This window comes from Hylobates moloch, unplaced genomic scaffold (assembly GCF_009828535.3).
Source record: "Hylobates moloch isolate HMO894 unplaced genomic scaffold, HMol_V3 SCAFFOLD_2, whole genome shotgun sequence".
In the NCBI taxonomy this organism is placed as follows: Eukaryota; Metazoa; Chordata; class Mammalia; order Primates; family Hylobatidae; genus Hylobates; species Hylobates moloch.
In genome coordinates, this window is record NW_026652277.1 from 107,010,613 (window position 1) to 107,154,791 (window position 144,179).

At 42.0% G+C, this 144,179-nt stretch overlaps 2 protein-coding genes and 1 pseudogene across 4 annotated transcripts; all 3 read right to left on the minus strand.

Moving 5' to 3' along the window:
- Positions 1-10,552: 10,552 nt before the first annotated feature.
- Positions 10,553-36,483, minus strand: UBE2J1 (ubiquitin conjugating enzyme E2 J1). 3 transcript variants are annotated; one of them, XM_058435396.1, is made up of 9 exons: positions 36,305-36,483; positions 32,877-32,984; positions 27,459-27,532; positions 26,109-26,240; positions 22,717-22,801; positions 22,461-22,566; positions 19,582-19,711; positions 17,339-17,458; positions 10,553-14,191 (listed from the first exon to the last, which is right to left on the minus strand). In XM_058435396.1, the coding sequence occupies exons 1-9, from the start codon at positions 36,333-36,335 to the stop codon at positions 13,913-13,915; spliced, it is 1,065 nt and encodes a 354-aa protein (XP_058291379.1). In that variant the 5' UTR covers positions 36,336-36,483; the 3' UTR covers positions 10,553-13,912. The 3 variants fall into 3 exon arrangements, with proteins under 3 accessions (XP_058291379.1, XP_032011145.1, XP_058291380.1); XM_058435397.1 differs by having other exon boundaries at positions 14,082-14,221; XM_032155254.2 differs by lacking the exon at positions 32,877-32,984.
- A 15,466-nt stretch (positions 36,484-51,949) lies between these two features.
- Positions 51,950-102,565, minus strand: RRAGD (Ras related GTP binding D). Its single transcript, XM_032155268.2, has 7 exons — positions 102,131-102,565; positions 71,326-71,621; positions 64,209-64,408; positions 63,283-63,397; positions 61,727-61,869; positions 56,537-56,685; positions 51,950-52,291 (listed from the first exon to the last, which is right to left on the minus strand). Exons 1-7 carry the CDS (start codon positions 102,276-102,278, stop codon positions 52,140-52,142), a joined length of 1,203 nt encoding a protein of 400 aa, XP_032011159.1. The 5' UTR covers positions 102,279-102,565; the 3' UTR covers positions 51,950-52,139.
- Positions 102,566-102,593: 28 nt separating this feature from the next.
- Positions 102,594-114,485, minus strand: LOC116476771 (nascent polypeptide-associated complex subunit alpha-like; annotated as a pseudogene).
- Positions 114,486-144,179: the final 29,694 nt, after the last annotated feature.

The window sequence follows — 144,179 nt, forward strand, 5'->3', positions numbered from 1 at the left end:
TTTTGAAATAATTCCTAATTGGGATCAGTCGAATCAGGGAACTTATGATGACAAAAGAGAATAAGGTCCTGCTCTGAGCGAAGGGAAGAAGGGAGAAGAGAAAGGAAGACAGAAGAGTGAGATACTCAAGTTAGTTCTGAGGTAGCATACATTTGGTGCCTGTGCAGATAGAGTAGAAGGTGAGAGAGAAAAAAGTCAGCAATAATATCAAGAATTCTACAGTGGCTCACACTTGTAATCCCAGCACTTCGGTCGAGGCCGGTGGATTACCTGAGGTCAGGAGTTCAAGACCAGCCTGGCCAACGTGGTGAAACCCCATTTCTACTAAAAATACAAAAATTAGCCAGGTGTGGTGGTACGTGCCTGTTAATCCCAGCTATGCAGGAGGCTGAGACAGGAGAATCACTTGAACCTGGGAGGCAGAGGCTGCAGTGAGCCAAGATCATACCACTGCACTCCAGCCTGGGCGACAGAGCATGACTCCGTCTCCAAAAAAAAAAAAAAAAAAAAAAAAAAAAGCTAGAGCATGAGCCTGGAGTTCAGGAGAAAGTCTAGTTCTATTTCTAGACTATAGAAATAGATCTGGAGCTATAGAGACCAAGTGAAAGTTTTCCCTTTGCCCCATGGAGGATCACCGAAAAATCAACTGACAAAAGGAAGATTAATAGGAGAAAAGGCATACAGATTTATTAACATGCATGGAGGAAAATCACATCATGATTACCCAATTACCCAGCATGGTACAGACGTTTATATACCCTTTTTCATAAGGAAGAGATGGGGGATGTAGACAATTCTTTTGAAGGACAGTAAATCATTAGGGAGGATGAATGGACCCAGGAGGAAAGTGAAGGGTGGAGCTGCACAGGAACTAACGTTGTCTTATACAGGTAAAGTCCAACAGGTAATCTCTTAAAGCTGCCCTCAGAAGACTAGATGAAAAGTCTATCTGGGTGCAGTGAGGACTCCCAGTCTCTTCTCTTCTCAGATGGTTGGTCTTTCCTGGTTATTTTGTGAGATCCCTAGGTAGGGGGTCTTAAGTGCATTTAAACTTTCTTAGATAGGGAAATTCCAGAGAGTCCCTCCCAATTCTTTGTGAAAGAAGAGCAGAGAGCCTGACCAATCAGTAGGTTAACAAAGAAATTCAGATAGAAATTTAAAAATTTTTTGAAATGAAAAAAGTACAGCATACCAAAGCCTGTGGGATATAACAAAAGCAGTGCTAAGAGAGAAATTTACAGTATTCAATGCCCATATCAAAAAAGTAGAAAGATCACAAATTAACAACCTCCTATGGCACCTCAAGGAACGAGAAAAATAAGAAGAAACCAAACCCTGAGTTAGCAGAATAAAAGGAATAACAAAGATCAGAGCAGAACTAAATGAAATAGAGACCAATAAAAAGGAACCAAAGGATCAAAAAAAAAAAAAAAGTTGTTTTTTTGAAAAGATAAAGAAGATTGACAAACCACTAGCTAGACTAACCAAGAAAAGAAGAGAGAAGCTCCAAATAAACACAATTAGAAATGAAAAGGGAGACATTACAAGTGATACCACAGAAATACAAAAGATCATCAGAGTCTGTTATGAACAGCTTTATGCTCACAAACTAGAAAACCTAGAGGAAATGAATACATTTCTGGAAACACATAATCTCCTGAGATTGAACCAGGAAGAAATAGACCTCCTGAATAGACCAATAACAAGTAGCAAGATTGAATCAGTAATAAAAAAAAATCTCCCAAAAACAAAAATAGTCCAGGACCAGATGGATTTACAGACAAATTCTACCAAACATACAAAGAACTAAAACCAGTCCTCCTGAAACTATTCCAAAAAATCAAGGAGGAGGGAATTCTCCCTAACTCATTCTATGGGACCAGTATCACCCTGATACCAAAACCAGACAAGGACACAACAACAACAAAAAAACCTACAGACCAATATTCCCAATGAATATAGATGCAAAAAATCCTCAACAAAATACCAGCAAATTGAAAACAACAGCACGTCAAAAAGTTTATATACCATGATGAGGTAGGATTTATCCCAAGGATACCAGGATGGTTCAACATACACAAATCAATAAACATGATACATCACATAAACAGAATTAAGGAAAAAACTATGTGGTCATCTCAATAGATGCAGAGAAACTGTTCGATAAAATTCAGCATCCCTTCATCATAAAAATTCTCAACAAACTAGGCATAGACGGAAGATACCTCAACATAATAAAGCTCATATAGGACAGACCCACAGCCAACATCATACTTAATGGGGGAAAGTTGAAGACATTCTAAGAAGTGGAAGAAGACAAGGATGCCCACTTTCACCACTCTTATTTAATATAGTACTGAAAGTCCTCACCAGACCAATCAGGCAAGAGAAAGAAATAAAAAACTTCTAAATTGGAAAAGAGAAAGTCAAATTATCCGTGTTTGCTGATGATATGATCTTGTCTCTAGAAAACCCTAAAAATTCCACAAAATCCAACCATGGAGGATGATGAAAAATTAAAAAACACTCCATAAAAGCCCTCTTAGATTTGATAAATGAATTTTGTAAAGTTTCAGAATACAAAATTAATGTACGGAAATCAGTAGTGTTCTTACACACCAGTGAAGATCTAGCCAAGGACCAAATTAAGAAGGCAATCTCTTTTACAATAGCTACAAAAATAAAATAAAATACCTAGGAATATATTTAACCAAGGAGGTGAAAGATCTCTTTAAGAACTACAAAACACTTATGAAAGAAATCCTAGATGACACAAACAAAAATGAAAAAACATCCCATTCTCATGGATTGGCAGGATCAATATCGTTGAAATGGCCATACTGCCCAAAGCAATCTACAGATTCAGTGCATTCCATATCAAATTACCAAAATCATTTTTCACAGAATTAGAAAAAAAAAATTCTAAAATTCACATGGAACCAAAAAGAGCCTGAATAGACAAACTAATCCTAAGCAAAAAGAACAAAGCTGGAGGCTTTACCTGACTTCAAATTATACTACAAGGCTGTAGTAACCAAAGCAGCATAATACTGATATAAAAATCAACACATAGATCAATGGAACAGAATATACAATCCAGAAATAAAGCCACATACCTACAACCAACTGATCTTTGAGAAAGCCAACAAAAATACACACTGGGGAAATGACACTGCTTTCAATAAATGGTGCTGGGAAAACTGGATAGCCATATGCAGAAGAATAAAACGAGACTCATACCTCTCAAAAATTAGCTCAAGATGGATTAAATACCTAAACATAAACCTGAAACTATAAAAATCTAGAAGAAAACCTAGGAAAAACTCTTCTGGACATTGGCCTGGGCAAATAATTTATGACCAAGTCCTCCAAAGCCAATGCAACAAAACCAAAAATAGACAAACGGAGCCTAACTAAACTAAAAAGCTTCCTGCACAGCAAAAGAAACAATCAACAGAGTAAACAGACAACCCATAGAGTAAGAAAAAATATTTGCAAACTATGCATCAAAGGGCTAATATCCAGAATCTACAAAGAACTCAACAACAACAACAAAAACAAGTAACTCCATTAAAAAGTGGGCAAAGGACAAGAACATTTTTCAAATGAAGACACACAAGCAGCAACAAACATATAAAATAAAATGCTCAACATCACCAATCATCAGAGAAATGCAAATTAAAACCACAATGAGGTACCATTTTGCACTAGTCAGAATGGCTATTATTATAAAGTCTAAAAACAAAAGATATTCACGAGAATGCAGAGAAAAGGGAATACTTATACACTGTTGGTGGGAATGTGAATTAGTACAACCTCTATGGAAAACAGAATGGATAGTTCTCAAAGAACTAAAAATAGAACAACTATTCAATTCAGCGATCCCACTACTAGGTATATACCCAAAAGATATCAAAAAGATGCCTGCACTCATATGTAACAGAGCAGAAGCTGCACCATTTTGGACAAACACCACCATTTTAAATTTCTCTTGATTAAAAAACAAAACAAAACTGCCTAAATCCAGCCCCAAAACATCAGCCTAATGGCTAATGTCAGAATAACCAGAAACATTCCAACCCCTAAGATAAACCTGCTCCAACCAGAAACATGCCAACCTGGAGATAGTTTCCTCTCTAACCAGAGACATTTCAACCCCACAGTAACCTTTTCCTCACATAGAAACACTCTGAACCTACGATAAGCTCCCCTCTTCCTAAACCCTTAAATAGCCTTAGTCTGTAAGAGAGAACATTCCTGACCAAAAATCGACCCAGAAGCCCCTCTCAGGTTTATTCTCCAAAACAAACCTGTCTTTGACTGTGGAGCCACTTTTCATGTTTCTTTCCTTTTTTAACTCTTACAGTATGTTTATCACTGCACTATTTACGATAGCAAAGACATGAGACTGATGTGCTGCCTCCTGCACTAAGGAGGCAACTTCCATACCAAAGATGCAGAATCAACCTAACTGTCCATCAACAAAGGATTGGATAAAAAAAAATAAGGTATCTATTTATGCCATGGGATGCTACTTAGACATGAAAAAGAATGAAATAACATCTTTTGCAGCAACATGGATAGAACTGGAGGCCATGACCCTAAGTGAAATAACTTAGAAACAGAAAGTTAACTACTGCATGTTATATAAGTGGGAGCTAAATAATGGGTATACATGGACATACCGAGCAGAATAATAGACACTGGAGACTTCAAAAGGTGAAAGGGTGGAAGTGGGGTGAGGGTTGAAAAATTACCTATTGGAGGCCAGGCATGGTGGCTCACGCCTGTAATCCGAGCACTTTGGGAGGCCAAGGTGGGTGAATCACCTGAGGTCAGGAGTTCGAGACCAGCCTGGCCAACATGGTGAAATGCTATCTCTATAATAAATATAAATATAAATACAAAAAATTAGCTAGGTATGGTGGCATGTGCCTGTAGTCCCAGCTACTCGGGAAGCTGAGGCAGGAGAATCCCTTGAGCCCAGGAGGCGGAGGTTGCAGTGAGCTGATATTGTGCCATTGCGCTCCAGCCTGGGTGACAAGAGAAAGACTCAAACAAAAAACAGAAAAATTATCTATCAGGTACAATGTTCACTATTTGGGTGATGGGTACACTGAAGGCCCAGATGTCACCACTTAGCAATATACATGCATGTAAGAAATCTGCACTTGTACCCTCTAAATATATATAAAGATAAAAGTGTTTTTAAAAAGAGGAGCAGACAGGGATATGGGAGAAAGGTCAGAGAGAGACCTTGCTTTTGAGACTTATTTCTGAGGCCTTTCAATTTTCAAAGCACACAACATGCTGAATCATTTTCTGCCCCCAACAGAGGCATTAGGGTATGGCGTGTCAACTTAAAATCATGAGACCCATACATTTGGAAAGGAGAAATTTATTTCTTATAAAGAGTTGTAACCTGCAGGGTGGGAAACAAAGCCTCAGGCTGAGACAGAAAGCAGGCACTTCTAGGGAGGGAGCATGTTATGGGAGTTTTATACTTGAGGATTGGCTAGGCATGCATATTTGTCAGGATATGAGGGCTATGAATATTTATGAGAGGAGACCACAGGTGATAAGCAAACACATATGTCACATATGTCCCATTTTCATGTTGGGGTGGAGACTTAATGTTAAAGTGCAGCAAAATTAGTCTCTATACCCCAAAAGGCGAAACGGAAGACACAGAAGTACCTTGTGTGCAGTCTTCGTGGACGGAATTGCAGAAGCAGTCTGCGGTCAGTGGTCATTTATCAGGAAGGAATGCCTTGTCAGTTGTCGTGTGGAAACTGCAGGAGGGGAGGGAAGTTCCCCTGCAGCGTTAAGCAGTTGGCTAAAGTCAGCAAAGGAGTGTCTTGTGTTCTTTGTCTTTCTAAGGCTGGTTTCTGTTTAACTCTTAGGAAAGTCTGGCGAGCGTTAGTGAGGAAGGGGGTTCAGTGAGGCATGACTGACCTTCCCATGGTTGGGAGACATAGTTTTTAAAGTTTTTCTGGGGTCACCTTGGCCAAGAGGGGTTCATTCAGTCAGGCACTTAGGATTTTTCTTTTATTTTTATTTCAATAGCTTTGGGGGTACAAGTGGTTTTTTGTTACGTGGATGAATTATATAGTGGTAGATTCTGAGATTTTGGTGCACCTGTCACCTGAGTAGTTTTTTATTCCTAGCCCCCTTCCCAACCTTCCCTTTCTAAGTCTCTTCTAAGTCCATTATATCACTCTGTATGCCTTTAGGTACTCACAGTTTAGCTCCCACTTATAAATGAAAACATAGTTTTATACACCAACAACAAGCAAGCTGAAAATCAAATCAAGAACTCAATCCCTTTTATAACAGCTGCAAAAATAAAATAAAATAAAATAAAATAAAATAAAATACCTAGGAATATACTTAACCAAGGTGGTGAAAGATCTCCACAAGGAGAACTACAAAACACTGCTGAAAGGAATCATAGATGACACAAATGGAACACAACCCATGCTCATGGATTGGAAGAATCAATATTGTGAAAATGACCAGACTGCCCAAAGCAATCTACAGATTCAATCCAATTCTCATCAAAATACCAACATCATTTTTCACAGAATTAGAAAAAGCTATCCTCAAATTCATATGGAACCAAAAAAGAGCCCAAATAGCCAAAGCAATCCTAAGCAAAAGAAACAAATCTGGAGGCATCACGTTGCCGGACTTCAAGTTATACTACAATGCTATAGTTACCAAAAAGCATGGTACTGGCATAAAATTAGGCGTGTAGACTAATGGAACAAAATAGAGAACATAGAAATAAAGCCACATACATACAGCCAACTGGTCTTTGACAAAGCAAACAAAAACATAAATTGGGGAATGGACACCCTATTTAATAGATGGTGCTGGGAAAACTGGCAAGTCACATGTAGAAGAATGAAACTGGATCCTCATCTCTCACCTTATACAAAAACCAACTCAAGATGGATCAAAGACTTAAATCTAAGACCTGAAACCATAAAAATTCTAGAAGATAACGTTAGAAAAACTCTTATAGACATTGGCCTAGACAAAGAATTCATGACTAAGACCTGAAAATGATTTTATTTTTATTTCACAGGTGGTAGTTTAGCTACAGGAAAGGATGAAATCTTCAGGGACATAGAAGAGGTCAAAGTTCAAGCACAGAATCTTGGAGAATCTTCACTCTTAAAGGATGGATGGAGCAGCCAGAATAAAAGCACAGAAATGTCAACCTAAAATAATGAAAAGGCTCAGGATCCAGTTAGAGTTCATTCAAGTGCAAAGTGTGAGGGTGGCCATCAGGGAAGCAGAGCTACACCCAAGAATGGTGATCAGTTGCACCAAGTGTGGGGAAAAATGAGGATTGTTTATACAAATCAAAACAAAACAAAACAAAATGGTGGTGTTGAACAGAATTACGTTTCCTCTACAAAGGCTCACATGTAAGATTTGATTGGCTGCTATTGATTACACTCTAAGAGGGTTGCTTAACATTCTATTGCAAAGAGGTAACAATCACAAGAGTCTCCATTTCCAACATCATTTAGCCTAGGTTTGAATGAAGAGTGAGGTGTCTGGTTAGCGTATAACATTTCAGCACGAAGGTCAGGAAGCAATGGTCATGTACCAGAGAGGAAAAACAGCCATGTGCTGTGAGTCAGTTTCCAGGGCTTAACTTTTCCCCGTGGCTTAATAAATCTAGGAGGTTCCAAAATTTTATTTTCTTCTTACAGAAGAACTAGAAAAGAAGTTGACTATGAAAACCAAAGAAGGAGCTTCAAGGAGGAGGGTAGTCAACATGCAGTGTTGTGAAGAGGTCAAGCAAGGCAAAGGCAGAAAATAGGTTACTGGATCTGGCAACAGCACATCATTCCTGACTTCTGTAACTGCAGTTTCACTTGTGAAATGCAGCAGGAAGCCAAATGACAATGGGTTAAATAGGTACTCGAGGCTGGGAGTAATTCATTACAGGGACAATTTCAGTGGTTCCCAAATCTGACCACGCCTCAGAATTATCAAGGGAATTTGTTTAAAAGTCCTACTCCTCCTGAAGACTTAGTAGTGGGAGGCATGAGGCCTATTAAAGTTATTTTCCATAGATTTTGTTCAAAGGATCTTTCTTTACCTTACTTCCATTTGGAATAAGCTTATAAAGGACTGGCTGGAACCCTAGGATTGTGCCTGGATGTGTAATCACCCAACAAGTTCCCCTTGCGCACTGTCCAGGCAGAGCCAATTCAGCAAGACAGGGGAATTGGAATAAAGAGTTTAATTCATGCAGAGCTGGCTGTATGGAAGACTGGAGTTTTATTATTACTCAAATCAGTCTCCTGGAAAACTCAGGGATTGTGGCTTTTCAAGATAATTTGGTGGATAGAGGCTTGTTTTGGAAAAGGGCCGTTACTGTCTTTGTTTCAAAGTTAAACTATAGACTAAGTTCCTCCCAAAGTTAGTTTAGCCTACACCCAGGAATGAACAAGGGCAGCTGGGAGGTCAGATGCAAGATAAGAGTCAGGTCAGATCTCTTTTACTGTCGTAATTTTCTCAGTTATAATTTTTGCAAAGGCAGCTTAAGGTGTTGGTTTTCAATAAATATTTGTTTTGTTGCATGTAGACAACCTTAGGTCCTACCAATTTTTTACTTTAAAGCTCTTTTATCAATAGTTCAATTATTGTGATTACAGTCAGGAGAAAACCATTGTTGGATAGTATAATTTTTTTAATCACAACTTTATTGAAATATCATTCACATACCATAAACTCGCCCCTTTAATGTGTGGCTTTTGGAATATTGGAATATTCAGTTATGCAGCTCCCCTAAAAGAAGACTCATACCCATTAGAAGTCATTCCCCTTTCCCATTCCCTTCAGCCTCTGGCAACCAACACTAGTTTCTGTCTCTATGGATTTGTCAATTCTGGACATTTTATGTAAATAGAATGATCTAATATGCAGCCTTTTGTATCTGATTTCATTCACTCAGCATAATGTTTCCAGGGTTCATCAATGAAGCATATATCATCACTTCATTCTTTTTTATGGCCATAATATTCCATTCTATAGATATAACATATTGCTTCTCCATCAGCTGGGCATTTGAGTTTCTGTTTTTGGGCTATTAAAAATAATGCTGCTATGAATATTTGTGTACAAGTTTGTGTGTAAATGTTTTCATTCCTTTTGGATATTATATGTAGCAGTGAAATTGCTGGGTCATATGGTAACTTTATATTTAACTTTTTGAGGAACTGCCAAATTGTTTTTCGAAGCGGCTGCACCATTTTACCTTCCCACCAGCAATATATGTGAGTTCCAGTATCTCCACATCCTCACGAACACTTGCTATCTGGCTTTTTTGTTCTGACCATCCTTGTGAGTGTAAACTGGAATCACTGTGGTTTTGATGTGCATTTCCCTAATGACTAAGGATGTTGAGCTTCTTTTCAGGTGCTTATTGGGCATTTGGATATCTTCTTTGTAGAAATCTCTATTCAAATTATTTGCCATTTTAAAATCAGGTTATTTCCTTTTTATTACTGAACTGTAATTATTTAGATATTTCAGATACAAGTCCCTTATTAGATATGTGATCTGCAAATATTTCCTCCCATTCTGTGTTGTCTTTTCACTTTCTTAATGGTGTTGTTTGACACACAAGAGTTTTTTATTTAAAGAAATATAATTTTTTTTTTTTGGTTGCTTGTGTGTGTGTGTTTTTTTTTTTTTTTAGAGCTACGATCTTGCTTTGTGGCCCAGGCTGGAGTGCAGTGGTGCTATCACAGCTCGCTATAACCTCGAACTCCTGGGTTCAAGCAATTCTCCCACCTCCACCTCCTGCATAGCTAGGGCTACAGGCTAATTTTTTTTTAAATTTTTTGTAGACACAGGGTCTTGCTGTGTTGCCCAGGCTGGTTTCAAACTCCCAGCCTCAAGTGATCCTCCACCTCCCAAAATGCTGAGATTCCAGGCCTGAGCCACCATGCCAGAACTGCTTGTGCTTTTGATATCATATTTAAGAAACCACTGCATATCCCACTGTCATGTTTACTAAGTTTCCAGGAATTTTATAGTTTTAACTCTTACATTTAGGCCTTTGATCCATTTTGAGTTAATTTTCTTATATGGTGTGAGGTAGTGGATGGTATAACTTTATTTGCTCATTTTCCTCAGGGCAGGGTATAGCCCCCAGTGGATGGAGGTCAGAGCTGTGGGAAGGCCCCAGAGGCATTTGCTGAGGTCTGATTATGCCAGAAACCTAGGTGGGACTCTAGTCACACACAGCCTTGTGCTTTATGTTAAGGGTTTCACCCTATCTAAGAGCAACAGGAGAGAAAGGATTAGGTCTGTATATTGAAAACTCTGGCTGCAGTGTAAGGAATGGGGTGAGACTAGAGACCTGTTAGGAGGTTACTGCAGCAATTTGGAGGAGTTAATAGCTAAATAGGATAGGGCCTAGTTAGGGAAGTGGAAAGATGTGAGAGAAATATTCCAGGAGGTAGAATGGATGAGAGACAAGACTGGATGATGTAAAGAATACAACCTTTGGTCAAAAACAAGGTATGAGTAAAGTCACTGGTTTTATTGAGCAGCTCAAACTAGTTCTGAAGGCAACTGTTCAGAAGGCGTTCCCAACAGCTTTCGAGCAATGCACAGCCTCCCATAAAAGCTTAAAAAGTACATCTGTCAATGTGCACATTAGTCTTTGTTAGTCAGGTTCACTAAATGCATTAACCTTACATATACTTCCAATTAAAAAAAAAACACATAGCCTTTTCAGTATTTTGGCCTAGATTTTTGTTCAAATGAGTCCAAATGCGTGAGTGAGGTTTACTTGTTTTCTGATTCTGATCTATAAAAATCGGTGGTCTCAAGAGACCAGAAAGTTTATTCATAGCCAAAAATGACAAAAAGAGTTCTTATTCTCCCGAAATAGGAAATTTTTTATTCCTAGTCAAAACAATAAACAATTTTTGAAATTAAAAAAAGTTGAGAATCTTGAAATTCATTTATTTCAGTAGAATAAAACAATAAGCAGCATGAAAACGTAAAGTGCTACATAAAAGCCCCACATTACATAAATTTTGAAAAGTTTATTGGCTTAAACAGTTACAGGTGAAACAGATTACGTATTGTTTCAAGCATGCTATTTTAATTACCTTGATATCTCATCATGTGCTATGTTGGTCAAATAAAATGTCATGAGTTATCTAGATCTGAGGATTAAAGAGGAGTCCTCAGCCTTTACTTACCAGAATATACATCCGGTTTTAGCCATGTGCTGGAATTAAGGAGTTAAAGTAGGGCTTTAAAGATAATAGTTTTCTGAAGAGGCCTTTCAGTGGGGCTTGGACAAAAAGGGCCCCAAAGACCAATTTTACTCATTATCCTCACACTGGGGGTCAGACTGACAACTTAAGGATTTTTAGGGAGCGTATGTGAGATGAAAGGGAAGAAGAAAATGGTGCCCCTTTCAGATGGTGCTTCAGGTGCTAAAAAATATCCCAACACAAACAAGCAGGTGGCTAGTTGACAGCTGGGGGAAGAGATGCAAGTCAGATAGCAAAGGATCTGTACAATGCAAAATCTTCATGGCTTTTTATTTAACTTAGCAGTGAATGCAGCAGTACTGGCTTAAAGTATAGGTACACCCCATGGAAACGTGCAACAAGATCACATCGATCCAGAGGCTGGCTCAAGTTTGACTGAGGGGACATGGAGGGAAGACTGTTGCTAGCACACAATCTCAGCAGAGGTTGAGGTGGTAGGGATTTCTTTGTTCTCATATGACGCTGCTGTCGGTGACTTCTTGCTAGGAGACCACTGAGCACTGAATCAAGGTTTCTAATTATGTTTCAAATCAAGACTTTAGAATGTATTTTCTTATGGCAATAGAGTTATAAAATGGTAACCTGATTTTCCTCATATAATGAGATCTTCATAAAGTCCTTGAGCTTTTTAGACTTTAACAAATTCAGCTACAGATATAAAAAATAATCTGTAAACACCTTTAAAATGCGAATTTATTAAAGTTTAAGACAATTCTGTATTATATAATAGTGTACAATATGTTCTTATTTTAAATGTAGAAATAAAGGAAAACTGGCTCTCAGATGAAAACAGAAATTGCGTTTGACAGTTAATAGAATGAACGTCCCATAAACAGGAGTAAAAATTAAATTTGCCTTTAAAATGATTTTACAATTATTTCTCTTGTCCATAATTTCACTTAGTTAAAACCACATAAGGACTTTATGAATACCCTCCCCTATACTATTCAAGATATACATATGGGCTAACTTTCGTGGACCGATCTAGAACCTAAATACCATTTCCAACATTGTTTGACTTGTAAAAAAATTAACTTACAAATAACACTTTTGGAGCATAACGTATTTGAAAGCTTGGAACCACCTGTATTTAAAAATTAAATCTTCATTAACAACACCCTCAAGAGTGCCCTCAGTGGTGCAAACTGAACATGCTGAAGGCAGTGTTTTTCTGTGATTATATGGTCTCACCAGCCATTATGATAATATTATCTACTAGAGTCTGTGGAGCTAGCTAGCACTAAGTTATATATTGATTTTTCCACTGAAAATTCTTTCTTGGGCTCTGACTAGGTGGACAATTCTAAGTAAAGGTTTTTCTAACTTCTATCGCTGTTACTTGGGCCCTGAGGTTTTCTATTAAAATAGTACATGAAATATTTCAATATTATGCATATTCCTGGAATAATTAAAATTTATACTGATTATAAAGCTAGGCATATAATACATACCAAAAGACATACATTTCAGGCTGGGCGCGGTGGCTCACGCCTGTAATCCCAGCACTTTGGGAGGCCGAGGGGGGTGGATCACAAGGTCAGGAGATCAAGACCATCCTGGCTAACACAGTGAAACCCCGTCTCTACCAAAAATACAAAAAATTAGCCAGGCGAGGTGGCGGGCGCCTGTAGTCCCAGCTACTCGGGAGGCTGAGGCAGGAGAATGGCGTGAACCCCGGGGGGTGGAGTCTGCAGTGAGCCGAGATCGTGCCACTGCACTCCAGCCTGGGCGACAGCGAGACTCTGTCTCAAAAAAATAAGACATACATTTCAAAGCAAACCAAACATTCAAATCTTCAGATCCCCCCTTTTAACTTCTGGAAGAAAACCAAGCGATCTCCTGGCTTGGGCTCTTTCTTCCTTAAAACAAAAATCTATGGAAGACTGTTTTATTTCTTTTTAAATTTGTGTGAGTATGGCATCAGGGGACAGGGGGTGGTGATAACTGCATATCAAAGTGGTTACAAAGTACTCCCTCTTCAAGTAGCATCCAGTGACAAAGATGTGATCTCATTTCCTAATAAATGTTTGACTGAAATAAAATTATTTTCACTGAAGAATGTTTAGGACACAAATAAAGTCACAGAATGAGCAACCCCAGTACATCTCCTATGAATGACATTTTAAGGAAGCTACTTGAGGAGTTTTGCTTTCCCTTTTCAACTCTTCTATCCCTATACATTCCACATACATAGAAACAGAGTACTCAATAAGTAGTATTGAGTAACTAGTAATACTCATCGGAACTTAATACATCATCTTTTATCCAAAAATTTCAAAGGGCAATATAGGAAAGTATTATAAATTTACATAAAAAGAAGGTGAAGCATGAGAAAAAAAAACAAGTTATTTCCCTGCAAAGCAGATCAAATAGTGAGACGAGGAACTTTGACTTCCAGTCCCTTTAAGCAGGACATAACTGCTAGACATAGTCTGAATGTCTAGATATATTTATACTAAACTTATAAGGATCAAAAAAAGGAATGAAGGGTAAATACAAAATAATCTTTTTGTAAACAATTCTTAGATTATACCCAATGCAGAATGTTTAATGAAGCAGTTGAGTCACAGCTCATAAGTCACAAAACAATATTATAACTCAAAGTCAAATATGTATTCATTGGCCAGATATATCCGTCGGAATATAAGAGCTGCCAATGCCAAAGTCAGGATGACAATCAGTACAGCTGATCCACCATGATCAGTGTGGTTGTCTCTTGGCTGGTGGCCCTGGATTACATCTGGTGAAGTAGACAACCTTCTCTGACTCTGCTGCTGGGCCCGGCGCTGTCGAGGGCTCATGGAGGTATTCTTAGCTACAGGTTGGGTAGGTTGATGAAAGGATGCTGCTGAGGAATTCTGGACTCCGTACTAGGAAATTTTAAGAAACTTTGTTTGAAACTGGCAAAGAAGATTTGTAAATATACTTGTTATCTATTCAAGAATACACAATCTCAGAGGACAACATATGACTAAGGGCAACACTACCAAGAATGATTGTTACTAATAATATATCCCTTGAGGGGCATCTAAATTTAGGTTCAAAAAAAGTCATAACTTAGGACAGCTTTTTGGCCTTTTAATAGTTTTATTAATATATTTAGAAAAACAATCCCTTAAAACATTGACTCTAGATGATATTTTAACACATACACTTAATGAAAATATGTATATACATATAATGTTTTAATTAGGTTCCTATGTTTCAGATGCCTTTTGTCTCTATTTTTTTAATCATTATTTTTTTAGAGATGGGATCTTGTTACATTGCCCAGGCTGGTCTTGAACTCCTGGCATCAAGCGATCCTCCTGCCTTGGCCTCCCAAAGTGCTGGGATTATAGGCGTGAACCAACATGCCCAGCCTCAGATGCCTTTTGGATGGTATATCACTGACTAAAAATCAAGTGCCTTGATATTATAAAATTCTAAATTTTTTCCTATTTAAAACAATCATACAGCACTTTGGGAGGTTGAGGCAGGAGAACTGCTTGAGCCCAGGCATCTGAGACCAGTCTGGCCAACATAGTGAGACACTATCTCTACAGAAAAATTTTAAAACTTAGCCAGGTGTGGTCATGCCCACCTGTGGTCCTAGCTACTTGGGAGGTTGGCGCAAGAGGATCACTTGAGCTCAGGAGGTTGAGGCTTCAGTGAGCTACGATCACATGCCTGCACTCCAACCTGAGCAACAGAGTGAGACTCTCTCTAAAAAAAAAAAAAAAAAAAAAAATCACATTCTTAGTTAAGTCCCTAGTGATATATATATAAATTTTTCTATAATAACCTAGAATAACCAGCATGTGTGAGGGAGTTTTGCTTTTTAATATAAAATGAAATGGCTTATTCAGAACCTCAATCCCTACCCTGGGAAAAGAAGAAAATCTGACAGACTGCAAGAACAAAACTGCCTTCAGTGTTTTTCCCATTTCTACATTTCCCATTGCTTTTTGATGCTAAAATATCTGCATTAAAAAGCAACGGATGGCCTGATGTTATCTGCTGTATTTAGAGTTTTGGCAATCTCTTGCCTCTCCTCAAGGCTAACAACAACAAAAAAATCATAGCTTATCTGGGATTTGATGTATAACATCTCAATTAATTTATATTACACTTAATGTAAAATAACCACCCTTAGCCAAACCAGGTTTCAGTTACTTTCATAGTGGTCAAATTATATAATCATACTCTGAGATAGTTGATATGTAAATATAATTAAAAACTTAACTTACAATTGTAGACAATTTATTGCTTGTTGGTATTTTAACCAAAAATAGTCTCAATTAATGACCTGTATCTATGAATAAGAATTCTAAGTTTTATGTACTAAATCAAAACAAGAAATACTACTATAATAACATCATTATTTGTACACTCTAATTTACTTAAACTTCTTGATTTAATTGTATTCCTAGCATTTTTTAAAGTACCAATCCTAAGATTCATTCATTCAATCAACAAATAAACATTGACAATCTACTATACAGAAGGCACTAAGCCAGGCACTGGGGATACAGTGGAGAAGCTGAAAGAGACCCCTGACCCTCACAGAACTTACATTCTGGGAAGAGAGATAGAAAATAAATAATTACAAAGTAAATTACAACTGGAATAAGTATAACTGGAATATGTAACAAGGGGACTTAATATAGATTGAAAATACACAAAAGATTTAAATACATCACAAACATTAGGAGGTGTCCTAAAAGGTGATAAAAGATTACCACCTTCCTTTTCATAATAGAATGCTTCTATTAAGAAAAAACTATGAAATAAAAAGTAATTAGAAAGCTTTTTTAATATCTTGAACTAAAACATATTGACTTTAAAATTAATTCATTATTTTCCCTTGCAATTCATAAAATTACACTGGGATCACATAAAAATGATTTAAACTCATCCCCACACACTTTTTTCTTGGACCTCCATCTTCAGTCCCCCTAGACTACCACCCTGTTCTTCTTCAACCAACTTTTCTCTGCCCAGCTCACTCTCTGAATAGGAGAGACTCACTCAAGACTATTCAGTCCCACTTTAAGTTATTGCTGGGTAAAGGGCAAATCTATATTTGCCCAACTTCCATTTCAATTTTCCCTCACCCTTTAAAGTCTTCAATAAACTGGAGAACCAACAACAAAACAGATGTGACTACTTAACCAAACAATCTGTTACCAAAAAGACTTCAAAAGACAGTTCATCTTTTATATATAGGAAGGAAAATCATTTTTTCCCCATAATCCTAATTTTTTGGCACCAATCCAGTCATATTTTTTAAATCACTCTCTCTGATCACCTAGGCCAACCAATTTCTTAGACAACAGGTCAGGGCACCACTAACAACACTCATAGCATTCATTCTTTTATTCAACAGTTATTTACTGGACACTTACTATATACGAGGTAGCACTGTCCAACAGAATTTTGTGATGATAGTAATGTTTATGTCTACACTGTCCAATATGGTACCCATTAGCCACATGTAGCTAGGGAGCACTTGAAATGTGGTTAGTGTGACTGAAGAACTGAATTTTAAATTTTACTTGATTTTGATTAATTTAAATTTAAATGTAGACAGCTGCATGTAGCTGGTGACTACTGTGTTGGACAGAGCAAGTCTAAAGCAAATTTTTGGCTCTAGGACTTTATTAAGTCAGTACCTTAATGCAGCTGAACAATCCTGCCAAAAATAGGGTCTATTTAGAAAGTGGCTAACATATGGATATTTTGTTTTATTCAGTCTAACACTATATTAAAATTAACTTTTCAGAGAATCATAGAATTCTGGAGGGACAAGATAAAAATGATTTAATCCAGCCCCATTTAACAAAAAAGAAAACTGAGGCCAGAAAGCATGAGCAACTTGCTCAACATAATATAATTCATTAGCGGGACTGATGAGTTAGAATCCAGTTGTTAAGAGAACGAAATTTTTCCGATATTTGATCTAGGATCTTCTCCTCCTATTGCAAACAGTGATAATGATAGAGACATACATATATATTAAAAGATAAGAGCCATACCGATGTACTGGCCGTAGCACCCTGGAATGTTGTAGGTATATCATCTTGTAAATCAGTTAGTGAAAAAGAGTGGTTTAAGTCTGACTCAGAGATAGTCTTTCCAGATGAATTGACTTCTGCCTATAAACAAGATAGACCCAAGAGCGGTGTTACAACAGGAAACATACACAGTCTACAACCTGCTAAATCCCCTCTGTTGGATTTATTTTAATTGCTAGTTTAATATATATTATCAGGCAGTTAAGCACTGAGCACTCTTGTGTCCAACACTGTACTAGGTATCATAGGAAGAAGCATAAACAACACCTGTACTCAAGAAGCTGTTACTTGATGAGGGACAAAACTAATACCCATGGTTCACAATCTACAATGCTAAAAAGCTCTCAAATCTCAAGGTTTTTTTTGGTAATTTTTAGGCAAAGCCTGATATCAGCTGATGTGAAGCTATGAATAGTCTTTATCCCACATTAGTGTAAACATTAATCCCACATTAATGTAATATTCCCAGATTTGCTGAAGAAATCCTAATGGATTTGATTATGAGGTGCTGCCCCAGATCGCACGGCATAAACTTAATATATGGTATATGTAAGATCTTTTCTTAAGTCTGAAAAATTCCCATGTACAAAACACATTTGGTCCTGAGATTTTTCAGAAGCAATTTTAAGTGTAATAGGAATCCTCAGAAGGAAGAAAGTAAACAACAGGCTCTGAGCAACTCCTCCAGGCACTACAATAAAAGAGAAGGGAACTGCACCTGGAAAGACAGACCGTCCATAGAGAAGAGGAGAGGGAGGAGGAGAGAGCACGCTGCTTAATGCAGGTTGACATTTCTCTTTGTGAAGCTAATTAAATTCCAGAAGGATTAAATACTTAATACTTTACGTCTGTATGTATGTATGTATGTATGTATGTATGTATGTATGTATGTATGTATTTATTTATTTATTTATTTATTTATTTTTGAGATGGAGTCTCGCTCTGTCACCCAGGCTGAGTGCAGAGGCACGATCTTGGCTCACTGCAACCTCCACCTTCTAGGTTCAAGCGATTCTCCTGCCTCAGCTTCCCAAGTAGCTGGGATTACAGGCATGCACCCCCATGCCCAGCTAATTTTTTATATTTTTAGTAGAGACGGGGTTTCACCGTGTTAGCCTGGATGGTCTCAATCTCCTGACCTCGTGATCTGCCTGCCTTGGCCTCCCAAAGTGCTGGGATTACAGGCGTGAGCCACTGCGCCCAGCCAATACCTTCAATAATTAAACATTTAATACTCAAAGTATTAAAATACTATATAATCCTGTGTTTGGGTAAAACATATACAGAAAGAAGGGATATATGGGAGGGATGCCAAAATATTAACAGTAGCTATTTCTTGAGGGTGAGATTATGAATGTCATTTTTTCTTTTTTTTTCCTTTTTTTTTTTTTTGAGATGGAGTTTTGCTCTTGTTGCCCAGGCTGGGGTGCAATGGCGTGATCTCGGCTCACCACAACCTCCGCCTCCCAGGTTCAAGCAATTCTCCTGCCTCAGCCTCCCGAGTAGCTGGGATTACAGGCATGCACCACCATGCCTGGTTAATTTTGTATTTTTAGTAGGGACGGGGTTTCTCCATGTTGAGGCTTGTCTTGAACTCCTGACTTCAGGTGATCCGCCCGCCTCAGCCTCCCAAAGTGCTGAGATTACAGGCCTGAGCCACCGCGCCCGGCCATCATTTTCTTCTTATTACTTATCTATATATTCTGTAATAATAGCTAGAATTTATTAAGCACCAGGGACAGTTCTGAATACAACCCATGGATTACATATATTAATTCAATCCTCACAACAATCCTATGATATAGGTACCATTATTATTTATAGAAAAGAAAAAGGCACAAAGTGGTTAATTAATGTGTCTGACATCATACTACTAATAAGCAACAGAGCTGGGATTTGAACCCTGGCATTGTATACCAGAGTTCAAGTTTTACTCACTCACTATTCTATAAAGCTTTCATGAATGTAGTTAGGAATTTTGTAACAGGAAAAACATTCCATGCCAGTATTAAAACATTTCATGTACCCTATACATATATACACCTACTATGTAACCACAGAAATTTAAAATAAAAAATATGAAAAAAGAAAAACATATGCAAATGTTATATTGTAATAGAACTGCATTGCTTTCCTTTCTATGCAGAATCCAGCAGTAAACAAAAGGGCTACAAGATTAGAATTTATTTAAGAATTTATAGTACCTTAAAGCTGATTTGCCTAGCCAGTTCTTTGGCTTCTTGGTCAGCTTGGCTTGAATCGCTTCCAGATTTTAAAGGCAACAGGACATCCTTCATGGCACAGCCACATCCTTCACAACAGAAATCTTGTGATCTGGTAGAAAACGATTTTTAAATGAAAATAAATCAAATAGTTAAATGTTTAATTCCCTCTTATTGAGACACTCAAATGCTGAATCATTAAACTTAAAAGAAAGGAACACTGGAAAATTCCACATCACATTTATCCACATGCTATGAATTAGACAATTAATGTAATGATTATAGTCCTGAGACAAGTAAATGTTAGGCTGGCTTTAAAAAAATCCAGGGTTCAGATCCTATTTTTTCCAATAAACTATCTAAAGAAAAATAAGTTTTACATCTATACAATGAGAAAATTGTCTATTATACTGTCCTTGAGATCACATATAACAAACCTATTTTAAGGCTGTGAAAAAAAGTCCTTTAACAAGATCAAATTATCTGTTAGCAGACATATATATATAAAGCAGTAAAGAAACTAATTAAACACAGAATTTTCTAGATATTTCTAGGGAAAAAACCCTCACAAATAGCAGTACCACTTGAAAGACTTAGGAGAACTTGCAGAAAATCCAAGACTTAATTTATTACTGATTATATATTAAGTAGAGACTCAGGGTATGTCTGTTAACTAGACTATTTTCTGAAATATATTTGTTTTTCCATTTTTCCCTTTGTATTCCAGATATAGTCAAAACTTCCTTGAAGTTTACAAGAGTCCTCTGAGGATATGAATGACTGAAAGTAAACATGCATCATATATAAAATATATATTGTTACATTGTTAAACTTCTTTCTAAAAAATTGTTTTTCATAGTACTTTTAGTTCTATTAAAAAACCTTAGGTCTTGAAGAACATGCTATTTAAAATTATGAAATATCATATAAACAAAATATATGTAAAAGTAGCAATAATTTAGTTTTTCTGTTTGTTTGTTTGTTTGTTTGAGACAGGGTCTCCTCGTTCTATCACCCAGGCTGAAGTGCAGTGGTGCAATCATAGCTTGTTGCAGCCTCAACCTCCCAGACCCCAATGATCTTCCCACTTCAGCCTCCCAAGCAGCTAGTACCACAGGTGTATGCCACCACACCCAGCTAATTTTTTTTTTTTTTTTTTTTGTAGAGACAGTGTCTCCCTATGTTATCTAGATTGGTCTGGAACTCCTAGGCTCAAGCAATCCTCCTGCCTCAGCTTCCCAAAGTGCTGGGATTACAAGCATGAGCCACTGTGCCCAGCCTAATTTAGTATTTATTGATGAGTATTTCTTGTTTTACCAGAAGTGGCACTGTTGTCCACACACCTTTGAGAATTGGTTATATACAAATTATTTGCTTCAAAATGTATTCACTTTTAACTGAGTCAGATGAACCTTAAGGAGAATGTTTATTTTGAATGTATTAGTTTATCCACAATGGTAGCACGCTACCACGGTTGAATGCAAAAATCTCTTTGTTTTTTTTTTTTTTGAGACAAGGTCTCAACTCTGTCCCACAGGCTTGAGTGCAGTGGCACAATCATGGCTCACTGCAGTCTCAACCTCCCCAGGTCAAGCAATCCTTCCACCTCAGTCTCTAAGTAGCTGAGACTACAGGCACGTGCCACCACGCCCAGCTGATTTTTGTATTTTTTTGTAGAGATGGGGTTTTGCCATTTTACCCAGGCTGGTCTCGAACTCCTGAACTCAAGCAATCCACCTGTCTTGGCCTGCCAAAGTGCTGGGATTACAAGTGTGAGCCATCATGCCCGGCCCAAAATCATTTTTTAAAAAGTTTCTATTACAGACTGAGAATCTAGAATATACAGTGAGAAGCCTAGAAGAACAAGAACTCCAGTTCTTTTTTTTTTTTTTTTTACCTTGCACATGAAATCAACTGGATAAAAGCATCAAGATAAAAAAAAACCAATATAGTAAATCGAATGAAAACAAATACTATGTATTCAAAGTACATAGTGTAACCTATGAAGAGTTGTATAAATAAAGTACATCCCCAGAGTTTGGAAATAAAGTTTAAAAAGAAAAGTTGCTTATAAGACCAAGAAGTCTACCAAATCTTCCAGATGCTAAAATCTAACTGATTTAGCAAATATCTGTGGAGGGCCTACTCTGGGGTGTGCTAGGGTAAAGTATGCTATAATTTAATTAACATAATATGTCTGAAGGGTGGTAGGCAGCAGACTCCAGAGCAGAAAAATTATCAACATCAAAAATTAGATATCAGCACTACTCAAAGAGGGGCTACTCTGAACGGAAGGAGTGATCTTGGTCATATAGACAAAAGTGCACCTGCACTTGAGAAAAACAGAGAAGGCATCACTTCTCTGTTTGTGATTGCCACTGGGCAATCACAACTTGATAAAATCTCTTTTGCTTTATTCCAAATCATTTATTAAGCACTTGCTATGAGCTAGATGCAAAGATGGATAAAGTGGATTCCCTCCTGGCCCTCAAGAGGTTTGTAATCTTGGGAAAGCTACAAATAATTGCTCTGGTTCTTTTCCATCTATGATGCCATATGAGTGGAAACAAATGACTGGCATTGTTTTCCAGGAGAATATATCTCCCACTGAATTTTTCAAAAATAGTGAAATAGTATCCACTACTTTTTAGGACTAGATAGCATTAAATAAATTACTTAGATTCTGGTCACTCCAAGGAAATTATTACAACTGAATTTCTAAAAGAGCAAAACTGAGATAAGATCCTGTAGCTACAGTCACTCAGAAAATAAGTCACATAGTAAGAGGCAGGCCCTACCTCCTAATAGCCATTACCCTGAATACTATTCAGACCTCAACAAGAATGAAATGCAAAACTTACTTTTTGGCAAGTGCTCTTCTTTCCTCAGGAGTGTAATCTAGAGAACCTATGGCTCCCTCTCCTTTTGTTGGCATAAACCCAATGATGGCTAATAATGCTGTCCTTACTGAAATAAAAAAGTAAATATCAATCTAAATTGCTTTGTAAAAGCAACTGGGTTTATTCTGGAAAAAGAAAAAAAGAGAGTATTATACTTCATAACTATGAATTGACTGAAGTTATAAGAGATTTATATTCACTATAAATTAACACTTACTGCTCCACGAAGGCTGCCAAGTTTCAGGATGATGTCCTGAGATGCTCAAACAGATTTTCTTGCCCACTTCAAATCGTCCATTAGCCTGAGGAATAAACAATGCATTTAGAAAATTAAATACATGCGTTTAATGTTTATACTTTTTGTAAAAATATACTATTTATATATAATAATTTTAGAGATTATCTTAAAAAGATTTTCTTTTTTTGAGATGCAGTCTTGCTCTGTCACCCAGGCTGGAGTGCAGTGGCACGATATCAGCTCACTGCAAGATCCGCCTCCTGGGTTCATGCCATTCTCCTGCCTCAGCTTCCCAAGTAGCTGGGACTACAGGCACTCGCCACCACACCCGGCTAATTTTTTGTATTTTTAGTAGAGACGGGGTTTCACCGTGTTAGCCAGGATGGTCTCGATCTCCTGACCTTGTGATCCGCCCACCTTGGCCTCCCAAAGTGCTGGGATTATAGGCATGAGCCACCACGCCCGACCAAAAAGATTTTTTAAAAAAATGTAACCTCTCATGGGACACAGATTTTTTGTCCTTATAGACTCCAAAAATACTTGTTGGATGCTGAATAATAAAAGCTGTTTTTAGAAGGTGTTTTACAGCACCTTTTGAAACTGAGTTGCACAATTGAAATCTAAATAATTAACACATAAAGATTTACTGGCCAGCAAAGTGGCTCACGCCTGTAATCCTAGCACTCTGGGAGGCTGAGGCAGGAGGATCACTTGAGGCCAGGAGTTCAAGATCAGCTTGAGCAACCTAGTGAGACGCTGTCACCAAAAAAAGAAAAAAAAAGAAAGAAAATTAGCCAGGAGTGGTGGCGTGTGCCTCTAGTCCTACCTACTTGGGAAGCTAAGACAGGAAGATTACTTGAGCCCAGGAGTTCAAGGCCACAGTGAACTATGACTGCATTGCTGCATGCCATGCCAAGAAAAGAAAAGAAAAAAAAAGAGGAGAGGAGGGGAGGAGAGGGGAGTGGGGGAGGGAAGGAGAGGGGTGGGGAGGGAAGGAGAGGGGAGGGGGAAGGGGAGGGAAGGAGAAAGGAGGGGGAAGGGGAGGGGGGAGGGGAGGGGAGAGGATTTACTAATGTCCTATCCTGTGCCTAGTATGGAGCTAGGCTCAGTTAAGAATCTAAAAGAGGCCAGGCATGGTGACTCATGCCTGTAATCCCAGCACTTGGGAGGCTGAGGCAGGAAGGTCACTTGAGGCCAGCAGTTTGAGACCAGCCTGGGCAACAAAGCAAAACCCTGTCTCTACAAAAATTAAAAATAAAAAAATTTAGCCAAGCGTGGTATGCATGACTATAGTCTCAGCTACTCAGGAGGCTGACATGGGAGGATCATTTGAGTGTGGGACATCAAGCTGCAGTTAGCTGTGATCATGCTATTGCACTCCAGCCTGGGTGACAGAGTGAGACCCTATCTCAAGTTAAAAAAAAAAGAACCTAAAAGAGAAGACATGCAAGAGGCTAGGACGAAACCTAAGGACTCAGTATCACCTAACTAGATGTTAGTGAGGAAAGACATAGGAAGAAAGGCTTTGAGAGAGGTGTGATTTTCAGAGGAGTGATGAATGAAAGGATAAATAAATACTTATTGAATGAAAGTTGGAGAAGACTTTTCAAAAGAGAAGTGAACCAGAAAGAGTGTAATGTTGAAAATCAGGGCTGATTCTCAGCCAGTGTAGTTAGTATGACCATAACATTGGCTAACTATTGAAATATACCAGTATTTGTTGGTAAAGAGCTGCTGCTAACTACTGCCCTCCACCACCACTAGTCTCCCCATGCACCAGCCCCTCCCTCCCCGAAGACCACTTAGCTCTCTCCATGATCTAGCAACTAAATAAAGTGACTCCTGACACAGTAGAGTGTCTCCAGAACCCTGCTCCAACTCTACTGCCAGCCTTAGCAGTTCTCTATATCAGCTAATACTTGTTAAGCAGCTACTATATGTCAGGTACTTTATGGTGTGATTACAATTACCAGACACAACATTCATTTTGACTGATGAGAAAACAATTTTAAAGACATTGTGTAACCCACCCATAGTGTAATAGAAAGAGCACCAGTCAGAATCTAGGCCTATTGGCTCTTAAACAAATGCTCTCTCCGTTATACAAAATAGAGGTAAAAGCAGCATTAATTTCGTATTTATTGATGAATAACTCTTGTTTCACAATTTGCTACTCCATGTGGGTAAGATGTTTAACTGAGATAGAACAGGATGAAGACTGAGGAGAAGCAGTGAGATTTCTCAAACTGGTCTCTGAGATTGGTGTAGTTTCATGTTTCAACAGGGTACTATGTGTGGAAGGTGGACTGCAGCAGGCTAAACTAGGGAAAGGATGACTTGGAGGTTACCAAAGAGAAAAACAGGCACAGCTTAAAGTGATAACAGATACAGGGAAAGGTTTTTGTGTTTGTTTTTGCTTTTTTCAAGGTTAGGGGATAATTAAACATAGTTAAAGGAAATGAAAGAAGAAAAGCTTAACAATTAAAGAGGAATTAGATCAATAGTTTTTCTTGGCCAGGTATGATGGTGACTCCTGTCATCCTAGCATTTTGGGAGGCTGAGATGGGAGGACTGCCTGAGGCCAGTAGTTCAAGACCAATGAGACCATGTCTCTACCAAAAAACTTTTTAATTAGCTGGGTGCAGTGGCATGTGCCTGTAGTCCCAGCTACTCAGGAGGCTGAGGTGGGAGGATAGCTTGAGCCCAGGAGTTTGAGGCTACAGTGAGCTATGATCGTGCCACTGCGCTCCAGCCTGGGCAACAGAGCAACACCGTGTCTCAAAAAAAAAGTTTTCCTTCACATGAAGAAAAGATATGTAAATTTGGAGAGAAAGAAAGAAAATCTGGGATATAAATAGTAATAATAATGCTAACACTTATTGAGTACTGTGTCAGGCTCTATTCTAAGAGCTATACAATAAGATATTGATACTTTTCATCCCACATAAACTCAGTGAGGTAGGTATCATTATTCTCATTGTAAAGATGAGAAAACTGAGGCAGAAAGTGTAAGAAAGGTGGGAAGTGGAAGGAGACAAAATGATTACAAGGTACAATAACATTAGCTACCCTTTAGTTAGTACTTATGAAGTGCCAGATGTGTATGCCCAGCACTTGACATATATTAATTCATTGAATCCTAACAACCATGATATGACATTTATGCATTCAGTTGTATCATTTTTACTTCTCAGATGCATCAGCTTCCTAGGAATTATTTTGGAGGAAAAAAATTGTAGTCCCAGGGCCTGGACCCCAAAAGCAAAATTATACTGTTCTATTATTTCTTAATGAAAATGATTTGCTTACTATACTTTGCAGCTACCAGGAAGAGTTAAGCCACAAGCATTCTAAAAATCCAAAATTCTTACCGTTAGGAGAATAATGCTTGGTGGTTTCATGGGATACTCTGGTGGCAGTACTATCCGCCCGTGATAAACTCCTCCATCAAAATCGGAGTCTGGGGGCCCTCTAACCGTGAAGTGCCATTCAAAAAGGTTATCCTGAACAAAAACAATAATCCACAAGGAATTAATAATATTGAAAAGTTTGATCATTTTATCTGAATATTAGAAATATTACCAAGCAAGAAAAATTAAATGCTTTATATTATTGCTAGTATAGTTTCTAATGCATGAGATGTCTTGAGACTATAAGTGATAAATTTATAAGTAAAAGCTATTTAATCTAGCTTTCATGTCCCATTGAGCTAAAATCTTTTATAATAAACCCATTAAAAATTTCTGAGTGTTGTTATATATTCATAAGTAACTTACAAGTTTAAATTGGAAATTAATCCTTGAAAGAATAGCAAATTAGGATAATTATATAATCAAAAAATTACTATGTTTGGGTTATTTTGACAAATCTTTAAAAATTATCCCTTATAGATGCCTAAGAGCTTATTTATATAATGGTAATATTAATATATTTAATGTCATCTTACAGTTACCATGTACTTTTCAGTTTACAAAATACTTGCACTTAAGTTATGATATTTTTATTCCCACTGTTACCATGAAAACCTGCCTGAGTATATTTAAATACCCTCCTTTACAAATGAGAAGACTGAGAGAGGCAGAAATGTTTATACAAAAAGCCTTGAGTAGCTACGGAGACCCATCAAGAGGCTTCCAAACTGTAAAGTATTTGGGGTTCTTTCCACCTCCCCTCCCTCAGACTCAAGATCTAACCTCAGCTAGGTGCAGTGGCTCATGCCTGTAATCCCAGCACTTTGGGAGGCCAAGGCGGGTGGATCACGAGGTCAAGAGTTCGAGACCAGCCTGACCAACATGGTGAAACCCCATCTCTACTAAAAATACAAAAATTAGCCAGGCGTGGTGGTATGGGCCTATAATCCCAGCTATTCAGGAGACTGAGGCAGGAGAATTGCCTGAACCTGGGAGGCGGAGGTTGCAGTGAGCCGAGATCACATCACTGCACTCCAGCCTGGGCAACAGAGTGAGACTCCGCCTCAAAAAAAAAAAAAAAAAAAAGATCTAACCTCAACTTAGCATATGAGACCCATTTTATAAAGACCACAAAATCCGTTTCTTCTAAAGTGATTTGGAATGGCTAATGAAATATTCATGAAATATGATGAATAAAATGTCAAACTACATCACACACATCTGTAATGACTCAAAGCAATGAAAAGCAATTTTAAAGAATTTGTTTTAAATATTAAAATCCATATGAAGAACATGGAGATAGAAACCAACCTCTAAAGGCTGCGCATGGTAATGATCTGTTGGATCTTTCAATTCTGCCGCTTCTTTCATTAAACGTTTAACAGCTAAAATAAAATTCATAAAATAGAGATATTTAAAATATACTTTTCTGAATGATTAGCACAGACTTACAAGCCCAATGAAAAACATGTAGAGAACTAGTGCAAATGAGCATATGGCAAAGGTTTAATTATAAGATTATGGGAATAAATAGAGGGGGAGAGGAAGGAAACAGTTGCTAGGCATTAACACTTTAAAAGAGTTATATATTAAATATATAGTGAAGACACTATTTTTATTTAATAAGTACTTATATATACTTCCTATATAGTGGTATTTATTGAAGTATTTTTATAGACATTAATAACTCATTTAACCCTTAATACAACATTACTAGATAGGTATTATGTTTATCCCCATTTTCCAGATGAAGAAGCCGAGACACAGAGAGATTATATAGTCACACAGCTAGTAAATGACAGAGACGGGATTCCAACACAGGCAGTTTGGCTCTACCTGTTAAAATGTCTTTATTAACAAAAAATGTATCCTCTGGATCTCATGCTCAGTGAACAGGAAACACCTCTATATCCTCCAACTCTTGGGACTTTCCATCCACTGTCTTGCATTAAATTAATGGACTGTCCCCTGAATTCACTGACTCTCCAAAGCCCTGATGAAGTTCCTTCTTGAAATGATCCTTCAGCTTCACTAAAACCTCCAGTCCACTGACCCTACAACTTTCTTCACCCCTTCTATACTTATATTCATTTTCCTCTTTATCCACACCCTTGGCTCTTAGGAGTCCCTCTTGTACACTCCCTTAATAAAATCCAACTGTGCCTGACCCAACCCAACCATCTTAATTGCTGTCTATACCCAAACAGCTGAGCATCACTGAAAGGAGGAAAAGAAGTCAGAGAGGATGGTGCAGTAATGCCATACAAGTCATTACCGACAAACTCTACTGGGATACAATGCCACCTAATGTCCCCACATTTCTCTAGTAAGCCTTCCAGCCTACTCTTTCCACCTAGCACTCCAAGATTATTTCCCACCTAGTCTAATTTCTCCTCTCTTTCAGTTAATGGCACCCAGCTTTTTATCTCCCTGATGAATGACTGCTAGCAGGAGCTGCTCAGATGCCTATCACAATCTACAATCCTATCTGTATCTGCACCCTCTGTCCTCTATTGGCTCTCAAAATTCAATCCTTTGATATGCGCTCTGGATCTCAACCCCTCTCATTTCAAGCTTTTGGTGCTAAAACATGTGAGGATACTGCAGTGGGATGGCTGAGCCAGGGAAAAGGCTTCTCAAAACTGTGTTTGCAACCACTGATGTAGTTCAAAAGAGAGGTATGCACCAGATGCTGGGAGGACAGGCTGGGCATCTAACTTTAGAGCAGATGGAAGAGAAAAGGAGTCAGGTACTGACATGTGAAAGAAATAACAGTAGAAACTCCCCAGGTAGCTATGAATAGGAAGAGGTAATAATAAAAGTAAAATGTGTAGAGGCACCGGTTGGAATGTTATGGGGAGAGAGATTAACTGAGAAGCAATCCCTACATGTATATAACCACAATGGTTTGGTATGTATCAATTTGCATAAAATTGCATTTGAGGCCGGGCGTGGTGGCTCACGCCTGTAATCCTAGCACTTTGGGAGGCCGAGGCGAGTGGATCACCTGAGGTCAAGAATTCGAGACTAGCCTGGCCAACATGGTGAAACCCTGTCTCTACTAAAAACACAAAAATTAGCCAGGCATGGTGGCGGACGCCTGTAATCCCAGCTACTCGGGAGGCTGAGGCAGGAGAATCACTTGAACCCAGGAGGTGGAGGTTGCAGTGAGCTGAGATTGTGCCATTGCACTCCAGCCTGGGCTTCAGAGAGAGACTATCTAAAAAAAAAAAAAAAAAAAAAAAAGCCAGGCACAGTGGCTCATGCCTCTAATCCCAGCACTTTGGGAGGCCGAGGCAGGTGGATCACCTGAGGTCAGGAGTTTGAAACCAGCCTGTCCAGCATGGTGAAACCCCATCTCTACTAAAAATACAAAATTAGCCTGGTGTGATGGCACATGCCTGTAATCCCAGCTACTAGGGAGGCTGAGGCAGGAGAATCGCTTAAACCCGGGAGGTGGAGGTTGCAGTGAGCCAAGATCGTGCTGTTGCACTCCAGCCTGGGCAACAAGAGCGAAACCATGACTAAAAAAAAAAAAAAAAAAATGCCCTCCAGGCCAGAGGGCAGTGGTACAAACACAGCTCACTCACTGAAGCCTCAACCTCCCAAGCTCATGCAGTCCTCCCACCTTGGCCTCCCCAGTAGCTGAGACCACAGGCATGCACCACCATGCCTAGCTAAGTTTTAAATTTTTTGTAGAGCTGGGGTCCCACTGTCTTGCCCAGGCTGGTCTCAAGCAATCCTCCTACCTCAGCCTTCCAAAGTGCTGAGATTACAGGCGTGAATCAGCATGCCTGGCCAAAAAAAGTTAAGTTACTATCCTACTTCATAATTATTAATATTCTTTTCCATTTCTTACTCTTACTCTAAGTCCCTATATGCAGACTTTGTTCACTGGATCATCAACTATTTACTGAGTTCCTACTAGGTACTAGATGCTACAGCTTCATGCGTAAACAAAATACGGCTTTGGTCACTAAAGACTTACGGCTGGGAGGTGCAGTCAATACAAAACAGCATGATAAATGCTATATTAGAAATATGTACATACTGAGACACCCTCTCCCTCCAAGTCTAGAGACTGGGCTTTGGTCAATTCCTTGAACACACTTTACCTCCCCCCCGACTCTCGACCTTTCTATACAGCTTTTCTCAGGGCCCAGGCTGCTCCGGCCCCATCCTCCACCTTACCGTCTAGTCTGGCTACCCTAGACCTTTAAGTAACTTCTCAGGAATGTCTCTATGACATCTTCCCTTGTTGCTCCCTGCCCCCTACCCCCTACAGTGCTTGGAGATTCCAATCTGGGCAGATCAAAATCTCTGAGGTGTCCTAGGGAGGGGTAGAGACTAGGAATGCTCTCTGAATTACTCTGGTTAGGTTTAGAAACCACTGCCCTAGAGACCAGGTTGAGTCTCCTTGCTCTATGCCATCATAACACTGTATTTTTCCTCTTAGGAAGTTCATCTCACTTGTAATTACTTGTTTAATATCCGTTTTTCCTGCTAAGCAATAGTAATGACAGTGTAGCTGTAGCGGTACAGTCTCCTCAGGGCTTAGCACATGGTAAGTACTCAAATATTAGTTGAATTAAATTTTACTATCTTCTCTCAACATAGCTCTAAGAATCCGATTAAAGGCAATGGTTTTTAAACTTACTTAATAAAACAATTAAACTTTTTAAATAAAACGAAATTCTTCATTCAAAGAAAGCTTAATGAGAACCCCAACAGGTGAAACAGAAACCACAGGGCCACTTTGGTTGCAGAGGCCAGTGGAAGGGCCTGCGGACTATCTACTCCCTGTCCTTCCATTTCACTCCTGAAGGGACCCATAGAACAAAGACGGAAAACCCTGCTTTAAAGCCATATAAACATATCATTCCTTTAAGTTAATATTATTAGATAGAAATGCAATTATGGAAGCTGTTATGAAGTTAATTAGTTTGGAGATGCCAAAAAGATTGTTTTTCCTTCATTCCTCGTCAACTGGCTGAACTCAATAATGATGAAGCTGAAGTCAGATTTTATGTCATTCTATACCCTTATCGCATTTTCTCTGCCTCTGCCCTACTCAGTTCAGTTCAACAGGAGAGAAGAAAATAAACACTCAAAACTTGTACCTGGATATTATGAGAGATGTAGAAAGGGTCAGAATTGTTATAAGAATGTATCTGTACCAACCCTGTAAAGGAACAATCATTGGTTCAACAGCTAAATAGCTGATTAGTTCATAAGTCACTCAGGCACATAATGTAAGAGCTAAGGTCGTGTAGCCAAAAGGCGAGATTAGTCTCTTGTTTTCATAAGCTATTTTTTCCAAAAATAACATAGATTATGAATGCTTCAGTGAAAAGAAACAGGGACTCCATTTAGAGCTGCATTAAAATTCTGACTCTGACATTTTGTAGCTCTAAGTCCTTGAACAAGTCACTTGATCTGGTGTTTACATCTGTCAAATAAGAGTCAATAATTTCTCCACAAAATTCTCCTTTCCTTTTCACCCCTCCTTCCTGCCCAGGCCCTGAGTCATTAAGGTTGAAAGTGGACTGGTATATAAAGCCTTCTCAATGGTTCTTCCTAACTCAAAACCATGCCTCAGCAGATGTCTCTGGCCTTATGGTTTGGCTCCCTGGCTCCTGAGGAGAAACACCACTGTTAGGAAACACTGGTGGTTCAGAGTGCTGCCTGGCAACCGGGCTACAGCATAGTCTGCCCCTCCTGATACTCCATCTCTTGCTTCTACATGGCTAGAGAGGAAACTTTTATTCCAGCTCCTCTCCTATCTCTTGGAAAGGTTGTTCCATGGAATCCTTTCACTGTGGTGAGATAAGATGTGCCAGGAAAGGAGGTGGCACCTGGATGCCTGCTTTTGTTCTTCCTTCTTATAGAAGCCACATGGGCACTCTGGAGCCATGCTCTAGGTGCTGTGGGCCTAGGCGTTAGCATTCTTCACACACCGAGGCTAGCTCACTAGGCTCACGTCGGGGTTTGTATACAGATAAAAATAAAGGGATCTTCTACAGGCCACTGCCTCCCATATATGGATTCCTCTTGAAAAGCAATTATCTTGATATTATCAATTCCCAAAGCATGAGTGAAATCCAGGAGACAGGTATATGAAGGAAGGCATGCTCCCTAACTGCCTCTTCCTGCTCCCATAATGAAGGTACTTAAGCAAATGCCTACAGGGTGATGTTTCTGCCCAGGAGGACCCTGCAAAGGTATCAGTTCAACAAACATTTAAAGAATGTCCGAGTGTTGGAGATAAAAGAATGACCAAGACCTGCTTCTTGTCTTCCATAACAGTCAGTAGAGAAAGACATGAAAACAATTACAACCAAGTGGTAATATTGACCAAGTATATATGTACAAGTATATATAGGAACTACTTTAGTCTGCCTAGGGGAGCCAGACAAGGCTGAACCTTAAAGCTTGAAGAACTACAGGAATTTCAGACGGATTTAAAGGAAGGCATTCGAAGCAGAGGTTCCAACAGGAACCAAAGCACATAAGTGAGAAAAGCTACTCCAGCTAGACAGTCGTTCAGGCAAAATGGATAGGCGAAAATGCAGGCCTGGTGCAGTGGCTCTCACCTGTAATCTCACCACTTTGGGGAGCCAAGATGGAGGGAACACTTGAGCTCAGGCGTTTGAGACCAGCCTGGGCAACATGGTGAAACCCTCGTCTCTACAAAAAATACACAAATTAGCTGGGCGTGGTGGCACACACCTGTGGTCCCTGCTACTCGGGAGGCAGAGGTGGGAGAATCGCTTGAGCCCAGGAGGTTGAGGCTGTAGTGAGCTGTGATGGCACCACTGCACTCCAGGCTGGAAGACTCTGTCTCAAAAAAAAGAAAATGCAGAAGAGCATAAGAGTGGTGGACAGTGAGGCTGGTGAGGAAGGCCAGGGTCAATCATGAGAAGCCCTGTAGGCCAAGCTAAGCAGTTTACTTTGAACTTTATTGACAGCTATCAGAAAGCTACTGAAAATTTTTCAATTTGAGGGGTAATCAGTTTTTGTTTTAATTGATCTGATGACAACAGTGACTGATTAGATATATGTGTTTCTGTGTGTGTATTGAGTTGTGTGTTTCAGGGCAGGGATAGAGCAAGGAAGCGACCAAGAAATAAAAAATGACTCCCATAGGTGCCTGAGTGCTGTCTATCCCTGAGATATGAAATATTAGGGTAAACTGCAAGTTTAGGGGAGGAGAAGAAAACTGATGAGTTTTGTCTTTATACTTGCAGAGATTTTTTCGCTCTATGGGAAATAAAGATGAAGATGTTGAGTCACCATAAGTTCTGTGTATCTATAGCTTACAAGAAGGGCCTGAGTTGGACATGAAACCTTGAGTGGATTAGTGGGAAGGTGCAGTTGACACCAATGGCATGGATAGGTAACTCTTAGACTTCTGGTGGAGGCAGTGGGTACTTTTGCACCAGTCTCTTATACTCCCACCACCTGCTGCACATGTCAATGGCCCCCTGATGAAGAAGCTGCCAAAGGAGGTGCTTTATACACGTCTCCTCACTTTGTACTGTAAGACCCTACTTCCTTGGCCAGAGCAGACCCAAACACAGGTCAAGTAGCTTGATCCATAGACAACTACTGACAGATCCACAGACAACTACTGCTACTACAGTAGCAGATCCATAGACAACTACTGACAACTACCACAGAAAACTACTGTGAGGTGATCCTACACAACAGCTCTATCCATAATCACAAGTCCATTCCAAAAAAACCCATAAAGCAAAAAGTTTCCCCACCTATGAAATGAAAAAATTTACTATATCCACATGCTAGTACACTGGCCCTTCACCAGCTATCTGTATTGTCTTCACTTAATCTTTCCACTCATACATCAAAGACAATCCCACATCAGATAAAAAGATTATATCCCTCACTTTGTGTGGTTGTTTTTTGCTTGTCTGGTAGGTTGGTGTTTTATGTGTGTGTGTGTGCACCCTGCCATACCCAGGAAATTGGAGTTTTCAGTTGCTCCCCTTCACACAGGCATTACTCTAAAAATACCACAGGACTGAGAATAAAGCAAAGGAAGGAAGTATTTTCAAGATGCCTCCCAGCATTTTCAGTAAGTCCCATATCTCACCTAATTCAACTTCTCCATGAACTCCAAATAATTCACACACTAACAAAAATAGATTTTTAAGAAGCATTGTGTTTTTTTTTAGAGCAGCAACACTATCTTTGAGGAAATGAAACCAGAAAAAGGAAGCAATTTATGACACAGCTAGAAGCATGTCAACCAAAGCTCAACCAGCTGACAATAGTTCATATACTTTGGAAATATACAAAATTCTGGAGAATTTTAAAAGCTTATCATCATAGTATTATGTCTAACCTATCGAAATTGAGCGATGTTTTCTGACAACAATCTCTTGGGTTCCACCAGTTCTCCATTCTAAACTGCACTACTACTCACATGTGCATTATCCTCTGGACCTTTCACTAAGCACCTCTGCTGTCCTAAGGAACCGTGTGACCAGGGAACCACCATACATTTTTACCCAAACAGTTCCAGTTAAATATACCACAATGTAAATAATTCAATCATTTTACCTTCTAGCTTAAAAATTAAGCTTTTCTTTCCCTCTTTCTCTTTGGTCTTTTCTTCCTCCCTCTCCACCCCGGGATTCTTTTTATTTATTTATTTTTTTTTTTGAGATGGAGTCTCACTCTGTCGCCCACACTGGAGTGCAGTGGCACAGTCTCGGCTCACTGCAACCTCCGCCTCCCCGGGTCAAGCCATCCTCCTGCCTCAGCCTCCCGAGTGGCTGGAACTACAGGAGTGCGCCACCACCATGCCCGGCTGATTTTTGTGTTTTTAGTAGAGACGGGGTTTCGCCATGTTGGCCAGGCTGCTCTCCACCTCCTGGGCTCAAGCCTCCCAAAGTGCTGGGATTACAGGCGCGTGCCACTGTGCCAGATCTTCATCAGATTTTTTTTAAGGAGTCAGTGGCTCCTAAAATATTATGACCAATTCTACACACTTGGTCACCTAAGGACATTTCTTAGCCTGACAGCACTCAGGCTAACAAAGCTCCCTCCAATCAATATCCTCAGGCTTTTCTGGGGTTTTTGCATATTCTGAAACCTTACAAAAAACCCAAAGATTCACAGTGTCAGCTCTTTCCATAAGGATGCTAGTCTTGCTAATTCCTACTGAGAAACAGCTTTTTTTGGAAGGAAATTTTAAGCAACAGCAAAAGTTGGTGAAATCATCACTAATATCCTAGAGTTTATCATGCAGAGTTAACTGTGGAGTTTCTTCCCCCTGACAAAACGTATCAAGGTACAGATAGAAAAAATACCATTTAGAGGATCCAATGATTCATTTCAAGCCTGTTTTATTAAGCTGAGAAAGCTAGTTGCTTATCTTTATAATGCACCAGAAAGTAATTAGAGGCTAGGATTGCTGGGACTGCTTGTGTAAATATAAAGCAGGATCATTAAATGCAGGAAAGGAATCGCTACGACTGAATACAGATACATTTCATATTAGCCAGTCTGGCAAAAATCAAGGTTAGCTCTCAAGAACAGGGCTCAACTAGGTGTTTTTTTTGTTGTTGTTTTGTTTTTGTTTTGCTTTAGCTCTATAGTTAACTGGTTTAGTTACAGAACATTCCCTTTATGTCTGTAATTGTATTCGCCCAAGTGCTGCAAATAGGATATTTAAACGACCAACTCCTCAAATGTGAGTAAATCAGCCGGCAGTAAATAGAAGTAAATAGAAGTCCGCTGGCAGCGACAGGGAGGGAATAGCGACGGTGTTCAGGATGCAGGTACAGCGAGGGGGTTGTTGACCATTGCCCACCGACATCACCTTTACACCTGTTCTCAGGGATGAGTTTCTGACCCAGCTCTACGGGACCGGGCGAAGATGAGAAAAGGGAGAGGCTGGGTGCTGCGGGGCGCGCCGGCCGGCCGGGGGATTGGCAGCGGGCGTCCACCCGGCCACCCCGCCCTGCGGCCTGCACTTCCCGGGCAGGCGGCGGTCTCGCGTAGAGCGCGAAACCAGGAGCTGAGCGGCGAGTGGCGCTAGACGCGAGGAGACCGCGGCGGCGACCACCCCGGTCCACCCCCGGTCCAGGGTCACTCCGCCCTCCTCGCCCAGGGGCCCCAGCCCTGCTCACCCGGACTCTTCAGGTTGTAGCGGGTCTCCATGGTGGGTCGCTGGCTTGGCTCCGACCGCCCGGGCCGCTGCCACCTCCTCTCCACGCGGCCGCTGCCCGGGTCTCAGCGCGGCTCGGGCGGACGGGGCCTGGCCGAGGAGCCTCGGCAAATGCCGCCCAGTCCAGCCCGGACTGCGGGCGGGATGGCAAGGCTGAGTGCGGGCGAGGCGCTCGCTTCGCGATGGCGCCGCCTCCTCCGCTGCGCCCCCGCCTCTCTGAGTGCCTGGCAGGCACCGGCGCCGGCGCCGGCGCCGGCCGGGGCGTTGCTGAACCGGGCGCCCGGACTGGAGGTCAGCCTCCTCGGGTAGCCGCAGGCCCAGCCCTGCCGCGGCCGCCCGGCTTGCGTCACCTGCCCTTGTCCGGGATTTGTGAAGTTGCCCTGACGTGGCAGTAGCTTCGTGGCGGTCGGTGACTACCCAGCTGCCGCCCGCCCGGCGAAGCCGCTTGGGGAGCTGCAGGAGCGAGCGGAGTCCTCGTCCTCTTGTCCCGGCCCCCGGAAACCGATCTTCCGCCGGGCCCTCCTGGGTCCCCAGGCGCTGGCGGGTTTCACTGGGGAACGGCGCGGCGGGAAGTGGCCCTGGCTCTACCCGCTGTAGGCGAGGTCCGGGACCCCCGGGCCCTCGAGAGCTCGGAGGGGGCGCCGGGCTCTGGCTGCAAAGCTGTCCGCAGCCGGCTGCCCGCGCGCGGTCCCGCGGGGTCTGGGAAAGGCTTTGTTTTTAGATCCAGTCGCTGTTGCTGGGGGCGGGTGTTAAGTGAGGAGGGGGAAAGCCAGTGACAAGGAAATGGAATAGGATTTTGTGTGTGTGTGTGTGTGTGTGTGTGTGTGTGTGTGTGTGTGTGTGTGTGTGTGTGTGACGGTGTCACCGCTCTGTCGCCCAGGCTGGGGTGCAGTGGCACGATCTTGGCTCACTGCAGCCTCTACCTCCCGGGCCCAAGCGATCCTCCCACCTCAGCCTCCAGCGTGGCTGGGACCACAGGTGTGTGCCACCACGCCCGGTTAATTTTTTGTATTTTTGATAGGGGTTCACCGTGTTGGCCAGGCTGGTCTCGAACTCCTGGACTCAAGCGATCCGCCTGCCTCGGCCTCCCAAAGTGCTGGGGTTACAGGCGTGAGCCACGGTTCTGGCCAGAGTTGGATATTCATAACAATTTTTTTCTCGGGTAGTGTGTTAGGTGCAAGACATGTTTTAGGCATTGCAGGAGTTTTGGTTTTTTTGGTTTGTTTAGATGTAAAAGCCATCAAAAAAAAGGAATTACATTTAATGTGAGGGAAAGCATACAAATATGAAAGGTTAAACTTCAAAGGACACACTTCCTGCTTCATTGTCCAATGTGTGGGATCAAGAGAGGACTGAGTTCAAAAGACTTAAGGAGTAGGGACCTTACTAAAGGAAAGGAGGGAGGGATTGGGAAGGTGGGGAGGATAGAAAGGGTTAATCAGGTTGGGCAAGTTTTATTCTGTTATATAAAGATATAAAACTCTTAAATTTGATTTGTTTTCTATTGTTAAAGTTAATCTAAATCTGTGAGTTTCTTGGTGAAATTGGGAGTAAAAAAGTGAAGGATATCTAAAATTAGATGGTAAATTTTAAATCATTCTCTGATGTTGTTTTCTGTATAGTTAACTGATAATCTGATTGGCTGAGATATGCAAACAAAACCAAACTCCAATGCTGGTTCATTCATTCATTGTGTTGAATCTTCAGATTAACTAACACTTGACACCCTCTCCTGCCACAGCTCTACAAAAGCCCCTAATTTGTGCAGTAGGCCCTACCACGCCAAGGCCTGCAAAGCAGGTGCTGTATATAATGAGTTCCTATTTGATAGCTGAGTACTAGAAGCCTTTTGCTATTCAGCCTCCAAGGTCCATCAATCTCTGGGTGCAGTTTTCCTCTGGGGCTCTCCTTTAGCCACCACCACCTCCACTGCTCCCTGTGGCTCTTCTCCCACAGGACTGGTTCAGTAGGAATAACAATCTCTCCTTCCTTGGTTAACAACAATAACAACAATTTATTGTGGACATGTGCCCATAACAATTTAATTATGGGCGCATATCAAAGCTTAATTACAATCATGCTCCAAGATCAAAGCCAATTCCAAAATTTCTCTCAGCAGAGACATTTACAGAGAAAAGAGAAGTGGCCGGCAGGCGCAGTGGCTCATGCCTGTAATCCCAGCACTTTGGGAGGCCAAGGCGGGTAGGTCACCTGAGGTCAGGAGTTGGAGACCAGCCTGGCAAACATGGCAAAAACCTGTCTCTACTAAAAATACAAAAATTAGCTGGGTGTGGTGGTGCGTGCCTGTAATCCTGGCTACTTGGGAGGCTGAGGTAGGAGAATCGCTTGAACCCAGGAGGCGGAGGTTGCAGTGAGCCGAGATGAGTCTGGGAGACAGAATGAGAGTCCATCTCAAAAAAAAAAAAAAAAAAGAAAAGAAAAAAGGCCGAGGTGGGCAGATCACTTGAGCTCAGGAATTCGAGATCAGCCTGAGCAACATGGTGAGACCCATCTCTGCTAAAAATATAGACACACTCAAAAATACCTGTGGTCCCAGCTACTCTGGAGGCTGAGGAGGGAGGATCAGTTGAGCTCTAGGGGATGGGAGAGGAGGAGCAGGCTGCAGTTAGCCACGATCGTGCCACTGCACTCCAGCCTGGGTGATAGAGCGAGACCCTGTCTCAAAAAGACAGATACAAAGAGAAGAGTAATTTTATTTAAAGGTTACTAAATTCTTTTTTTTTGAGACGGAGTCTCGCTCTGTCGCCCACGCTGGAGTGCAGTGGCGCGATCTCAGCTCACTGCAAGCTCCGCCTCCCGGGTTCACGCCATTCTCCTGCCTCAGCCTCTCTGAGTAGCTGGGACTACAGGCGCCCGCCACCACGCCCGGCTAATTTTTTTGTATTTTTAGTAGAGACGGGGTTTCACCGTGGTCTCGATCTCCTGAACTCGTGATCCGCCCGCTCGGCCTCCCAAAGTGCTGGGATTACAAGCGTGAGCCACCGCGCCCGGCCAAAGGTTACTAAATTCTTGACTGACAGCTGGGTGGGAAGGGAGCTAATTTCCTCAGAAAATTTCTTATCCAAAATTGCTTATTTTTTTTAAACTAGAACACTTATTTCTTCCAAGAAAAATTTACAAATTATATCAGGTAAAGGTTCAATCCAAGATCAAATTTGGGGTAATTTTTTCTTTACTTTTGATGATCCTAAGGAAAACTCCTTTTTTTTTTCATTTTAAGATTTTTTTTTTAATCCTTAAAGCCGACTTTGTAACTAACAAAAATGACAAAAGAGGAGGTTTAAAATGTTTCAGAATCTTAGAAAACGTCTTAGAACCACAATCCTTGACCTGTGTAATTCATCTTTTCCTTAGTTAGGAACCAGAAGTCCTTTGAAGTGCAGGCCCTTTCTCCAACGCCATTTGCATCCTTGTGCAAGGTCTGGACTATAGTTTTTTAGCATCTACTGTGTAGCAGGCACTTGACATAACATCAACTCATTTATTCTTCGTAACAGCCTTGGGAGTGGCACTGATTATTTATACCCATTTTACAGATGAAGAAAATTTAGGTCTCAGAGAAATCAAGTGTCTACTTCTCAGTTTTTTCAACTACAGATTATTATCTTTCTGGCATATGATTTTTTATGCTAATGAGAGGAAATTTTTCTAGATTTTCATCTATTTCTTGATTTGGTTTGAATACTTTGAAATATATTTTGTAAAGGTTCTTAAAGCTTCAGTGACTTATTAAAAAAAAACTTCAGTTACTTAACTAGAAAATGAAAGAACCCTGATTCAAGTCCAGGTCTTCTGACTCTGAAACTTGGGTTTTTTTGCTACACTAAAAAGGAATCAGGCTGTTTTGTGTCATTTGATTTTTCCACTATTTGAAAAAAGTATATGCTTCTTACAACCTCCGAGCTATTCTTGGTTCACACATTTTACTTATTCCGTAGCACTAGAAACTTTTTTTTAAATGATTTTCTTCTTGATCATAAAAGTAATACAGTGGTTCAGTATGTGGAATATGAACAAAATCCAAATCTCCCATAATCCTCCTGCTTAGAAAAGGACATGATACAGATTTTGGTGTATTTACCTTGAGCTTTTGTTTATAAGGCATAGGTATTTTAAGAACTGATATCCCATTATACCATGTATACTTTTCTGTACTTAAAATATCTGCCAGTAGCTAACTGGATTACTTGTTTTGCCAGCTGCAGTGTTATTATCACTTAAACTGATAGTGTGAATCGGCTTATTTTACATCAATGTCTTCCTAGGGTAAACTTTTAAAAAAAAATACCTCAGAAAGCTATATATAAATTTTATTGCATCGCTTCTCAGTCTTTTGGCTAAGATCAAGTGTAGACTTTATTGTAAACATTTTGTTAATTACCTTGAATACTTTGTAATTTCTTTTCTTTGTTTTAAAAAAAAAACACCTGCTATTGTTTTTTCTCTTGTTTTACCCCCAGGATTTCCCCTTGGGATTGGTTAGTAAGAAACGTGGAACATTTTCCCATGGGGATGTAGCTGGTATTAATGTAATGGAGATGTTAGTTACATTATTACCAGGGACACAAGTTTAAACTCTGTTTACCTGAACAAAAATGTCAGGCAGGAAGGAGCTCTCGGTTTTTGCATTCCTCACCTTACTGCATTGCAGGTCTAATAGTTACGCTTTTGCTTACCATCTGGCAGCCGGCTGAAAGATCTAGGAGAGAAAATGCTGCTGTTTTTTTTTTTTCTTCTCAGTTTCTGCTATGTTCAAGATAGGTCTTGCTTGTTCATTCTATTTTAACACTTTTCTAATATATTTCAGGAGAAAATATTATGGAGGGATATCAAGCAAATATATTTGAAATACAGTAGAGTGCTTAGAATACTAGTTTAGTAGGTTCCTTCACCAGATGACTTGTGTACCATTTCTCATTTTAAAAGGTTTTCCTATAAGTAAGCAAAAAAGTGTTTTCTAAATAAAATAGTAAAGAGTTGTTTGCAACATTATTAAAGTAATTTTTAGCGTAGCTTTCTTAATTTGTCTTTTCTTTGAGACCCGATTTGCTACCGTAGCTTGGAATTATCGATCTCTCTCAAAATTACAGCTGTTGGTGTTAGGGATGAGGAAAAGGAAGGCTGCTTAGCACTGTGCTTTTGCTTTATTTGCATAGAGACTGCATCTTATTTTTCTCAAAATTGAAAGGTGCTTTGAAAATCAGTAACAAAATTACAGTACTTATTCCTTAGTTCTCATGAACTGATGAGTTTGAGTTGTTTCATTTTCTAAGTTTAGCTCTAAAGGAAACACCTGCAACTAAAACTGTCGTTTCTGGGGGACAAAATGGTGTGCACTTGGCGGTGTGCTGTTTCGAAAGTGTGTTCTCCTTCCCCCCTTCTAAGTCCTCTCCTAATAGCTATTCAAAGCGTTGTCCTGTCTCTACCTTTCTTCTTGTGTCACATATCCTGTCACCCCAATTTGTCATTCCCTGGACCCCTTTTAGCCACTTGCTGATTGATGAAACTTGGTCACCAACAAACTAACCTGAACAGCTTAGAAGTCTGCTCTTCCCTGGGAGTAGTTTCAGTTTCAAAAGTCAAGAATTGTCTGAGTTCAATACTTTCAAACAAATTTGTATTTTATTCACGATTATAGCATCTACAAACTTCCAAAAAATAATGTCATAGATATGAGAAACATTCTTCAGTCTCCAGACAATGCTCAGCACATACATGATTTATGAAATTCTTACAGTAATTCTGCAGCCATGGGGCATTTCGACAATATTACTGTCTTCGGAACAATTAGTACTACACTGCTTCCCATTAAAACCCAAGTTACAATTATAGGCAAACTTTGATTGATAACCACATCGTCAGCTTATCAAAAGTAGTCCTGTACTTTTTTCAGCACTAACCAACCAGAAGGTATAGGTATGCCACAATCTGCCTTCTACCATCTTATTTAAAAATACCGGAGCCAGTTTAACTTCTCTGGGGAATTCAAGTTGGGTTTAGGTACATATGCTGGCTGGGCGCGATGGCTCACACCTGTAATCCCAAAACTTTGGGAGGTGGAGGTGGGAGGATTGCTTGAGGCCAGAAATTCAAGACCAGCCTGGCTAACACGGTGAGACCCTGTCTCTATGCAAAAAAAGGGGGTGGGTACAGATGCTATTAAATAGTAATATATACCATATATGCAGAATGGAAAGCAAAATTTTTCCAAAAATATCATTCCTCAGAAAAGAGAGTCACCTTGTGTTTTTGTCTTTGTCCTTTTTGAACAAAATACTCTTCAGGAAGACAATATGTCTGAAAGGGCCACAAGTAATGGCAGTTTTCTGTCTTATAAAGGTCACCTAGCAAAATCAGGGGAAAAAAGGCAAAGACATATTTATTAATTATTCCTGAGGGTATGACTTTGGATAACAAGTATTGGAGATCATTAAGTAGGCTTTTAAATAATTATTGAACAGAGAAATACAAGAAGTACTTATTTATGGTGATTATGAGTATGTAGGAAAAAAACCCTGATGTTTAACAAATGGTTCTTGCGATGTAGTAAAATCTCCACTGACAGCATTCTACTCTATGTAAGGCATGCTCTACCTCAGATAACTAGGAGGGAACTGTTAGAGGACTCAGAATGTTGTTTCAGTGATGATAAAGACCCAGTTGTAAACGATGCATGTGAAGTATTTGAATAAAATTGTTTGAGGAAAAGCCAATTTTTCTAAATTAGTACCATTTGCATAATTTGTGATATTAGATGTAAATGAGTATTTAAATACTGAATCAATAAATGGTTTAAATAGACTTCAAATTATTTACATTCACAAAAGTTTACATTTGAAATATAGGTTAAATAATGTAAACTCTTAAAGCTGCATAATCAAGTTGGAAAAAATGCTAACACTTGAGGTATTAATGTGTATGTAGGTATGGAGGATGCAAGAAAGCTCCCCTAGGTGATTGCAACCCTGATCCCCCACCATCTCCCCTCCCTATCCCTTTAAACAACTGCGGAGAAAACAGTGTCTCACAAATTATGAGAAGTGTCTAGGGTCCTTATTTAAAAATACAGATTTCTGTATTTCTCCCTGGAGATTCGGATTCAAGAAGACCGGGATGGGGCTGGGAATCTGCATCCTTAAGCACTCTAGATGATTCATAAAATCAGGTAACTTTGGAAAATATGGGCCTAGAGCATTAAATGAAACAGTACTATGTGTATTGGTGGCACCGTTTCTTGCACCTTATAAACCTAAGTGAATTCCTTCCTCTCCTACAGAGATGGAAAGATACACAGGACTGGTCTCCCGCAGTCACCCCCTTTACTGCACTGCTTCCCAGGGAAAAGAAACAAAAGCCTAATTACCAAGGCCACCTTATAAGCCATCTGGGAGAAGGCCAGAATTAGTTCCAGGTTATTGGCTATCTAGGTGAGGAAAGTTGAGTACTACGGGGCTTAGCTCTCTGCAAAGCCAGAGGGGAGAAAACTGAGTAGCAGCCCTCTGAGGGACTTAGGCAACAAGGAAAGCAGGAGGCAAACAAAAGCAGCTTGTAGGAATGGAATTCTCCACGTGGTGATGAGGGTTAGCATGGGACTGAGGTTTAAATTGCTCTATCATAGTTGGCCTTTCATGAGAGGGGGCTTGGTTTCATGACTCTCAGTTTTGGAAGAATAGAATAACCCTGCTGGCCCCAGGAGCTTATTAGTAAAGATTGAGGAAGCAAGACGGTCAAGGTCTCAGGCAGCTGGACACCAGTTAATGCCCCCACCCTCCTGAGTGTAATCACTGGATCAGCTCCCTTTCAAAATAGCACAAAAGGGCTAACTCATGGATTCTTTTTTTTTTTTTTTTTTTTTTTTTGAGATGGAGTCTCACTCTGTTGCCCAGGCTGGAGTGCAGTGGCGTGATCTCGGCTCACTGCAACCTCTGCTTCCCGGGTTCAAGCGAATCTCCTGCCTCAACTTCCTGAGTAGCTGGGATTATAGGCGCGTGCCACCACACCCAGCTAATTTTTGTATTTTTAGTAGAGACGGGGTTTCACCATGTTGGTCAGGCTGGTCTTGAACTCCTGACTTTGTGATCCGCCCGTCTTGGCCTCCCAAAGTGCTAGGATTACAGGCATGAACCACTGCACCCGGCCAAACTCATGGATTCTTGATAATGGATAAGACCAATGTCATCTGAATTAACAAAGGACCCCTTAGGAGTCAGACATGAGCTCATGAGTCACTAAACTCCATGTAACACTATCATATTATAATCAAGGATAGAGTCTGTAATAAAAATGATCCTCTCAGGCCTACAACCCCATCAACCCTTCACCCCTAATACAACCCAGCATACAAAAATACCCAAGGATGGCAGTGAAAAGAAAAACCACTCTAGTAAACACTAGAAAGCCATGACCAAATGAAAGAAAAATTCAAGAACTTACTCAGAATTTCCCATTTGTTAAGATCTCTTAATTAACAAAGAAGGAAAAGATTTTAGGTTGGAAAGAAAATCCTTAGATATTTCTGATGTGGCCAGTGGGTTCATTCTAACACTGCTTTACAAACCACAGGTTGTGACTCATTAGTGGATTGTGAGACCTTTTTAAAAAAGCAAATGAAAGAGAAAATACCAGAATGCATTGCAAGTAGAGAGGATATAACTTGGTAAGTTTTTTTAGTAACATCTGTGTGAGTGTGTGATAGTTTGCAATGTGAACTGTATTTATTGTGGCTCACAATAACAAGTTCAAAATGGATTTCATAAAGGTGAACTACAGTTCTGTCCCAGGGCAATCTTACGTAGCATTCAAACATGGCTTCAGGCATGAGTTCACATGGACGACCTGCTTTTTAAAGATTGTTTAGTTTTTCAAGATTGAATATGAGAACCACACTTCATCTCAGCTTTAACTGCTAAATCATTTATTGAAACCATAAATGTAATATTCTACAAAGAAAAGACTATTGGCTTGTGAATATTTGTTGCACTGTTCTTAACAACGTTGTTTTGGATTTTTTTTTTTAAATCATGGAATTGTTTCTTGGAATAATATGATACTTCAAATTGGTATCTCAAAATCGTGAACGAGACTACTAGAGCTTATATTTTCACTTTCCCAGGACTATTGTAAAGTACTGATGATACAACTGAAATAAGATCACTGCCTGAACTTAACTGTAATTTATGATAAAAGTAGGTCTTTTGAGGACCTCTAGGACAAGTATGACACATTTTAAAATCACCCAGCCTTTCAAAATTCTAAATGATGTGAAAGAGTTCTGCATTTACCATCAGATTTTTCTCACATATTCTACTGTTCCTGATGACATGTTAAGAGAATATAAAAATTCTTAGGCGACACTCTTATTAATAGTTCCCTGGTACGAACAGATTGAAAACGGTAGAAAAGTAAAAGAAACTTTTTTTTTTTTTTTTGAGATGGAGTCTCGCACCGTCACCTGGGCTGGAGTGCAGTGGTGCGACATCGGCTCACTGCAACCTCCGCCTGCTGGGCTCACACGATTCTCCCGCCTCACCCTCCTGAGTAGCTGGGATTACAGGCACACACCACCACACCAGGCTAATTTTGTGTATTTTTAGTAGAGACGGGGTTTCACTATGTTGGCCAGGCTGGTCTCGAACTCCTGACCTCATGGTCCTCCCACCTCAGCCTCCCAAAGTGCTGGGATTACAAATGTGAGCCACCGTGCCCAGCCAAATAAACTTTTTATTAAATCTAATTCTGGAATTGTTATTGATGTCATATATGTATTAAGCTGGAAAAGTATATTAAAATAACATTTAAAACTTCCTACTTTTAAGATAATTCACCTCTTAATTACAAGGAAAAGCACTACACGTCAGTAAACATTTCCAATTTACAGCCTACTTCTTCTATTTAGTCTTACATTAAATTAATAGTAAATATAGCTATTGATCTGTTGGTTGAACAACTCAATTTCTTGGATGCTAGTTATTATCCATGGTCTCTGCTGCGCACAGTGGTAAAGTCCTACACAACTGCAGTTCTAAAAACTGACATCTATAAAGGACCTATCAAAAATTAGTTGATTTTTCATTATTTTTAGATATTAAAATCCTTTCATCTCCAGTATCTGCCTTTTAGCCATTTCTCTAGCACAGAGTCTGGAATATAATTGGAACCCTATAAATATCTGTTGGATAAAAGAACATTGTTAATTTCTCCCAGAAAGTCACACCATCATAGGAGATTTAGCAATCATTATTGACAAAAGAATCAAAACTCATGGCTCCTTTTATTTACCCCACACTCTTTTTGGGCATGCTTGTCCTCAACACATTGAGGGAGAATAAACCAAGTCCGGAGATGCAGCAAGGCCAGGGAGCAGGGTCTTGTGAACTTTGCTAAGGAGTTTGGGCTGATATCTAGGCGTCACGGAGAGCTTCAGACCTGGAGGGTGTTAAGCAAGGAAGCTTAAGAAGGTCAGGAAGCAAAGAAGGTCAGAATTGTGGTGGTTCAGAGAGGCCACTCGGGGTCTGTGTGAAGGATGGATGGATGGATGGGTGGATGGATGGGTGGATGGATGAATGGGGTAGAGAGACACTGATTAAACAGCTACTGAAAGGTCCGATGCAGTCGCTCATGTCTATAATCCAAGCACTTTGGGAGCCCAAGGTGGAAGGATCACTTGAGCCCAGGAGTTTGAAACCAGCCTGGGCAACGTAGCAACATTCCATCTCTACAAAAAAACAAACAAAAAAAAATTAGCCAGGTGTGGTGGTGCAAACCTGTAGTCCTAGCTACTTGAGAGACTGAAGCAGAACAATCACTTGGGCCTAGGAGTTTGAGGTTATGGTACGCTGGGATCATGCCACTGCACTCCAGCATGGGCAACAGAATGAGACTGTCTCTCAAAAAAAAAAAAAAAAAAAAAAAACTACTGAAATCCAAGTAAACAGGAGATGGTGGTCTAAAACAAGATAGTGGCAGAGGAGATGGAGAGAACAGATTCAATAGACCTTTGTAAGGCTGAGCTGAAAGAACCGAGTGACTGACTGCAGGTGAACAGGAGGGGAGGGAAGAATCAAGAATGAGGCCCAAGTGTCTGGCAGAACCACAGGGAGGAAAGTCACACCATCATAGGTGATTTAGCAAGAAGGAAGCCAATTTTAGACATGTTAGATTTGAGGCTCTTCACCTATAGAAGATTCTAGCAAAGGCATGCTAATTGCAATTTAAGATATAGATCTGAAGGTCAAAAAAGAATTAGGATGGAAATATACCTTTTTGGATTTTATTCCAGATCAGTATTTTATTTTTTTACACATATTGAAATCTCAAGGTAAAAAGTTGAATACAGTTAAGACCAAAGGCTTATTCTCTCTTAATTTTCTGAGCTTGAAATATACTATTGCCTATTAGAAAACCAAATGGCTGTAAAAGGTATTTACATTTTCTTCAGATATTTAGACACTTAATACCATCTTCAGCATTAGAGTTATTTAATGGATTAGGAATAAAAATGCATGATCTTTAACTTTCTTCTCTGGGTGAAGTACATTTAGAAGACTGCTCCTATTGGTTCTACAAATATGCCAGGGGAGCTCATGTAAGAATAGGTACTTGTTTCTCAATATGCCAGCATTCGTGCCCACGTAGTAATTAGTAGTTTAGGTGGATAAACTCCAATGAATCTGGTGGGCTTCTGACACACTCTCCTGAATAGCGTCCTCCTTTTGCATCCTCAAATGGCACACCCCATAGTCTTAGTCCACCAGACAAATCCTCCAAGTGCCCCTCTTCATATTTGTGAAAGGAAAGTATTTTTTTAAAACATTCGGTGAAGCTGCTTATAGTTGTAGTTGGGAACGTGGGCTTACTAGCTATATGATCTTGAGCAAGTTATTATTTCATCTTTTTTACCTTGGTTGCCTTATCTGAAAAATAGAAATGGTAACAGTACTTACCTCTTGGATTTATGAATTTTAGTTATGCAAAAGTACTTCAGAGCAGTGTCTGGGGCATATTGTGTGTACTCAATCAGTATCTATTACTACTAAATACTTCTGTTGAAGACAAAATTTTCTTTCTCTTAAGCTCAACATCACTACTGATGTAAAATCTTGGAAATAATTATTTCAGATCAGGTTTTCCAATCAGAAACAGGATTTCATATTTGAGATATAACATCTAATGCTAGCCCCTCTCTGAGAACTCCTAGGGGATCTGAAAAAGGTCATTGTAGGATGGAATCTTACTAAGCAAAGTTAAGAATGATAAGGTAAACTGTTAGGAAAAGGATTTCCATATGACTAGGAGATTAGGGCCACAGCAGCAAGAGTTAATATCTGAAGTTTACTGAAGTAACAGTTCTACAGCCCGTCAAAAATGTGGAGATATAAGAGAGTTTATAAATAAAAGCATAAATTAAATTTTAGTGAGATTTATCACCATTTCCATAAAATGAGAGCTGGTTAATCAGGACAAATAAATTTTACCAAATGGATGTAACAGGGCCAATGAAACAGTGACATACATGTATGGTAAGCAACCTCAGAAACAGGAAAGGCTGTACTTCCTTTTCACCAAAGAGACCATTCTGCTCCCAGAAAGCTTAGTTATGAATACGCTTGAAATGAGAGCTTTATCAAAGCATGAACCCAGGACACATGCTTTTAAATTGGCAGTTAACATTCTTGAAAGCAATGGCTTAACAGTGGTTATAAATGATGTACTGCTTAAAGTAAAACATGAGCTATACCTGATTACAAATTACATCCAGTCTGTACAAGTTGAATGCATACCATACTTTAATAACCAAGACAATTCAGCTGTTTTTCCAGAGTATATTTCAAACAGAGTTGGCATATAACCCGTATGTAACAATATTGCTGTGATTTTAGTCATATTTGTGAATGTCAACCGGTTTTTGCTTTATATTCCTTCAAAAACATTCCACCCTGGTCATTCACACTAATCTACGTCACTGAAAATAACCAAAATAATTCACAGTCTCACCTCTATGTAAAAGTTCTAATTGACTCAATAGGCAAAGGACTGCCCTGCTCCTTTTGAGGAAGGAAACCTGCAGGGCAAGTTCTTAATCCCTAAAGCCAAGCAAAAATATTCCAGTGCAGTTGCTGTAGCCATGTATTTAGGCTTTGTATTTATAGAATTAAATTTGAGAATGAAACATGGCCATACACGTCGCAATAAGCTGCCTCTCATATCAAAAATACAATGCAAAATGACTTGAAGACACTTCCAATAACACAGATTTGAAAAACTGAACGCTTAGACATAACTCCTGGATCTTTCTTTAATTAAGAAGTCATTGCCACACTTACAAAGTTAGAGGCAGTAATCTATATTAGCATGTGATTAATCAAAGAGTGCACTTACTACCATGAACTTGGGCCCTATGTCATAGAATTATTTTTGCCTTTCCCCCAAAGAATCATTTGCTCTTGAAGTAATAGGCTTTTTAAGGCACATTTTAACAAAAACCCATCATATACCCAGCTTAAACATGGAAGCCCCACCTGGTTATAGTAATAAATATACCTAAGTAATGTGTGATTTACCAAATAGGCTAGTGTCTCCAGCTTGAGGATAAAGTCATATTAGAAAACTGATTCTTCATTTGCTTATTCAAAGTGAAACAACATGTAAAAAATATTAGAGAATTAGATTTATAACAATAACCCATAAGTGCCAGGTCTGTTGGCAAAGGTCCAACATGATCTAGCTCTGGAAATCAGGGAGCCCTGGGCTCCTAACCATCCAGGTTTCGGAGTAGGAATCACGAGGAAAGGAGTTAGGGCACCTTAATTATTTTTAGAAATCTCCTTTCAAAATGCACAGACCCTTGGGAGGCTCAAACCTCAAACCCCAACCAGATATCATCTTAAATTCAGTTACCAGCTTCAAAGAAACAAGACTTGGGGAGAGGAAGGAGAGAGGCTGGAAAGAAGCCACAGAGAGAAGTGGGAAAGTTTAGGCTGGGCACGGTAGCTCAGGCCTGTAATCTCAGCATTCGAGGAGGCCAAGGCAGGAGGATTGCTTAGGACCAGGAGTTTGAGACCATCTTGGGCAACACAGTGAGATCCTGTCTCTACAAAAACAACATTTAAGAATTACCCGGGTGCGGTGGTGCACACCTGTAGTTCTAGCTACTAGGGAGGCTGAGGTGGAAGGATCCCTTGGGCCCAAGAGGTAACAGTGAGCTATGATTGTACCAATGTACTCCAGCACAAGCAACAGAATGAGGCCCCCCTCTAAAAAAATTTCAAGTACAAGTTGCTTTAGGGACTTTATATATTTTGCTAGGACCAACTTTGATGTTCTTAGGAGGCTCTGCTTTTAAAAAAAAAAAAATCTCATTTTCTAATGCCCCACAAGCATGCCTTAGGGTGCTAACCCTTGAGATGCACATAAAATTATCTACTTGGAATGATTTGGCATAGGGGTAGATTTAGGACTCTTAATTTCCTGTTAGTCTAAAGTAAACATAAGTGAAATAATTTCACAGAAACAATTACACAGCTAATTGTAATGTCTCTCCAGCCATCCTCTTCCCACTGACCTTTAGGGGTCTTCACGATGACTCTTCAGCCTTGCAGAGCATGCTGGTGGCAGGCTGAGCTTGGCTCAATCATAAGGTGGGAACAAGTGGAGTGCATGAGGCATGTTATTACCAGTGAGAAGGAGATGTGGAGGTGACAAAAATGACTAACAGGATTGAGCTCCATGGTGGGGACCTGCGATTTGTTCTATTCACTATGGTCATGGAGCAATAAAGAACCGGTCCTGAATAAGCATTTTAAATGTGGCACACCAGACCATCGCACAGGGCCAAAAGTCCAGAATTGTATATATGTTTTTTAGTCTGCAGTTGCCAATCACATACTTTTGGGACAACTTTAGGCCTCTGATGTTACTTTAGCCCTGGGTGGCAGGTACAGAAAAGCCTCCAGAAACCCTGCGATACAGTGACATTTTTATTTCTCTCCAGTGATCGGCACCATTTTGGAAATCTGGTCCCAAAGTTTCAAAAGAATAGTAATGCAACAAAAAGAAATAACCTCTCTGTATAAAGCGATTATAGAGATGTGTGTTGAGGTAAAGAGCTGCATAAAAACCGTTGAGCAGGGAAGCACAGCCACTGCTATAGAAATTTTTAGGTAAGTCTGGTGCTAACATTATTCTACAAAACTGTTTACACCCATTATAAATAGGGGACAGTTCTTATTGCTCCTGGAGCTTGTAGCTCCAATCTGTTCCAGCTCCACTGAGAAATGATTTTTCTCAACAATTGGTAGCAAAGATTTCCAAATTTACAAAAAGTCATTACCAATGCATCACTTTTTGATTAATTTCTGATTGCCATATAGATATGGACTACAGTATGCATGTCCTTGACACCAAGTACAGAAAAAAAGCTTAGAAAAGTCGTTTTATCAAAGTTCAGTTCAATGAGAAACATGAAAAAGTGCAAAATATGTACAGTTCCTGGCAGTTCTCACACGGGATTTTTTTGACTACAGACCATAAAAGTTTACATTTGTGTAATGAAATGACAATGGAATTCACATCACTGTTAATATACAAGTTTTTGCTTCAAAGTGCTTACTTTATTTATAAAAGAGAAGATCAAGAGGGTTGCAGGAATTTTTTTTTTTTTTTTAACAACAAATCCATGGTATGTGTCCCAGTCTCCTTCTTCCTCTTCCCTTAGTGCAACATGGCGCAGCAGCCTCATGGATAATGTCTGATTTCAAAAGACGTTCCGGAAACCTCACCTACAGCAGCACTCTAGGGGTCCCATTAGGGGTGGCTCTCTTTTTCTTCTGCAGCCGATTCTGAACCTTTCGAGATTTTACTACTTTCATTCTCACCTCAAAAACTTCATGAATGGCCTTCCGGAAGCAATGAAAATTATAGTCAATTAGCCCTGGAGAAGAGAACAAAAATATTTATAAATGTCACGTAGAAATAATCTCCATCTTTTCATGGGACCCATGGCCAGGACACGCCAGTAGGGGCAGTAGAGGATGGTCTTAGCGTAAGGACCATAGATTTCCCGGGGATGTCTGCAGCTGGCCTTCAGAAATTGCTATAAATCTTTAGGAATTATAGGCAAAGTCTTGTGAAGGAAGATTTTTCCTGAGGCAAGGTTCCAGAGCATAGACCATATTTTCAAAGATTCCTATGACCCAAAAGATTTAAAGAACCACTGAACTTAACTTTTTTTTTAACCTTTCAGAATTAAAGATTTCTTACAATTAAGAGAAATCTGTAATGAAAAATGTTTCTCCCCAAAGGGCATTATTAGACTGAGTAGAGGCAGACCCTGACTTGGGATCCCAAAGCTGTGTATCAATCAATAAATATTTACTGAGTATCTATTATATTTAAACAATTCTCATAAGCCCGAGGGAAAGAGAAGCCCCTAATTTTAGAGTGTTAACAGTCATCTCGCCAACTCCAGCAGAAATTCAACAACCGATGACACTCAGCTTTTCAGTATTAAATATTTTAAGTGGAGAAATAGTAGGAGAGAATATTCTTGTGTTTTCAGAAATATATCAGTGACACAAAAAATAGAATAAAAGATAATCCAAAGTCTTGAGGAGTGCATTTTTCATCATTACTAGTAATTTGTAAAAGTCCTGAGAGCAACATTATGTTTACACCAATTAGGATAAGGTGGTCAGTTCTATTTACTATCTTTGAATTTATTAAAATAACTAGCCCAACAATTATTTCTATCTATCAGTGGATGCTTCTAGAGCCCCGTCCAAAGGAAGAATTAGGATTCCAGCCAAGGATTAAATTCTTCAAACTAGTTATACAACTAACTGCAAGGGGACGGCGGGGAGGGCACCATCTCGGTTTCCAGGAGCAGGAAAACCTCTGAGTAGTGCCCTCTGCTGCTTCTGCAGAGAGAGTGAACCACTAGTGCAGTAAAACCAGGAGTCAATTTCCTCAAGGAAAGACCAGTGTGACAAGCAAGGGGAAAAGTAATAAAAACAAAGGAGCAAAAGAACGATTTTTAAATGGCAATTTGAATATGAGATGTGAGAGCCTCAAGATTCTCTGCTTTTATGTGCAACAAACTGTCTTAAAAAGCTTAGCTAAAAGAACTTGGCTCAATGAGAAGGGTACAATGAAATACTCAACTTGGGAAATTTCAGACATATCCTATTGTTCTTATTTTTGAGGCAGAGTCTCACTCTGTCACCCAGGTGGGAGTGCAAGGCTCCATCACAGCTCATTGCAGTCTCAACCTCCTGGGCTCAAGCAATCCTCCCACCTCATTTTTAAATTTTTCCTAGAGATGAGGTCTCACTATGTTGCCCAGGATGGTCTTGAAGCCCTAGGCTCAAGCAATCCTTCCACTTTGGCCTCCCAAAGTGCTGGGATCATAGGCATGAACCACTGGCACCCGCCCCTATTGTTCTTGACAGACCTTAACTTACATATCTTTGCACATTTCAAAATGTAACAGTAATCTTGCTGTGTTTGGAATTTTAAGTAAAAGTTCACAACTGAGGCTTTTTAAAGACAGTAAACATCCATAAACAGTGTTTGCTATTTCAATCCTCATGAAAAGTTTTTGAAAATACATGAACAGAGACATAAACAAAATAAACACTCTCTTCACCCCACTTACAGTTCATAAGGCCCCACATCCTTCTCTGCTTCAGGAGTTCTCAACCCTAGCTGCACAATAAAAACACCCAGGCACCAGGCCCACCAGGAGGCCAGGCACAGCACAGCACTTTGGGAGGCTGAGCAGGGAGGATCACCTGAGGCCAGCAACCTTTAGCCCTGACTGCCATAAAGTGGTGGTGTGATGTTGAGAGAAAGTCATTTATATTTTCTAGGCCTGAGTAAAATCATCTGTGAAATGAGGGGGTGAAACAAGGCGTATTCCTGTCTATCTTTAAAATTCCATGATCTATTATATAATCTGTTCTTGTTTCTAGCAAGATGAAAATAAGGAGTAAAAGATGAACACCATTTAATTTAAAGTTTTGAGGCCAAAGGACACAAGAGGCAATTTGGTCAGTCATGGTACACACAGGAAAAATACAGGACATCACTAAGCAGCAAGAAAATGTAAATTCACATAATATACCAGTTTTCAGTTGTCAACTTTTAAAAATACTAATACCCAATATTGATAAGAACACAGCAAAATAAGTATTCATATTCTCTTCGCAGCATAAAACTGGAAAATCTTTCTGAAGAACATTTTGGTAATATGCATTAGAAGCCCCCAAAATGGGCCTACCCTTTTGATCTAAGTAATTCCACTTTAAATTTTTCCTTAGGAAACAACCAAAGATGCACATAAATATTTAGTGCAAATGAGGTCATAATGGTATTATTTATAACATCAAAATCTAGAAACAATATAGATGTCTGAAAATAGAAGAATCTAATACAATCATTAAAATGATGTGGTTAAAAAAAGACGGTGAATTGGAAACATGCCTGTAATAATTTAAGTGAAGGTTATAAAGTAGAATTCATCATACAATCTATCATAGTTCTTTTAGAAAATGCATATGCAAGAAAGGACTGGAAAAGTATACAGAAAATGTTAAGAGTAGTTATCTGAATGAGAAACATCAACAATTATTGTTTTTTTGCTAAATACTATTTCTAAATTTTCTAAAAGAATCTATTACTTTTCTGATAAAAATAAACAATGTAAATTAAGTTTTCATGGCCAATGAATTCGGAAAATTTAATGATATACGTAAGTGAAATATATATAATATAAAATATAAATATTTTAATATTTATATTAAATATAAAACTATATTAGAATATACAACTATATTAGACAATATGGCCCCAGTTTTGTTGGAAGAAAGGAAAAAAAAGGAATGAAGGCAGGGAGAAAAGGAGCAAGGGTAGGAGGGAGAGGAAATGAGAGAGGAGAGCCGGACGTGGTGGCTCACTCCTTTAATCCCAGCACTTTGGGATGTCGAGGTGGGAGGATCACTTGAGCCAAGGAGTTTGAGACCAGCCTAGGAAATATGGTGAGACCCCAATCTCTACCAAAAAAAAAAAAAAAAAAATTCCAAGTTGTTGACATGTGTCTGTGGTCCTAGCTACATGGGAGGATGAGGTGGGAGGATCACTTGGGTCCCGGTGGTCGAAGCTGCAGAAAGCCATGACTGTGCCACTGCACTCCAGCCTAAGTAACAGAGTGAGATCCTGTCTCAAAAAAAAGAGAGAGAGAAAGGGAGAAAGAAAATCCCAGAAATTTAACATGGGTTTAGTTCTAGATGGTGAAATACGTGGTTTTATTCTACATACTTTCCTAAATATTCAAAGCATTTTTAATTTAATAGGCTTATATGGCTTATAATACAGAAGAAAAAGGCTATTTCAGGATATGTTACTATTACATATTCAGGATATGTAACTATTTGTTGGAGATTTTTTTTTTTTTACCCAACAAATTAGTAAACCATACACTGTTACTAACAAAAGTCCCTAGCCATATCAGTAAGCTAGGGACTTCTGTTAGTAACTTTTGTTTAGATATTACAGAAGGGGGAAATTAGTTTAATTGCTTTTGTTTCAAAATAAAACTGAATTTGATCCTAAAAGAAAATTTGGTGGAGTTAATTATATTCATGGTCTTCCCTTTTCGGAATCATGATGCCATCCCTGTGTTCTGAAGATTTAAGAAGTATTTTGAGGCTGAACAGAAGTCAAACCACCTGTTGTCCCCTCCTTTACATGGGAAGAACAAAAGATCACACGGTTACCTAAGACCTTCTAGAGGTGTGGACCAAAGTGGAGACCTCCACCCTCAATATAGGCTGGGAGTCTGCTCCCTGGTAAGAGACTTCATTCACAGCCTGGCAACAATGCCCCAGCTAGCTTCCCTGCAGCGGACATGCCAAGGCCCCTGGGAGGATCATGGGGTTCCACTTCCACCTCGCTGCAATCGCAGATGCACCACTAGAGGGCAGGCCAGTTCACTGGCCCAGAAGCTGACACTGTGGGCAGGAGCCCGCCCAGCTCTGGACTCCAAGCCAAGGGGGCCTGTGACTGGCATCTGGAAGTTTCGAGGTTCATGCTGTTGTCCACCCACATTCAACAAACTATACATGCAGCAGCAGTCTGATGCTTCTTTTAATGCTTCTTTTAAATCACACCAAAAAGTTACCTTTTCTTTCAAAGCTTTCCTCTCTGACAAAGCAAACGAGAGCCAGGAACTTTGTCACCTCTTTTAAATAAAGCACGGTTGTATTATTAAGCTTTATGATGGCTGTGGATTCCTTGTCATAGGGGGTTCCTGCTCCATCTTCTTTGAGACTAAATGGGGACAGAAACCAAAACATGTGACCATTGAGAAAGAACTAGAAACTGTAAGCCAGTGACAGAGACCAGCTTTAAGCCACAAAAAGTGATAATCGTACGTTGTTCACACTTGCAGTGCATTTCAGCAAAAGATCTCAGAAACACACAGGCACAGAAACATACACAGTCCTCAACAGTCATTTCCTACTGACAACGAGTGGCTGTCTGCAGCAGCTGGGCCACTCTCCAAGCACCTGAAGAAGCCAGTTGAAGGATGAGGTTAGCTCTCCCCACCTCCGTGGCCAAGGGCTTCTTGTTTTCTCACCTAGAATAGCCAGGCTGTCAAAAGCATGGTCTGATGAAAGACTAAGAAAGGCTGAAGATATGTTCCAAATTCAAGGAGTCTAAAGAGACCTGAAAGCGAAGTGCTAGACTGGATCCTGAATTGGGAAAAACTGCTATAAAAGATAGAATTGGGACCACTGGTAAAATTTGAATATAGTCTATATATTAGATAATAATGTAGCCATGCTAAATTTGCTGAACTGTGAACTGGTTCAACTTACTCTCAAATGGTTGACCGAAAAGAAATAGATACACAATATGCATTAGAAAAAGAGAGATGTAGCAAATATGGCAAACTGGTAAAAACTGATGAATCCCAGTGAAGAGTTATACAGGAGTTCATTTTACTACCCTTGTATATTTTCTGTAGGTTTGAACCTTTTTTTTCAAAATAAAGAGTTAAATAAGATATATAGGTCTATTTGGCCAGGCGCAGTGGCTCACGCCTGTAATCCTAGTGCTTGGGAGGCAGGTAGATCATGAGGTCATGAGTTCAAGACCAGCCTGGCCAATATGGGTGAAACCCCATCTCTACTAAAAAAACAAAAATTAGCCAGGCACCACGTGGTGGCGCACACCTGTAGTCCCAGCTACTCGGGAGGCTGAGGCAGAAGAGTCCCTTGAACCCAGGAGGCAGATGTTGCCGTGAGCCGAGATTGCGCCACTGTACTCCAGCCTGGGTGACAGAGCAGGACTCCGTCTCAAAAAAAAAAAAAAAAAAGATATATAGCTCTATTTAAGAAAAGGTGTGGTGTGTAGACACAAATGACTTGGGTTTGAATCTCAGTTCTTTTACTTGCTAGCTATGTGAGCTTGGACAAGTCGAATAACTTCTCTGAGCCTCAATTTCCTCATATGTACACTAACAGTAATTATTTCAAAGTTTTCTAATGAAGATTAAATGAAATAATGCATATGTGGCACTAAGCATAATGCTGAGAACATAAAATACACACTTATTATCATGGCTTTAATGACTGAAACTGGACCCTCTGAAGATACCTGTGTAATAGAAGAGTTATGAATCCTTTCCTCACAGGCAAAGGACACTTCCCTAAACCTTTTCCCCCTTACCTAAAACTGTACATAAATTTTCTGATTTATTTTTACTCCCCAAATTTATGAATAACTGACCAGAAATTTGACTTAATTGGAATTGTGTTAAACCTTATCACATTCACTGAGAACTAGCATTTATTAAAGCTTACTATGTGATATGAACCATTCTTAGTTCTTAAAATGCATTATCCTCTGTCTGCTATAAGAATCCTCTAAGTTTCTAAGGAAACTGAGGCTAGGGGAAAATAAGATAACTTGGTCAAAGCTGATGACAGGGGTAAAGCCAGGACCTCAAGCCTAGATATGGCTAATTTCAAAGTTAATGCTTTAATCCTGTAAATACACAACGGGGTAGAGTATCAAGCCAGATTTAATGAAAAGCCTGAATTGCACAGAGTATTTTTAGGAAATGTGGGTTTTTAATTTTGAGAGTATTTTAAGCTGCCATATACATGGCCACTTAAAAGTAAATTGTGAGGCTGGGCACAGTGGCTCATGCCTGTAATCCCAGCACTTTGGGAGGCCAAGGTGGATCACCTGAGGTCAGGAGTTCGAGAACAGCCTGACCAACATGGAGAAACTCCGTCTCTACTAAAAATACAAAATTAGCTGGGTGTGGTAGTGCATGCCTGTAATCCCAGCTACTCGGGAGGCTGAGGGAGGAGAATCACTTGAACCCGGGAGGCGAAGGTTGCAGTGAGCCAAGATCATGTCATTGCACTCCAGCCTGGGCAACAAGAGCGAAACTCCATCTCAAAAAAAAAAAAAAAAGTAAATTGTGGAAGTCGTTTTGTTTTGTTTTGTTTTGTTTTTTAAAGGATTCAACTCATTATAACCTACCAAAACATTAAAGAAAAACCTTTTAAGTGTTGGACTTCAAATGTTAAAGATGCTTTAACAGAATTCATTAACTTCCATTGCACTGTTTTAACTACTATATTTTAAGGCCCAATCTCTCTTGCTTACAAGTAATGTTCTGAGAACAAGAAACTGAAACACTTAACATGTTTTACCCAATGAAGAAAATGGCATTTAAAATTTCCAAGTAAATACAATACTATATAGATATTAAACACTGTGTTTATTAACAGCATTTAATAATACAGGAAAATTCTCAGGTGGTAATGTTAAATGAAAAAAGCAGGATATAAAATTTTACATACAAATGTGATCTCATTATCCTAAAAATTACACATGGAAATAAGAACAAACTATATAAAATGTAAACACTGACTGTCTCTAGGTGGTGAGATTATGGGCTATTTTAATTTTATTCTTTAGACTTTTATGTATTTTCTGCAATGATCATGTATTACTTTCACAATCAGAAAAAGGTAAACATTAAACAAATTAGAAAAACAAAGACTCCACCAAAAATTACAAGTAGAAATTGATGAGGTTTGCAACTGCAAAAACCGTTTTACTACTCAAGTTTTTCATCTATAAGCAATGAAAACACATGAAGATAGAACATATTTTAAAGTGTGTGCATGTGTGTGTGCATGTGCGAGCACAGAGCTGCCAGCTGGGGCACAGCCTCAGCTGAGAGATTCCTGAGGCACCAGGTCACCTGATTCTAGGGCCTGCTAGTCTCCACTGGGCAGCTGGGGAGGGGCAGCAAGGCCTCCAGTTACAAGGCCACCTGCTTCCTCATTGCCTAAGAGGGCCCCAGGCTCTGCACACAACCCTGCCTCCTGCTGGTTAACAGGACTGGCTTGTTGCTGCTCCAGCAAACGATCTGAGGAAACCCCAGAGCCCACAAACCATCTGTGACCCAGACTGGTTCTTACTGAATCCTGTGGGTTCTCAGAACACTGTACTCCACCACAGAAAAACCAATCTGACAGCAAAGCCAGGCCGCCTCCTCCTAACCCCTCCCTCCCCATGTTTGTTTTAGCTGGGTGAAAGTAACTCTGATTAACATCATTTACATGAACAACTTACCACTTACATCTAATGACCATATGGCACAATAATGATCATGCACATTGTTAAGCATGTGCCAGATTAATTGTGTTGTTCATTGTACTTGATTACCATGGCAATCTGCACTGTAATCAGGGTGCATTCATCTTCCATGACTATTTCAAGGTCATCCATTTAAACAGTTTAAAAATAATAGAATGCCTCAGGGCAGTAATCTTGGGCAATAAGGTCTATTTCTAAAGCCAGATGTCAGCGTTTAATTATAACAGTAATAATAAATTATGGCAGCTACATTTATCCAGAGTCTACCAGGTAAAGGCACGTTATGAGCCTAATGATATTTCATCCTCAATACAATCTTGTATCACTTTCCGTGTGTGTGTGTGTGTGTGTGTGTGTGTCTAACAGTTAACAGAGAGAATCCGAGCTGAGTGGGCAAAGGATTTTTAAGCAATGGAAGAGAGAAATGGAGACTAGACTCTCACAAAAGCTGACAAAGGAGGCAGAGTGTCAAGCTGTGTAAGGCAGGTCACAGGCAGTGAGTAAAGAGGAAGATGAGCAAAAGCTTTACCTCATCAGTTAGATGAGGATGTCAGATACAATACAGATAGCAACACCTTAACATCTTAATAAGATAAACAACTAGTTCACACCTAGTCAGTCTGTACACCACCTGTTCAGCACATTTATAATTATGTAGAATTGTTTCTACGTCGGGTAACATAATCAGTTTCCCCCACTCCTTGTTTATTTTATATTAAGTGTATAGAAAGCTCTGTTTTCTAAGAATGGTATGTTAACAGATTTTTTTCAGCAGAGGATCAGGAATCAGATCTGAGTTCAAATTCTAGTTCCAATCCTTACTGACAGTGTGAGCAAGGGTAAGAAATGTAACCACTCTGTACCTCAGTTTTTTCATCTGTGAAGTGAATACACTACAGTTGACCTTAAACAACACAGATTTGAACTGCCTAGGTCCACTTACACATGGATTTTCTTCTGCTTCTGCCACTCCTAAGACAGCAAAATCAACCCCTTCTCTTCCTCCTCCTCAGCCTACTCAATGTGAAGACAATGAGGGTGAAGACCTTTATGATGACCCACTTCCATTTAATAAATAGTAAATCTATTCTTTTTTATAATTTTCTTCTCTGTAGCTCACTTTATTGTTAAGAATACAGTACATAATACAAAATGTGTGTTAATCAATGATTCATGTTATTGGTAAGGCTTCCAGTCAACAGTAGACTATTAGTATTAATAGTTAAGTTTGTCGGGGGGGAAATATATGTGGCTTTTTGACTGTTCTAAGGGTTGGTACTCCAACCCCTGTGTTGTTCAAGGGTCAAATGTAATTCCTGCCACATCGAATAGTTGAGAATTAAATGATAACCTGGGCACAGTGGCTCATGCCTATAATCCCAGCTACTCGAGAGGCTGAGGTGGGAGGATCATTTGAGCCCAGGAGTGATCTATCCTGGACAACACAGGGACACCCTATTGCTAAAAAATTAAAATAATACGAAGCATGCAATGAGATTAGCATAATGCCTGGCATTTGCTCAATAACTGTTACTATTGCATGCTAAATGGTATATTTATTTATAGATTTCAGTCATTTAAGACAAAAATGTTAAAGTTAAGTAAGTAAATGTAAATGCAAAATGCCTGAAAGGTTATGAAGGAAAGAGGGCTTGATTGTGGCCTTTAAGAATGTTGTACTTACCCATAAATACAAGAGATGTCAATAACCACATCTATCATATCGCAGCAGAGCTCGTAGGTTTGCATATCCACTGGAGTACTATCAGTTGCAATATAAATTTTACTGACCACATCAAATAGAAATGCCTTTTCAATTCCAGAATTCTGAAATTAAAAAAAAAAAGTTGCCTTAAAGCAACAGTCAACTTCCGACCATGTCATGACTACACAAAATTGAATGCCATTCTCAATGTAAAATACAAATGAGCAAAACTCAAGTTACTAAAAATTTAAATTGTATCATTTTATTACAATTTAAACTTCACTGTCATAAACTTCTTTATACTGGACTTGCATAAGAAATAAAAAGTAGAGGCCAGGCATGGTGGCTCATGCTTGTAATCCCAGCACTTTAGGAGGCCAAGGCAGGCAGATCACCTGAGGTCAAGAGTTTGAAACCAGCCTGACCAACAGGGAGAAACCTGTCTCTACTAAAGATACAAAATTAGCCGGGCGTGGTGGTGCATGCCTGTAATCCCAGCTACTTGGGAGGCTGAGGAGGGAGAATTGCTTGAACCCGGGAGGCGGAGGTTGCGGTGAGCCAAGATGGCTCCATTGCACTCCAGCCTGGGCAACAAGAGCAAAACTCCGTCTCAAAAAAAAAAGAATTTGAATGACCACAAATTATTTTAGGTAACCAAATTGAGCAATATTTCCTAACTCGTAGAGATACATACCTGCAATTAGGAAAAGGCCAAGTAAAAATACTTTTACTGACTGTAAATTTTCAAATAAGCTTAGAAACACTAAACAAACACACTCAAAATTGTGTAGTGACAGAGTAAACGTTGAGTACAACCAATAGGTCTGCCTCAGTTCAACTCAGCAGAGCCTACCTGGAGCTGGTGGTGTGTAGGGTTCATTCAGCACATCATTCACAGCATGTTAAACTTACAAAAAGCTATTCAACAGTCTGCGTCTTATCAATAAAGCCAAGTTTTATGTTCCCTGCCTCTGGTGGGGCTCTATTAATATTGAATGATTGCCTACAACTTGAATAAACACTCCAGTTATACCAGTGAAGTGCAGGAATGCATCTGAGTAGTTAAATTTTATTTTTATTTTTATTTTTAGAGACAAGTTCTCGCTCTGATGCCCAGGCTGGAGTGCAGTGGCGCAGTCGTGGCTCACTTCGGCCTCAAACTCCTGGGCTCAAGTACTCCTTCCACCACAGCCTCCCAGGTAGCTGGGACTACAGGCATGTGCTACCACACCTGGCTAGTTTTTACATTTTTTTTTGTATAGACAGGATCTCACTATGTTACCTAAACTGGTCCCAACCTCCTGGCCTCAAGCCATCGTAACGCCTCAACCTCCCAAACCGGGGCGTGAGCCATCAAGCTGGCCTGGGAGTTAAATTTTAAAGGAGCTAAAAGAACACGTAGGAGTAATCTTTAAAAGTAATACTTAAATGACCTCGAAATGCTATAGAAGCAATCGGAAATCAGATCTTTTTCACTCTTGCAATGTTATTTTCAAATTCTACAAGTGACTCAAACAGGAATATTATTTACTTACTGAGATAAAGATGTTCAGCAAATTCTCCAGAGTTGGGAGTTGTGGAATCAGTTTCTGAACCACTTTGCTAAAAGCTTCAAATATCGAATGATCATATATGCTTGTCAGATAAAAGCTGAAAGAGGAAACGGTATTTCATCATGTTTTCCCTTTGAATGAGGAACAGGCCGCTTAGGCTATGTCAAAACACCGGTAATCTGCCTTCTGTATCTATAGTCCTAACACATACAGTCCAGCCCCCTTCAGAATTTACAGTGACCTCGGTAAAAAACAAGCCATTCCTCCCCACCTCCCAAAAAGCCTGAGCTGTGCCTATTCTCATCTGCCGACTGGCAAGCTTACAACCGCAGCAATCTGTGTCCATCCCAGCTTCCTGACATTCTGCAAGACAATCCACGCCAGATCATCTTTACACAAGCCTCTGAGGTTGTCCCATTAGTAACTTATATTCTTGATATTGAAGCAACTATTTTTTTTTCCATTTCCCAATTTACAAAATGCATGTACTACCTCACCAAAAATGGCGGAAACATTGTTTTCCTTTGTGAGGATTCCTATTTGGATTGTTTTCAGACTACTCCCTTACTTATAATTATAGATAACACCTTTATCAAGAACTGTAAACTTTAGCATCAACTAACTATTAAAATTATATTCATGGGTTTTCTATAATGTGTTTCTCATGTGAGGGGAGAACCTTAGCTTTGACCATTTGTTAAAAAACAAAAAAACATCGCTTTCACTAAAGATTAGCATTAGCACATGCAGATTTGGCTTATTTTCCCCAATCCTATCCATCTACAGCACGAAATAGGGTAAAAAGAAGGCAAATTGTTGCCCATGCCAAGCCAATTATGGTGACTCCGAACCCCAAACTTGCTTTCTTCCATCCTTTATTGGGATCCTTAAGGGGTTTCTGTTCTCACCTGAGGTGAATTTTTTCTAATCCAGCATCCGCAAGGTCATCGTTTGCCCTCTGGTGAATATCTCTTTGGGTTTCAATTTTGTGGTCATCTGACAGACCATCCACTTTATGAATAAACACCTCGAAGTTGATGTCGGTATTCACTTTGTAGGCCCTGGTCACCGTGAGGTGGAGCCTGGCCAGGGCTTCCATGTAATCGTCCTAGGACCAAAGGCAACACCTGTGAGAGAAGGCCGCTTTGCTTCCTGCGCCTCCCACACACACACTCTTCACCTGGAAACCATGTGGCTGCAACCCCCCGAAATATGTTGGAAAGGTTCCCCTCAACAAGCTGGCTTCTTAGAATTCCAGTGTGAAAACTTAAGTTCTGTTAACAAAGAGAGGAAAAAGAAAGGCTAAAAAAATGCAGCTGATTTAGGCAGTTATGACTGAGGCTGATGACAGTCATAAAGATCAGAGTTGGCAGGGCGTGGTGGCTCATGCCTGTAATCCCAGAACTTTGGGAGGCCCAGGCAGGCGGATCATGAGGTCAGGAGATTGAGACCATCCTGGCTAACACGGTGAAACCCCTTCTCTACTAAAAATACAAAAAAATTAGCCGGGCGTGGTGGCATGCGCCTCTAGTCCCAGCTACTCAGGAGGCTGAGGCACGAGAATCGCTTGAACCCAGGAGGCAGAGATTGCAGTGAGCTGAGATCACACCATTGCACTCCAGCCTGGACGACAAAGTGAGACTCGGTCACAAAAAGAAAAAAAAAAAAGATCAGTGTTGCGGTTTCAGGAAGAGAAACGGACCCGACTCCACATAAGACCTTCCCCAGAATACTGTTCCTCCTAACTTTTCCAGTCTCTTGTGAACTGTGATGAACAATTAGAGACGGAGGCATGATACAGGCCACTGGGCAGGTGGGGAAGGAGCTGAGGAGCAATGTTAAGAACCACTGGTTCAGTGCAGAAGTCAGCAGACCACAGTCTGCAGGCCCTGTGCCTGTTTCTTAAAAGTAAGTGGTATTGGAACATGCTCATTTGCTTTCATATTGTCTAAGGCTGCTTTTGTGCCACAATGTTGAGTAAGTTTCCTCTAGAGAAACTCCTCAGAGACAGTACAGTCTCCAAAGCTTAAGATGTTTGCCATCTGGCCCTTTACAGAAAAAGGCCCCTGGTCTAGAAGAATTGCCCCAAACAATACTAACTTTTTTCTTCTTCACATGCCTATATAATGAACACCTGTGTATTCATCTCTGTTTAAGAAATAAAACATCTACACAAAAGCCCTTTGTGTTTCTCCTCATCCTCCCAACCCATACTATCCCTCTACCCCCTCATCCTCTAGAGACGACCACTATCCCAAGTTTAGTATTTATTCTCACTCATGTATACATTAATACAGACATATATATCCCCAAACATCACATAGAATTCATTTACATTGTTTAAAAATGGAAAGAAATATTCAGTTGTATGTATATTATAGTTTGCCTTTTTCATTCAACACTATGTCAGTGAGATTCACCTATGTTGAATGTTATGTGTAGTATGTAACTACAGTGCATTAGTTCCTTTTAATGGCTCTATAAAACTTCCTTTTATGGATGCTCTATAATTTATATTTGCCTGCTGATGGACATTAAATATTTCCATGTATATGTGATTACAATGATATATGTACAGTCTCATATACATGTGGCTTACTCTGAAGGGTGACTTGTCAAGTCATAGGTAGGAGTGCCTTGACTGTACCTGGAAGTGTGTAAACAGCATCTGATGCTTCAGACCCTCACCAACAATTGGTGGTGTCAGATCTCTTATTGCCAATTTGAAGGGTGTGAACAGGTCTTGTTTTTATGGCAAAAAAAAAAAAGGAAAGAGATCTGTAGGACAGAATCTAAATGCCTTCCCCCTCTGCCCCGCCACTTATGCCTCCAAACCTGGAAAAAACAGAAAGCCAATATAATTGGGGGTGTTTTCTGGCATTCTTCTGCTCCAAACATCAATAAAAATGTATCCCTAGTCTCTAGGTAAATCAAAAATTAATTATACAAATAGGAAACTATGAAGAGGGAAAAACCACAAATGGAGTCCTTCCCATCCTTCACACTCCACAGAGTTGTTTAGAATAAAGGACAAAAGCCGGGAGCAGTGGCTTGCCCCTATAATCCCACCTACTGGAGAGGACTGCTTGAGTTCAATACCAGCCTGAACAACACAGTGAGACCCCTATCTCTAGAAATATACATATATATATATATATATATAATTAACCAGGCTTGGTGGTGCGCACCTGTAGTCCCAGCTACTCGGAGGCTGAGGCAGGAGAATTCCTTGAACCCAGGAATTTGAGTTTACAATGAGCTATGATCGTGCCACTGCACTCCATCCTAGGTAACAGAGTGAGAGCCTGTCTGTAAAAATCAAATAAAATGAGGCCGGGTGCGGTGGCTCACACCTGTAATCCCAGCCCTTTGGGAGGCCAAGGCGGGCAGATCACGAGGTCAGGAGTTCGAGACCAGCCTGACCAACATGGTGAAACCCTGTCTCTACTAAAAAAATACAAAAATTAGCTGGGCATGGTGGCGCATGCCTGTAATCCCAGCTACTCAGGAGGCTGAGGCAGGAGAATTGCTTAAACCTGGGAGGCGGAGGTTGCAGTGAGCCAAGATCACGCCATTGCACTCCAGCCTGGGCAACAGAGCAAGACTCCGTCTCAAAAAAAAAAAAAAATTTAAATTAAATGAAAGGCAAATGTCAGATGCTGGGTCAGCAGATTAAGCATTAAAAACTAAAGGTATTACTGTATGGTTCCACATAGATGAAATTCTAGAAAAGGCAAGCTAAAGTGACAGCACTTCAGTGGTTGCCTGGGGCTGAGCATTTCAGGGCACCACCTGAGAAAGGGCACCAGGGAACCTTTGGGGTGGTGGAAATATTCTGTATCTTGAAGGAGGGGTGGTTACACGGTGTACACATTTGTCAAACCTGTTGAACTGTACACTTAAAATGAATGCATTTTATTGCATGTAAATTACACCTCAAGAAAAGTGTTATTGCTGTCTTTAACTGAGGAGGGGAGTTAAGGGAACATGTCTGTGAGCAAAACTACCCAATGTCAAGAGCGCATCACATCTCCAAAGATTGGAAATTGCTACTCTAACCTCCCTGCCAAGCATATAAAATGGTCTGATTACCAACTAACTGAAAAAGCAGCATGTAGCTACAAGGACTAAAAAAAAGAAAATACTCAGTTGGTTAGAACAGAGGGATTGCAGGTGATTTTTCCCATTGTTTATTACTTTCTTTGGCAAATAAAAATTAAGGTAAAATACAACGCATAGTTTATACTCTGAAATTAGATCTGGGGATTACGGGCAGGTCACAAGCACCAGCACAGGTCAAGAAGAAACACTCTTTTGGATCCACAGCCACACGTGCAATGGCTTCAGGAGACATGGTGCATTCTGTAGGCTGGGGAATGGGGCTGGGGTGTCACCACAGATCATGGGAACCACTCTTGCTTTCATTCTTTTTTATTTTATGACATTCTGTGAGGACATATTTACTCCTGGGGGATAAATTTATCTGGGAATCCTGTGACTGTAAGGAATTCATGAACAAAAAATAAAAATCTGAGGAGTGAGAACAAAATAGCACTGCTTAGAAATAAAGGAAAGGGGCCAGGCGTAGTGGCTCATGACTGTAATCCCAGCACTTTGGGAGGCTGAGGCGGGTGGATCATGAGGTCAAGAGATCAAGACCATCCTGGCCAACATTGTGAAATCCTGTCTCTACTAAAAATATAAAACTTAGCTGGGTGTGGTGGCTACTCAGGAAGCTGAGGCAGGAGAATCACTTGAACCCAGTTGGTGGGGATTGCAGTGAGCCAAGATCGCACCACTGCACTCCAGCCTGGTGACACAGTGAGACTCCATCTCAAAAAAAGAAAGAAAGAAAGAATGGAAAGGACACTCAAGTGCTGTGGAGACACTTCCCTAAAGTTTTGATTTTCCTGTCAGTGCTTCTAATCACATCCCATAAAGGTTCCTGCAAACATGATTTTTACACTCTGCTTCCAACAGAAAAGTATACTAGGTTTTGAAACTGCTTATTTAATTATTCCTTATTTTAAATAAATTACAGCATTCAACAATGCTTTTCCTACTGTTTATTTTTATGTGTGGTTTTTTGTCTCTTTTTGAGATAAGGTCTTGCTCTGTCACCCAGTTTGGAGTGCAGTGGCACAATCATAGCTCACTGCAGCCTCAAACTCCTGGGCCTAAGTGGTCCTCCCGCCTTGGCCTCCCAAAGTGTTCGGATTATAGACATGAGCCACTGTGCCCAGCCTTCTCTTTTTAAAAAGTATAACTTTAGGCCGGGCGCGGTGGCTCACGCCTATAATCCCAGCACTTTGGGAGGCTGAGGTGGGTGGATCACGAGGTCAAGAGATCGAGACCATCCTGGCTAGCATGGTGGAACCTCGTCTCTACTAAAAATCAAAAAATTAGCCGGGCATGGTGGCAGGCGCCTGCAGTCCCAGCTACTCGGGAGGCTGAGGCAGGAAAATGGCGTGAACCCAGGAGGCGGACTTGCAGTGAGCCGAGATCACGTCACTGCACTCCAGCCTAGGCGACAGAGCGAGACTCCATCTCAAAAAAAAAAAAAAGTATACCTTTAAAAAATGAACTTCTCAAACATTCCTATATTTTTCTCTGCCCCACAAAAAACACCCAAGAGAAGAGCCAAGGTTAGTAGCATGCATCTGTAGTCCCAGCTACCTGGGAGGTTGAAACAGGAGGATCACTTGAGCCCAGGACTTTGAGGCTGTAGTGGGTTATAATCACACTTGTGAATAGCCACTGCACTCCAGCCTGGGCAGCATAGTGAGACCTCGTCTGAGAAAGAAAAAAAAAAAACTTCAAGAAACAAAATAAAAATAAAAAACACATTTACCAACCTAAATTGAAGGTCTGCCTTCAATTTAAAAATAGGCAGATGTACCTATTTTAGCCACATTATAACCACATTAGAAACACCTAAAATAGATTACACTGTAAATTTGAATTCCCATAAATGCAAATTGCTATGTAAGCACAACGTGGTATTTAAGTAAGTACTTACTAATCCATTGTCTTGAAATGATGAGTCATCTGGTTGGAAATCTACTCACCCATGAGTAGGACTACTACAGCTACCCAGTTCAACAGCTACCCAGTTCAACAACTACAGAAACAGCTGCTGTGTGACTTAGGGAGAAAAATGGAGCTTAGAAGAGAGAGATGAGCATGACAACCCTGGAGCCTCCCCTTCCCTACAGCAGCGTGCACACACCCCATCCACACCCCCTGAGCTCTAAGCTCCCTAATTTATGGTGCTGGCAGACCTGAGACAGTAAGGCAGGGGATACTGCCAAGACCACAGATGGGCCAGAAAACAGGTCAGTACAAGTGGGACAGTCAGGAAAGCAGCTGCTGACAGCAGGCCCTGGACGTGGTGCAGCTAACACACGCGTTTCTGGGTAGACCCATGGGAAGAGAGTAAACTGCTGATCACAGATCAGGCATTGGATTTGAAGTCTCCCTCCTCCACACCCCTACCAAAAAGGAAAGGAAGAACCCTTCTAACCATTGGCCATGCTCCCACAGCCATACACGTACACAAATGCAGCCACTTGGAACTGAGAGGCTTAGTTGAAAATTTTGTTATTATTATTAAACAGGCACCTAGTTCCTGAATGAACTTAACGATCCTCTCAGGCATGGGGAGCCTACTCAGAGGATGGTTCTCGAGCATGGGCTCAGAATGATATTATCGGGAATAGTCTTTGTAACACTTCAGCCCTAACAGCTCTGGTGCTCCTACAAGGGCCGGGTGTGCTTAGCGGGGCAATGCACACCCGCAGCTGGCCAACCTGTCTCACTGTGGGTCCACAGTTGCAGGAAAAGGGCACAACCTGAACCTCAGAGTTGGTTCAGCGCATGCCAAGAAGGGCTGATGCCATTTATGTGCCCCCAGCTGCAAAAGGGAGCCCTTGGGGAGAGCCTTCAGGCTGGGCCATATGTCATGGGCATTTTCTAAGAGCCCCAGACATGGATAGTTTGGAAAGCACCAATGCCCCTATCCTGCTGCACCTCCCCTTCCTAAAATGTATCTGCCTGACACGCACCTGTGGTCCTGCTGTCTCCCTTTGCCTCCCCTTTACACCAACTACAGTAGAAAAGCCCCAGGATATTAAAAACCCAGATTGCCAAGGAGCCAATGCGGAATGCTAGAAAAGAACCTGATACTGGGAATGGGGCTCTTCAAAGCATAGGAAACGGGTTCCCAATTCTTTGCTTCCAACAAAGTGAAAGGAGAACCTACTCCAGAAGCCTGTTGTTAAACTACTAAAAATAATTTTTCATGGTAGAAAACTTGGTAATTTAGGGGATATAACTTGGAAGGAATCTGAATAGCAGGATGAATGCTAGAATAAAACTCACCTCATATCCACCTACTTACTTATGTGAATAAAGTTTCTCAGTGCTTATAACTATATAAACAAAAAACAAAAATAGAACTGATGCCAAATATTGTCTTATTCAAGCATGGATACATGAAGTGGAAAAAATATCAAATATCCATCTTCTTAAGAGGGATATTTATCTCAAATTTTACTTTTTATATGTAATAATCATCTATAAAATACATAATGTAATTATATTATCTTAAGCAATAATTATAATAATTTGTTTCAGAAGAAAAATTTTCACACCTAGAACTTTATATTCATAGGAAATAATAAACAGTTTAAAATGTAAATTTATATACATGTTTTTGTTGAAGAGAACCTGTGATCTTTTGTAGATGTTGACCAACGGTACCATAGTGGGCATGACATATTTGGCCTGAATGGGCCCCTCCATCAGGTATGATTTGCTGAAGTGTCAACTGTTCCCTAATGCTCAATGGTTTGATTGTTGGTCACGGCTGGAGCCTTTTATCTTTGGCAAAGTCTGAGAGCCCTGACCAAGAAACACTTGTTTGGTAGAAAGGCCTATTCCAGAGTTTAAAAACCAAACCAAAAACATGGGGTGGGGTGGAGGGGACCGGCCAGGCCATCATACCCCTGACACTCTGAGCTTTACCTGGGAGTCAATGACAAATATCAGTGCTCCTGTTCCCCGGAAGATCATCTCATAGTCAAACGTAGGGTCAAAAAAGTCAATCTGTCCTGGGAAGTCCCAAATCTGAAAATTGACAAAGGAGCTGTTGGAAACATCTTCTCGGCATATCTTATTAGTGCTCTCCAAGAACAGTGTTTCGTTGGGAGACATTTTGTGAAAGACAACTTTCTGAATAGACGACTTGCCGCTTCTCCTCAGGCCCATGAGCAGGATTCTCGGCTTCACTTCAGTGCTGAAGGGGTCACTGAAGTCCAGAACTGGAGAAACCACAAAATGAGAATGAAGGTGAGACGCTTTCACAGCGGTTAATTAGAGGAGTTTCACTTCCACCTCAAATGTGATTTATGATTCACAGATGATGCCACTCTTCCAAAGAGCGTGCTAACTGCATCCCTCCACTTAAACCCCAAGTCTTGCTGACTTCACAGCCTTAACACTTAACCGCTGGTCTATACTTCCCACCAGGCAAAGGGGACAGCTTTTGCTAAGTGCAAAACACTCAACAATACAGTCTCGCCACTTCTCACACCATCCCAGGGACCAGACACCAATATAATGCCACATCACAAGCAGGGACTCAGGAGCGAGAAGAGAGATTTATTTCCTGGAGCAGAATCCAGGTCTGAGCATTCAGGAGCCATATTGTTCTCTGAGAAGCCATCACTAAAGAGATGCTTGTTGACGTGAGTTATGCCTCTCTCAGTCACCCTCCTCTGGCTGGTACTCTCCCAAGCCACGAAGGCCTGGAAAATGGGCCTCGGACTAGACGTCGCAGGTTTAGACTGTGTTACACAGCAGATGCAAAGTTTGTGAGAGGCAGACATCTCTCATGCCCACCCTGGCTCAGGGCCCCCATCCAGTAAGGTAGCTACTAGCCAAATACAGCTATTTAAATTAAAATTGATTAAAATTAGAAATTCAAATCCTCCTCCTATGAGGTTTCTAGAGAAGCCAAATTCATAGACACAGAATGTTTTCAGGGGTTGGGGGAAAAGAGGAATGGGGAGTTCTGTGTTTAATGGGTATGTAGTTTCAGGTGGGGGAATATGAGAAAATTCTGGAGATGGTTGGTGGTGAGGGGCGCATAACAGTCACATTGTTATGCGCCCCTCACCGCCAAAAATGGTTAAAACTGTAAATGTTATGATGTTATATATATTTTATCACAATAAAAATTTGGGGGTTCCTCAGTTTCATCGTGGCAAGTACTCAACAGCCACATCCAGCAAGTGGCTAATGTATTGGACAGCACAGACACAAAACAGCAGTCCCCAGCCTTTTTGGCACCTGAGACCAGTTTTGTGGAAAACAGTTTTTCCAGGGACCAGTGGGGTGGTGGGGTGGTTTCAGGATGATTCAAGAAGGTTACATTTATTATGCACTTTATTTCTATTATTATTGCATTGTCCTACATAATGAAATAACTCTCACCATAATGTAGAATCAACGGGAACCCTGAGCTTGTTTTCCTGCAACTAGACAGTCCCATGTGGGGGTGATGGGAGACAATGACAGATCATCAGGCACTGGATTCTCACAAGGAGCGTGCAACCTAAATCCCCCACATGTGCAGTTCACAACAGGGTTTGCACTCCTATGAGAATCTAATGCCACTGCTGATCTGACAGGATGCAGAGCTCAGGCAGTAATGCGAGCAACGGGGAGTGGCTGTAAATACAGACGAAGCTTCGCTTGCTCCCCCACTGCTCACCTTCTGCCATGCAGCGCAGTTCCTAACAGGCCACAGACTGGTACGGGTCTGTGGCCCAGGGTTTGGGGATCCCTGACATAGAACATTCTTATCCTCACAGAAAGTTCTAGAGGCCAGCACTACACCAGTCCCTGGTAACAAAAATTCAATCTTAAAATCCTTTGCTAAGGGTCCTAGAGGGATTAGGCATTACTGGGTAAAAGTAGGAGTTGGTGGGCTGGGTGTGGTGGCTCACACCTGTAATCCCAGCACTTTGGGAGGCCAAGGCAGGCGGATCACGAGGTCAGCAGATCAAGACCACCCTGGCTAACACAGTGAAATTCCATCTCTACTAAAAATACAAAAAAATTAGCCGGGCGTGGTGGCGGGCGCCTGTAGTCCCAGCTACTCTGGAGGCTGAGGCAGGAGAATGGTGTGAACCTGGGAGGCGGAGCTTGCAGTGGGCTGAGATCATGCCACTGCACTCCAGCCTGGGTGACTGTGCAAGACTCCATCTCAAAAAAAAAAAAAAAAAGAAGAAGTTGGTGTAACAGCTCAAAACCCTGTAGGGCTCTCTCTTTCCTTTGTTCTTGAAACATACAGTATTAATTCCACAATGTTCTTTAGTCCTAGAAAACCACTTAATTGGTAAGCAGCCTTCCTAATTGACCAAGAGCGTGTACATTTCACAGAAGTAAAGGAAGTATAGACCAGTGGTTCAGTGTTAGGCTCTGAAGTCAGCAAGACTTGGGGTTTAAACTATCAGACCTTGAAAAAGATACTTAACTTTTGAGACTCAATTTCAAAATCTACAAAATGGACTTGATAATGAAAATAAACATCTCATAGGGCTGTTATAATAAATGAAATCAAGGACCTAAAACAACTATTAAAACTAAGACTCATTCAGCAAATGGTGCTGGGCCAACTGTATATCCACATGCAAAAGAATGAATTTAGACCCTTACGTCATACCATATACAAAAATTAACTCAAATGGATCAAACATCTAAGTTGAAGAGCTAAAACTATAAAACTCTTAAATCAAAATGTTTTATTTAAGAAGGAAACATAGGTGTAAATCTTGGCAACCTTGCATTAGGCAATGGTTTCTTAGCTATCCCAGCAAAAGCACAAGCAACAACAGAAAAAAAATGGATAAACTGGACTTCATCAAAAATTTTAAAAGTAAAAAGACAACACAGAGAATGGGAGGAAACATTTGCAAATCATACACCTGATAAGAGTCTAGTATCCAGAGTATATAAAGAACGCTTAGGCTGGGCGCGGTGGCTCATGCTTGTAATCCCAGCACTTTGGGAGGCCGAGGCGGGCGGATCACGAGGTCAGGAGATCGAGACCACGGTGAAACTCCGTCTCCACTAAAAATACAAAAAAATTAGCCAGGCGTGGTGGCGGGCGCCTGTAGTCCCAGCTACTCGGAGAGGCTGAGGCAGGAGAATGGCGTGAACCCGGGAGGCGGAGCTTGCAGTGAGCCGAGATCGCGCCACTGCACTCCAGCCTGGGCGACAGAGCGAGACTCCGTCTCAAAAAAAAAAAGAATGCTTATAATTCAACAATAAATGACAACCCAATAAAAAATGAGCAAAGGATGTGAATAGACATTTCTCCAAAGAGACACTAAAGGCCAATATACATACGAAAAGGTGCTCCATGTCATTAGCCATCAGAGAAGTACAAGTAAAAACCATATTGAGATCCCACTTCACACCTACTAGGATGGCTATAATCAAAATGATGGATAATAACCTGTGTTGGTGAAGATGTAGAGAAACTGGAACCTTCATATTGCCACTGGTGGGAAAACAAAATGGTGCACTTTGGAAAACAGTTTGGCAGTTCCTCAAACATAGGCTGGGCATGGTGGCTCGCACCTGTAATCTCAGCATTGTGAGAGGTCGAGGCAGGCAGATCACTTGAGGTCAGGAGTTTGAGACCAGCCTGGCCAACATGGTGAAACCCCATCTCTACTAAAAATACAAAAATTAGCCAGACATGGTGGCGGGCACCTGTAATCCCAGCTACTTGGGAGGCTGAGGCAGAAGAATCGCTTGAACCTGGGAGGCAGCAGTTGCAGTGAACTGAGATGGTGCCCCTGCACTCCAGCCTGAGCAACAGAGTGACACTCTGTCTTAAAAAAAAGATCAAACATATAGTCACCATATGACCTAGTAATTGCACTCCTCCAAATATACTAAAAAAATTGAAATCATATATCCAGGCAAAAACTTCTACACGAATGTTCACAGCAGTATTATTCACAATAGCCCAAAAGTAGAAACTGCTCAACACCCATCAACCCATGAATGGATGAAAAGAATGCGGTACAATGGAATATAGGCTGGGAATGGTGGCTCGTGTCTATAATCCCAGTACTTTGGGAGGCTGAGGCAGGAGGGCTGCTTGAGGCCAGGAGTTCAAGATCAGCCTGGGCAGCATAGTAAGACCCCATCTCTACAAAAACTTTGAAAATTAGCTGGGTATGGCAGCATGCATCTGTAATTCCAGCTACTTAGGGGACCAAGGTGGGAGGATCCCTTGAGCCCAGTGGCTCAAGGCTGCCGTGAGCCACGATTGTGCCACTGCACTCCAGTTTGGGTGACAGAGTGAGACCCTGTCTCAAAAAAAAAAAAAATACAATGGAATATTATTCAGCCATAAAAAAGGAATAAAGTACCAATTCATGCTACAATATGGATGAACACTGAAAATAATAACACTAAGTGAGAGAACAGACACAAAATGTTTCCTATTGTATGATTCTATTTACATGAAATGTTCAGAATGGACAGATCCATAGAGACAAAAAGTAGTTACTGGTTGCCAGTGGCTAGAGAGAAGGGAAAATAGAGAGTGACTGTTAACTGGTATGTAGTTTCTTTGGAGTGATAAAAATGTTCTGGAATTTGCCAGGCATGGTAGCTCACACCTGTAATCATAGCACTTTGGGAGGCCAAGGCAGGTGGACTGCTTGAGCTCAGGAGTTTGAGACCAGCCTGGGCAACATGTCAAAACCCCATCTCTACAACAACAAAAAAAAATGCTAAAAATTAGCCAGGTGTGGTGGCACGCACCTGTAGTCCCAGCTACTCTAAGAGCTGAGGCAGGAGGATCCCTTGAGCCCAGGAGGCTGAGGCTGCAGTGAGCTGAGATCACACCATGGCGATCTAGCCTGGGTGACAAAGTGAGACCCTGTCTCAAAAAAAAAACAAAAAATCCCTGGAATTAAACAGTGGTGATAATTGCACACCTTTGTGAATATACTAAAATCCATTGAGCTCTGTACTTTAAAAGAGCAAATACTATGGTATATAAAGTATATCTCAATTTTTTAAAAAGGTTTCATGAATACACAAAAATAAAAAACCCAGTATGAAACTCAAAGAAGGATCAAGAAAAGAAACCAACATCTTAAGAAAAAAAGGAGCTGGGCACAGTGGCTCATGCCTATAATGCCAGCACTTTGGAAGGCTGAGGTGGGACGATCACCTGAGGCCAGGAGTTGAGACCAGTCTGGGCAGCATAGTGAGACCTCTGCCTCTACAAAAAAAAATTTTTTTAATTGGCTGGGCATGGTGGCACGCAGCTGTCATCCCAGCCACTTGGGAGGCTAAAGTGGGAGGCTCCCTTAAGCCCAGGAGTTCAAGGCTGCCGTGAGCTTTGATTGCACTACTGCACTCCAGCCTGGACAACAGTGCAAAACCCTGTCTCAAAAAAAAAAAAAAAAAAGAATATAAAATATAGAGATGTATATACATTAAATTATTTTCCTAAATTTCTTATTTCCTTCTTTTTTTTAATTATTGTACTTTAAGTTTTAGGGTACATGTGCACAATATGCAGGTTCGTTACACATGTATCCATGTGCCATGTTGGTGTGCTGCACCCATTAACTCGTCATTTAGCATTAGATGTACCTTCTAATGCTATCCCTCCGCCCTCCCCCCACCCCACAACAGTCCCCGGAGTGTGATGTTCCCCTTCCTGTGTCCATGTGTTCTCACTGTTCAATTCCCACCTATGAGTGAGAACATGCGGGTTTGGTTTTTTGACCTTGTGATAGTTTACTGAGAATGATGGTTTCCAGTTTCATCCATGTCCCTACAAAGGACATGAACTCATCATTTTTTATGGCTGCATAGTATTCCATGGTGTATATGTGCCACATTTTCTTAATCCAGTCTATGGTTGTTGGACATTTGGGTTGGTTCCAAGTCTTTGCTATTGTGAATAGTGCCGCAATAAACATACATGTGCATGTGTCTTTATAGCAGCATGATTTATAGTCCTTTGGGTATATACCCAGTAATGGGATGGCTGGGTCAAATGGTGTTTCTAGTTCTAGATCCCTGAGGAATCGCCACACTGACTTCCACAATGGTTGAACTAGTTTACAGTCCCACCAACAGTGTAAAAGTGTTCCTATTTCTCCACATCCTCTCTAGCACCTGTTGTTTCCTGACTTTTTAATGATGGCCATTCTAACTGGTGTGAGATGGTATCTCATTGGGGTTTTGATTTGCATTTCTCTGATGGCCAGTGATGATGAGCATTTTTTTTCATGTGTTTTTTGGCTGCATAAATGTCTTCTTTTGAGAAGTGTCTGTTCATGTCCTTCGCCCACTTTTTGATGGGGTTGTTTTTTTCTTGTAAATTTGTTTGAGTTCACTGTAGATTCTGGATATTAGCCCTTTGTCAGATGAGTAGGTTGCAAAAATTTTCTCCCATTTTGTAGGTTGCCTGTTCACTCTGATGGTAGTTTCTTTTGCTGTGCAGAAGCTCTTTAGTTTATTTAGATCCCATTCGTCAATTTTGGCTTTCGTTGCCATTGCTTTTGGTGTTTTAGACATGAAGTCCTTGCCCATGCCTATGTCCTGAATGGTAATGCCTAGGTTTTCTTCTAGAGTTTTTATGGTTTTAGGTCTAACATGTAAGTCTTTAATCCATCTTGAATTAATTTTTGTATAAGGTGTAAGGAAGGGATCCAGTTTCAACTTTCTACATATGGCTAGCTAGTTTTCCCAGCACCATTTATTAAATAGGGAATCCTTTCCCCATTGCTTGTTTTTGTCAGATTTGTCAAAGATCAGATGGTTGTAGATATGTGGTGTTATTTCTGAGGGCTCTGTTCTGTTCCATTGATCTATATCTCTGTTTTGGTACCAGTACCATGCTGTTTTGGTTACTGTAGCCTTGTAGTATAGTTTGAAGTCCGGTAGCGTGATGCCTCCAGCTTTGTTCTTTTGGCTTAGGATTGACTTGGCGATGCGGGCTCTTTTTTGGTACCATATGAACTTTAAAGTAGTTTTTTCCAATTCTGTGAAGAAAGTCATTGGTAGCTTGATGGGGATGGCATTGAATCTATAAATTACCTTGGGCAGTATGGCCATTTTCACGATATTGATTCTTCCAACCCATGAGCATGGAATGTTCTTCCATTTGTTTGTATCCTCAATAAATTTCATTGAGCAGTGGTTTTTAGTTCTCCTTGAAGAGGTCCTTCACATCCCTCGTAAGTTGGATTCCTAGGTATTTTATTCTCTTTGAAGCAATTGTGAATGGGAGTTCACTCATGATTTGGCTCTCTGTTTGTCTGTTATTGGTGTATAAGAATGCTTGTGATTTTTGTACATTGATTTTGTATCCTGAGACTCTGCTGAAGTTGCTTCTCAGCTTGAGGAGATTTTGGGCTGAGACTATGGGGTTTTCTAGATATACAATTATGTCATCTGCAAACAGGGACAATTTGACTTCCTCTTTTCCTAATTGAATACCCTTTATTTCCTTCTCTTGCCTAATTGCTCTGGCCAGAACTTCCAACACTATGTTGAATAGGAGTGGTGAGAGAGGGCATCCCTGTCTTGTGCCAGTTTTCAAAGGGAATGCTTCCAGTTTTTGCCCATTCAGTATGATATTGGCTGTGGGTTTGTCATAGATAGCTCTTATTATTTTGAGATACGTCCCATCAATACCTAATTTATTGAAAGTGTTTAGCATGAAGGGTTGTTGAATTTTGTCAAAGGCCTTTTCTGCATCTATTGAGATAATCATGTGGTTTTTGTCTTTGGTTCTGTTTATATGCTGGATTACATTTATTGATTTGCGTATGTTGAACCAGCCTTGCATCCCAGGGATGAAGCCCACTTGATCATGGTGGATAAGCTTTTTGATGTGCTGCTGGATTCGGTTTGCCAGTATTTTATTGAGGATTTTTGCATCAATGTTCATCAAGGATATTGGTCTGAAATTCTCTTTTTTGGTTTGTGTCTCTGCCAGGCTTTGGTATCAGGATGATGCTGGCCTCATAAAATGAGTTAGGGAGGATTCCCTCTTTTTCTATTGATTGGAATAGTTTCAGAAGGAATAGTACCAGTTCCTCCTTGTACCTCTGGTAGAATTCGGCTGTGAATCCAGCTGATCCTGGACTTTTTTTGGTTGGTAAGCTATTGATTATTGCCACAATTTCAGAGCCTGTTATTGGTCTATTCAGAGATTCAACTTCTTCCTGGTTTAGTCTTGGGAGGGTGTATGTGTCAAGGAATTTATCCATTTCTTCTAGATTTTCTAGTTTATTTGCGTAGAGGTGTTTGTAGTATTATCTGATGGTAGTTTGTATTTCTGTGGGATCGGTGGTGATATCCCCTTTATCATTTTTTATTGCATCTATTTGATTCTTCTCTCTTTTCTTCTTTATTAGTCTTGCTAGCAGTCTATCAATTTTGTTGATCTTTTCAAAAAACCAGCTCCTGGATTCATTAATTTTTTGAAGGGTTTTTTGTGTCTCTATTTCCTTCAGTTCTGCTCTGATTTTAGTTATCTCTTGCCTTCTGCTAGCTTTTGAATGTGTTTGCTCTTGCTTTTCTAGTTCTTTTAATTGTGATGTTAGGGTGTCAATTTTGGATCTTTCCTGCTTTCTCTTGTGGGCATTTAGTGCTATACATTTCCCTCTACACACTGCTTTGAATGTGTCCCAGAGATTGTGGCATGTTGTGTCTTTGTTCTCGTTGGTTTCAAAAAACATCTTTATTTCCGTCTTCATTTCGTTATGTACCCTGTAGTCATTCAGGAGCAGGTTGTTCAGTTTCCATGTAGTTGAGCAGTTTTAAGTGAGTTTCTTAATCCTGTGTTCTAGTTTGATTGCACTGTGGTCTGAGAGACAGTTTGTTATAATTTCTGTTCTTTTACATTTGCTGAGGAGAGCTTTACTTCCAACTATGTGGTCAATTTTGGAATAGGTGTGGTGTGGTGCTGAAAAAATGTATATTCTGTTGATTTGGGGTGGAGAGTTCTGTAGATGTCTATTAGGTCCGCTTGGTGCAGAGCTGAGTTCAATTCCTGGGTATGCTTGTTAACTTTCTGTCTCGTTGATCTGTCTAATGTTGACAGTGGGGTGTTAAAGTCTCCCATTATTATTGTGTGGGAGTCTAAGTCTCTTTGTAGGTCACTCAGGACTTGCTTTATGAATCTGGGTGCTCCTGTATTGGGTGCATATATATTTAGGATAGTTAGCTCTTCTCGTTGAATTGATCCCTTTACCATTATGTAATGGCCTTCTTTGTCTCTTTTGATCTCTGTTGGTTTAAAGTCTGTTTTATCAGAGACTAGGATTGCAACACCTGCCTTTTTTTGTTTTCCATTTGCTTGGTACATCTTCCTCCATCCCTTTATTTTGAGCCTATGTGTGTCTCTGCACATGAGATGGGTTTCCTGAATACAGCACACTGATGGGTCTTGACTCTTTATCCAATTTGCCAGTCTGTGTCTTTTAATTGCAGCATTTAGTCCATTTACATTTAAGGTTAATATTGTTATGTGTTAATTTGATCCTGTCATTATGATGTTAGCTGGTTATTTTGCTCGTTAGTTGATGCAGTTTGTTCCTAGCCTCGACGGTCTTTACAATTTGGCATGATTTTGCAATGGCTGGTACTGGTTGTTCCTTTCCATGTTTAGTGCTTCCTTCAGGAGCTCTTTTAGGGCGGGCCTGGTGGTGACAAAATCTCTTAGCATTTGCTTGTCTGTAAAGTATTTTATTTCTCCTTCACTTATGAAGCTTAGTTTGGTTGGATATGAAATTCTGGGTTGAAAATTCTTTTCTTTCAGAATGTTGAATATTGGCCCCCACTCTCTTCTGGCTTGTAGAGTTTCTGCCGAGAGATCTGCTGTTAGTCTGATGGGCTTCCCTTTGTGGGTAACCTGACCTTTCTCTCTGGCTGCTCTTAGCATTTTTTCCTTCATTTCAACTTTGGTGAATCTCACAATTATGTGTCTTGGAGTTGCTCTTCTCAAGGAGTATCTTTGTGGTGTTCTCTGTATTTCTTGAATCTGAATGTTGGCCTGCCTTGCTAGATTGGGGAAGTTCTCCTGGATAATATCTTGCAGAGTGTTTTCCAACTTGGTTCCATTCTCCCCATCACTTTCAGGTACACCAATCAGACACAGGTTTGGTCTTTTCACATAGTCCCATATTTCTTGGAGGCTTTGCTCATTTCTTTTTATTCTTTTTTCTCTAGACTTCCCTTCTCGCTTCATTTCATTCATTTCATCCGCTGATACCCTTTCTTCCAGTTGATCGCATCGGCTCCTGAGGCTTCTGCATTCTTCACGTAGTTCTCAAGCCTTGGCTTTCAGCTCCATCAGCTCCTTTAAGCACTTCTCTGTATTGGTTATTCTAGTTATCCATTCATCTAATTCTTTTTTCAAAGTTTTTAACTTCTTTGCCTTTGGCTTGAATTTCCTCCTGTAGCTCGGAGTAGTTTGATCATCTGAAGCCTTCTTCTCTCAACTCGTCAAAGTCATCCTCCATCTAGCTTTGTTCCATTGCTGGTGAGGAACTGTGTTCCTTTGGAGGAGGAGAGGCGCTCTGCTTTTTAGAGTTTCCAGTTTTTCTGCTCTGTTTTTTCCCCATCTTTGTGGTTTTATCTACTTTTGGTCTTTGATGATGGTGATGTACAGATGGGTTTTTGGTGTGGATGTCCTTTCTGTTTGTTAGTTTTCCTTCTAACAGACAAGACCCCCAGCTGCAGGTCTGTTGGAGTTTGCTAGAGGTCCACTCCAGACCCTGTTTGCCTGGGCGTCAGCAGCGGTGGCTGCAGACCAGAGGATTTTTCGTGAACTGTGAATGCTGCTGCCGGATAGTTCCTCTGGAAGTTTTGTCTCAGAGGAGTACCCGGCCGTGTGAGGTGTCAGTGTGCCCCTACTGCGGGTTGCCTCCCAGTTAGGCTGCTCAGGGGTCAGGGACCCACTTGAGGAGGCAGTCTGCCTGTTCTCAGATCTCCAGCTGAGTGCTGGGAGAACCACTACTCTCTTCAAAGCTGTCAGACAGGGACATTTAAGTCTGCAGAGGTTATTGCTGTCTTTTTATTTGTCTGTGCCCTGCCCCCAGAGGTGGAGCCTACAGAGGCAGGCAGGCCTCCTTGAGCTGTGGTGGGCTCCACCCAGTTCGAGCTTCCTGGCTGCTTTGTTTACCTAATCAAGCCTGGGCAATGGCGGGCGCCCCTCCCCCAGCCTCGCTGCCGCCTTGCAGTTTAATCTCAGACTGCTGTGCTAGCAATCAGCAAGACTCCGTGGGCGTAGGACCCTCCAAGCCAGATGCGGGATATAATCTCCTGGTGTGCCGTTTTTTAAGCCCGTTGGAAAAGTGTAGTATTAGGGTGGGAGTGACCCGATTTTCCAGGTGCCATCTGTCACCCCTGTCTTTGACTAGGAAAGGGAACTCCCTGACCCCTTGTGCTTCCCGAGTGAGGCAATGCCTCGCCCTGCTTCAGCTCGCGCATGGTGCACTGCACCCACTGTCCTGCGCCCACTGTCTGGCACTCCCTAGTGAGATGAACCCAGTACCTCAGATGGAAATGCAGAAATCACCCGTCTTCTGTGTCGCTCACGCTGGGAGCTATAGACCGGAGCTGTTCCTATTCGGCCATCTCAGCTCCACCCCCATTTCCTTCTTAACTATACCTCATTATAACTTTATTTTTCTCTGGTCTAACCTAATCCAATACAGACTGAAAAGTAACCTTTTATTTCCCTATTGTAACCAACAATTTCCCCCAAAACTCTACAATTGTCTAAAACACGTTAATACTTGATAATATCTTAGTAAATTTCATTTACTATATATAATACTTTGATGTTTGAATTTGCAATAGGTGTAGGCAAACATACATATTTCAGATAAAACAATGACTGAATAAAGAAAAATTAAGCAGGTACAGATGTGCATAGACATTACTCCACTATAAGCAACTGCTCAACGCTACCTTATCCAGCCATACTTTTCCAGTTCAACTGAATCCAATTCAACACATTGCTGATGACATACAATATAGGCAGTAATGTGGAAGTAAATGGCCCAAAATGTAACCAGCTTTCTTCTTCATCAGTGATTATATGCTACCCAGTCACAGTATTGCCATTACAAGTCAATCTTAGCAAGAGCAGGGCATGAACTGAAAATGAAACAGGACTTCATGTTTAAAAATATCAGACAGATAACATGTTCATCTTCCCTTCCCATACTAACTCCCTAAAAATAATAGAAATAGTATGCATAATAAACAAATAGGTGGACAATGAAACATGGATAGGTAAGTTTAAAACAAAAAGGAGAACTCACAATTGACAACCAGGAAATCCTTAAGAAACACAAAGATCAGATTGAAGAGGGAATCTGCAGTCCTTGACTATGAATGGCAGAGTTCTGCTGTAGAGTGTAGAACTGGTGGAATCCCACAACAGGAAGGAATATGAAGACAAGCAACAGAGTCATTATTTGGAGAATAACAGTGAAAACAGCCAAGCAGATAAACTCTGTGCACCACGGCCCACTCACCCCAACTTACCCTACACACACTAGGATATCTTCTAGGTGAAAGCAGTAAATGGAGGAGGTTGGGCATGAGAAGGAAGGCAGTGCCCCCAGTGCTAGTGATGCCCAGAAGGACAAGAAAGCATCCCCACTACTGCCCTCAAAGTCCTCTCACCTCCCCTAACTCTCCCTACAATGTGTGGAGTAGAGCACTATCAGACGTGGATACAGTACCATCTTCCCTCCAACATTTCCTTGAACATCAAATATTCGAGTAATGCCAAGATTATGGAAGACAATATAGACCCAACAAATGGAAGAATGTACACCTGAAGAAGAAGAGTTAATAACAGAATCACAGCAAACTGTCAAACTAAATATACTTCAGATACTCAGAGATATGAGAAAATACGGCATTCATGAAACAAGAACAGACAGTTTCAGAGGAAGAGCAGTTATGAAAAAGGGGTATATAGATCTTGGCAATAAAAATGTATGGATTAAAAAGCAGAAGAAACACAGATGAAGACGGAAATAGTGGACTGGCTAGTCAAAGTCTCTCAAGATGTGGCACAAAAGAATAGAGCACTGGAAAGTATGAAATCAAAGTTAAAGTGGCATCAGGAATAAGATTCAGAAGAACCATTATTTTACCAAAGAAGTTCCAAAAGGAGAGAATGCAGAATATGGGGAGTAAGCAACATTGAACTAAATAATAGATAAGCCTTTCCTAAATTAACAAAAGATAAAACTCAAAATGAACAGACTCACAAAATAAAATGGGGAAACTTAAAAACAAGCCCACGCCTAAAAAAAAAAAAAATCATAGTGTAATTTCAAAATATCAAGGATATCTATAGGAACAAAAAGAGAAGTGAAAAAAAAATTTTTAAATCAAGGATAATAATAAAATCCTTAGAAGGGGGAAACAATTACCAATGAAAGAACTAGAAAGGCATCAGATGCTTATCAACAACACAGATATGAGAAGACAACAGAACAGATCTTAAAAAGACAAAAGGAAAAAAAATCTGTGAACTCATTAATATACCAATCATATTATTTTTCAAATGTGAGAGTATTTGAAATAAAGATATTTTCAGATATTCAAGGACTTAGAAAGTTTATTTCCACTTAATCCCTTTGAAAGAATTACTCAAGTATGTAACTCCTGAAAGAAAAATACACCCAAAATGCAGTACAATGTAATCAGCAATGGAAAACAATGAACAGTAAAAGACAGGTAAGCCAAAGAATGCTATGGTTGCTGCTAGAAAAGCATAGGTATTTTTTTTTTAATTTAAGGATAACCATTTCAAATATAAATGAAAATATAAATATGTACAAAAATGCATTTTAAAACGGTCCAGAAGGATACACAGCAAATGGCAAAGTGTAGATAGAAGGAGAATTTAGGGGGATCATGAAAAGGAATTTGGTTTTAATTTTTAAAATGAAATATATTCACATACATATATAATTAAAATTGGTTTTGAAAAGGAAAGAAAAACAATTTTTATTGTCTAGGGAGTCATGAGGGACACTGAAATGGGAAGGTGGCCAGGCCTGGTGGTGCACACCTGTAATCCCAGCACTTTGGGAGGCGGAGGTGGGAGGATCGCTTGAGCCCAAGAGTTTGAGACCAGCCTGGTCAACACAAAGAGACCTCATCTCTACAAAAAAAATTTAAAAATTAGCCAGACATGGTGGTGGGCACCTGTAGTCACAGCTACTTGGAAGGCTGAGGTGGGAGGATCCCTTGAACTCAAGAGATTGAGGCTGCAGTGAGCCATGATTGTGCCACTGCACTCCAGCCTGGGCAACAGAGTTAAGACCCTGTCTCAAAAAGAAAGAAAGAAACAACAATTTGTTGGACATGCCTGTGGTCCCAGCTACTTGGGAGGCTGAGGCAGAAGGACTGCTTGAGTCCAGGGGTTTGAGAACAGCCTGGGTAATAGTAAGATCCCAACTCTAAAACGAAGAAAGAAGGGAAAAGAAATAACAACTTAAATCTATAGAACTATAATCTGTCAATGAAAGTAAGATAAAACAAAATTTACAAAGTAAAAAGAGACAACTGACGCGCTGTTTTATGTTTTAATTTACAAAGCTCGGACCTTTAAGTTTAATTCCAAAGATGCACAAGTTCACTGAAAACCTCTGATATTCCCTTTCACTTTATTTGCCAAACACAAATGTTTCAAAATATTAAATACTCCTTAAATTGTGATTTCAACTCCACATTTTCTCTTTCAGTTGTGCTCTTAGGGTTTTTGTTTTATGAAAACAATAAATATGTGGGTTAATGGGCCCAAAGTAGTTGCTTGGTAAATGTTGGTTAGACAAAAAGATATGTAAAACATGGTTCCCATCTTAGAGAAACTTAGAAATCCAGACCAAACTGTGAGTGTTGGTGTAAAGACAGACAAATAGATCACTGGAACAGACAGGGAAATAAACCCACACTTACACAGATAACTGATTTTTCACCAAGAGGTAAAAGCCACCTCCATGAAGAAAGGAGAGTCATTTTCACCAAATGACTGATGGACCAACTGGACATCCATATGTCAAAAAAAAAAAAAAAAAAATTCAACTCACATCAACTCAAAATTGGTCTTGGCCTCACTGTAAGACCTAAAACTATGAAACTTCTAGGATAAAATATTTATAACTTTGCGTTAGGCAAAAATTTCTTAGATATGACACCCTCCCCCAAAAATTGGTAGACTGGATTTTATTAAAATAAAACTTCAATACCCATGAAAACTAAATAATAATAATAATAATTAGAAAGAAAAGCACAACAGATCCAAAAATGAAGAATTTGTTGGGACTTAAAAGACAGCAGCAACTCTCAAAAAAAAAAAAAAGAAAAGAAAAACATCAAATGACATTGTTAAGTAATAAAGACAAGACACAGACTAGAAGAAAGTATCTGCAAATAATGTATCTGGGAAGGGACTTGTATGCAGAATATATGAAGACCTCTCAAAACTTATTAATAAGAAAACAAATGACTCAATTTCATTTTATTTATTTATTTATTTCCTGAGAGTCTCGCTCTGTTGTCCAGGCTGGAGTGCAGTGGCACAATCAGAGCTCACTGCAACCTCCACCTCTCAGGCTCAAGCAATCCTCCTGCCTCAGCCTCCAGAGGAGCTGGGACTACAGGTGCGCCCATCATGCTGAGCCAATTTTTTGTAGAGATGGGGTTTCGCCATGTTGCCCAGGCTGGTCTTGAACTCCTGGACTCAAGCGATCCACCCACCTTAGCCTCCCAAAGTGCTGGGATTACAGGCGTGAGCCGCTACACCCAACCAATGACCCAATTTTTTTTTTTTTTTTTTTTTTAAGACAGAGTCTCGCTCTGTCACCCAGGCTGGAGTGTTCAGTAGCATGATCTTGGCTCACTGCAACCTCCACCTCCTGGGCTCAAGTGATTCTCCTTCCTCAGCCTCCTGAGTGGATGGGATTACAGGCATGCACCATCATGTTCGGCTAATTTCGTATTTTTAGTAAAGACGGGGTTTCACCATGTTGGCCAGGCTGATCTCGAACTCCTGACTTCAAGTGATCCACCCACCTCAGCCTCCCGAAGTGCTGGGATTACAGGCATGAGCCACCACACCTGGCTGACCCAATTTTAAAAGTGAAACAAGCAAAAGATTTGAAGAGACAACTTGCTCAAGAAGATTTATGGAAGGTAAAAAAGCACAGGAAAAGATACTCAATACATCATTAATCATTATAAAATGTAAATCAAAACTATAATGAGATACTATTACATACCCACTAAGATGGCTAAAATTAGGAAGACTCAGAGTAACAAGTGTTGGCAAGGATGTGGAGGTAATAGAACTCTCATACACTGCTGGTAGAAATGTAAAATGATACTAATTTGGAAAACAGTTTGGTGGTTTCTTAAGAAGTTGAACATACACCTATCACACTATCCCTTCCATTCCACTGCTGAGTTTTTACCTAAGAGAAATGAAAGTTTTTGTCCATATAATAACGTGTACACAAAGGTTCATAACAACTTTATTTGTAATAGTCAAAAACTGTAAACAACCCAAATGTCCATCAGCAGTTGACTAGATACACAAATTGTGATGCATCTCAGCAATAAAAAAATAAACTATTGATACACATAACCTGGATGAATCTCTAATTATGCCAAATGAAAGAAGCCATTACTCCTTTTTCATAAATTTTTTTTAAAAAATGTAAACTAATCTAATCTACAGTGGTCAGTGGTTACCTAAGAAATGAAAGAGGCAGGGCTGGGCACAGTGGCTCGTACCTGTAATCCCAACACTGTGGGAGGCCAAGGTGGGTGGATCACCTGAGGTCAGGAGTTCAAGACTAGCCTGGCCAACATGGCGAAACCCTGTCTCTACTAAATATTAGCTTGGCATGGTGGTGGTCACCTGTAATCGCAGCCACTTGGGAGGCTGAGGCAGGAGTATCACTTGAACCCGGGAGGCAGAAGTTGCAGTGAGCCGAGATTGCGTCATTGCACTCCAGCCTGAGTGACAACAGCAAAACTCCATCTCAAAAAAAAAAAGAAAAAAAGAAATGGAAGAGGCAGTAGGCAGTAAGGAAAGGTCAGAGGGAGGAAGAGGTATGGGAAAACATTTGGAAGTGATGGATATGTTCTTTATCTTGACTGTGCTGATGGTTTCACAGGTGCATATATATGTGAAAACGTATCAAATATGTGTTATTTTATGTCAATTAATTGTTGTACTTGACAGTTACAGCTGTTATAAAAAAAAATGTAACCTTAAAGATAAGAACGGAAACCTTAACAGTTATAGTTGGTCTGCTATCACCTCCCAAACAGCAAGTGTTTAATCAATGCAAAGTGGAGGGAAATGCTTGTGGGCCAGGGGAGAGACCCAGTGGATCACACAGATTATGAATGCAGATTTAAAGTACTGCAGAATTTGGATGGGGCTGAGAGAAGGAGCAGGCAGGAGCTCCTCCAGAAGAGGGAAGTTCAAATGTAAGCAAAGGCACAATGCCTTACATGGAACAGGAAAATACGCATGTAATGAGAACTCATGGCTATCATGTATCAAGGTGCCTACAATGTGCCAGGCACTACTTTAGGCACTCTACACGCTTCATCCTGTTCATGCTCCTTCAAGAATAGATATTATTATCCCCATTTCACAGGTGAAGAAATTCTGGTTTTGGTGGAGTGCTCACCCAGAGCCTTCACCACCCAGAGCCTTCACCACCAATCAGAGCCTTTACCACCAATCAGCTGTCTATCTGTCACATTAAATACTAAACTCTACTCTAATTTGCATATCTTATGATTTAAAGTTTACAGGCTTAGAAAGGTCAAGTAACATTCAAACGGAGAGCTGGCCCACTCACGGTCTATGCATTCTATTTCTGCTGTGCAACACTGCCCCCAATTAATGCAAGCAAAACTCCTCGTTAAATTACGTACAACTGCAAAAATATTCATGTGTTTATAAATGCCTTCCTTCCCAATTTATACTGCTAGATATGGGTGTAGATATTTAATGTTTCTCCAGCAGGGTCTGTAAGTCTCTATGTGGTATGATCATCCATGCTGATGACCTATAGAAGTTGAATCTCCTCCTCCTAGGAGGGTGGCGAGGTGACAGACACCACTGTGAAGCGGGGAGGGAGTATGTATGCATGTTTACATACACAGAAACGCTGGGAACTAAATACACACACGGCTGCAACAACACATACAGCTGAAGTATTTCCTTTTCCCTGCCTGCCAAATTCAATCATGGGCCACCAACCATTAAACAGCTGAGAAAGGGTGGCCCGAATCAGCAAGAACACCATCAACTTTGCAGGGACTCCCTAGTTCCGAATAGATGCATTTTATTACATTCAGCTAGGGTGTATGGAAATACGCTGTGTAGGCTGGGTTTCAATGGCTCACGCCTATAATCCCAGCACTTTGAGAGGCCAAGGAGGGCAAATTGCTTGAGCCCAGGAGTTCAAGACCAGCCTGGGCAACATGGCAAAACCCTCTCTCTACTAAAAATATATATTTTTTTAATTAGCAAGTTGTGGTGGCTCGTGCCTACAGTCCCAGCTACTCAGGAGGCTGAGATGGGAGGATCACCTGAGCACAGAAGTTAAGGCTGCAGTGAGCTGTGATTATGCCACTGCACTCTGTACCACCATGCCTAGCTATTTTTTTTTCTCTTTGTAGAGACGAGGTCTCCCTATGTTGCCCAGGCTGGTCTGAAACTCCTAGGCTCAAGTGATCCTCCCACTTCAGCCTCCCAAAGTGCTGGGATTACAGGCATGAGCCACTGTTCCCGGTCTGGGCTGGACATTTCTACAAACTTCACCGGCCCAGTGAGGGAGCGTAAGTCTGTTCTATCCCTGAGGAATCTCGGGGAAGGAAACTGCCCAAGGTCATATGACTGGTATTGGTGGAGTGCTCACCGAGAACCTTCACCACCAATCAGCTCTGTTTGTAACATTTAATACTAAACTGTGGTCTAATTTGCTTATCTCATGAATTAAAATTTACAGGGGGGGACCTTCTCCTTGAGGTATTCTACAAAATGGCTTCATTCCAGCTGCTCTTCAAATCCTTAAAGTTAGAACACATTAGTCTTCATAAAATCAATTTGTGGGGATTAAACAGCAACAGCATTAAACAACAATAAAGACTTTAAAAAGAAAAAACTAGAAAATATCGGAGCACACGGTACAGCATAAGAGTAAAATTACGGCTTAGTGAAACTTTCCTGGGTTTATTTGCATGTATGTGGGTACTCATCCAGAGCATAAATGTTTTTTTCTGTAGGCCAGGGTAAAAAATGTTGTAGGCCATGGCTTTACATCAGGAAAGGTTTCTTATATATCAGAAATGAACTGCTGATAAAAATCTTCCCTCTAATCTCCTCTCACCCTCTCCTCAAGTATCTCCACTTAAGAACCTCATAGAGCCCGGGTAGCTTAGCCCAGGTAAAGTGTTAATCTGAGGATCCAGGGTTCAAGGACAGGCACTGAAAAAAAAAAATCCCCTAGAGTACAGCTCTGAGTTCCCCAAAGGGTCTCACTCCACAATAGGCATGGTAGAGGCAGAGAGCTTATGCCAGGAAGGGAGGCACCTCAGCCTCTCAGCCTCCTGCAGAAGGCTGGGCTTTCTCCACCAACACTTCCCTAGGCATTACCCTCTGCCTAAGGCTTCTAGGTAGGCAAAAGAGAATGAAAGATGATAGCCCCCCTAAAAGGAGCAATCAGGGGACAAGTCTTTAAAAATCCGCTACAGGAGGGCTCCCCTTCAACCTACCCAGGAATTTGCTGTAGAGAGATGAAATGTTCAAGCAGGCAGTTTGTTCTAATTTCAGGAAGGTTCCCTGAACACTGGCCAACTGTGAGGCAGGGCTGCAGACACAAAGAAAAACGATTCATCCCCCAGCAATCAGAGGGGAACACAGACATGAGAAACTGGCAATTACCAGGCATGGCCAGCTAGGTGTTCCAGGCACTGAGAGAGGCTCCCTGGAGGAGTAATATCTGAGTCTTAAAGGAGAGGAGGCATGGAACAGATGAATGAGGGAAAGGTTGTTCCAGGAAGAAATTTCCAAGTTCAGGAAACTGGAGGTTAGGGAATGTAGTTTGAAGGCAAGATGAGGCAACACTCTGTCCAGGGGCTTCCCCACAACATTTTTTTTTTTTTTTTTTTTTTTTGAGACAGAGTCTTGCTCTATTGCCCAAGCTAGAGTGCTGTGGCGCAATCTTAGCTCACTGCAACCTCTGCCTCCCAGGTTCGAGCGATTCTCCTACCTCAGTCTCCCGAGTAGCTAGGATTACAGGCGCCTGACACCACACTCGGCTAATTTTTATATTTTTAGTAGACAGGGTTTCGCCATGTTGACCAGGCTGGTCGTGAACTCCTGACCTCGGGTGATCCATCTGCCTCAGCCTCCCAAAGTGCTGGGATAACAAGCGTGCACCACCTGGCCCGGCCCCCCACAGCATTTAGAATAAAATCCAAATGTCTTTTTCTCCCCCTTACCCATGCCTGGTTCATCTTCTCCACTTGTTCCCTCTCCTCCAGCGACACTGGCCTTCCAGAAGGTTCCTCAGCTCAGGGTCTCACTTTGCTCTTCCCTCCATCTAGAAGAGCTCCTTCTTCAGCTCAGCCCAGCTGCAATGTCACCCCCACTGCTAAATCAGGCACTATCACTTCCTGAGCCATAACCCTGTGCCTTTTTAATAGTCCTTATTACTATTAATAGTCCATCTTTAGTATGTTTGTCTTCCTGTTTGTTTACTTGTTTTTTGTTTGTCTCTCTCACGTGTGCACAGGCAAAATACACAGTAGCACATGGTATGAGTTCAATACATATCTTTGAAGAAATTAGTTGATGGAGAGGTGACAGGCTAGCTCAGGAGTGTGATGCTGGGAAGTTTGGATATTACCCTGAAAGCATTGAGGAAATCCTAAGGATTTTTTTTTTTTTTTTTTTGGTGGGGGACAGAGTCCTGCTCTGTCGCCCAGGCTAGAGTGCAGTGGTGCAATCTCAGCTCACTGCGACCTCCACCTCCCAGGTTCAAGCAATTCTCCTGCCTCAGCCTCCCGAGTAGCTGGGATTACAGGCACGCACCAGCACGCCTGGTTAATTTTTGTATTTTCAGTAGAGACGAGGCTTCACCATGTTGGCCAGGCTGGTCTTGATCTCCTGACCTCATGATCCGCCAGCCTCGGCCTCCCAAAGTGCTGGGATTACAGGCATGAGCCACCGAGCCCGGCCTGGAAATCACTAAGGATTTTAAGGGGAGATTAATGTGATTTACATTTCATTAAGTTCACTCCAGAAACAGACTCCCTTGCGGGTCCCAGTATGGAATTAGGAGGTTGTTCTAGAACACAAATGACAAAGAACTAAGGCACAGGCTGTGGAAACAGGACTTGTGAGCGCAAATCTGTGTCACATTAGGCATGAGGGACAAGGGAGACGGAAGCCCTGGGTTCCTGACCTGGCAGCCCAGTCACCAAGAAGGTTAGGGGGACGAAGCTGAACAAATATTTGAACTTGTTGAGTCTGAGGGGCTTGCTGGTCTGCAGCTCACATTGGGAAAGGACTCAGGGCCTCAGAAGGGAGGTAAGAATGTGACAGGCTTGAAGCAGGGAATGGAGGCTGCTGAGCTAGCCCATGCCTGATGGTTCTTTTCCCCCTGACCTCGTTGGGTGAAAGTGAGGGCATGTTTGAGGAGTTTTAGCCATGGCCACAGCGAAACAGCTCAAACCAACCCACTCCAACCTCTCATCAACCTGCGGCTGCCATTTACTGACCACGTACATAGCACACAGTGTCATCGCTCAAGGTGGTAACACTCATCCTTTACAAATGTCAATGACGTCTCCCACGCAGGTACTCATCAATGGCCATGATGTTTCAGTCAAGCAGGTTAAGTAAGCTCTAGGGATCTGATATACAACAGTGTACCTACAATAGCATATTATATGCTTAAAAACATATTAAGACAGATCTCATGTTAGGTGTTTTTACCACAATGACATTTTAAAAAACTGCGGCGGGACGCGGTGGCTCATGCCTGTAATCCCAGCACTTTGGGAGGCTGAGGCAGGTGGATCACGAGGTCAGGAGATCAGTTGAGACCATCCTGGCTAACACGGTGAAACCCTGTCTCTACTAAAAATACAAAAAATTAGCCGGGCGTGGTGGCGGGCGCCTGTAGTCCCAGCTACTCAGGAGGCTGAGGCAGGAGAATGGCGTGAACCCAGGAGGCAGAGCTTGCAGTGAGCAGATATCGCGCCACTGCACCCCAGCCTGGGCGACAGAGCAAGACTCTGTCTCAAAAAAAAAAAAAAAAAAACTGTCAAGGCATAAAGTACCAATTCAAAGGTACTTAGGGAACATCCAGGCATTGAGAACCTTTATGTCTGTGGAATATTACAACGCAACAAAGTGGTCTTTACCTGGGGATATATATATATATATATATGGCCATGGATGATAATAGACTTCCTGATTGGTTTTCTTATTCTTTTTTTTTTTTTGAGAGAGAGGGTCTCACTCTGTCACTCAGGCTAGAGTTCAGTGAGTGGCTCAATCACAGCTCACTGCAGCCTCAAACTCCTGGGTTCAAGTGATCCTCCTGCCTCAGCCTCCCAAGTAGCGAGGACTACAGGCACACACCACCTCTACCACACCTGGCTAATTTTTTAATTTTTTTTGGTGGGGGGGCGGGGGTAGTGGTTAGAAGCAGGGTCTCGCCATGTCGTCCAGGCTGGTCTTGAATACCTAGGCTCAAGGGATCCTCCCACCATGGCATTCCAAAGTGTTGGGATTACAGGCATTAGCCACTGCGCCTGGCAACTTCTTGATTTAAATCTTTATTCTCTATATTTAGAAGACATCAATGTGGCCTTTTGCCATTTTTCCCATATGGGTTATTCACACATGCTTGAAGAATAAAAAACGGTTGTCATTTGAAGGGATATTAGGTATTGGTAAGCAACTTCTGCCTTTCTGTAAAATTTTAATATTATATTCCAAAGGGGGCTTTTTCCTATTAGTCTAAAATTTGGGCCCAATGGCCTGTGTAACACAAAGTATAAAAAAATACGAACACACAATTTTGCAGTTTGTAGCTTAACAAAATTAAAATTGTTGTTAAAACAAACTGAGGCCTCAGTGCTTACCCACAACAAACATTCAATAGATGTTTGTTGGGATGATTACATGAAAGTGACTGAGCAGAATTTGAGGCTAAATTAACTGAAGCTTTAAAAAGAAACTTCATGTCTGACTTTGGCCCAGATCAGCACTTGGAACTGGGTATCAAGAGGATCAGCTTTATGCCTAGGTGAAGTTTATTTACTGTGATCAGGGACACCAAATAGACCTCACCTCTCCTCCACTCGGTGCTATCAATACCCAGATTTCCCAGAGATCCCAGCCTTCAGACTGGACTGCTGTAGACCCCAGGAAATTCAATCACCCAAGCAACAGCACTATGGGGAGGGGTCATCAAATTGGGCCATTATCAGTCTTTAACACCTGAAGGCTAATCACTTAATCCGGAATTATCCAGTAAGCAGCAGAGCCCTGTCAAAAACCAGCAGGACTTAGTAAAAAGAGAAAGAAGGGAGAAAAAGATGGATTAGTGCCTTGAGTACAACAGGGCTGCCTGGGGACCCTGCCTGACTGATCTGAGGGTTAGGAATGCTTACAACAAAGAAGAAACCAGAAATCAGGAAAACGGGAACTGAAAGCCAATGTTCACCTCCTTACACAGCTCCTAAGGTTGGCCCTGCCGTCCTAAGCTCAAGGATCTCTACAGGAAGAATGAGATATCATATGAAACGCACTTCACAATTTCTAGTGCATTATACGAGTGAGAACTATTATAATTAAGGAGAGTTCTCTGAGAGGTAGCATCTTTGAAAAGGCTCAAAACAGGAAAATAAACTATTTAATACAACAATTACGTTAACATAGTGGCCAGGCACGGTGGCTCACACCTGTAATCCTAGCACTTTGGGAGGCCGAAGCGGATCACAAGGTCAGGAGATTGAGACCATCCTGGCTAACACGGTGAAACCCCGTCTCTACTAAAAAAAATACAAAAAAATTAGCCAGGTGTGGCAGCGTGCACCTGTGGTCCCAGCTGCTGGGGAGGCTAAGGCAGGAGAATGGCGTGAACCTGGGAGGCGGAGCTTGCAGTGAGCCGAGATTGCGCCACTGCACTCTAGCCTGGGTGACAGAGCAAGACTCCATCTCAAAAAAAAAAAAAAAAAAAGAGATAACATAGTGGCAAAGTGATGGCAAGTGGAATGGTTGAAAAAGTACTGGATTAGTGTTAGACTAGGGTTCAAGTCCCAGCTCTCCATTTACTAGCTATGTGACCCCATACATGTCCCCTTGCCCATGAGCCTTCATTTCCTCCTCTATCAGCACACACATGGACACACACACAGGCACACAAAGACACACACACAGGACACACACAGGCACACAAACACACTCACTCCCCTTCTTTTTTCCTACCCCAAGCCTAGGCAACGGGACGGTCTTCAGTGGAATGTGACTATAGTAAGAGGCTCACTCAACCTTAAGGGAAAATTAGAATTTCTTCGCTATTAGTATTCTGTGGAATCAACAAAGGCTTAAGCGTCTATGTGCTTATGGTTTTAGGAAGAGGCCTCTGGTGTGTTTCTATTTGCAACTTTCTCTGTGGCTCCTTTAAATTTCTGAAGCTTATGTTGATCAGTGGAACTACTTATACATTCAAGAACCAGGGGTTCAATAAGAAATTCCAACCCAAGTGGGAATGAATCATATGAATACTACTACTACTAACAAAAGCTATGCAAAAATCATGAAGATTCACTGTCCATTTGATTAACTACTTAGTAAGGAAAATTGAATGCAAACAGAACACATATTTTTCAAAGGCATAAAGATTTTTGAAGATGATTCTTTTATTTAGCGTGAAAACTAAATCTTTATGAAATCCTCTCAAGTCACACTGGCAGATAACTAAAAAACATGATAAATACCACATATGAATATTTCCTTAACATAAGTATTCAGTAGCAGTCCTAATGATAAGGGAAGTGCTGGGAAGGGAAGGGTGTGGTCCCCTTAAATGATATGGAAGGGAGAAGGGAAGTGCCAGGTAGGGAGGAGGGCGTGGTCCCTGGCTAGGGCTGCACCCCCACAGGCCTAGGTGAGGTCAGGCATTTCCGGCCCAAATGTTGCAAGACCACCGTGGCCTGCCACATCCCCATCCTGTGCCTATAAAAACCCAAGACCCTAGCAAAGCAGACACAGACACAGCTGGACGTCGAGAGGAGCACATTAGTGGAGAAACACGCAAGCGGCTGGACATCGAGAGGGGCAGATCGATGGAAGAAGATTCAAGCGGCTAGACGTTCAAACGAGAGGACATTGGGACCACACCAGTTTGGCCGGAGCGGTCAGAGAACAGCTGCCTGACTCCAGGGGAAAACCATCTCCCTTCTGGCTCCCCCATCTGCTGAGAGCTACTTCTACTCAATGAAATCTTGCAATCATTCTCCAAGCCCAGGCGTGATCCAATTCTTCCGGTACACCAAGGCAAGAACCCAGGATACAGAAAGCACTCTGTCCTTGCGACAAGGTAGAAGGGTCTAACTGAGCTGGTTAACACAAGCCCATAGACAGCAAATAAAAGAGCACCCTGTAACACATGCCCACTGGGGCTTCAGGAGCTGTAAACATCCACCCCTAGACACTGCTGTGGGGTCAGAGCTCCACAGCTTGCCTGTCTGTGTGCTCCCCTAGAGGTTTGAGCAGCGAAGCACTTAAGAATCGAGCCAAACCCCCATCACACACCCTGCAAGGGGGACAAGGGAACTTTTCCCATTTTACATTGGTAAAACCGTTCTCATTTACCAATGTGCCTCAAAAAGGGAAAGGTATTCTTACAAACTTTTTAACAATCACTTTGAGAGTGCACTAAGGTTGGCTTTACGCAGTCCTCTATTTTATACACTGAGAAACGGAGCTGAAGTCTTTCTCAGAGGACCACAAGAGGCGAAGGTCAACCAGCAAGCACCCTGGACCCTGTAGCCCAGGAGTGAAAAAACTTTTTGTCTGCAGTGTCACAGCAGAACCAGGAAAGGCCATCACAAGAGAACTCTAACGCTCTGGCACAGGAGGGAGAACAACAAATATTTTTTTAAAAAATAAAAGGATACCAAAAGAATAAAGGAGGTAGAGAAGAAAGAAAGAAGAGGCCGGGTGCGGTGGCTCATGCCTGTAATCCCAGTACTTTGGGAGGCCAAGGAGGTGGATCACTTGAGGTCAGGAGTTCAAGACCAGCCTGGCCAACATTGTGAAACCTCATCTCTACTAAAAATACAAAAATTAGCTGGGCGTTGTGGTGGGCACCTGTAATCAATACCACCTATTGGGGAGGCTGAGGCAGGAGAATCACCTGAACCCAGAAGGTGGAGGTTGCAGTGAGCCGAGATCACGCCACTGCACTCCAGCCTGGGCAACAGAGTCAGGTTCCATCTCAAAAGAAGGAAAGAAAGAAGAAAAATGAGCAGGAACGAAGTGGCTGTGCTAAAAGTGAAATTGTCACCAGCATTTACTATGGGCTGGGGGAGGATTGAATAACACGGGGGGTGAACTTGGGGCACACTCAGTTATCTTTGAAAGACAAAAGATGATCTCTCAAACCCAAAGCCATCGGCTCTTATCCAGAACTTGCTGTTTGTGCCTCCTGTTTCCATTAGACTACCCTCTATCTGGTATTAAAATGGAAGAGATCGCTAATAAAAGTAGAGAGTCAGTACTCTCTGATGCCTTGAATCACTGACACAGGTTTATAAAACGTCTGATATAGAAAGATACTCTCTAAATACAGGCATTCAAACAAGTATTTACCTAAAGTTTAACTTTGGTCACATCATTTTAACCTATTCTGTAGTTTCATCTGTTCCAACTCTTCTGTATTTCCAGGGTCAAAAGGAAATCCAAGAGATAAGCTGTGTCCAGGGCTGTAGTCAACCCAGCTCTTTTTGGATAAGGCAGAATTACAAGAAAATGGGCTTACGTTTCCACATACTTGATCCTCTTCTAAACTTCGCTCACTTCTAGCTCATGATAGGGCAGTAGAAAAGTCTGCTGGTATCTCTGAGCCACGATTTCAGTATCAGTATAACTGTTATCTCTACTTACTTCCAAGGAACAATGAAAAGGTGAATTCCCTAATAATCTTTAAATTATTTTAGGAAAAAGCCATGCACAGTCACGCATGCCTATAATCCTAGCTACTTGGGAGGCTGAAGCAGGAAGATTGCTTGAGCCTACAAGTCCGAGACCAGCCTAGTCAACATAGAGAGACCCAGTCCCTTCCCCACAAAAAGCTAACATTAATGAACTAATGATTAATACATATGAATTGCTGGATTCACCCCATCTACATCCTCCAGGAAGGAAGACTCTGGATCTTTCATGCCTCCAGAAACCACCTACACAGTCACTTCCTCAGACCCTAAGGGTGTGCACAGGCTGCTATGAAGACAAAGACCGAACTTCACTGGACTGTGGGTGAACAGCTTATGTTAGCCAAGTTTCTCCTAAAAAATGGGAGGGGTTTTGGGGGGAAAACAATTTTACTTTCTGATTAAATATGATCTTGTAATTGCTTTCCTTGTTATTACAGTTTTTAAAGCACAGTAATTTATCAAAAGATTTAAAGTCCATGAATCTAAAAATAATCATTATTTTTGATGCAATTGTTTTTAACGGCCTAACCATTGCCTCCTCTCTGGGAGTTTTATCTGGAGTGTGGGGATTGAAGGTGAGACTCACCTTACCTGCAATTAACTACCATGAAAGGAAGGTTGAGAGGTGCCCACATCTGCCCTAAAAGAACTAATGTGCCTGAGAACACTTTTGCTATTCATGAATAAAATATGGAGTGGAAGCCAGAGAAGTGCAATTTCTCACCTTAGTTGCCCTATGTTTTCAAACTTAGTACAATATGGTAAAACTTATAAGGCACACACGGTTTAAAAATAAGATCAGAGGTCCCTTTATAAGTCCTACAGACTGAGGGAAATGAAAACTGCATTACATATCCACCTTCAGTCCACTTCTCTTGCACAGCTCCTGATAAATTGCTTTGCAACTTAACTGGCAATACTAGTTGGTCCCACATCCCACCCTCAGCCTCCCGCCCGCCAGGGTAGATTTCTGAACTTAGTGGAAAAAGCCCCAGGTCTCCACTAAGTGCAGGCACTAAACCAAGCTATTAGGAAGGGGAAAGGGGAGTGGGAATTCATTAGAGAAATGCTTTGCTAGTGGTTCAAAGTACATCTTTTCTCAGAATAACTCCTTTTTTTTTTCTACATTCTACTTCTTAAGTTTGAGAGTAGGTAAATGTAAATTTTACCAAAAATAAAACAAGATTATAATGCAACACGTGAATCAGCCTTTTGAAGGGCACAGGAAGGGAAGTCACAACTCCCAACCTCCCCCTCCCAATCCCCACTCCCCAGACCATATCAGCTGGCCTGACAGCCATCAGGAGCAGTCCTCGCTGGAATTGCTGACTGAGGAGGCTATCTGCCACTAGAGAGCGAATGTTCTGACAAGGGATTCTGCATTAAGGCCTAAACCCAAAAGTCAAAGCCAGGGAGATCTGGAAAGAACAGAGGCCAAAATATAACGGAGGAAGTCTGAGAAGCAGACCACCTATCCACAGCAGGCCCAGGTGGACAGAGACCAGGCTTAAGCAATGTTTGCCGAGCAAACATGTTGCTCTTCTCACAATATAAATATATTTAATCCTTTTATAGCAAGATCCCAAGCTGATCCCAAAAGATCATTCAGAAGGATTTTATTATGCATGTCACCAAAAATCAGTTACAGGCAAATTTGCCTTTACGTTAACAGCTAAGAAGCCTCCAAGTCTGGGCTCTGGGGAAGCCCTTTGTTCCGGGAATCCCATCCCTCAAGCAGGGCTTTAATTTCACTTCAAGTCCCCAAATCAAATTTTAAAAGTGCCTACTTAAAGAACTGCAGAATAAACGAGGGGTCCAGTACTTTTTCTGGACCCTCCAGGCCTCAGGACAGTATCAAATTACAGGGCTTTCCCTCCTGTATATGGCCCCTCCACCCCCCACTTTTTTTCTTTTTTAAAAATGAGAATCCCACACACACCCTACTGTGTCCACCATTTCAAATACCTTGCAAATACATCCCTATTCTGCATCTCTCTGGAGTCTTCTAAGAATCTGGGAGGAGCTAATAAATGGAATTTGAATAATAATGAGGCGACTGAACAATTTAATTACGAAAGGTAGCTCTAGAGACGCCAATAAAAGGGCTGAAAGCCTTTATCTACAAAAATGTGGCCTGGTGCTCAACGGTAAGACCAATTACCGGGAGTGCAGAAGGCAGAAAGCACAAAGGTACACACATCAGTTTAAGCAAATGAGGAATTAGCACAAATCATCCCAAGAGAGAAAACGCTATGAAAAGGGGTGACTTGGGAGGCTGCTTTCTCATCTACCAGGCGCAAGGCATAGTTAACTTTATTTCCTTTCTGATTCATTGAAAGTCGTGCCTGCCAGATGTAGAATAATAAAACTACCCTAGTGAGAAAAGCTTTGCATAGAGAATTTAAAATAAGTTCAGTTAATTTTCAATAAAAGTTCTTTAAAAATCAATAGTCACAAAGATACTTATATCTCTCACACAATTTCTTCACTGTGAAACATTAAAGTTAGTTCCTTCTTTTGGATGCATACAGTTTCACTGAGAATAACATCATGTCTCACAGCCGCTTTCTATTGACCTTTCCAAGTGACCTTACAATAAAGGAACTTTTGCTCGCTTCTGAGGGAAACTAAAAAACAGTTTAACCTTTCTGGAATACTAAAAGGCTCTCAACTTCCTTAGACCTTAAGAAAATGCAGGAAGCCCCCACAAGGTGAACGATTGCTAAAACCCGCTTCTAGTAACAGGAAAAAGAGTTTGCTTCAGTGAGGCAAAGAATTCCCCCGCCGCGCGCTCACTCCCGGGCAGGCACTGCCATGTCCAGGTGGTGATACCGAGGGCAGATAAGCTGTCCTGACAACGATGTTTGCGTGGATCCCGGGAAATCTGCGGCCTCTCGGCGACTCCCAGAACAGCTTGGCGAGCATCCCCCCGCCGTCCCGCGGGTCTCCCCAACCACCACCTGGGTGGACCCCTCCCGCAGCGACGCGGGGCGAGACTGACACCCGCAGCTGCCGACGACCCTGCCAGTCACGCTGCCGCCGGCTGCCTTTTTTTAGCCACGACATCTGACCCTGGCTTCAACAGCACCGTTCTGGGAGAGAGGTCCCAGGGCGCGCCCGCGATCCCCTCCCCTCCCCAACCGCCAGACGCTGCGGAGAGCTTGGGGTGAGGGGCGCGGGAGGCACCGGCTCTGAAAGGGGCAGAAGCGCGCGCTCCTCCAGGCCAGACGCTTCCTCCCTCCTTCCCCTTTTCCACCGATCCTGGTTGCCCCTCCGCCACCAGCACCACGCTCCCTCGTTTGGCAGCTCGAGGTCGCGCTTCTGGCGTCCCTCCCCACCCGAACCCCTCAACTGGACCCGCTCCCCTGGACCACCTCCAAGTCAGTGGCCCGCGCACGGCCGGGCTGGGGGCGGGAAGATGCCAAGGGGAGGAAAGGGGCGCGAGCCGAGGACGCGGGGGCCGGGCGCTCACCTCCCTCCTCTGTGCCACTGTCCGGATCGGCGTCGGAGGAGTCGGGCCCGTCTCCGTAGTCCGCTAGCCCCACCAGCTCATCCTCCTCCTCCTCCTCCTCTGCGTCGTCCTCGTCCTGCGGCTGCGGCTTCCCCAGCACCTGGCTCATCGCGCCCACCGGCCGGCCGACCCGGGGACGGCGGGGGTCCCGGGATGGGGGCCAAGCCTCCTAGCCGGCCGCCCGCAGCCTATTTCTCAAGCGGAGGTTTGTCTAGTGCTCAGCGGGGCCCGGCGGAAGCGGGGGCCGCGCGTCCCCCGGCGGGCGGCGCCCAGGTCCGGGTCCCGCGGTTCCCAGCGCGACCGAAGCCCCCTCCCCCGCGCCGCCCGCCGGCGGAGGAGTCAGCCGGAGCGCGGCAGTTCCTCCCGGAGGAGGGAGAGAGAGAGACTGCGTGACCCGAGTCACCTGACACACACTGTCACACACTCACATACACACCCCGCACGGGCGCGCGCGCGCTCGCCGGGCCGCGGGCACCACTCGGCGGGGCGCTGGGCCGAGGACACACATGCACACGCACACGCACGAGGAGACGCGGGGCCCCTGCACCCTCTCAGACTCACACACAGACACACGCCCCGTACACGGGGCCCCCGGGACGCCGGCCGTCACCCACCGCGGCTGCGCGCCAGGGGCCCCCACGCGCCACTCCTTCACGTGGTCCCCGCACAGGCAGGGGAGGGGGCGCCGCACACCCTCAATGTCCCCCCCGCCGTCCCACTCCCACACGCCCGCAGAGCCCCTACCGTGGGCGGATGCCTCCTGCTTACAGTCCCGAGCTAGGGTCCCAAGCGGGTGGCCTCCCAACACTGTGGCGCCCAGATCCCCCACCCCAGAGCAGCGTGCTCAGGACACCCCGTGGACGCTCAAGAGCCCCAGGCGGAGAACTCAGATAAATACACAGTGGAGGCGCAGTCTCCATAGCAATTGTCTTTTAGTGTGCCTTTATGGTTCAAAGTGCTTCCCACCAAGAATATTCAAAAAGCAGGCCTACCCAGATGTAAATGTTTCTGAAGAAATCACATGACTCGTGGCTGCTTAGACTAAATAATTCCTCTGCAGCCCTTTGGAAAAGGTCTCAGTGTATAACACACTCGGGGGCTATTCATGGCCACCTCCTCATGTCTCATTGTTGCATAGACTGTAATCCCACATAAATAAAATATTTCAAGGCTTTTGTGGGAGTAGGGGAGTGGCGGTGGTGGGGGGGGCAATTCTCAAATAGGAATAGCAGCAACGTGGAGTGAGACTCTAAAACCTGCATTCCTCCTTCACAAGCTTTTCACCACGGAACACACTGTACCCACCCTTTCTGGGTACTGCAAAAAATCACGTGGATGAACTTCCTTCTGTGGAGCACAATAAGAAAAAACCGGCTGGTCAGCATGATGATCCAGCTCCTACAGGTGCCAGCAGCTCAGCCGGTGGTGCGGTGCAGAAGCGGAGAGAGGAAGCTAGGGCAGGAGACTCTCGGGGCCCAAGGGTGCTAACCTCCATACGAAACATTTATTAACCACCTCCTATATGCCTGAGGCTGGGCTAAGTAGGGGGTCCAAGAATGCTCAGGGCAGTGTTCCTGCCCTGAAGGAGCTCGCAGTCTACCAAATCATGACTCATGTCCTGGATTTTTTCAGTATTTCTGAGTGTAGAAGGTGGATGCAGACACTTTCCAGAAGGTGGCTGCTTCTAATGGGAAAGGTCCTGAGATTTTCCAAGGGAGGCAGGCAGTATAATTTGGTATGACTGTATCAGTTAAGGTCCTTCCCAGGATGAAACAGACGGTACGTGCAAAGACTTTAACTGAAGCCTTCAAGTGAAGGAACAATTTACAGGGGTGTGGACAGAGTTTAGGGAATCAATGCAGGTGTTAGCAATAGTGGGAAGATAACACCACCCCTAAATTTACAGGAGTGAGGAAGGGAGCTAGAGTCCTGGAGAGGGGCCACAAAACAGGAGCTGCAACTGATGAGGAAGCTGCTGCTGCCAGAACAGCCTCACGTCAAGGAGAGAGCAAAGACCTTTCTCTCTCTCCATCCATCCTCCCTCCACTCTCCTGTGTCTCCCATTGGCCAAACCCATCTGGTAGCCAGAAAGCAAGGGAGCCTGGAACCTAGTCCAGGACAGAGATTGGATAGGGAGGGCAGGGAGTGGGTCCCTGGGTGGCGTGAGGTGCAAGGAGCATCACCAACACAAGCAGGCACTACATACTCCCATCAGAGGCAAGTTACTTAAGCCCTTCTAAACCTGATTGCTTATCAACAGAACATCACTCCTTCTAAGGATTATTAGGAAGATTAAATGAGGGGGGAAAAAAATCTCAGGTACTTACAAAGCTCATTTCCTACGAGTAATTTTCCTAGCCTATTTTCATCCCTTCCATCAAAGGAAACCCCAGGGAGGAGGGCCTCCCAGAGTGTGGCTGAGGACTTTCAGCTATCCTATAGCTAGCCCACCATCCTTAAGTGGCCTTTGAACGGGCCTGATTCAAGCTGCAGATAACAATTTAGGAGATCCTAGAAGACTGTCCAAGGTCAACCCAGACTCAGACGTATAGGGCATTCCTGGGCAGGTTGCCAAGTGTGTATGCCCCATGGACTCAAGGGATCAGGAAAGGGCAGGTCATAATCCAACAGCCCCACTGTGCCTATGGACCAGAAAGGACAGAAATGTCTGATGATCCTCTGACTTCCCCAGGAAGAGAGATCTTAGAAGAAAACAATAGATTGGGGCACACTCCAAGGTACCTGAAAATTGGACCATTCTTTTTTTTTTTTCTTTTAACATGGAGTCTCACTCTATCACCCAGGATGGAGTGTAGTGGCATGATCTCAGCTCACTGCAACCCCTACCTCCCAGGTTCAAGTGATTCCCTTGCCTCAGCCTCCTGAGTAGCTGGGACTACAGGCATGCACCACCACACCCAGCTAATTTTTGTATTTTTAGTAGAGACAGGGTTTCACCATGTTGGCCAGGCTGGTCTCGAACTCCTGACCTCAGGTGATCCACTCACTTCGGCCTCCCAAAGTGCTGGGATTACAGGCATGAGCCACCGCACCTGGCCTGGACAATTCTTAAGAATAAGAATAAAATAAAATCCCACAAAAAAATCAGTAGAAGTCAAATCCTCAATTATATTCTACCCCAAGCTAGATAAAAGAGTCATATACAGATTTAAGATATTCTAATTTACTACCATTTCAGAAATGTATAGTTGAACAGAACAGGAAAAGCCTTGATTGCTTTTTTTCTTTTGCTGACATCATTTCAATACTGTCAGCTTTCAAAGAAGAGATATGTTGAAAATATCCTAGAAATAGAAGTTCTTGAATTTAAAAAATCATGTGTGTAGAATCTTTCTGAATTTAAATAAAAACTGAAAAACACTACAAGAACCCTGAAAGCCTTTAAGAAACTGAGCGTGGGATCTGCTCAGTGAATTGGCTGCTGCCTTGGCCGCTCTGCACTGGAGCTCAGCCTAAGTCTGGGGATGTCTCCCCGGGAGAGTGCTCTGAAGAATGTGAGGATTTGTCTCTGGGCTACCCATGGTTTTGCTGTGGTATGTAACCACAGCAAGTATGTAACCATGCCTTATACTTGACAGGTGCTTAATAAATGCTTATGAAAAAAAAGAGAGATAGGAGAAAGAAAAGAAGGAGAGAAGGAGGGGAGGGAGGAAGAGAAGAAGAAAAGGAGGGTGGGAAGAACGGAGGAAGATAGTATATGGCTTTTCACACAGATCCAGCCTATTTCTGAGAGAAACTTCAGGAAGAAATAGCAGCCAAGTTTTCTACTTGCTCCAAACCTTGGGAAATGCCACAGTGTGGGTAAATATGAAGTGTTAGCTATAAGAGAGCAACTAGGAATGAGCTGACATGCAAAAAGAGCATAAGTCTTAGGCCTTCATCTGTCCAAGACTGCCTGAGATCTGAAGAGACTACAATATCACGACGACTAAATGCTTATTTTATTTTAACTAACTTTTCCTTCTTAAAAAAAAAACTTAATTTTTAGACATTTTTAGCATCATGAAAGAAGAGCTTTGTCTATTACCCATTAAAATTTAGCCAACTAACATTTACTGAGATTTTCTACAAATGAGGAGGCACTGTTCCAAGATAATATGAACTTTCAAATATTCCCTTTAAGAATGTGATACCATCCCCTCTACTTTATACATAAGAAAACTCAAGTTAAACAAGTCACCCAAGGTACTGCACAGAATGGATGAAGGAACTACTTTGGAACTCAGACAGCCTGACATGAAACCTTAGTCCAAGCTTATACACCCCGTGGCCCAGGATGGCTTTGAATGCAGCCCAACACAAATCCATAAATTTTCTTAAAACATTATGAGAGGTTTTTGCAATTTTTTTTAGCTCATCAGCTATTGTTAGTGTTAGTATATTTTATATGTGGCTCAAGACAATTAATTCTTCTTCTTCCAGTGTGGCCCAGGGAAGTCAAAAGATTGGACACCCCTGCCTTAGTCCCATTTAATGGCCTAAGGCTAAACTCTACATTAAAGCCATTGAACTGAAAAGGGTAGAAGGGAAGTGATTAGCTGCTCCCAATCTCCTAAGTAAAGAAGCAAAGCTCATATAGACACTCAAAAAATGGATCTGTTGTCTCAGCCGGATTTAATTTGCAGGATTCACTGAGAGAAAAGGGAAAACAAAAAACAAAACAAACAAACAAACAAAAAACTGAAAAGCTTCCTAACCAACGAAAGAAAGAAAACTTCTTGTTATAATACAATTGTGGATTGTCATCATTCCTTTTACTAGGAAGACAAATGGCAAGTAATTTAGTACCCTTTCTGGTTTATGTTATTTCTATACTGTATGCTAAGCCAAAGTATAAAATCCAAGTGTACTTTGGCTTGAAAATTTGAATTTTAAAGGCAAGAAGTTTGTTTCCTAATTTCAGTGAATTATTTTGCTGTTACCAATTAGATGTCTTGTGATGACAAGGAATATGAGAGCTATTTAAAAGAAACCTGTACAATGTAGGCAGAGTAATTGCAGTCCTGAATAGGGCAAGCAATTAAATACAGCCTGCATCCTGCATCTTAGGGTATTTTGAGGCATCTCATGGCATTGTGCCTGGTTCCTGGGATTCGCATGTTGAAAGCTTTTCACGCTTTCTTTTTAAATATGTATTTAAAGCTATTCATCCTCTCTTGAAGCAAGCAAAGGAAAGAGCCTTCTACAGAATCCTGCTGGACTCATTCTAACCCAGGGAAGCCAAAAAATTTCTAAAGAGGGCAGCTCACAGCCTCCAGTTCACCTAAGACATTTGATGATCTAACGAAATCATTAAAAATTATTGAATAATTTTTAAGAGGCAGTCCCTCATGAAAGAGATCTTATTAAAATGTTTTACAATTTTAAAAACATGCGCATAGTAAAATAGTCCAACAACACAGAAGAATATCCAATGAAAAGCTAGTTTCTCTCTCTCCTGACCTACAGCTCCCCAGTTCTCTCTAGAGGGAAACACTTGGTCTTCAAATGTGCAGACATACTCATAACCATTACAGAGATTTATATTTTATAACTTCATCACCTTAACAGTTGACGAACATTTTTTAAAGAAAGAAAATGAAGACGATGGAATTTTCAGATCTGTGCTCTGAAGGAAAGAAACAGAGGGAGGTGAAAGAGTAGCTGAGGGTGAGGGAAGGAGGCTGATTTTGATGGGGTAGCCAGAGAAGACCTCTCTAAAAAGGTGACATTTTAGCTGACCAGGAGAAGGAGAGAGCAAAATGAAAGTCAGGATGGACAGTGTTTCCCAGGAACTGCTGTTTTCAGCAACTGGAAAAACCAAGAAGGGGCAGGGTTTGGTGTTGGAGGGAAAAAAAGGCCAATGTAATGAAAGAGCAGGAGGATGGCAGGCACAAGGGACAGGTAGTTTTTTCAGCCAGGATAGGGAGCTTGGATTGTATTCTAAGTGCCACTGGAAGCACTGAAGAAGTTTTAAGAAGGGAGGTGGCTAGGTGCAGTGGCTTACACCTGTAATGCCAGCACTTTGGGAGACCAAGGCAGGATAATCTTTTTGAGCCCAAGAGTTCTTGACCAGTCTGGGCAACATAGGACATCTTGTCTCTACCAAAAAACAGAAAAAATTAGCCAGGTGTGGTGGCATGCAACTGTAACCCTAGCTACTCAGGAGGCTGAGGTGGGAGTATTGCCCGAGCCAAAAGGTCGAGGCTGGAGTGAGCTGAGATTGTACCACTGCACTCCAGCCTGGGTGACAGAGCAAGACCAAAAAAAAAAAAAGAAAAAAGAAAAAAAGAAAAAGGAAGGAAGGGAGGGAGAGAGAGACGAAAGGAGGGAAGGGGGGAGGTGGGTGAAATGTGTTGTATACTTTTCTTAAAGCTCACTCTAGGCCAGGTATGGTGGCTCATGCCTATAGCCCCAACACTTTGAGAAGCAGAGGCAGGAGGATCTCTTGAGGCCAGGAGGTCAAGACCAGCCTGGGCAGCAGAGAAAGACCCTGACTCTACAAAAAAAAAAAAAATTAAATTAAAAATTAGCTGGGCATGGTGGTGTGAGCCTGTAGTACCAGCTACTCAGGAGGCTAAGGTGGGAAGATCACTTGAGCCCAGGAGTTTGAGGTTACAGTGAGCTACAATAGTGCCACTGCATTCCAGTACGGGCAACAAGGCAAGACCCTGTTTCAAAAATTAAGAAATAAAATTTAAAAAATAAATAAATACAAGCTCACTCTGTTAGATTGTTTCCAAAGGTGGCCACAACCATCCATCCCACCTCACATGCCCTTTTGCAAATGGGCCTTTGCCATTTCTCCCTCTGTTTCCACTCCTCCTGAATCTGGGCAGGCCCTGTGACTTGCTTTAACCAACAGAATGTGGTAGAAGTGACAGGGACATAGTGCAACTTCTGAGATTGGGCTATAAGAGGTCTTGCTGCTTTCTTGGAGCCTTGAGCCATATGGAAAGAATACTGGGCCAGCCTGCTGGAGAGGCCCCATGGATGGTGAGGTCCTGGAGCATGCCAGAGCACGAGGCCCCAGCGTTCCAGCCATCCCTGCTGAGGGGCTAGACATGTGAGTGACACCACCTTGGGTTCTCCAGCCCAAACTTCAGTCATGTGAGAAAGTCCAGCCCACACTACATGCAACACAGCCTTCCTATTCCAGTTGAACTTGCGCTGCTCAGCTAACCCACAGAATTGTGAGCAAATAAAATAACTGTTTTTTGTTTTTTGTTTTAATCATTAAGTGGCCGGGCACAGTGTCTCACGCCTGTAATCCCAGCACTTTGGGAGGCCGAGGTGGGCAGATCACCTGAGGTCAGGAGTTTGAGACAAGACTGGCCGAATGGTGAAACCCTGTCTCTACTAAAGGTACAAAAATTAGCCGGGCATGGTGGCTGGTGCCTGTAGTCCCAGCTACTCAGGAGGCTGAGGCAGGAGAATCACTTGAACCCAGGAGGTGGAGGTTGCAGTGAGCCGAAATCGTGCCGTTGCACTACAGCCTGGGTGTCAAGAGTGAAACTCCGTCTCAAAAAAAAAAAAAAATTAAGATTCGGGGTGGGCTGGATGGAGTGGCTCATGCCTAGCCACTCCTAGCACTTTGGGAGGCCAAGGTGGGCGGATCACTTGTCAGGAGTTCGAGATCAACCTGGCCAACATGGTAAAATCCCGTCTCTACTAAAAATACAAAAAAATTAGCTTGGCATGGTGGACTGCATCTGTAGTCCCAACTACTTGGGAGGCTGAGGCACGAGAATCATTTGAGCCTGGGAGGTGGAAGTTGCAGTGAGCCGAGATCACGTCATTGCACTCCAGCCTGAGTGACAGAGAGACTATGTCTAAAAAAAAAAAAAAAAAAAGAAAAAAAAAGATTTCAGGTCATTTGTTCGGCAGCAGTAGATAACTGATGAACTGATGAACATATTCTGGCTGATGTGGGAAAAATGGATTTTAGGGGACCTACAGGTGGAAGCAGAAATAACAGGTAGGCCACTGGAGTGGTAAGAGAGAAATGAGTGAGAACAGTGGAAATGGAGAGAATTCTATAGATTTGAGATAAATTTTGGAGGTGGAACAGATAAGACGTGTTGATAGATTTAATGTGGGTGGTCAGGGAAAGGACTCCTCCCAAGCATTTGATTTGAGCAACCAGATGTAAGCTAATGCTGTTTATCAAAATAAGTAAGACCCAGATAGGAACAGGATTGGGAGGTGAGAAGTGAATCAGGGTCCCAGATTTCTAACATCCTAGTTACTGTGTATTGCTACAGAGCAGTCTCTCTTAATCCTGCAATTTTGGCCATTTCTTAGATGTCTATCATGTTGTCTTTGAAATAAATATTTATTTATTCAATAAATAAATATTTATTTATTCAATAAATAAATGAAGTTTTCTGACTACAAGCCATGAATGAACTAAAGATGACATTTGTGATTATCCAAAAAAAAAGTCTCAACCTAGTGAGATGGAATTGCTACACAGGAACTTTTAATAAAAATTAACTTTTAGGCAGGGCGCGGTGGCTCACGCCTGTAATCCCAGCACTTTGGAAGGCCAAAGCGGGTGGATCACTTGAGGTCAGAAATTCAAGACCAGCCTGGCCAACATGGTGAAACCCCATCTCTAGTCTCTACTAAATATACAAAAATTAGCCAAGCGTGGTGACGCATGCCTGTAATCCCAGCTACTCAGGAGGTTGAGGCAGGGAATCACTTGAACCCGGGAGGCGGAGGTTGCAGTATGCCGAGATTGCACCATTGTACTCCAGCCTGGGTGGCAGAGCAGGACTCCATCTCAAAAATAAATAAATAAAAATAAATTGGCCGGGCACGGTGGCTCACACCTGTAATTGCAGCACTTTGGGAGGCTGAGGCAGGTGGATCACGAGGTCAGGAGTTCAAGACCAGCCTGGCCAAGATGGTGAAACCCCATCTCTACTAAAAATACAAAAAAAATTAGCTGGGCACAGTGGCAGGTGCCTATAATCCCAGCTACTTGGGAGGCTGAGGCAAGAGAATCTCTTGAACCTGGGGGAAGGAGGTTGCAGTGAGCCGAGATCACACCACTGCATTCCAGCCTGGGTGACAGAGTGAGACTCTGTCTCAACAAAAATAAATAAATAAATATAAATAAATTAACTTTTATCCAGGTTCAGTGGCAGGCTCCTGTAAGTCCCAGCTACTTGGGCGCCTGAGGCTGAAGGATCACTTAAGCTCAGGACTGCAAGGCCAGCTTGGGCAACATACCAAGAACCTGTCTTTAAAAAACAAATTTAACTTTTTATTCATATAGACTTTTAAGGATGAGCTTCTGATATAAATAGTGCTATCACATGAGAGCAGAAAGCTCTCTCTTGACAACAGAGTCAGCAGTACAGAGGTATTAAATGCTCCACATGTCTGTAGATCAGTTTGGACTTGGCAACCCCTGCTTTGGATGAGAGAGTTATACCAACTTATATATTCAATGATATAAGTAAGCAGATACTCCAAGAGAAACAACCTCATTAAAAACTCACTAGAATTAAGTCTCAGAACTGTCACTTACACATACTGTTTTATTTTACCTAAGAAAAATAGCAGGCACTATCAGTCAGCTACCTCCAAGCCATTCCCAAACCTTCTACAAGCCCACTTTCCAAATTAGAGAAGGGAAAATCAGATACTTAAACTCCAAGACCCTTTCACATCTGTTCAGTAAGCTGTAAGGAGGAATCCTGCTGGGGAACTTCTAGGAAAGAGTTTGCTTCCTGATAAAAGAGGCTGATGAATCAGAAGAGTCCCCTGATACCACCATTTCCCAATTTGAACTCCATTTGTAAGAACATGGTACTTGGAGGTGGGGAGGCCATCTTGCAACCATGAAATAACCATGCAACCCTGAGGTTGAAGATAAAAGTCCATCATGGGAATAGCAGCATAAAGAGAGGAAAGCTCTAGATGACCTTGCTGAACAGCTGCACTCTAACTGGGAAATGCCTACCTCAAACTTCTTTTTTTTTTCACCCAACAAGAAGCCATAACTTTATTAATAATACAAACAGCACAAATTTCAAACCAAGCTGCAGTTACTCTTTTGAAACACACACAAAAATATCCTCATCTTCAGATTACATTAATTCCATGATAGCATTTACAATATCAGCACTGTTGTTCTTCAGGACTCCAACTGCCTTTGCTCACACATTTGCTTGTGACAAGACCAATCCTATATCCTTAAGTTTTACACCTGTTTCCTCAACCTCCTCCTCTTCCCTCTCCTCTTGTACAGTTAAGTCTGTATGTTTTCTTGAATGTTTGAGACAATTTCACCTTGAACTTTGAACTTCTCAGCAGCTCTTAGCTGTGCTTGTTGAGATAAATCTTTGATCTTAGTTCCCTGCTCCCCCATCCCCAAGCCAAACTGTGTAGGTGTTTGAAGACATCTGGTTTGAAGACATCTGGCTCTTGTAGACATCTGGTTTTATGATGACAGAGAGGATATTCTTAGATTTCGGGATAGCGACTCTAGTAACCCTCATAGCCTTTCACAGACCCAGTTTGGACATGGACATAGCTATAGCCTTCTGTGCCTTCTTTTCTTTTCTTTCTTTCTGTCTTTTGAGATGGAGTTTTGCTCTGTCGCCCAGGCTGGAGTGCAGTAGTGCAGTGGTGCAGTGGTGCAATCTCAGCTCACTGCAACCTCTGCCTCCTGAGTTCTCCTGCCTCAGCCTCCTGAGTGTCTGGGATTACAGGCACGAGCCACCATACTCGGCTAACTTTTGTATTTTTAGTAGAGACTAGAGATGGGGTTTCACCATGTTGCCTAGGCTGGTCTCAAACTCCTGACCTCAAGTGATCCATCTGCCTTGGCTTCCCAAAGTGCTGGGATTACAGACATGAGCCACTGTGCCTGGCCATGTGCTACCCTTCACTCTGACTGTGCTTTGCTTTCTTGACTGGTTCTTCATCAAATGCGGCTGCTGCTGCCACCTGGGCTTGTTCTGTGGAATTTTGTTCCTTGAGTTCTGGTACTGATTCTTCACTGTCAGATTCAGTGCCACACCCGTGCAGGGAATATAAAGATGGCAGCAGAAAGAGCCCACACTTCTTATTTCAGGAGAAAATTATAAGTCTATTCCTTAAGCTAGTGCTTCCCCACCTTGTCTGGTAATGGCACACATAGAAAATGATACTATTTGGGCCTAAGCGGTGGCTCACTCCTATAATTCCAGCACTTTGGAAGACTGAGGCTGGAGGATTGCTTGAACAGGAGTTTGAGACCAACCTGGGCAATATAGCAAAACTCCCATCTCTACAAAGAAATTTAAAAATTGGCTGAGGCAGGAGGATTTCTTGAGCCCAGGAGTTCGAATCCGCAGTGGGCTATGATCGCACCACTGCATTCCAGCCTGAGCAACAGAACAAGACCCCATCTCTTACAAGAAAAGAAAAAAGAAAGATACTATTTGTATGGTACAATGGTGTGTAAATGGACAGGCTACTTACAGCCAAAGGTGACTGGCCCGAAGACTTTAGTCACCCTCAGGCCTTGCCTAGCTGCCCTAAAGGCTGAGGGGGTCAAAAACTTGGCCATACCTGTAAGCCATTTATGGCACCCAAGTGGTGGTGGCAAACCAGTTGGGAAGTTCAGCTTAAGCCATGTGGATGGGGTGCTCTAAACTTTGCAGCAACTGACCCAATATATATCCTTTATGAGTGGAGGGAAGAAAGGATGGATGAAGCTTGATCATATACTTGGTGATGAAATTCAGGAGTCATATCATATTCAGAGGATCCTGGTAAAGGTGTCTCTGGAAATTACAGGAGACAATTGAGACTCCTCAAGAAAGGGACCATGACTGGGTGCGGTGGCTCATCCCTATAATCCCAGCACTTTGTGAGGCCAAGGCAAGAGGATCACTTGAAGTCAGGAGTTCAAGACCAGCCTGAGCAACAAAGCAAGACTCCATCTCTACCAAAAATAAAAAATAAAATTACCTAGACACGGTGGCATGTGCCTGTAATTCTAGCTACTTGGGAGGCAGAGGCGGAAGAATCACTTGAGCCCAGGAGTTTGAGGCTGCAGTAAGCTACAACGGCACCACTGCACTCTAGTGTAGGTGACAGAGAGTAAGACCCTGTCTCAAAAAACGCTGGAGGGGGAATCTTGCTTTTACTTCTCTCTGCACTTCTCCCTTTATTCTTCTCTCTCTGCATGAAAACTGGCTTTCTGTGCTTTTCCTACCAGAGGGCAGGAGACAGCTGCCCCACCCTCCTGGTCCCAGTGATAATGGGCCCATCCTCTGCAATCAGGCTTCCTAGGTTTAAATCCTAACTCCATCCTTAGTATCTGTGTGACCTGCAGCAAGTTACTTAACCTCTCTGTGCCTCAATTTACTCATCTCTAAACTCGTGATAATGTAATATACCTCAGTAGGGTTGTGGGAAGGAATTAAATCCATTAAGCTATGCAAAATAATTTAGGACTGTGTACTACTCTGTTTTCATGCTGCTGATAAAGACATACCTGAGACTTGGCAATTTTACAAAAGAAAGAGGTTTAATTGGGCTTACAGTTCCATGTGGCTGGGGAAGCCTCACAATCATGGTGGAAGGCAAGGAGGAGCAAGTCCTGTCTTACATGGATGGCAGCAGGCAAAGAGAGGATGAGGAAGACGCAAAAGCAGAAACCCTTGATAAAACCATCAGATCTTGTGAGACTTATTCACTAACACGAGAGCAGTACGGGGAAACCACCCCCGTGATTCAATTATCTCCCACTGGGCCCCTCCCACAACACATGGGAATTATGGGAGTACAATTCAAAATGAGATTTTGGTGGGGACACAGAGCCAAACCATATCAGACAGTAAGCACTATATAAGTGTTAGCTATTATTATCTTTAATTCCCAGGCAAGAAAATCTGATTGGCTGAGTTTGAGCCCGTGGTTCACTCCTGGCCTAATCCCCTAATCGTGCACTACATATCACTATGTACTAGTCCTCTAGAGCATTTATCTCAATTGTAATTTAAAATTTGATTGAGGACTATATTCACCACTAGACTGTGGGACCATCTTCTTTTGTCCACCATTCTATTCTCAGTGCCTAGCACAGTAGCTATAATCTGGACGAAATATAATTCTAGTGTATACCACTTACATTGTACCTTATGTGCAGCATATATATATATATATATAAATATAAACATAAATAGCTTGATGATGGTCAAGTCCCAATAAATATGTGTTGAAGACTGAATTAATGGTCCCCTCCACTATGGCTGGAGATGCAGCTGTGTGGCTGCAGAGGTCTACCTTCAGGGATGGAGAGGTATTTCCTAATAAAGGAGTATAAGCCAAACAGAAACCTCCAAATGTATCTGCCATTGCCAGGCACAGGGAATACAAAGTCAAATAGATGTTGGGCAGACATTGTTGGCAGCATAACCAGTTCCTCCCTCTCACCCCCTTCATCCTTAGTTTGGTAACTTTATTTATTTATTTATTTATCTATTTATTTATTTATTTATCTATTTATTTATTTATTTATTGAGATGGAGGCATGCTCTGTCGCCCAGGCTGGAGTGCAATGGTGTGATCTCGGCTCACTGCAACCTCCGCCTCCCAGGTTCAAGTGACTCTCCTGCCTCAGCCTCCTGAATAGCTTGGATTACAGGCACCCGCCACCATGCCCAGCTAATTTTTGTATTTTTAGTAGAGATGGAGTTTCACCAGGTTGGCCAGGCTGGTCTCTAACTCCTGACCTCAGGTGATCCACCTGCCTTGGGCTCCCAAAGTGTTGGGATTACAGGCGTAAGCCACTGCACCCAGCCTAGTTTGGTAACTTTAAATGTTGGGTATCAATACACTCAGGGAAGGAACCCCAGACCCAGAAGTTGAATCATGGTTAGTCTATGGTAATTACGGTAACCACACTCCCCTATCTTTGTCATCCGGTGGTAACCAATGACACGTGAAAGGATGTATGTCTCAGGGGCATCTGATAAGAAGTTGTTCCCCAGTTGAAATAAATACGGTGAGAAAGCCTGCAACCTTTCTTGCCTGGATGTCATCAAAGACAAAAGCCAAAACTGAGGATGGTACAGTAGAATGACAGAAAGAACCCAAGGCCACATATGTTTATCATATAAATTATTATTATTATTATTTTTGAGACAGGGTCTCACTCTGTCACCTAGGCTGGAGTGCAGTGACACAATCATGGCTCACTGCATTCTTGACCTCCTGGTCTCAAGCGATCCTCCTTAGCTCCTCCCACCTTAGCTTCCCAAAGTGCTGGGATTACAGGTGTGAACCACCCTGCCCAGCCTCCATGTTTTTGTTGTTTAAGCCACTCTAGGCAAGCACACTCTTGTAGCCAAACACAATGTAACTGATAACTATAGTCCCTTTACCTTAGGAACTGAAAATGAGGAAGGAAGACAGATCAGAAAATCAGAAGCTTAAAGTTAGGAACAGAGAAGGATGCCCACTATCACCACTCCTGTTCCACGATGTACTATAGATCTTTGACTGCATAAGATTGGAAACTGAAACAAAAGAATTGTGACACTAGAATTATGCCATTTATTTTATTTTATTCATAAGATAAAAAATTGATAAATTGGACTTTGTCAAGATTAAAAAAACTTTTTCTCTGCAAAGACCCTGTTAAGAGGATGCAAAGACAAGCTAAGGACTAGGGTAAAATATTTGCTAACCACATATCTGACAGAAGCCTCATATCTAGAAAGTATAAGGAATTCTCAAAACTTAGGGGAAAAAATCCAATTAGAAAATAGCAAAAAACATTCCACTGACAAGGATATAGTAATGTCAAATAAGCACATGAAAAGATGTTCAACACCATTAGACATTAAGGAATGCAAATTATTATTATTATTATTAGAGAAGTGTCTCACTCTGTCACCCAGGCTAGAGTACAGTCATAGCTCACTGCAGCCCTGAATTCTTGGGCTCAAGCAATCCTCCTGTCTCAGCCTGCCGATTAGCTAGGACTACAGGCTTGTGCCACTATGCCTTGCTAATTCAAAAAAAATTTTTTGTAGAGACAGGGTCTCACTATGTTGCCCCGGTTGGTCTTGAGCCCCTAACTCCAAGCAATCATCCCTCCTCACCCTCCCAAAGTGTTGGAATTACAGGCGTGAGCCACCACCCCCTGCCCAGAAATGCAAATTGTTAAGACCACAGTGAAATACCACCACATAACTACCAAAATGACTGAAATTAAAAAATAGTGACAACACCAAATGCTGGCAAGGATACAGGAAACTCAGATATCTCATACATTGGTGTTGGGAAGTGTAAAATGGTATAGCCACCCTGGAAAACAGTTTGGCAGTTTCTTAAACATTAAACATGCGACTACAAAATGACCCAGCAATTGCCCTTCTGGTTATTTATCCCAGAGAAGTGAAAACTATGTTCATATGAAAACATGTATACGAATGTTCACAGCAGCTTTATTCATGATAACCCAAACCCAGATGCTATTCAATGGGTGAATGGCTAAACAAACTGTGGTATATCCACACTGTGGAATACTACTCAGCAATGGAAAGAATCAACAGTTGACTCACACGACAACTTGGATGAATCTCAAGGGCATTATGTTGAATGAAGAAAAAGGCAGCCTCAAAAGGCCACATACTGTATGATTTCATTTACATAATATTCTGGGTTTTTTTGAGATGGAGTCTTGCTCTGTTGCCCAGGCTGGAGTGCAGTGGTGTAATCTCGGCTCACTGCAACCTCTGCCTCTTGCGTTCAAGCGATTCTTCTGCTTCAGCCTCTCGAGTAGCTGGGACTACAGGCATGCCACCATACCCGGCTAATTTTTGTTATTTTTGGTAGAGATGGAGTTTTGCCGTTTTGGCCAGGCTGGTCTTGAACTCCTGACCTCAAGTGATCCGCCCGCCTTGGCCTCCCAAAGTGCTCGGATTACAGGCATGAGCCACCGCGCCTGGCCTACGTAACATTCTTAAAATGACAAAATTATAGAGATGGAGAACAGATTAGTGGTTGTCAGAGATTAGGGATGGTGTGGGGGAGGGGGTTGGGTGTAACTATAATTAAGTAGCATGAGGATGATTCTTTGTGGTGATGGCATAGTTCTGTATTTTGATAGAATGGTGGTTATATGAAACTACATATGTGATAAAATTGCACAGAGCTACACACACACACACACACACACATTGTACCAATGACTCAGTATCATAAAGATGCCAATTTTTTCCAAATAGCAGTAGTAGGAAACATTTTTGCTCCCATTACATGAAGGCTGCAGACTTTTTGTGGCCATATTGGACGCTGCATGATTCCATTTGTCTTTTCATTCTGGATCCCCACGGAAGGTGCAGCCACTCTTTGGGGCATGATATTCTCATAGCAAATGGCAGAAGCTCAAGGGAGGTAGGGGAAGCACTAAAGCACACAACATATTTTAAGCTTCTGTTCCAATGTGGTGTTGGCCAAGGCAAGTCAACACAAGCTCAAAACCAATGGAGCAGACTGGTTTACCCCACCTATAGAAAAGCATGGCAAAGATGGGAAGGGTACGAATAATTGTGAATGAACAATGCAATCCACCACATATATTTACTGAGATTTCAAATTAAAATCTCAAGTTTATCATAACAAATGAATTAGAAAATGTCTACGAAGGAGAAAAGAGCTAAGAATACTTGAGATCTGTATAAATAAAAAAGAGAAATAAGTCAGGGTAGGACTTGTATATTTGGAAATCAACACTTGAAATAAAACCACAAGCCGGGCACAGTGGCTCATACCTGTAATCCCAGCACTTTGGGAAGCCAAGGCGGGTGGATCACTTGAGGTCAGGAGTTCAAGACCAGCCTGGCCAACATGGTGAAACCCTGTCTCTACTAAAAAAATAATTTTAAAAAAAATTAGCTGGGCATGGTGGCACGCACCTGTAATCCCAGCTACTCAGGAGGCTGAGGCAGGAGAATCGCTTGAAACCAGGAGAAGGAGGTTGCAGTGAGCCAAGATCATGTCACTACACTCTGGCCTGGGCAACAGAGCAAGGCTCTGTCAAAAAAAAAAAGAGAGAGAGAAAGAAAGAGAAAAGAAAGAGAAAGAGAAAGAAAGAAAGAAAGAAAAAGAAGAAAAAGAAAGAAAGAAAGAAAGGAAGAAAGAAAGAAAGAAAAGAAAGAAAGAAAACCAAAGATTTCAGGTAGTATGATGCTAGCAGAGGGATAGACAAATGGAACAAAATAGAAGACCGAAAACAAACCTATATGTGTATAAAAATCCATGTAAGAGAGTTCTGGCATTGCAAATGAAAGGAGAAATGAATTTCAGATGGAATGTGGACTTACACATGAAAGGCAAAATTGTAACACTTGAAATAAAATATGGGAGAATATTTTTATATCCTTGGGGTCAGAAAGGACTTCTCAAAACACATGAAACAGGGCAAAAGACACCATCAATTAACAAAAGAGGAAACAGGACTAGCTATTAAACATTAAAGATGCTCAGCTGTACTGGTAACAGGGGAAATACAAACTACAACTATTATGAGAGATCATTTAGGTGAAAACAAGTGCTGGCAAAGATTGTGGGACATGGATCACTTTCTTTTTTTTTGAGACGGAGTCCCGCTCTGTTGCCCAGGCTGGAGTGCAGTGGCACGATCTTACTGCAAGCTCCGCCTCCTGGGTTCACGCCATTCTCGTGCCTCAGCCTCCCGAGTAGCTGGGACTGCAGGCATCCGCCACCACGCCTGGCTAATTTTTTGTATTTTTAATAGAGACAGGGTTTCACCGTGTTAGCCAGGATGGTCTTGATCTCCTGACTTTGTGATCCACCCACCTCGGCCTCCCAAAGTGCTGGGATTACAGGCGTGAGCCACCGCGCCCGGCCGGATGACTTTCATATACGGGTGTTAGAAATGAAAATTGGTATGACCACTTTAGAAAACAATTTTAGAAAACAACCAATTTAGACAGTTTGACATTACCTAGTAAATTTGAATGTGCACTTACCTTAAGACCCGATGATTCCACTTCTAGGTATATATCCTAAAAAACATTCTTACACACATGTATCAGGAGAAATATTTAAGAATGTTCATAGCAACACTGTTTACAATAGCAAAAAACTGGAGCCAATCCAACATCCAAAAGTAGAATGGGTAATTAAATTGTGTTATGTTTTTACAACAAAATACCTATATAACAGAGAAATCAAACAGGTGAATCTCAGAAACATAATGCTGGGCAAAAGCTGCAAGTTGCATGGGAATCATGCAGAATGATTCTATTTTAAAAAAGCTCAAAAACATGCAAAAACAAACCATGTAGTGTTTAGGGACACATATATTTGTGATAACATAATTATTAACACAAAAGTTAGGAAGGTGGTTTCCTCTGAAAGAGAAGGATATGATTATAGAGCAGCAGGTGGAAGGGTTCTTCCTTGAGTGGAAGCTTTAGCAAAGGCAGTTTCAGTGGAATGGCAGGGGTGGAAGCCAGAATGGTGTGTTGAAGGCTGCGTTGAAGCCAACAATATGAAAGACAGCTAATGCAGTCAGCTCATTAAAGAGATGTTGTTGAAAATAGGATTAGATTATGTTATCACAAAGCAGTGAAAATGATCATTTGCGGAGCAAACTTCTTTCTCACAAGGCAGAAGGAGGGTGTGCTAGGGTGAATATAAGAGGCTGGCTGTGATTGAGCTGAACGTAGGGGCAAGAACAGAGCTGCAGCCTGGGAGCCTTTCTCATAAAGAGGGAGATTTAGGAGTCTTCTTCATTGGTTGCCCAAAGACTGTCTGCCCATTTGGAGATGAGCAAGCAAGATCTCCAAGCAGCTCAGCCACTGCCTGCTTTGGCTCTCATGAGACCTCCTGCCAGGAATCCCCATTAATCAAAGTCTGGGAACAAAAGCAGACCAGTCAGTTCCCAGGAGCACTCACATGTCTTGCAGGCTGGCTTGGGCTTTCTGTTTCTTTCGGGGCCATTGCTCTGACTACCCACAAATATAACTTAAAATCCCATCTCAATGTGACTTTCTGGTGATGGTTTAAAAGCCTATCAGGGAAACTGAGCATTTGCATCTTTGGAAGTTTATTCAAGGGACTAGCTAGGAAAACTCAATGTGGAAAAGTACAAGAGATATGATCACATTGAAAGGCCATGTGGCCGGGCGCGGCGGCTCACGCCTGTAATCCCAGCACTTTGGGAGGCTGAGGCTGGAGGATGACGAGGTCAGGAGTTCGAGACCAGCCTGACCAACATGGTGAAACCCCAACTCTACTAAAAATACAAAAATTAGCCAGGGGTGGTGGTGGGCACCTGTAATCCCAGCTACTCAGGAGGCTGAAGCAGGAGAATCACTTGAACCTGGGAGGCGGAGGTTGCAGTGAGCCTAGATCGCGCCATTGCACTCCAGCCTGGGCGACAGAGTGAGACTTCGTCTCAAAAAAAAAAAAAAAAAAAAATTATAAGAAAGAAAGAAAAAAAAGTCAGATTCATGATAAGCTTGTCCCAAAACCTCAGGTAAGATTGATAGTCCATTTTAGGGTGCTCTTGCCTCCTCTTCCATCTCTCCGCCTTTGGAGAGCAGATACCTGTCCATGCTTCTTCGAAGGGTGGAATGAGCTCCCATCCATCTGTACATGTATTCAACAGTAGCTTATTGAATGCTTCCTGTGTTCAGGGAGCTCTTCTAGGTACTGAAGAAGTGGCTGTGAATGAAAGTAGACAAAACCAGATTGAGATAATGGTATGTAAAGTGTGATATGAATATGGGGGTCAGGCTCGCTCAATGCTTTTGCCATTTCCATATGGGATGATTCCAACAAGATACTTATAGTCAAGCTGTTAGAAATAAAGTCTTCCTTTCCCCTCTCCAGCTACCCCAATAAATCTGGGTCATTCATCATTGTTGTTCAGTTTGCACTGAGCAGCCCCGTTTAAGTGAGCTATGGTTATATTGAAATATCCACTTGGCCACGAATTGAGTGAAGGTGGGAGGTTCCTCCTGCTAATTCTCCTCCCCTTCCAATACACTTCCTGGCAACCCCCACGCGGAAAACCTCACCCTACTGTAGGCCCCCTTCCTCCCACTCTTCAAAAGGCAGTGGCCCCAGCCAGGAGCGGGCTGCAGACCGCGGCCAGCCCCAGGGCCTCCGGGGTGCCACCTCTCTCTCGCGACGGTCCCTGCCGTGCCCCGGCTCGCCGCTGGGAGGCGCTGCGGCCCCGGCGTAGGAGCCGCCGGCGGGGTGGGGCGGGACCGGCGGGACCGGCGGGACGGGGCGGAGGGCCCTGCGGCGGCGGGCGCGGCGGGCTCGGCCACAGGTAACCCGCAGGAGTCGAGAGCGCTGCCTGGCGCGCGGGCGGCTGGAGGCACGGCCCTGGGCGGCGCCGAGGCCCTGGGGCCGCTGGAGCCAGCGGGAGCCAGTCCCCGTCTTCGCCCCTCGCCCCCCACCGTGTCGCCGGCCTGGGTCCCTGCGGCGCGGACGTCCGGCGCGGGAGAGAAAGGTACCAGGCGACCTCGCCGGCCCCCTGAGACCCCCGCTTACACCGGGGTGGGCGCCTCAGGTCGGGGAGGACGCTGTCGGGGGAAGGCGGCGCTGCTCCCTCGGCACCCCAGGATCGCCGACTGCCCGCGCGGAGACCAGGACACCGCTCCTCGCCCCCTGGCCTGCGGCCTCCGAAAACGCCTGGCGCGAGGGGTTCCCCCCGGGGTGCCTCCCTCTTCGCCTGGCATCAGTTGCCTCCCTGGAATATGGAACTTCGGGCGAGGGAGGTGGAGAACTTTCTTCTGGGGCTCGTCCCTCGTTCTCCTGCTAGCTCGCAGTCTGAAGGAAGGGCGGTGGGGGCGGGGGTCCGAGTACCCCGCGGTCTGCGGCGCGGAGGAGGGTAGGTCCCCGGCCTGCGGCCACCTCCAAGTGACCCCGTCCCTCCCCGCTCTGGACGACCGCACTGGGGTGCAGTCGCAGGAGAGGGGCCGATATCCCTCAGGAGCCCCATCGGCGAAGCCTTAGCAAGTGGCATCTCCCGGGGTCCAGAGAGTCGGCGTGCTGTCTGGTTTGGGTCCAGACATCAGCTCACCCGAGCTTATCTTGGGCATTTAAGTGTGTTGCTTCCGGTAGATCTCGGGGACTGGAGGGGAAGTGCAGCATTATTTGTGACCCAAGGGGGACTTGAATGTCTCAAAACTGGTCAAGAATGTTTCCCCCGCTTGGTAGCATGAGATGGGTCACGTGGTAGTAAAAGAGCACTTTGGGCCCGTGAGACGGAGTTCTGACTCCACCACTTGTTAGGTGTGTGACTTTGGAAAACCCACTCCTTTAAACCTTAGTTTTTAGAACTCTAAACTGCAGGTATTGTACATAACCTCGTAGTATTGTGTTCATGCAGTGAAGCGATGGGAATGAAATGCTTGGCATTGTACTCTAGTGTGTTAGGCACCTTTTGCGAACCGGTTGGATGTTGAATTCATTCATGCTTAGGTTCTGTTACGCCAGTGTAAGTGGAAAGAACTTGGGCAATGAAGACAAACACACCTGGGTCCAAGGTGGTCCCATCCATGGTATACTGATTGGGGGTTTCTCATCCCCAAAACACCAATAGCAACCTTGGCGGGGTTTTTGTTGTTGTTGTTGTTTGGAGACAGAGTTTCGCTCAACAGTTGCCCAGGCTGTAAGCTTTGACCTCCTTAGCTCAAGCGATCCTCCCACCTCAGCCTGGGACCACCACACCTGGCTAATTTTGAATTTTTTTATTTTACTAGAGACAAAGTCTCACTGTGTTGCCCAAGCTGGTCTCGAACTCCTCCTGTCTCAGCCTCCCAAAGTGTTGGGATTACAGGTGTGAGCCACCGTACTGGTCTGCAGCCTTGTTCTTGAGTGTAGTAGGTGTGTCTATACCAATACATGTTATACTTTGTCATCTTTAGTATTTATTTAGCATACGGTAACAAAAAATATTTTAAAAATTAGGGATACAAATTAAAATTGGGGAGCATTTTCTGCCCTTTAGGTCATACTGGAGATGGGGGAAGGGTAGAGGAGGGATGAAGAGGAATTACAGAGACCAGAAAACAACTAGTCGCAGTGTTGGGAGGTATAAACCAGTGGTAATTTTTAAAAATGCAAATGTATTAACTCCTTGTTTTTTCATAGTGGCACTGAAAATTAATCTTAGTCTCCCACTTAAACTCATCAGCCTCCCCAGAGCCTTTCCAGATAAGCATATGCTTCATGTAAAAGCAGACTGACTGCGATCCAACTCAGCTGAGAGACAAGGCACACTTCCAACTCCCAAGGCCTCCTTCTTGTATAGAGATGCTGGTGCTGCCACTGTGAAATACATCATACACTCAGACAGTATAAACCTTAGAGTGCAATGTAAAGAGTAACAATAGATCACACCCAAGTACGTGTCACCCGGCTGAAGAACTAGAACATCCCCAGGCCCCTGGAGCCCCTGAGTACCCCTCTCCATTGCCATCCACTCACTTCTCGCCTCCCACCCAAGGAACCACTATTCTGGATGTTGTGTTAATTTTTTCCCTTGCTTATATGAAAAACCCTGAGGAAAGGAAGTTTCCCAACAAGCATTTCCACAATCGCCTGGAGCATTCTTTGTTTTTCTTTTTTTCTCAAAGAGCATTATTATTGAACTTAAAAGCAGGCTATTGAGGGTAAGATACAAACCACAAAAAAGCCAGAAGTCTCAAAGTGGGGGGATCTTTTAGTCTCTGTCTTCTTCCAAGTTTCTCCTGTCTCCCTGGCACAGATCCCGAAGGTGTGTTGTGTCTGTGTAGGGGAGACCCAGTCTCTTCCAACATAGCTTGGAGGCTGTGATTTTAAAAGCTTTGCTTGAGTCCCTAAGAAGTGGGAAAACAGCAATTTGGGTGCATGTGTTTTAGAAGTTTTTTTAAAAATGCAAATTATCCAGAAGGCATTGTGTGGGATTTGAAGGATTAAGCTAAGCGTGACCTTTAAAAATGGTTTTAACAACCCAAATTCCTCTTCCTGGTTCATATGTTTGTGTTATGGTCTTTGTTTTATTTCTTCAAGGTCACATGGCTTTCCTTGGTGAATCTTACACTATTCTGTTACTTCTTGGTTAAGGCAAAGATTCCGAAACTTGGTTTCATGGAGCCCTTAGTGTCTGAGTTAATTTTTTCACAATTCCCTTAGGTTTCAGTAGTTAGTAATTTTTTCACAATTCCCTTAGGTTTCAGTAGTTAGTCGTCAGGTTCAAACAACTGAGTATTTACTTAGAAGTTGTTTGAAAAAATAATATACATAAACTGAGAGAAAAAATATTTTATCCTTTAAAGTCATAATTACTAACCGGATGTGTGTGCCTGTACTACTTCTCAAACCTTGGGTTCGTGTTGGACACTGCCACTCTCATTTCCTGTTTCACATTAATATTTCCGCAGCATTTGGCTTTTATCACAGCGACCACAGAAAACCCAGCTTTGCAAAGATGTATTGTCTTGGATAGGAATGTAACATGATCTACTGTTGAAACTGCAAACTACCTCCAGTTAGTAGGTTCAGCAGTGTCCAGACATGTTTGGTATACTAGTTTCCATTGAAATTTTTGAATTTTCTACATTGCCCATTTGAATTTGCTATAGTTGCAAAACACCCAGTCAGGGGGTCCAAAATAGTAAACTTTGAAAACATTATGCTAGGTGAAACAAGTTAGTCACAGAAGGGACAATATCGTATGATTCTGTTTATATTAGGTACCTAGAGTAGTCATACACAGGGAGACAGAAAGTAGAATGGTGGTTGCCAGGGGCTAGGGGGAGGACAGAATAGGGAATTCATGTACTATTTTTGCAACTTCTATGTAAGACTAATATTATTTCAAAATAAAGTTTTTAAACGGTTTTTAAAAACGAATTCTGTTGATGGTGCCCCACTGCTGGACTGTACCAAGGCACTGAGGTTAGGGACAGCGGCAGAGAAAAGCTTAGGGATGACGTTACCTCTGTTTCCCAGCTCTTCCTCATCCCGTCAAGGGGGAAGAGATGGAAGAAATAGCTATGTTCTCTCTCTTTTATAGGGAAGTGTCTGCATTATTTACTAGTGGGTTCCTTTATAAACCTGAGGATCAGCTATTAAATTTGCCACTAAAATAAGAATTTTTAACCTGGGGTTCAGCAGTGGGCTACAGATACTCTAAGATCTCCCGAAATTATGTATAAGTATTTAAGTGAATGCTCTTATGTATGTTTGAGGGGGAAGAAGTTCCATAGCTTTCATCAGATTCTCAAATGGTTTCTTAAGTCAAAAAAGGTTAGTAAGCACTATAAGGAAATATTTACAGATTCCTACCTACCCCCATCCCATAAAAGGCCCCTTTATTTGGATGTCTTATCCCATTTCAGTTATCTGACATATCTTTCCCCTACCAGTTACAAGAGGCTTTCTTTCTGCTCAGACCTCAGATAAGCCCGACCAGTTCTTTTTCCTCAGAGCCCCCAGCTATTCATCTGGATTCTGAAAACTCCAGGACCAATTCCTCAAGAGCCAAAGGAAGCCCCAGAAGGAACATCTTGGAGTTCTGAATAGGGCAGATGTGGAACTGAAGTCTCACAACTGCCACATCTCTCTGTGCCCCCCTTAGGTCCAGAAAAATATGAAGTAAATAATAATACCTGAGGTACACAGCTATGGAAAAACTCATGAAGATGATACTGAATGACTGAAGTCCAGTACATTCTGCCTTGCGGGAGGCAAATTTAATTGTAAGAGTGTCTTCTGGTTTACATTTTATGTTCCAAATGTATTCTAAATATGGCATACAATACATCCTACCTTGTTTCACATCCAGTGATACAGGTGAGCTGTAGAATTTACACAGTGTTAGAAAAGATGTTAAATATCAGAATTTACTTAATAAATAGGTCTCTACTCATTCAGACTGGTTTCATTTTATTTTATTTTTGAGGCAAGGTCTCGCTGTCACCCAGGCTAGAGTGCAGTGGTGCAATTTCAACTCACTGCAACCTCTGCCTCCTGGGCTCAAAGCCATCCTCTCGCCTCAGCCTCGTAAGTAGCTGGGACTACAGGCACATAACATCACGCCCTACTAATTTTTGTATTTTTGGTAGAGACAGGGTTTCACTTTGTTGCCCAGGCTCACACTGGTTTTAAACTGAGATGAATGGGGTAGGTAAGTGGCAAAAAATGGTAATCTGCAAGCTCTTCTTATACATATGATTCCTCAATAGTTGCATTTATCTTAGAAATACTTCAATAAATCATGATTTGAGTCTTTCACCAATACAGGTATATTCTGTATTCTGTAAGGTAGGCTAACTGCTGTAACAAACATTTCCAAATCTCAGTGGTTTAATCTAGCTCACACAAGTCCTAATCAGTTATTCCTGTTGAGCAGCTCTCCTGGGTAGCTGTCCTTCGGGTGACTCAGGGATCAAGGTTCCTTCCTTCTTGTGATGCCACCATCTTCATGTGGTCTCCAGAGTCACTGCAAGGGGGAAAGAGTATGGCAAAAGGAAACCGTGTTGACTGCCTTCACCAGCAAGTGAAACACATCAGTTGTGCTTACATTCTATTGGCAGAACCAGTCACATGGACCCACCTAGATTCAAGGAAGCTAGGAAATACAGTCCCTGGATGGGCAACTGTTTCTTAGCAAAAATAATTTACTTTGGGGAAGGAATAGAACTCTTTGGTGGATGAGTAACCATTTTTTGTACAATAAGGTGCTAGTCTTTTAACTGGTCAATTAAGTGTAACTGCCTTTATGTAATTTATTTCTCACTTTTTTTTTTTAGACAAAATCTCACTCTGTTGCCTAGGCTGGAGTGCAATGGTGTGATCTCGGCTCACCACAACCTCCACCACCCAGGTTCAAGCGATTCTCCTGCCTCAGCCTCCTGAGTAGCTGGGATTACAGGCGCCCACCACTGTGCCTGGCTAATATTTGTATTTTTAGTAGAGTCAGTGTTTTGCCATGTTGGCCAGCCTGGTTTCGAACTCCTGACCTCAGGTGATCTGCCCGCCTTGGCCTCCTAAAGTGCTGGGATTACAGGTGTGAGCCACTGCACCTGGCCTATTTCTTACTTTCTAAACATATATGTGTATATGTATACATATGTATGTGTTTATATATGTGTATATACTGCATAAATAAAATGTTGTGTCTTCATAGTGGAGGGTGTGGAGGAGACTTCCATACAGGAAACAAATGTATCATAATTGCCATGTGAGCAAATAAAAATGCCATTAAGCCGTCTAGGTTCAGACATTTATTAGGGAATGAAGCATATTTAATTTACTCAGAATCATCCAACCATGTAGAGAATTGTACATTTGAGTAAGATGGAGCAGAGAAAGATTAGCAAAGGACAAGAATATGCATGTCTTAATGGCTTTGTTAATGTTATCGTAAGAGTTTAAAACTACTTTAGGCTGCTGGCAATAGGCTAGGTATGAAACTTATTTCCCTTTCAAAAAAAAAAGTTTTTGCCATGGAATGTGTTACATAATCACAAAGTGTATGTGTCAGTTTTACTTATTTGCTCTTAAGGGAAAGTAAAATTGTAAAATTTGAATCTGTTTTTCTTATTTGTTTGAAGTAAGAGGGTGCACAGCATCAAATGGTAGACATTAAAGGATTACAGGATCGTGTGAAAGATCCCAAGACCCAGTTAGAGTCATGGAGAACTTCAGTAATGTGCACTAATTCTAGTAATGCTTCAGCATCATTTATCCATTACTAGTTGACATTGGGCTGTTCTACCTAAGGAAAAGGCCCAAATAATTAAAATTTACCGTCTTTTAAATCCTAATTTTCTCTTTTTTCTTTTTCCGAGACAGGGTCTCGTTCTGTCACCCAGGCTGGAGTGCAGTAGTGCAATCTCGGCTTACTGCAAACTCTGCCTTCTGGGTTCAAGCAATTCTTGTGCCTCAGCCTCCCGAGTAGCTGGGATTACAGGTGCACCACCACACTCAGTTAATTTTTGTATTTTTAGTAGAGATGGGGTTTTACCGTGTTAGCCATGCTGCTCTCGAACTCTTGACCTCAAGTGATCTGCCTGCCTTGGCCTCCCAAAGTGCTGGGATTACAGGCCTAAGCCACCATACCTGGCCTTAAATCCTAATTTTAAAATAAAGTTTCCTGTTTCGTGGTGCTCATATTTGTGTAGTGAAGGAAAAATAATTTTTCCTCTACTCTTGTGAGTTCTCAGTTGGGACCCCTGTAACAAAACATAGATTAACAAGAGAAAAACAAATGGAAGTTTATTAACATGTATATTTCATATGTACATGGGAGAAAACTCAGGGAAAGAGTAATTCTCAAAAAGATTTCTTAGAACTCTGGCTTATATAGCATCTTCAACAAAGAACAGTACACTTTTAGAGAAGTGACAAGACAAAGGAAAAAGACCTTGAGTCTTTAGTGATGGCGAATTGTAGGAAGGCAAATACATGGGGAACTAATGGCAGATAAAGGCTAGTTAGTGCAGTTTGTTATATACATGCCTCTGGTGCCATCTCTAGGCTGATAAGGACCTAAAGCTGTCTTCTGTGACTAACCTTTATCCTTCCTGGTGGAGAGAGGAGAAGGGACACCTTTGTTAATTTATGTCCTGCTTTTAGGCAAATAGGGGAAGGCAAAGAGCTTTTCTTGTATCCACTTCTCAGTTGCCTTCAGCTCAAAATAATCCTTATGCCAAAGTGGCATATTTTGGGGTAGCATATCCTGATACTTTTCATTGGAATTAAAGATGCACTAGCTGGGTGTGGCAGTGAGCACCTGTAGTCCCAGCTACTTGGGAGAGGCTAAGGTGGGAGGATCGCTTGAGCCCAGGAGTTTGAGGTTGCAGTGCAATATGGTCATGCCTGTGGATAGCCACTGCACTCCAGCCTAGGCAACATAGCAAGACCCCATCTCGGAAAAAAAAAAAAAAAGATGTACTAGACCAAAGGTTGGCAAATTATAGCCATGGCCCAAATCCAGCTTGATGCCTGTTTCATTCCTTTGCATGGTGTCTGTAGCTGCTTTCAACTGCAATGGCAGAGTTGAGTAGTTTGCACAGAGACTACCTGGCCCACAAAACCTGATATATTTTACTATCTGTTTCTTTGCAGAAAAACATGTTGATGATGCCTTCGCTAGATACAAAATTAGTATAACTCAGTTTGATAATAACTCTGTTCCTAGTTAGAACCTACTTAATCTCTGCGGCCCACTGTTACTTCACTATAGTGGGGATAAATGACCTTGAACAAGTTACTGAATTTATCTTCTTTTTTTTCTTTCTCTATTTTTTTTTTGAGACAGAGTCTCACTCTGTCGCCCAGGCTGGAGTGCAGTGGCGTGATCTCAGCTCGCTGCAACCTGTGCCTCCTGGGTTCAGGTGATTCTCCTGCCTCAGCCTCCTGAGTAGCTGGGATTACAGGCACCCGCCACCACGCCTGGCTAATTTTTTTGTATTTTTAGTAGAGGCAGGGTTTCGCCATGTTGGCCAGGCTCGTCTGGAGCTCCTGACCTCAAGTGATCTGCCCGCCTCGGCCTCCCAAAGTGCTGGGATTACAGGCATGAGCCACTGCACCTGGCCGAATTTATCTTCTAGTTAGCTATCTTCCAGTTAGCTTCCTTAGACCAATACTTCTCAAACTTATGCACATGTCAACAAAAAAAGCCAAACTCCTGTAAAGTATTTAAAGAGGTTTATTCTGAGCCAACTATGAGTGACCATGGCCTTGGTTTTCTTTTCTTTTCTTTCCTTTTTTTTTTTTTTTTTTTTTTTTGAGAGACAGAGTTTTGCTCTTATTGCCCAGGCTGGAGTGCAATGGCATGATCTTGGCTCACTGCAACCTCTGCCTCCTGGGTTCCAGCAGTTCTCCTGCCTCAGCCTCCCAAGTAGCTGGGATTATAGGCATGCGCCACCACACCCAGCTACCCAGCTAACTTTGTATTTTTAGTAGAGATGGGGTTTCACCATGTTGGTCAGGCTGGTCTTGAACTCCTGACCTCAGATGATCTGCCTGCCTCGGCTTCCCAAAGTGTTGGGATTACAGGTGTGAGCCACCGTGCCCAGCCAGCCATGGTTTTCAGGAGGTCCTGAGAACATGTGTCTAGGTGGTTGGGTTACAGCTTGGTTTTGTTTTTATTTTTTTATTTTTTTGAGATAGGGTCTCACTCTGTCGCCCAGGCTGGAGCAGGGGCATGATCTCAGCTCATGCAGCCTCCACCTCCCAGGTTCAAGCACTTCTCGTGCCTCAGTCTCCTAAGTAGCTGGGATTACAGGTGTGTGCTCCCACACCCAGTTAATTTTTGTATTGTTAGTAGAGACGGTGTTTCGCCATGTTCCCTAGGCTGGTCTGGAACTCCTGGGCTCAAGCAATCCACCTGCCTTGGCTCCCCAAAGTACTGGGATTACAGGCCTGAGCCACTGTGCCTGGCCCATCAGCTTGGTTTTATACATTTGAGGGAGACATAGACACCAATCAGGCTGGGTGAGGTGGCTCACGCCTATAGTCCCAGCACTTTGGGAGGCTAAGGTGGTCAGATTGCTTGAGCCTGGGAGTTCAAGACCAGCCTGTGCAACATAGTGAAAGCCCATCTATTTAAAAAAAAAAAAAATTAGCCAGGCATGGTGGCACATGTTTGTAGTCCCAGCTATTCAGGAGTCTGAGGTAAGAGGATCGCTTGAACCTGGGAGGTCGAGACTCCAGTGAGCCAAGACTGGCACCACTGCACTCCAACAGAGTGTAAGACCCTGGGCAACAGAGCAAAACCCTGTCTAAAAAAAAAAAAACAATATCTGTGAGGTGTGTATTGGTTTGGTTCAAAGATTTTCTCATTGGCAATTGGTTGCAAAAGTTATTATCTAAAGATCTGGGATCAGTAGACAGAAGTCTCTGGGTTAAGATAAGGGGTTGTGGAGACCAAGGTTCTTACTACGTAGGTGAAGTCTCATAGGTGGCCACCATTAGAGATCACAGATGGCAAATGTTTTCTGTTTAAACCTTTATAAGATGCTGGACTCTCAGTTGATCTCCTCAGGATATGGAGGGACTAGAGGGGGTAAGATCTAGTTATGTTAATAGAGATTCTTTGCAGAAGCAATTTTTCCTCCACAAAAGATGGCTTTGTAGGGCCATTTCAAAATATGGCAAAGAAACATATTTTGGGATAAAATACTTTGATTTTCTTCTTTATCTGTCATGTGATACTAGAGTCAGATTGGAAATTGGTACCTTATTGCTACAAAGAATCTGTTTTGTCAGTTTTAAGATCTCTGTTTTAATGTTACTGCTGGTCAGTTGTGCCTGAACTCTAAAAGGGAGAGGGTATAGTGAAGCACATCTGCTTCCCCCACCCCTGCCTATTTTTCGGTTTCTTTGGAATTCTTTGGCCCCAGTGGGGGTGAGGGGGATCCATTCAGTTGGTTGGGGGGAGCTTAGAATTTTATTTTTGGCTTAAATGTAAGAATAATCTGGGGAATATATTAAAATTTGGGAATTCTCAGCCTTACTCTGTAGATTCTAATTCACTAGGTCTGGGGAGGCACACATTTAACAATCAACCCAGATTCTGATGAGGTGACGTGTGGTCCACACTTTATTTTATTTTTTGGGACAGGGTCTCACTCTATGACCCAGGCTGGAATGCAGAGGTGTGATCATGGCTCTGCAGCCTCAACCTCTCAGGTTCAAGTGATCCTCCCACTTCAGCCTCCCATCTCAGCCACCCGAGTAGCTGGGGCTACAGGCGCATGCCACTACGCCTGGCTAATTTTTGTATTTTTTGTAGAGATGAGATTTTGCCATGTTGCTGAGGCTGGCACCCTTTAAATAATTTGAGCCCTTATGGCAACTTGTCTTTTGGTTCCAAAAATTGTTTCGTACCTCTAGATAAAGTTCTTGTCTCAACCAGCATTGAAGCCTTGCCTACCTGATAGGAGAGCTTGGAACCAAGAGGGGAATGCCCAATGGCATTAATCATTAGCTTCTGAACAGAGCAGTAAGCTTGTCCTATAAATCAAATCACTCACTGAGCTTATCTACAGAGACCTCTGCAGCTTCACTTCCAAATAGAAATGATAGAAAAAGTTGGCACTGGGGCTTTAGTGAATGTGAATGGTTTCTATCAGAGCTCAGTTTGCCTCTTGATTCTAAGAGAGAACAAATTAAAGTTAAAATGAGCACTGTGGCCCTGGATTAGCCATCTTTTTTTAAAAATCAAGGTAAAAGTTAATAAAAGAAAGAGCTTTGATGAGAGGAAGGACCTAAGTCCAGGCACTTTAAGAACAAATACTTGTTTGTTTATAATTTTCTGACTCTCCAGAATGTACTGTCCTGAGTTACATAATATCTATTGAACGGCTTGCTAACTGAAGCCTTTGTTTTCCTCCATTTGCTGTTCAAAAACTTAGGAGAGAGCCGCAGGTCAGTAATGAATAACAGCAAAATCCCCTGGCACCTGTTGGATTTTTATACAAAACAGAGAAAGTTAAAACTTGAAGGAACAATGAAAGAACCTCACATCTCCAGTACTCGATATGATTGAAGTTAGGTTGCTACTGTTTAGAAACACTGTTTTAAAACTGAGGTTTTGATGCCTTAAAACATTTTTCATCTTTGCTACCTTGCTGAAATAAAATCTAAAAGTTTCATTGGGTGTAAGCCAGGATATATTGTACTTTGAAATATAAGTAAACATTTTGTCATCCAATGACAGACTTATAACTAATTAGATATTTTCCTGTTGGGATATATCTAGGGAAATTGATTTCAAAAGCTGTTTATTAATAGGGACTTTAGAAATTCTATTTAAGGGCTGGGCGCGGTGGCTCATGCCTGTAATCCCAGCACTTTGGGAGGTTGAGGTGGGCGGATCACCTGAGATCAGGAGTTTGAGACCAGCCTGGCCAACACGGTGAAAACCCATCTCTACTAAAAATAAAAAAATTAGGCAGGCATGGTGGCGCACACCTGCAGTCCCAGCTACTTGGGAGGCTGAGGCAGGAGAGTCGCTTGAACCTGAGAGGCGGAGGTTACAGTGAGCCAAGATCAAACCATTGCACTCCAACATGAGTGACAAGAGCGAAACTCCATGTCAAAAAAAAAAATCTATGTAAGACTATCAAAGGATTCCTTTACATAGTGAGCTCCCCTGGTCCCTAGATATTTAATATATAGGCATAGCTCATTTTATTGTACTTTGCAGATATGTGTTTTTCACAAATTGAAGGCTTGTGGCAATTCTGTGTTGAGGGTCTATCAGTACCATTTTTCCAACAACATGTGCTCGCTCCATGTCTCTATGTCACATTTTGGTAATTCTCACAATATTTCAGACTTTTTCATTATTATTATGAAAAATTGTTTCGGTGATCTGTGATCAGAGATCTTTTTTTTTTTTTTTTTTTTTTTTGAGATAGAGTCTTGCTCTGTTGCCCAGACTGGAGTGCAGTGGCATGATCTCAGCTCACTGGAACCTCCACCTCCCAGGTTCAAGTGATCCTCCTGCCTCAGCCCCACTAGTAGCTGGGATTACAGGCACTTGCCACCATGCCCAGCTAATTTTTGTATTTTATTTATTTATTTTTTGACATGGAGTCTCCCTCTGTCGCCAGGCTGGAGTGCAGTGAAGCAATCTCTGCTCACTGCAACCTCCACCTCCTGGGTTCAAGTGGTTCCCCTCCCTCAGCCTCCTGAGTAGCTGGGACTACAGGTGCGCACCACCATGCCTGGCTAATTTTTGTGTTTGAGTAGAGACGGGGTTTCACCATGTTGGTCAGGATGGTCTCAATCTCCTGACCTTGTGATCTGCCCGCCTTGGCCTTCCAAAGTGCTGGGATTACAGGCGTGAGCCACTGCGCCCGGCTCAATTTTTGTATTTTTAGTAGAGATGGGATTTTTCCATGTTGGCCAGGCTGGTCTCAAACTCCTGACCTCAGGTGATCCTCCTGCCTTGGCCTCCCAAAGTGCTAGGTACAGCTGTGAGCCACTGCGCCCGGCTGATCAGAGATCTTTGATGTTATTATTGTAATCATTTTGGGAGACCATGAATTGTGCCCAAATAAGAAGGAGAACTTAATAAGTGTTGTATGTGTTCTGGCTGTTCCACTGACCAGCTGTTACCCATCTCTCTCCCTCTCTTTGGGCCTCCTATTCCCTAAGACACAGCAATATTAAAATTAGGTGAATTGGCCAGGCACAGTGGCTCATGCCTGTAATCACAGCACTTTGGGAGGCCGAGGCAGGCGGATCACCTGAGGTCAGGAGTTTGAGACCAGCCTGACCAACATGGTGAAACTCCGTCTCTACTAAAAATACAAAATTAAGCGGGCATGGTGGTACGCATCTGTAATCCAAGCTACTTGGGAGGCTGAGGCAGGAGAATCCCTTGAACCTGGAAGGTGGAGGTTGCAGTGAGCCAAGATCGTGCCATTGCACTCCAGCCTGGGCAACAAGAGCGAAACTTTGTCTCTAAATAAATAAATAAAATAAAATTAGGTGAATTAGTAATCCCACAATGGCCTCTAAGCATTCAAGTGAAAGGAAGAGTCTCACAACTTTCACTTTAAGTCAAGAGTTAGAATTAATATTAGTGAGGCAGGCATGTCAAAAACCAAGATAGGATGAAAGCTAGGACTCTTGTGCCAAAGGGCTAGCCAAGTTGTGAATGCAAAGGAAAAATTCTTGAAAGAAATTAAAAGTGCTACTCTAGGGCTGGGCGCAGTGGCTCACTCCTGTAATCCCAGCACATTAGGAGGCTGAGGCAGGAGGATGGCTTTAGACCAGGAGTTCAAGACCAGCCTGACCAACTGATATAGTTTGGCTGTGTCCCCACCCAAATCTCATCTTGAACTGTAGCTCCCATAATCCCCGTGTGTCGTGGGAGGGACCTGGTGGAAGGTAATTTAATCATGGGGGCAGTTACCCTCATGCTCTTCTTGTGATAGTGAGTTCTCACGAGATTGGATAGTTTTATAAGGGGCTTTTTTCCCTTTTGATTGGCACTTCTTGCTGCTGCCATGTGAAGAAGGGGGTGTTTGCTTCCCCTTCTGCCATGATTGTGAGTTTCCTGAGGGCTCCCCAGCCCTGCAGAACTGTGAGTCAATTAAACCTCTTTCCTTTATAAACTACCCAGTCTTGGGTATTTCTTTGTAGCAGCATCATAATTGACTAATACACCAACGTAGTGAAATCCTGTCTCTACAAAAAATTAAAAAATTAGCAGGGCATGGTGATATGCACCTGTAGTTCTAGCTATTCGGGAAGGCTGGGGTGGGAGGATCGCTTAAGCCTGGGAGGTTGAGGCTGCAGTGAGCTATGATTGTGCCACTGTATTTCAGCTTAGGTGACAGAGTGAGACCCTGTCTCAAAAAAAAGGGAGGGGGGCCACTCCACTGTACACAAGAGTGACAAGAAAGTGAAACAGCCTTATTGTTATTACTGATATGGAGAAAGTTTGAGTGGTCTAGATAGATTAAACCAGCCACAACATTCCCTAAAGCCAAAGCCTAACCCAGAACAAGGCTCTGACTCCTGGCAATTGTGTAAAGGCTGAGAGAGGTGGGAAGCTGCAGAAAAAAAGTCTGAAGCTAGCAGAGATTGGTTCATGAGGTTTAAGAAGCCATCTCTGTAACATAAAAGTGCAAGGTAAAGCAGCCAGTGCTGATGTTGAAGCACAGCAAGTTATCCATAAGCTCTAGCTAAGATTGTTGATGAAGATGGCTACACTGAAGAATAGATTTTCAATGTGGATGAAACAGCCTCCTACTGGAAGGAGAGTCCATTTAGGACTTTCTTTTTCTTTCTTTTTCTCTTGTTACCCAGGCTGGAGTGCAATGGTGTGATGTCAGCTCACTGCAACCTCTGCCTCCCGGTTCAAGCGATTTTCCTGCCTCAGCCTCCGGAGTAGCTGGGATTACAGGCATGTGCCACCACATGCAGCTAATTTTTTTTTTTTTTTTTTTCAGTAGAGATGGGGTTTCTCCATGTTGGTCAGGCTGGTCTTGAACTCCCAACCTCAAGTGATCTGCCCACCTCGGCCTCCCAAAGTGCTGGGATTACAGGCGTGAGCCACTGCACCCAGCCCCATTTAGGACTTTCGTAGCTAGAAAAGACAAGACAATGCTTGGCTTTAAATCCAAAGAATAGGCCGACTCTGATTAGGAGCTAATGCAACTGATGACTTTAGTTGAAGCCAGTTCTCATTTACCATTTGGAAAATCCTAGGACATTTTAAGAATTATGCTACGTTGGCCAGGTTAGTAGGGCATGGTGGCATGTGCCTGTGGTCTCAGCTACTCAGAAGACTGAAATGGGAGGACTGCTTGAACCTGGGAGGTGGAGGTTGCAGTGAGCTGAGATCACGCCACTGCACTGCAGCCTGGGTGACAGAGCGAGACCCTATTTCAAAAATAAAATGAAATAAAATTCAAAGTACACCCTCTTTTCAGGAGCTCATCCTTGTCAGGAAGGTAGAAATACCTTTGTGGACTGCATTCTCTAAAGTTTGCAAAATAGACAGCCATCTTCTATTATTAAAATGGTAGCTCTGTATCATTTCTTTCTCCCCTCCAAAATGTGTAACAGGTCTAATTTCTCTCTAGATAACATAATTTCCTTCCATTTTGTTACTAAATCCTGGAGAAAAGGCCATTTTGAAGAAAACAGAGCTTACAGCTTTAAAAACTAATTGTTATTTTGATATACCAAAACCCAGTTTTGCCTTTATGCTCAGTGCATTTCTGTCATTGTACATCTTAAACTGACTAATTTATATTCTTCCCTTGGTACTTAAAGAATCAAAAACCCTAACACTGTGCTTGTAATTGACTGGTTGTGTTAAAAGTGACCATGTTTTTGTGCATCTAAAAATAGAACATAAAATATTGTATCTGATTTTGCTCCAGGACTTCTGTGGTTTCTTATTACAACCCCCTCTGCTACCCTTTGAAATTCCTTTAATGTCAGGGACATTTACTTTAAGAGTAAGATAAATCTTAAGAGACTTTTAGGCTGGGCATAGTGGCTCACACCTCTAATCCCAGCACTTTGGGAGGCCAAGGCAGGAGGAATGCATGAGGCCAAGAGTTCAAAACCAGCCTGGGAAACAGCAAGACCCCATCTCAGCACCACTAACAAAATTAGCCAGGTGTGGTATTCCCAGCTACTTGGGAAGCTGAGGCAGGAGGATTACCTGAGCCCAGGAGTTGAGTCTGCAGTGAGCTATGATTGCATCACTGCACTCCAACCTGGTCCACAGAGTGAGGCCCTGCCTGAAAACAAAACAGAAGACTTTTAGTATATGCTGTGAATTTACTAGCTAAGTAAATCGGATGGAGTTAATATCCCAGTTACGTAAAGTTGTTGTTCTTATAGCATTAATGAAAGACGGGTACAAGAGAAAACATTTTCCCCAAATTTAAGCAAATAGAAGCTATGTAACTCCTGATGGATTTTGTATGAAAAAACAACATCAGAAGCTATTCAGATATTTAAGTGAGGGGGGAAATGTTATAACACTAAATCTAGAAGGGAAACCAAAGTATTGATTGTAACCTACTCAGATGTCATAAATCTACAGCAGAGCTGCCTGAGCCCCACAGAGTAAATGACATTCATTAAGGCTGAATGTATTGTTGCACTAGGATCAGGGAGGCAAACTGTTTTACCATTGTCTGCAAAGCCTGAACCCTCCACTTGAGAAATAATTTAAAAAAATTTTTTGAAGCCGGTGACTCTCTTTTGGCCTGACAATTTTTTTTTCTTTCTGATTAGCAGTAAGTAATGTATGTTAAATCCCCAGACCCCACACCCAAACCTGGCTGAATTACCTCACTTGGAAATGGACAATAAAGATGCCCTTTACGAGAAGTCTGTTTCATGAAAGACTGGCAGGCTTTAAAGAGAGGAGTGTAAGCCTGGCGGCCAGGAAGGCCTGGGTTCTGATTTCATGTCTGACAGCAGCCTTTGTGCCCTCTGCCAAGTAACTTTCTGTGGCCTCTCTTTCCTTTTTTCTTAGAAAGGTGACCGCTGGACCGATGGTTCAGACTGGTCCTCATGAACTAGTCTGCTGCTCCCATGGATTTGAGCCAGTAACATTATTTTAGCCTCACACGTTTTCATAAGGCAAATACCCTCATAAAACCATCACTCTGGTCAGAAATAGAACTTTGCCAGTCACCCCAGAAGCTCCTCCTTGTTTTCCATCCCAATTGTCATTCCCTTCCTCCAAAAGTAACTACAGGCAGTTCTTGCTTTGCACAGCATTGTGGTACTGTAAAAATGATAGCTCATGCTGAAACACTGATAAGCTATCCTAATAATCAGTGGGAAAAATTGTGACTGACTGTTCTGGAACCTTTAAAAATTTTTGTCAAAACATTAAAAGCCCTTTTACTCTCTGTTATAATTGTATAGGGAAGTGAAAACATAGTAAAGTGTTGTACCCTGTAATTTAAAACATTAGCAACACTGAGAATAAAAGGTTTTATTTCTTTGTAAAAACTGATCAAGAGTAGTTTGAATAGTGCTTGCCTTCTTTTTTCTCATCATGTAACTTATGATATACAACAAGCATCTTTTCTTTGCCTTGATGAATTTTTATACTCCTTTTAAAGTTTGGATCAGCTTCCAAGATTTTATATTTTGTGCTTTCAGTGTTGGGAAGTGCCTCCAACAATTCCTTTTTTTTGAGACGTAGTCTCACTCTGTAGCCTAGTTGGGAGTGCTGTAGCACAGTGGTTCACTGCAACCTCCGCCTCCCAGGTTCAAGCTATTCTCTTGCCTCGGCCTCCTGTACTCAGCTGAGACTACAGGTGCACACCACCCAGCTAATTTTTGTATTTTTATTTATTTATTTATTTATTATTTTTATTTTATTTTGTTTTGTTTTGTTTTATTTTTTGAGATGGAGTCTCACTCTGTCACCCAGGCTTGAGTGCAGTGGCGTGATCTCGGCTCACTGCAAGCTCCGCCTCCCGGGTTCATGCCATTCTCCTGCCTTAGCCTCTGGAGTAGCTGGCGCTATAGGCGCCCACCACCACGCCCGGCTAATTTTTTGTATTTTTAGTAGAGACGGAGTTTCACCATTTTGGCCAGGATGGTCTTGAACTCCTGACCTCAGGTGATCCACCCGCCTTGCCCTCCCAAAGTGCTGGGATTACAGGTGTGAGCCACCACGCCTGGCAAGAGTTCCTTTAATGCGAAGTTTTTGCTGGTGTCATTTCTTCATTTTTTTCATCTCAACCACTTTTCTCACGTATGTCAGTAACTTTTCTTTATGAAGGTCTTATGGGTGCACGTCTAGAGTCTTTGCAGGATGGTGATGCCAGCATTCCCATGGTCAGCTGTTTCTTCTATATGTAACTCTGTTTACATTCTATTCATATTTTACTTCCAGTGTTAATCGCTTTTCATTTCTTTGCTACACTTTCATCTTTGTTGGCCAGTTTCTTCCTTCCATTTATTCATTTTGTAAAGTGTTATGTGGGTTTATCCCTGGGAGATCAGGAAGCAACACAGATACTTGGTTTGCTCTCTGCGCAAGAACTGAATAACAGATGAGGAGTGACCAATCATAGACTTGGAAAGGAGTGATGTAATTGGTCACTGATCATGATGCACATCTGTTAATTACATAGTGAGCTGTGGCCAGAAGAGCTATTTGTGAAGTCTGTACTTCATGTTGTTTCTCAAAGTTAATTCAGTGTGGTAAGTGAAATTTGCGGTATGTCATTGGGGAACTGCTGTAGTTTAACTAAACTGGAATTGAAATTGTACATATTAGAATCATGTAAAGTGAAGACTACCTGCATGATTCTTTTATAGCAATCATTTCCCTGTATTTTTTTAATAAGTTCTACGAACCAAATGTACATTTTTAGATAATATAGTTTAGTGTTGTCCCTTTAGATGTTTTTGTTGTCTTCTGAGGTTTGTTTGTTTGAGAGGGAGTCTCACTCTGTCACCCAGGCTGATGAGCAGTGGTGTGATCTCAGCTCATTGGAACCTCTGCTTCCTGGGTTCAAGCGATTCTCTTGCCTCAGCCTCCCGAGTAGCTAGAATTACAGGTGTGTGCCATGATGCTCATCTAATTTTTTTTGTATTTTTAGTAGAGACAGGGTTTCGTCATGTTGGCTAGGCTGGTCTCGAACTCTTGATCTCAAGTGATCTGCCCACCTTGGTCTCCCAAAGTGCTGGGATTACAGGTGTGAGCTACCACACCCAGTGTGTGTGTGTGTGTGTGTGTGTGTGTGTGTGTGTGTGTTTTAATCTATGGGTTTACCCTCTGTATTAGGCCATTCTTGCATTGCTATACAGAAATACATGAGACTGGGTATTTTATAAAGAAAAGAGGTTTAATTGGCTCACAGTTCAGCAGGCTGTACAGGAAGCATGGTGCTGGCATCTGCTTGGCTTCCAGGGAGGCCTCAAGGAGCTTTTACTCACGGTGGAAGGTGAAGGGGGAGCAGGCACTTCACATGGTGAGAATGGGAGCCACAGTGGAGGAGGTGCCATACACTTTTAAAGAACCAGATCTTGTGAGAACTCACTCACTATTATGAGGACAACACTAAGCCATTGATTTAGTTTCGACCTGTGTCCCCACCAAATCTCATGTGGAATTGTAATCCTCAATGTTGGAGGTGGGGCTGGGTGGGAGGTGATTGGATCATGGGGGCAGAGTTCTCATGAATGGTTTACCACCGTCCTCTTGGTGCTGTTTTCATGATAGTGAGTGAGTTATCACAAGTTCTTGTTGTTTTAAAAGCATGTAACACCTGGCCCCTCTCTCTTCCTCCTGCTCTGGCCATGTAAGATGTGCCTGCTCCCCCTTCACCTTCTGCTATAATTGTAAGTTTTCTGAGGCCTCCCCAGAAGCTGATGTCGCCATGCTTCCTGTACAGCCTGCAGAACTGTGAGCCAATTAAACCTCTTTTCTTTATAAATTATGCGGTCTCAGGTATTTCTTTTCTCTCTCTCTCTCTTTTTTTTTTTTTTCTGAGATGGAATCTTGCTCTGTTGCCCAGGCTCTGCAGTGGTGCAATCTTGGCTCACTGCAACCTCCACTTCCCAGGTCCAAGCGATTCTCCTGCTTCAGCCTCCCGAGTAACTGGGATTACAGGCACATGCCATCATGCCTGACTAATTTTTTGTATTTTTAGTAGAGACAGGATTTTGTCATGTTGACCAGGCTGGTCTGGAACTCCTGACCTCAAGTGATCCACCTGCTTCGGCCTCACAAATTCAAGTATTTCTTTATAGCAGTGCAAGAATGGACTAATACACCATTGGTGAGGGATCTGCCCCACCCCTATGACCCAGTTACCTCCCAGCAGGCCCCACTTTTAACATTGTGGATTACATTTCAGCATGAGATTTGGGAGGTGACAAATATCCAACTCTGTCACTCTCTATCTTAGTTTGCCAAGGGTGCCATAACAAAGTACTATAGACTGGGGACATAAACAATAGCAATTTATTTTCTCACAGTTTTGGAGACCGGAAGTCCGAAACCAAGGTGCTGGTGGAATTGATTTCTCTCGAGGCCTCTCTCTCTGGCTTCAGATGGCCACCTTCACTCTGTGTTCTCACTTGGTCTTGCCTCTGTGCATGTGCATCCTTAGTGTCTCCAGTCAGACTGGGTTAGGGCCTACCTTAATGGCCTCATTTTAACTTAATTACTTCTTTCAGGGCTCTGTCTCCAAATAGTCACATTCTGAGGTATTGGGAGAGCTTTAATATATGAACTTGTTCTGCCCATAACACTGTCTGTACCTTTCTTTTCTTTACTACTTGTCTATCAAAATAGCTGGGCTGTTTACCACTAGTCTCATAAAACATAAATTATGGCCACAGAAATTTTATATTAAAGTGTTAGGATCATCCATGAAGGACAGCACTGAAGATTAGCCTGGATTAAGTAGGGTAAAATTATGCTCCAGTTACTAAGACTGTATAACAAATTACCCTAAAACTTGGTAGCTTAAAACAGCAACAATGATTTATTGTATCTCACTGTCAGTCAGTCAGGAATTTATTAGAAAGTGACCTGGCTGAGAGGTTCAGAACTTAGTCCATAAAGGCAATTGCAGTCACATGCCAGGTGGGGCTGCAGTCATCTGAAAGCTTGACTGGGGTGGGATGATTCCCTTCGAAGATGGTGCATTCACATGGTTGGGATGTTGGTGGTGGCTGCTGGAGGCCATATCTCCTTTCCACTGGCTGCTTGAATTTCCTCACGACTTGGCAGCTGGCTTCCACCAGAGCAAGTGATTCAAGATGCTAAGACAAGCTGCAGTGCTTTTCATGTAGCCTCAGAAGTCAGGTATTGCCACTTTCACCATGTTCTATTGGTCACACAGACCCAGCCTTGATCCACTGTGGAGGAAGCCTTCACAAGGGTGTTAATTATAGGACGTCAGGATTATTGGAAACTGTCTTGGAGACAGACTACCATAAATTGGAGTGGTAAAAAGTGTCTTATTTTTGGGAAACCTGTTTGCAAGTCTCCATCTTCACATGCTCACTTACCTTACATGCATGTCATCAAAATTAAACATTACTAAATGCTGTCTTTCTACTTCTCACTTAATGAGGTAATATTTTTAAGAGTTTTCAGTATAAATTTTTATGCTTAAACTATCTAACAAAAACCATTACACTAATCCAAATACATATATTTATCTATTAATAGATTTATCTTCAACTTTATCATTTATTTAAGGTACTGGTCTTAAACCAAATGGCGATCATGAGCTCTAAAATATGGCAGTAGATTTTGTCTTATGTTACTAGGAAATATTGTGACTCTCAGGCTAAAGTAATAACTTTGCAGCTTGCTGAGTGAACCCTAATAAGTTGATTGAGTTATATTTTTTCTCAGTTTTTTGGTCTGTTGTAAATGAAAAGAGAATTTCTCATTGTTATAGACTGAATGTGTCTCCCCCGCGAATTCATATATTGAAACCCTAACCCTCAATGTGATGGTACTAGGAGGCGGGGCCTTTGG

What these genes read in the sequence shown, in the direction of transcription:
- UBE2J1 (XM_058435396.1), bottom strand. Translation starts at nt 36,335, where the DNA reads ATGGAGACCCGCTACAACCTGAAGAGTCCGG. An exon ending in CTAGGCAAATCAGCTTTAAG is followed by an intron (nt 17,459 to 19,581) that starts GTACTATAAATT and finishes TCTTGTTTATAG; the next exon opens with GCAGAAGTCAATTCATCTGG. An exon ending in GTGCTACGGCCAGTACATCG is followed by an intron (nt 14,192 to 17,338) that starts GTATGGCTCTTA and finishes AAAATTTCCTAG; the next exon opens with TACGGAGTCCAGAATTCCTC.
- RRAGD (XM_032155268.2), bottom strand. Translation starts at nt 102,278, where the DNA reads ATGAGCCAGGTGCTGGGGAAGCCGCAGCCGCAGGACGAGGACGACGCA. An exon ending in CAGTGGCACAGAGGAGGGAG is followed by an intron (nt 71,622 to 102,130) that starts GTGAGCGCCCGG and finishes TGGTTTCTCCAG; the next exon opens with TTCTGGACTTCAGTGACCCC. An exon ending in TGCTGAACATCTTTATCTCA is followed by an intron (nt 61,870 to 63,282) that starts GTAAGTAAATAA and finishes TTTTAATTTCAG; the next exon opens with AATTCTGGAATTGAAAAGGC.